The sequence below is a fragment of the Sabethes cyaneus genome, chromosome 2, assembly GCF_943734655.1.
Source record: "Sabethes cyaneus chromosome 2, idSabCyanKW18_F2, whole genome shotgun sequence".
NCBI lineage: Eukaryota > Metazoa > Arthropoda > Insecta > Diptera > Culicidae > Sabethes > Sabethes cyaneus.
In genome coordinates this window covers 48649076-48782675 of record NC_071354.1, presented here as the reverse complement: position 1 = coordinate 48782675, position 133600 = coordinate 48649076, and the positions used below count along the sequence as shown (strand labels likewise).

The 133600-nt window shown below is 42.5% G+C and overlaps 6 protein-coding genes across 6 annotated transcripts; 2 read left to right on the top strand and 4 right to left on the bottom strand.

The window, feature by feature from the left end:
* The first annotated feature begins 11665 nt into the window (after positions 1-11665).
* Positions 11666-17804, top strand: LOC128735376 (uncharacterized). Its single transcript, XM_053829863.1, has 3 exons — positions 11666-12042; positions 12104-13419; positions 14323-17804. The coding sequence occupies exons 1-3, from the start codon at positions 11666-11668 to the stop codon at positions 17802-17804; spliced, it is 5175 nt and encodes a 1724-aa protein (XP_053685838.1).
* Positions 17805-20586: 2782 nt separating this feature from the next.
* LOC128733716 (endoribonuclease Dcr-1-like) lies at positions 20587-43662 on the bottom strand. The gene is made up of 8 exons (XM_053827483.1): positions 43450-43662; positions 35199-35376; positions 31116-31773; positions 30742-31055; positions 30418-30672; positions 30227-30356; positions 29492-30161; positions 20587-22766 (listed from the first exon to the last, which is right to left on the bottom strand). The coding sequence occupies exons 1-8, from the start codon at positions 43617-43619 to the stop codon at positions 20600-20602; spliced, it is 4542 nt and encodes a 1513-aa protein (XP_053683458.1). The 5' UTR covers positions 43620-43662; the 3' UTR covers positions 20587-20599.
* A 5745-nt stretch (positions 43663-49407) lies between these two features.
* LOC128735375 (uncharacterized) lies at positions 49408-57937 on the bottom strand. Its single transcript, XM_053829862.1, has 3 exons — positions 54132-57937; positions 50451-50757; positions 49408-49902 (listed from the first exon to the last, which is right to left on the bottom strand). Exons 1-3 carry the CDS (start codon positions 57935-57937, stop codon positions 49408-49410), a joined length of 4608 nt encoding a protein of 1535 aa, XP_053685837.1.
* A 3238-nt stretch (positions 57938-61175) lies between these two features.
* Positions 61176-94373, bottom strand: LOC128733715 (endoribonuclease Dicer-like). Its single transcript, XM_053827482.1, has 9 exons — positions 94092-94373; positions 85857-86034; positions 85139-85790; positions 84752-85074; positions 84440-84694; positions 83932-84379; positions 83193-83862; positions 62100-64399; positions 61176-61745 (listed from the first exon to the last, which is right to left on the bottom strand). The coding sequence occupies exons 1-8, from the start codon at positions 94265-94267 to the stop codon at positions 62137-62139; spliced, it is 4965 nt and encodes a 1654-aa protein (XP_053683457.1). The 5' UTR covers positions 94268-94373; the 3' UTR covers positions 61176-61745; positions 62100-62136.
* A 12261-nt stretch (positions 94374-106634) lies between these two features.
* On the bottom strand, positions 106635-107499 carry LOC128735374 (uncharacterized). Its single transcript, XM_053829861.1, has 3 exons — positions 107479-107499; positions 107257-107411; positions 106635-106920 (listed from the first exon to the last, which is right to left on the bottom strand). The coding sequence occupies exons 1-3, from the start codon at positions 107497-107499 to the stop codon at positions 106635-106637; spliced, it is 462 nt and encodes a 153-aa protein (XP_053685836.1).
* Positions 107500-109121: 1622 nt separating this feature from the next.
* Positions 109122-112621, top strand: LOC128733718 (vang-like protein 1). The gene has a single exon (XM_053827486.1). The coding sequence runs from the start codon at positions 109856-109858 to the stop codon at positions 111542-111544; it is 1689 nt and encodes a 562-aa protein (XP_053683461.1). The 5' UTR covers positions 109122-109855; the 3' UTR covers positions 111545-112621.
* The last annotated feature ends 20979 nt before the right edge of the window (positions 112622-133600 follow it).

The following is a 133600-nucleotide window of genomic DNA, read 5'->3' as shown; positions in this document are numbered from 1 at the left end:
TGAAACCTAAACGTTCCAAGCATATGCCATCCTCGAGTGCACGAAGAATTTTTCCTAGTTCTTCATCTTTACGCGTTTCTTGTGCGACTCTTTGAGCATTAATCGGCAGCTGTTCGATTTGACGTAACATGAAGCAATCAAATTCATCTAATTGCTCATCCCAAGCAATCGCATGATTTTCTCGCAATAGATTTACCGGACACGCTGAAACAACACGGGAACAATAATCTGCATTTGCATTTTCTTTTGTTGTTTTGAACACTACTTCGAAATCAAAATTACCTAGAAAATCAGCGTAGTTGGCCATGCGACTGATACAAAGCGTTGGAAGCGATTTTTCAGGATGTAGTATTTGTGAGAGCGGTTTATGATCGGTTATCAAAGTCCAATGACGAGCATACAGGTACATGAAGAATTTCTGCACAGCCCAGATTATAGCCAAGGCCTCCTTATCGATCTGAGGGTAACGTTGCTCCGTCGCGCTCAACGTTCGGCTCGCGTAGGCAATCGGTCTTTCTGCTCCATCGCTCAGACGATGAGATAAAACCGCACCAAGTCCCGTGCTACTGGCGTCCGTAGCTAACAACAATGGAAGATCTGGATCGTACTGCATCAGTACCTGTGGTGAAATCAACGCATTTTTAATTTCTTCATACGCTGCATCGGCACTTGTTGTCCATTTGAAATTATCCTGGAGCAGCATATCTCGCAGGGGCCTATCTCGTGACGATAGGTTAGGGATAAAAGCACTGTAATAAGTTGCCTTTCCTAGAAATAGCTGGAGCTCTTCTGCATTCGCCGGTTTCTTAACATCACGTATTGTTTCTACATGCCTGTCGGACTTGTGTACCCCTGCTGCATCAATTTTATGCCCCAGAAATTCCACAGCGGGAGCTCCAAAAACGCACTTTGACCGATTTAAGCAAAGTCCGTTTATTTTCAACCTATTCAGTGTTTTTTCTAACACCTTCAACATTTCCTCGAAATTTGCCGCATGAATCAAAATATCATCATAAAAATTCACAACATTCGGAAGCCCTTGTAACACTGTTTCCATGCGACGCTGCCAAATTGCGGGAATGTTAGCTGCACCGTATACAGCACGAGTGGGTCGAATCAACCCGTGTGTGGGTGTGTTCAATGTAAGAGCATGACTAAAATCGTCGTCGACTGTCAAGTGGGAGTACGCGTCAGTTATATCTAGATGACAGAAGATAGTCGCGCCCTTCATCTTATGAAAGAGATAATCTGCACGAGGAATTGGGTGCTCATGAATTATCATTCTGGCATTTAGGGTCGGCTTATAGTTACCTGTGATTCGTATCTTTCCATTCTTCTTAGCAACAACATGAGTAGTAGATGCCCATTCAGATGACTCCACCCGCTGGTAAAGTCCGGAAAGAATTTTCTTGTCGATTTCCTTGGCATATAAATCTCGAAGTGCGAAAGGAATTTCTCGTGCCTTTGCGAAGACTGGCGTTGCTCCTGGTTTCAGATGTAACGTAGCCGGAGGTCCCGCAAGTTTCCCCGCAGATTCTCCAAATACATCGTCGAAACGTGAAATGAGGTGAGATAGTCGTAGCTGCTGTACCTTTGTGATCTCCGGTTCCGCTATAGTAAGTGTGTTGACTTGCTCATCGCCCTTAAACAATCGTACAAAGTCAATATCGAGTGCAAACTGCGCAATCCATTCTCTGCCGAAAAGTGAATCGAAATCACCATCAACGATATACAAGTTTAGACGCCGAGAAGTCTTGCCTAGTGTAACGTTAACTGGCAAGCGGCCTATGCAGTGGATTCTATGACGAGTGTAACTTGCGAACTGCCTTTCTGATTTTTGCTGGCGAAAACTTTTTTTAATCTGTTGAAGTGTGCGCAGACTTATGATGGCACACGGTGCTCCTGTGTCGAGCTCCATTTTCACAACTTTGCCGTCGATCAGGACATCCAGCATCTTCCTGTCTAGCGACGCAACTGGCGAAACAATATTCACTTTTTGAAAAGTGTCCGTGGAATCCGAACCTTCATCCGACAAAGGGAGCACTTCTTCTTGGATCTGGGCCGTTTTCGATTTACATACTTTCGACAGATGCCCCTTTCTTTTGCAAGCAAAGCATACTGCATTACGAAACTTACAGTATTTTCGTTCGTGACGGCCTCCGCAGCCGTGGCATGTTGAAGTACGATCGGGTTTATTCGAATTCAAGCGAAAGCTTTCTTTTTTTTTATGCCTGTTGACACATAACCTAACTTGTTCGATGCTTCTGTTATACCGGCTGGGCTGGCTGTCACCTCCACTGATGTTTTGTGGGTTGCTTCCATCGTGTGTGCAATTTCGTATGCTGCGTCGAATGTTTCCGGCTGTTTCCGAATAATTTCGTCACACATACCGCGCGATTCCAGACCAAAAAGAAACTGCTCGATTAACATACGATCCAAAAATTCACCGTACTCACAATGAACAGCTGCCCGCCGTAACCTTAATGCAAAACTTGCAACATTCTCTTCTGGCTCCTGACGTACTTGCCGAAATTTAATGCTCTCTGCATACTTATTTTTTGCCCGGTCAAAGTGTTTTACCAATATTCTTTTCATTTCGGCGTATGTCAAATCTTCCGGCTGTCTTGGGCTCACTAGGAATTTGAGCGCATTATTCAATTAACTGCCGATATGAACGCGAGCATACGCCGCATAATCCACTTCCCGGATTCTACTGAGATTGAGAGCCCAGTCAAATCGTTTAAAATAGTCTTCCACCGATGAACAGTCCGCTGTCCTGTATTCGCCAATTGTGAACGCTGCTGCTTTTGGGGCTCCTTCCGGTGCTGCATTGGCACCACCTTGAACTTCTTGAACTGCTGTTTTTAGCGCATTGGCGAAAACAGCCGTGAGGTTTTGTAAAACATCCTCCGGAATCGACATTTTGACTCACTTCTGACACCACTTTTACGTATTTATTTTAAGATTATGCATTCTTTTGGGATTAATATAAATCGCGAAGTAATTCGTTTAACCACGTTTTTATTAATGATAATGTAAACATTGAGAATGTCAAAAAACAGGTAGTGTTGCCAGGAATCGGGAAACCAGTGCGCGCAGATATATTAAATTGCGCAGCAAAACATAACAGTTATTATAAACTTAGTCTAGTTTACTGCATGGCTGAGTTCGTACTTGCGCGAAAGCTTGATAAATGCTGTTCTACTGAGCTTACTAATAATTCTGGTGTCCCACACGGGGCCTCTGTTATTCGCACTATTTTTCAACGATGTTACATTACTGTTGGGTGTTGGCGTACAACTTGTTTACGTCGATGATATGAAGCTTTACATGCCGGTACGATCCATCGAAGACTGTCGCCGATTACAAGAGCTCCTGGAGGTATTCGTAAGCTGGTGCCATAGCCATAGTAACTGGTTACTTATTAGTCATGTCATGTTATTACCTTTCACCGCACTGTGAATCCAATAGTGTTCCAGTATCAGATCGACAATCAGGAATTAGCAAGAGTAGATCACGTTAGCGATCTAGTTGTTTTGTTAGATGTGAAGCTCTCTTTCAATTCACACCGCACAAACGTCACCGCTAAGGCAACACGTCAGCTTGTCTTCATCTCGAAAATTGCTCGTGATTTCAACGATCCTCATTGCTTAAAGGCCCTATATTGCTCACTGGTGCGACCGCTACTTGAATATGCTAGTTTAGTATGGTGTGTGGTGTCCTCAACAACTTGGTTGGAACTTGCGAATAGAACGTGTACAAAAACGGTTCATCCGATTCGCACTACGGGATCTACCTTGGCGTGATCCGGCGAACTTGCCCCCGTATCCCGACCGTTGCCGCCTTCTTGGCATTGACACTCTTGAACGCCGCCGAAAGATTGAGCAAGCAATGTTTGTAGCAAAAGTGATAAATTGTGAAATCGATAGCCCGAGAATCCTATCGCAGCTCAACTTTCGTGCCGCTCAACGTACCCTCCGTTCCAGTGGTTTACTTCAGCTTCGCTTTCACCGCACGACGTTTGGTTTCAATGAACCGTTAACCTCCTGCATGCGTACCTTTCGTACAGTAGAAGACCTGTTTGACTTTGGTGTGCCGTCTAACAAACTTGTACAAAAGCTATTATTGTGTAGACTATAGTAATTTTGTAAGGTGACATGCGAAATTTTGAATTTTATATTAATTAATAAACAAATAATTGATTAAGTGTAGATGCGTAGGCATTGCGAGGTATGCATGACTAGTATACTAAATGATATGTTTAATTGGATGGGGTCAGTGTTTTTATAATTCTCTTATACGTTTTCTTTTTTCCTGGTTCTTTTTATTTATTTCCGCTCGTCTTTTACTCCTTGCTGAGTTTTACATGTCAAATACCGTCTGTTCCTACAAATGTATCTTCATCGTCGCTGAAGCCCAGGCACACTGAGGGGGTTAATGAACTATCGTCGCTGTCCCAGTCAGAAGCATCATCGTCTTCATATTCCGACTCGATCATTTCGGTATACAATCGTTTTGTGCGGTCTTTCATTTTCTGATTGCTGCTTCTCCATTGCGATCTCTTGCCAATACTGTAAGGGTTCACCCGTCCTATCTACGTCCTGCCGGATACACGTCCTCCACGTATACGCTGGTCTTCCCTTCTTCTTCGGTTTATCAATTTTGAACTCTAAAGCCGTTTTTAAATTCCCCATGTGCTCGCTTCTGATTATGTGGCCATAGAAGTTGAGCCTAGCTATACGGATTTTATTGTTGATTGTGTGGCCCCCGAGTAGCATCGGTGCTAATGATGAATTATCATCGTTTTCTGCCTTGGGCAGCCTTGTTTCACCCCTTTCGTTTTTTTTTTTGATTACTGGAGTTCTTTGTCCGAACCGCTGAACAGAGTTTTCTTCGTGGAGACACGCTGCAATGATCCGGTTTACTAGTGCTTTGGAAGCCCCCGTTTCTAGCAATATCATTCCAGCTTTTGAAATGTCCAGCTTATCGAACGCTTGTTTCAGGTTCAGTGCAACAAGTATTGTTTTGCAGCCTTTTCTCCACCTTTCATCCAATATTCGTCGCAGAATAAATATCTGATCCGGGGCACTGCGTTTGTGCTGAAACACCATTTGGTAAGCTGGAATGGTATCAATTTGTTCCCTAAGGCGATTTAGCAAAATTTTTGAGTAGATCTTATAGAGGCTCGGGCATAGAGTGATGCATCTATCGTCAGTCGTCAATATTCTGTGCGTTGGGAATTTTCGGAATTGGTATTTGGACTGTCTCCGTCCACTTTTTTTGGTACGGTATTTGATCTGAACACTTCTTTTACTAATTTCGTAGTTCTGTTTAGCAATTCTTCCGTACCGTATTTCAGAAATTCGTTATGAAGATTGTCCAGCCCTGGTGCGCAATTATTTCTCGATTCCCAGATAATAGTATTGATCTCGGGGCTCTGGTCCTGCATCTCGACCATCGTCTTTCGGGAACATGTTGATTTGGAAATTTGAGTGGTTGTCAGACGACTCTTTTATTTTTTGGCCTCACTTTTGTATTTGAATGTAACGCCTCTTGTTGTTGCTCTTTCGCTGGAGAATACTTAATATTCGACTGTACTGATTCGTTGCTTATATAAAATAGATTTTATTTCCGCTGCATAATACAATGAATAATGAATTTGTACAAAGACACGAATTAGATACGAAGTTTTACATGAAATTAGGATAGTCATATTTCGCCTTACTCTCTCATGCAGTTTACTTTTTTTCTTTACTTTTATCTTTTCCAGTTTAGCTTTTCCACTCGTTCCGTTCTTTTTTACTTTCTGTACCGTTTTCTTAGCTCTCATTTTTCTTCTCTTCTTTTCCGTTTTGCCTCTTTTCTCTCATTTTCCTTCTTTTCTATCCCGTATTTGCTGTTTCATTGTTTCGTTTTTCTTTGTTTCCTGTCATATTTTTTCTTATTTTCAGTCCTGCTTTTCCTTTTGTTTTTAGCTCAGTGTTTCTTAATTTTCTTTCGCGTTTTCCGTCTTTTTTCTCCCCTTTATTCGTTTCCAGTTTCCGTCTTTTTCTAGATCCACTTCTCTTTGTTCGTCTTCGTCTGTTTCACTTTTCCTCTTTAGATGTTCCCGTTTTTCTTCTTTTCTGTCACATTTTTACTGTTTTTGGCTTCCTTTTATCCTCCAGTTTTCTTTCTTTATTTCCCGTTTTTTGTCTTTGGGTATGAGATGGGGAAGCCAACTAGCAAAAAAGTGCCCTACATAGCTCTAGCCATCCAAAGCGAAAGCCCTTATCTAACGCTTCCACATAGCCATACATGAATACTTCAATTTGTATAACTGAGTAGTCAAGCTAGGAGGTGCGGGGTCGTGTGGATTTCAGTTCCTAATCTTGCAACTTTGATAGTTGGTGTTTCTAATCTATTTTCAGAGAGCGAAATAAGGCGTTATATCCTTGACCAATCAAAGCCTGGCTCCTGGTGCAAATACCATTAGTTCATCCCCGAGAATCCGGAGTATCACTTAACCTTTATTAGCAAAGATACCTCCAATGACTGTAAATAAATCATTATCATTACGGGAAGCGTGTTTGGTACGGAGAGTCAACGCTTTCTTCCTTCCTCTTGATTTCCCTTGATGATGATGTGTGTGTGTGTCTTTTTTTTCACGTGAGGAAACGCTCAATGCCAGGCACACTAATGGTGTATTGCTACATCACGTGGCACATTGTGGGTCTCTAACCCACTAAAAATCTCACGGGCGTTTGATCTTAACCCCCCCGGAACTACCGTTAAGTATTACTTCGGGGGGAGGCTGTGTCTGTACACCCCGATCCGAAGATGACGTCATAACGTCCACTCCTTCACATTCACCCTCGCAGGGTTCTGCCATTCTTGTTGCTACTACATGCTCCTTCACCGTCCACTTTCCTTGCACCTGTCGAGACGTATACCGATCCAGAGAGCGGGAGCGACCGTCATGACTTCCATCTTCTCACGGCCACCCTCATAGGGTTTCTTGTTGGGCTGAGCACTGCTCCGTCGAGTTCGCCACTGCACTTCCACTGCACCTGTCGAGACGCGAACCGATCCAGGGATTGCGACCAACATAACATCCATCCTCTCACGGCCGCCCTCGTAGTGTTTCTGTCCAAGCTTGGTTTGCTCCGTCACTGGCACTCCAGACTGGTGTCGCAGCGTGCCCGAACCGGTGCAGGTATTGCCTGAAGCAACCGTGACCCGAGAGAAACTGCGTCAAATGGCACCCGACCTCTCCATGTTTCCTGTTCAACGAGGTTGACAGAACCGATATGAGTCGGTGCGTCCATCTAACAAACTCGGCCTTATCCCACTCTTGCTGTCATTTGCTCAGCGACTCTTCTCTCGCCAGCTTCCGGGCTCCTCTGGTGTTTCTACGTCCGTAGCAGTCGTTATATTTCACGAGCATGATGCTGATGGGGATCATTCCAGCGATAACACATACTGCCTCCGACGATATTGTTCTATATGCACTGGCAACTCTTACAGCCATGAGTCGGAAGGTACTATTTAGCTTCACGCGATTCCGCTTCGATCGTAGTGCTGCGATCCAGGCTGGACCTCCATACCGCAGTATCGATGATGGCACACTAGCCAGCAGTCTCCGCTTGCCCGTAACAATTCGGCATGATTCTGGTTATCGCATTGACGCCTTCTCGCAAGCGTAGTCGACGTGGCAGTTGAAGTTTAACCGGTCGTCTATCATTACTCCCAGATGTTTGACCGCGCGCGTTGAAGTAATAATGTGCTCTCCGACGGTGATGACTGCCTGTTGTACGGCTTTGCAGTTGCTAACCAGCAGAACCTCCGTTTTATAGTGGGCGATTTGTAGCTTTGCACAATGCATCCTAATCGCCTCTGCCATCAGCATTTCCACCTCCTCCAGTGACTCGCCTGTTACCGATAGCACGATGTCATCGGCAAAACCGACGATCACCGCGCCTCTGGGCAGCTTCAGAGACAGTATGCGGTACACCGTTGTACATCCCGTTCCAGAGCGTTGGGCCAAGGATGGAGCCCTGTGGGACTCCAGACGTAATGTTCATCGTCTTGCGCCCCTCGGCGGTCTCGTAAACAAGCGTCCGATTCCTGAAGTAACTCCTCAGTATTCTGCATAGATATCCCGGGACATGTATTCTATGCAGCGACTCGGCAATGGCCTCCCAACTTCTCGGCTCGCTCGATCACTATCCGAATTGCATCCACCGTAGACTTCCCTTTCCGGAACCCAAACTGCACGTTTGACAGACCGTGTTCACCTTCTGTATATCTCGTAAGCCTAGTCAGGATTATCCTCTCCAGGAGTTTTCCGCATGTATCCAGTAGACATATCGGCCTGTATGACGTTGGATCCCCCGCAGGATTCCTGGCTTCGGTAACAGCACTAGCTTCTGGATCTTCCATCGGTCCGGTAAGCTACCATCTTCTAAGCATTTCTGCAGTACGGTCCTGAACAAATCCGGGAACACTTGTATTGCTGCCTTAAGAGACACGTTAGGAATCCCATCAGGACCAGGGGCCTGCTTCGTTTTTAGCTGTCCTGCCACTGCCACTATTTCATCGATGGAGACTTGCAGACCGTCAGCGCTTGGCGCCTGCTTCTCGGCACAGCTTCTTGAAGCAGTTGCGTTTACTTTGTTTTATCTCCCGTTTCAATGCAGCCATGGCCACTTTAAACGCCACGCTACGTTCTTCCCGATCTGCTTCAGTTCTGGCTCTTTGGACGCGTCTTCTGGCTCTGAGACAACTAGCACGATGGTTGCTAATTAATGCATTCCACCAATAAGCCGGTCTCGGTTCCTGTTTTCTGAGCATGGTAGCATCACAGCATCAGCATTCCGCTCGTAGATTCTGGCTGTCTGTCTTATCGCCGGATTTCGCAGACCTTCGCAGACCCTCCAAGTTATGTTCGGCATCATCAGGGATGAAATGCCAAAAGTGACATCAATGATGGATTCGCGACCGTCTTTACGAAAGGTGCTAACGGTACCTTCGTTGAACAGTGCAATTTCCACCTTAGCCAGGGCTTCTAACAGACTGGCGTTGGTGCATCTGCTCCCCCACTCCACAGCCCAAGCGTTAAAGTCTCCCGCAACGATGATCGGCCTTCGCCCGATGAGTTTTTCGGTCAGTGCGTCCAGCATCTGATGGAACTACCCACCTTGGGGGTGCGTAACAGCTGCATACGTAAATCCCGCTGATTTTGAACTGGGAACGGGGATCCCGTTGAAACCTTCGTACGAGCTGGAAACCACCTCCTCAATGAGGAACTTGCCCATTACGTGTATTGCAGTCATTGCTGCTTTATTAGCTGCCCAGTTACCGTTACCGGGAGGAATTCGGTACGGCTCTGCAATTATCGCGACGTCGCACATCGACTCCGTTGTCGACTCCCACAACAGTCGTTGTGCTATGTCGCAATGATTGAGAATAATCTGGGTCACCTCCATCACTGCTGACCCGCCTTCGCCTTTTTATGCGCTGGTCATTGGAAGCCTCCCGTCGTGTGGTCATTTCTCTCTGAATTTTTACAGAGCATGCACCTCGGTGGCTCTGCGCAGTCGCTTGCAAAATAGCCATTCTCGTCGTATTTCCGACACGATCTGGATCTATCCAGACCTTCACAGTTACACGCCTGATGGCCGAAGCCCCAGCACCTGAAATAACGTTTCATTTCCTTGCTCACACGAGGGATGGCTTTGAGAACACACACTGACCACCCAACTATAATTTTACCCTTCATCAGTAGCTTGGGCGCTGCTACCGCTGAGAAACGAATCGTCGGCGTCTGCGTTCCGCCATATGCCTTCCTGAGTCAGATTACCATCGGTACGTCGCCCGATTCACACTGTACCTTCAACGCATTCCTTAACTCCTGTTCTGTCGTGATCTCGTCTAGGTCCTCCTCTTCGTTCTTAGCTTTCTTTGCTCCTCTTCCTCACCAGGCGTTTCCCTCGTCCTTTTGTCCGTGCGAGAATTCACTACTGGTGGTCTTTTCGGCGTCTCTGATGCTTCAGCGGTTCTCTTCGTGGCTTGGCTAAGTGCGTTTTCAGCAGCCAAAGCTCTAACCTCGAGTTTAATATTCTCGCACTCAACTGTAGTCATAGCAGATTTAATGCTCGCCACCAACTGCTTGATCTGCGTGTGGACGTTAGGCCTCTCCTTAACGAACTCGTAGAGCTCATCGATTTTCGCTCTGATCTCCATCATTCCGTCTCGAGGGGCGAAACCTCCAGACTTTGGCGTGAGCATCTGAATCAGCGTCATGTGCCCTGCTTTCTGGTCTGCTGGAGGCACATTACTGCTTCTACTCGTCAGTATATCTTTGTTCGACACTTCTCGCAAACACGTTCGTCTCCTCCTGTGGCGTACAGCCGTTGCTGTTTTTGTTGTGTGTGTGTGTGTGTGTGTGTGTGTGTGTGTGTGTGTGTGTGTGTGTGTGTGTGTGTGTGTGTGTGTGTGTGTGTGTGTGTGTGTGTGTGTGTGTGTGTGTGTGTGTGTGTGTGTGTGTGTGTGTGTGTGTGTGTGTGTGTGTGTGTGTGTGTGTGTGTGTGTGTGTGTGTGTGTGTGTGTGTGTGTGTGTGTGTGTGTGTGTGTGTGTGTGTGTGTGTGTGTGTGTGTGTGTGTGTGTGTGTGTGTGTGTGTGTGTGTGTGTGTGTGTGTGTGTGTGTGTGTGTGTGTGTGTGTGTGTGTGTGTGTGTGTGTGTGTGTGTGTGTGTGTGTGTGTGTGTGTATGTGTGTATTAAACATTAATATTTCATCTTACAACTTTACTTTTACCAGACTTACTCAAACCAATAACAAATTACTTGTACTTACCTAGCAATTTCATGAAAAAGTGCTCCAATTTTGTTCCAGCCTTGCGCCACCAGATGGATTGTATCGGGGGTATCTTCCATTTACAGACACGCGTTTTCCTCTTTTGCCGTCTCGTCTCAATTTTCCTGTTTTTCTCTCAAACTTCGTTTTTTCTCTTTTGTTTTTCCGTTTTTTTGTTCACTCTCCTCTTTTTTGCCTAGTTTTCCCGTTTTTCTCTCATTCGTTTTCTTCTTTTCTACTTTTTTTCTCATTTTCCGACTCGTTTTTCACGAACGAATTGCCTTGTTACGGTAGGCGTTACGACCAATACGCTAGCGTCGTATGTTACCGAAGGGCACGCTGGTAAAATGAGAACTGGGACCGGGATCAGCACACAGTCATAATTACAAGATCATTTGCATTCAGTCCGTTAATAGATTGTCATCTCTGGATAAGTGCTAATTAATTTTCTTATAATTTCAACATTAAAATAGAGTAACGAATTTCGTGAGTAGCTTAGGGTATTTTGTATCTATTATTACTTATTTTGTTATTCGGACCAGGTTCCAACATTAATACGCGGCTGCACGGAGTAGGCAGACCTAGCAAGTGAGGTTAGGAGCACCGTAGGGCAAATAAAGTCACTAAAATTGTAAGCCCTTTTTGATAACACGTGTTCCGCATTAAAACTAAAAGATATAAATTTACAGCTTTAAAGCTCGTTATGGAATAAACCATTTAGCTGACAGAACGGTGACTTTTCCTATTTGCCGGTGGCAACATTCTTTAAAGAATTTTATCCGGACTTGCTAAACGCTGTAGGAGACGGTGACAGGCAAACCGATCTGCGATGGCTACAAACACGGACGAAGTTGATCAAACCCAGTACAATTGTGCAGGATGCACGGCTGCGGATCATGAGGAGGATATGGTAGCTTGCGATAGATGTAATCGTTGGTACCATTACTCATGTGCAAAGGTTGATGCAACAATCAAGCACCGTAAGTGGCAATGCAAGGAATGTGTGTTGTCGACTACTATTAGCGAGGTCATATCGGTGTCGGGAAAATCTGGTAATAGCTCTCGATCTGCGCGGGTTCAGCTACAGTTGCTGCATATTGAAGAGGAAAAAAAGGTACAAGAAGAACTATTGGCGGAGAAACAAGAACGCGAACGCGTTCGTCAGCAAAACGCTTTGCAAGAGCAGGAAAAGCTACTGATGGAAAAGCAAGAGCACGAACGTCTTCGTCAAGAACAGGAACGTATTCGTATCGAACAAGCATTTAAGCAAAAAGGAGAAGCTGCTAACCGAGAAGCTGGAACAGGAACGTATTCTGCAGGAGACGGCCTTGAAGGAAAAAAATGAGCTTCGAAAAAAGTACTTGAACGAAAAATATGCTGCACTCATCAAAGCCGCAGCAGAAGAAAATGGAAGTGAATGTCGTTTTAGCCAAATCAGCGGTTCGAGTAAAGTGAGACTCTGGATAGACACTCATAGGAAGCAGTTGGCTGGGGCCAAATTCGACGCCGAACCAGTTCCAGTGACCTATCCAATCCCCTCCAATGGTAACGAACAGAAGGGTGCAAATGAAGGGAAACAATTACAGCATGCTGACGCGCTGACGCAGAGTAAACCTTCGGCAGAGGAAATTCCGAAGTATACTGGGACGATAAAGAAGGTACCAATTCCACCAGCAAAGGTCACGTCAACGCCGGTTATTAAGAAAGCGATAGAACCAGCAGCAAGATCAGTGCAAGTGCATCGGTCAGATGCACCGCAAGTAGTGTTACGCTCAAATGTTGAACCAGAACAAATCCAACAGCAAAAATATCAAACAGAAAATCTAAATCGCGAAAGTGTAGCACCGCACCCTAGGCCAGTCGATAGACCATTTGTACCACATCATACAATTAATCAATCTGATTCCAACGTACAGTTTCAACAACAATTAGCTGCCAGGCAGGTGGTCCCTAAGGAGTTGCCGGTGTTCACGGGAAATCCAGAAGAATGGCCATTGTTTGTGAGCAGCTACCGAAACTCGACAAGCATGTGCGGTTATACTAATGCGGAAAATTTAATGAGACTGCAAAGGTGTCTGAAAGGTGCAGCCATGGAAGCAGTACGGAGCAATTTATTATTGCCATCTTCCGTTCCTCAGGTGATGGACACATTAGAAACATTGTTCGGGGGTCCTGAACGACTGGTCCAGTCATTACTCAACAAAGTTCGAAAGGCACCACCACCGAAGTCTGATAAACTGGAGACTCTTATTAATTTCGGCTTAGTGGTTCAGAATCTCGTCGGGCATTTGAGAGCGGCTAATCAACAAGCACATCTAACTAATCCAACGTTATTACACGAGCTAGTGGAAAAGTTACCAGCAAACATTCGTCTGGAATGGGCAATGTTCAAGAGGCGCCAAACTATAGTCGATCTTGGTACTTTCTGCGAGTACATGACGTCGCTTATATCAGCAGCTTGTGAGGTCACTACGTTCTGTCCAGATCCCTCCAGACCGGGTCGAAATGATAAATCAATTCCTCGGGAGAAAGTGTTCATGAATACTCACTCGCAGTACGACGCAAGTAAGAAGGTTGATACTGGTAAGCGAACAAAAAATCAAGAAAAACCATGTTTTGTGTGTCAGAGTACTAGCCACAGGGTTAGAGATTGTACTAGGTTTAAGTCTCAATCATTAGCAGATCGTTGGAAAGTAGTAGAAGCGAATCAAATGTGTAGTAGGTGCTTGGTTACCCACGGCAGATGGCCGTGCAAGTCTGCACGACTGTGTGAAGTGAACGGTTGTAGACAGAATCATAATCCACTTTTGCATCCAGGCCGACCTAGAGTAGGTGAGAGAGTAGTCACAAATTATAATTTTCCTTCAGTCGTTTCTGTACACCAGCAAATACAAAGTAATACACTTTTCCGTATTGTGCCGATAATGTTGTATGGGAAGACGGGTCAGACAAAAACGTTTGCGTTCCTTGATGAGGGTTCATCGATCACTCTTATGGACAAGAATCTTGCAGATCAGCTAGGGGCAGAAGGGAAAGTCCAACCTCTGTGCCTGACGTGGACAGCAAATGTTACTCGCCAGGAAACCGATTCACGTAGAGTTAACCTGAAGGTGTCGGGACTTGGAAGCACAAAGGTCTTTCCACTGAATAACGTTCGAACCGTGGGAAGTTTAAATTTGCCAGTGCAAACAATGTGTTACGACGATCTCTCTATGAGATTCCCTCATTTACAGGGACTACCAGTTAGAAGTTATCAAGACGCAGTACCTCAGTTACTAATTGGCTTGGACAATCTAAAATTAGCGATACCGCTCAAAAGGCGCGAGGGACGATTTAATGAGCCTATGGCAGCAAAAACTAGGCTTGGCTGGACGGTGTTTGGTAATATGAACGAGTCAGCAGATACTACTACTTCACCTTCGTTTCATATATGTGCGTGTAACGAAGGACTTCGTCTTCACGACTTGGTGAAAACTTTTTTTGCAGTCGATAATTTGGGAATTTCGGCTGCACCGATGCCAGAAAGTGAGGAAGTGAAACGCGCAAAGGATATTCTTCGAAACACAACAGTGCGACTGGACGATGGTCGATTCGAAACTGGCCTGCTCTGGAGGACAGATAAAGTAGAATTCCCGAGCAGTTATTTTATGGCAGAGCGGAGATTAAGATGTTTAGAACGCCGTTTGGATTGCCAACCGGAATTACGCGCTAAAGTGGAGAAACTTATAGACGAGTTCCAGATCAAAGGATACGCCCACAAAGCAACCCCTTGTGAAATAGAAGAGGCTGATCCAAAGCGAACGTGGTTTTTACCGATCGGCATCGTTATCAATCCTCGTAAGCCCGATAAAGTGCGGATAATCTGGGATGCAGCAGCGGAAGTAAATGGAATCTCCTTCAACTCTATGCTGCTGAAGGGCCCGGATCTTCTGACAGCTATAAATGCCGTTCTATGTCGCTTCCGACAGCGCCGTGTGGCCGTCGCCGGAGATATTAGGGAAATGTTTATGCAGCTCAGCATGCGTCGGGATGACCGTTTCGCTCAGATGTTTCTCTTTCGTAAGGATAGGTCTATGCCTCCAGAGGTCTACATCATGGACGTGGCGATTTTCGGTTCCACTTGTTCACCATGCGCCGCACAGTATGTGAAAAATAAAAATGCAGAAGAATGGAGTAAGCAGTTTCCCGACGCAGCAGTAGCTATCGTCGAAAATCACTACGTGGACGATTATCTGGATAGTCGTGATACGGAGGAAGAAATAATCCGGTTAGCCACCGAGGTGAAAACCGTGCACGCTAAAGCAAAGTTCGAAATTCGAAACTGGATGTCGAATTCCAAGGAAGTGCTTAAAAGGATTGGAGCAGAAAGTTTGGAATCGCAGAAAGATTTATCGGTGGACAAACAAAACAAAACAGAGCGTGTCTTAGGTATGACGTGGAGACCCGACGAGGACATATTCATGTTTTCATTCGTGTTACCGGCTGAACTACAGCGTTTATTGTTGGGAGAAGCTCCACCCACGAAGAGGACCATACTGCGCCTGGTCATGTCCCTATTTGATCCACTCGGTCTGATTTCCCATCTGTTAATACACGGTAAAATCATAATCCAAGAACTCTGGCGATCTGGTGCGGATTGGGATGACGAGGTACCAGAAACCATCCTGAAACTCTGGGAAAAATGGATTGACAAGCTACAGCATTTAAATGAACTTCGAATCCCTCGCTGTTATTTTCCTGGATATGACCCAGCCAGCTACAAGTCATTGGAAATACATGTATTTGTCGATGCTAGTTTGGCTGCGTTTGCGTGTGCCGGATATTTTCGAATAGTGGATCGTGGTCAAGTCCGCTGTATTCTGGTGGCTTCAAAGGCTAAGGTTGCTCCTGTGAAACCATTATCAGTACCCCGTCTTGAACTTCGAGCCGCAGTAATGGGAGTACGCTTACTAAAGTCCATTGAAGAAAATCATACGCTTCGTGCAACTCGTCGATTCATATGGAGCGATTCCAGTACCGTTCTGTCATGGATTCGCTCGGATACTAGGAAATATCGTCAGTATGTTGCTGTTAGAGTTGGAGAAATATTAGAAGAAACCAGCGTAGGAGAATGGAAATTTGTTCCAGGAAAACAGAATGTAGCAGATGAAGCCACAAAATGGAATAAAGGCCCAGAGTTAAAGTCGACTTCTCAATGGTTCGGGGCACCAACATTTCTCTACCAATCGGAGGAGTTCTGGCCCACGGAAGAGTCGCAAGATCCTATCGAGATTGCAGAAGAACTTCGACCAGTTCACGTTCATCGGGAAGTAATACGGTCAGGGACAATTGATTGTACCAGATTTTCCAAGTGGGAGCGACTGTTGCGTTCAGTGGCCTACGTGTATCATTTTATCGATATGTGTAGAAGGGATAGGAATAACCAAGCATTTCCTGACAAAGCCTTGTTGGTGAGCGAAGATTTTGAACGTGCGGAGCGAATGCTTTGGCGAGATGCTCAAGCTGAGGAATACGCGGATGAAATTGTTGTACTGGAGAAGCTGCAGCATGCAACCGATTGCACTGTAATTAAATTGGACCCGAACAGTCCCTTAAGAAAGCTTTCACCCTTTTTGGACAATAATAAAATTGTTCGAATGGCAGGAAGAATTGAAAATTCACCGTACGCGACGTATGATGCGAAATATCCGATCATTCTTCCAAAGAATCACACCATTACGAAGTTGATCATCGACTGGAATCATCGGAAGTATGGCCATCAAAACTCAGAAACAGTTGTGAATGAAATGCGGCAAAAATTTCACATTTCTGGACTTCGCTTAGCGGTTAAGAACGTCGTGAAACAATGCAAATGGTGTGCAATACAAAAGGCTAAGCCACTAGTACCACGAATGGCAGCTCTCCCTGAGGAACGTGTAACTCCAAATGTGCGACCGTTTACCCACGTTGGGATTGACTACTTTGGTCCATTTATGATTAAAATAGGCCGTAAGCAGATCAAACGTTGGGTGGCATTGTTTACGTGCCTAACGATCAGAGCAATACATCTAGAGGCTGTAAGTTCTATGACAACGGAATCCTGCAAGCTGGCCATAAGAAGATTTGTCACACGACGAGGTGCGCCTCTACAGATCTTCACGGATAACGGGACCAACTTTGTAGGTGCTAGTCGAGAGCTTGCAGATCAGATCAGAGGGATTAATAATGGGCTCGCGACAACTTTTACAAATGCCGATACGCAGTGGAAATTTATTCCACCAGCCTCTCCGCACATGGGCGGAGCGTGGGAGAGAATGGTGAGATCTGTTAAGTCAGCAATGAGATCATTAAATCAGTCGCGAACGCCTTCTGAAGAAGTTTTCCAGACAATTCTTTGTGAAGCTGAGTCGATGGTGAATTCGCGACCGTTGACATATATGCCATTGGAACCGCCGCAGTATGAAGCTCTTACGCCTAATCATTTTATTCTACTCAGTTCTAGCGGAGTGAAACAACCTGAACAGCCACCAACAGTAATGCAAGATAGTCTACGAAATGGATGGAAGCAGTGCCAATACATGTTAGACCGGCTTTGGGTAAGGTGGGTGCGTGAATATTTGCCGACAATAACGCGTAGAACAAAATGGTTCGCTGAGGTGCGATCGGTGCAAGAAGGTGATGTTGTATTGATACTGGACGAAGGAGTACGAAACCGATGGATGCGAGGAAAAATACAGAAGGTGATACCTGGAAAGGATGGGCGCATCAGGCAAGCAGAGGTTAAAACTGCTCTAGGAGTTATGCGCAGGCCGGTAGCTAAGATAGCGGTTCTAGACGTTGCTGATACTGGTAAAGCTGCGAACCCGGAGCAGCTTTACGGGCCCGGGAATGTTACGGCAGGCGTTACGACCAATACGCTAGCGTCGTATGTTACCGAAGGGCACGCTGGTAAAATGAGAACTGGGACCGGGATCAGCACACAGTCATAATTACAAGATCATTTGCATTCAGTCCGTTAATAGATTGTCATCTCTGGATAAGTGCTAATTAATTTTCTTATAATTTCAACATTAAAATAGAGTAACGAATTTCGTGAGTAGCTTAGGGTATTTTGTATCTATTATTACTTATTTTGTTATTCGGACCAGGTTCCAACATTAATACGCGGCTGCACGGAGTAGGCAGACCTAGCAAGTGAGGTTAGGAGCACCGTAGGACAAATAAAGTCACTAAAATTGTAAGCCCTTTTTGATAACACGTGTTCCGCATTAAAACTAAAAGATATAAATTTACAGCTTTAAAGCTCGTTATGGAATAAACCATTTAGCTGACAGAACGGTGACTTTTCCTATTTGCCGGTGGCAACAGCCTTTTTTTGCCAGTTTTTCTTTTTTTTTCTTTCTTGCGTTTTTCCTCGTTTGCCATAGAGATGGTCGGGTATGAAAATTTGAATACCCGAACCCGACCCGTACCCGATTAGGAAAAAAAATAAAAACCCGTGCCCGACCCGAACCCGCAAGTTTATTTTTTTTGATACCCGAACCCGACCGCAACCCGTCGGGCACGGGTACGGGTCCGGATACCCGACAATCTTTAGTGTTAAACGAGGTCAATAGACCCGACCCGACCCGTACCCGGTTTCAAAACCAAACCCGTACCCGACCCGAACCCGCAAAATATTTTTTTTCAATACCCGAACCCGACCCGTACCCGGCGGGTACGGGTACGGGTGCGGGTTTCGGGTAAATTTTCCGCTACCCGACCATCTCTAGTTTGCCATACCGCTTCTCCAGTTTTTGTCACGCTTTTTACCGTACGCTTTAACGTTTATTCTTTCCAGTTGCCTGCCAGTTGGTCTACCTGAAGTATGCTTCTTTTTCATGTACCATTGGTACCGAGTACCATTTGTTTGCGTGAGTTGCAGAACCCTCTGACACTTAAACCAGAGGATCCAGAGGGTTGCGTCGTTGGATCTAGAAGAATATCCGAATAGCTTTGTGCATCCTCTTTGGGAGAATCCAAAATCGAACAAGACGCAGAGGGGTCTCCGTCAAGCGATCTACTGTCGAAATTGAAGTGCTCCTCTAACTCCATGCAGCCCTGCTCCATAGGACCTTCCTCTCTAGAAGTTCTTTCAATACCATCTTCGATGTCTGCCTCTGTTTTTGATAGTGCGATAGGACGATGTTGATAGTGTGAGTCATGTACCCGAGAATTTCGCGTTTCACATCCATGCCACGTTGCAACAGCATATTTTGCAAAGATAACCTTTTTGTGACATCATTTATGACATGTTTTATATTATATTTTTTGTATTCTCTTGTGAATTTTGAGGCGATGTTTCTCGACCCGTTGGATACGGCTGTCGTACTCAGCACTTCACGCGCTTTTCACGAGTGCTCTTCAACTACTCACTAAATGTTCTACCGTAGCTTCTTCCAATGTCCCTAATTCAAATAATGTGTGGAAGAACCGTCTGCGGATATTGCACGAACGTAATCCAGGTCGACGTTTGTACTGTTCCAAATCATTTATTTTGGCCAAAGTATTGTTTGAAGGGCCGGTTGAGTTGCATGCTGGCTTAGTAGAACCTTCCCGAAATCCATTAGTTCTTTAAAAACCTACAATATTTCGATTATGTTATGCATTCCAGTTATTTTTCAGATAACGTATAATGCATAAAAATCAATAGAAAATAAATGTTGACGTGGGATTATACTTATTTAACATCAAAACGTTTGCATCAATATTGAATAAAACAATTATTAGGTTTCGGAGGACACAGGACATTCGAAGGCAGTAACACGCAAATTATGATTATAAAGAAAATTTAAAATATGCATATATTATATTTGTTTGTTAACAAAAACATTGAATGAACTAACTGTTGGTTGAAGAGCAGAATATAAAATAGCTAGGTATTGCGCGATTATAAGCAACGAAAATTCGAATTCATTTTTGTCACACATTGGGGGTATTGTGGAATAAGCCTATAAGTTAGTATATCGTTATTCAGACTTGGCTCTTAGTACGTACGGCAAATTTAAACCATTTAATTACCTAACTAAAAGTCTGATTCTCAGAGCAATATTCAGGCGTGGGTCTCTCCGAAATTGATCCCTTCTTTATGGACAAATGCATTTTAACGCAACGACCGACGTCGCACATCGAACTCAACCGACAGCTAAAGAATACCTAATCTTATAATCAAGGTCATTCATAACTACTGTTGTTCGTTTAAAAGAGCTTACGCTAATCCTAGCGGAAGAGTTAACCTCCATTGAAGGCACACATACACAAATGCTAGCACGTACCGTACGAAGAATGTAACAATTTGAACTGTACAGTAGTATAGTAACTTACCTACTTACTTTTATACGATTTTGATTTTTTGTAATCTGGAAATGCTGAACAGTCAAACAATAAAACAGTGCTGAACAATAAAATCTGTCGAAATAAGAAATCAATTACTTATGAAATCCAAAACACTTGCATTGTCACATTTTTATTGGATTAGTAATGAAATAAGAAAATGGAAGCCGCTTCCATGGCCTACTGATGCACATTTTCGCTTTCATTTTTCTAAATATATTTTCGTTAAACTTTTGACAATTTGACATAAAAGCAAAATACCTATTAATTTCGGTCCGCGAATAATACGAATATTCATATCGCATGTTTAAAAAAGATGTGTAAAACAAGGGAAATAATCCATTTTAATAAAACATTGCCATGAGGTAACTTACCTTAACTTACCTGGCACAGCCTAGAACGAACAATCTCATCACTGCCGTTTCAATTCGTTGAGAGCTACCATGGCGGCCGCTCGTTTAGCATTGTCCTTGTTGTGGCCAACGCCGTAGACCTCCCGAGTTTCATTTCGTATGCAATACTGCAATTTTACCTTCACCGTGTCACCCTCAATTATGGGCGGGCCGAACTCGGGTAAACAAGGCGGCTTGAGCTCATATAACTGGCGCACGATTTGGATGGGTATGTCCTTCGTGAAGCTCAAGATTTCATTGTGCATCATGCCGTACAGCACCTTCCACGTTACTTCCAGATCATTGCCCGAGTCCAAGAAAATTGCTCCCACCAAACTTTCAAAAACATCTCCCAAAGCTTTCGGGACATCGACAAATTTACCTATCCTTTCACTGGTTTCCTCCGCCAGCAAATTGACCTCACCGGTAATCCTGTGCTGTTGCAGTTCTTGGAAGGCAACAAATTTGTTGACGGTTTCGGTAAACCATGCTGACTCGGATAATATGTACAGGTGAAGTCCATTACGCACCAAGAGACAGGCCAGTGTCTCGTTGTTTACAAGCGCGGACCGAAGATCGGTCAGTTGCCCAGGGCTCATTGTTGGATTCTGTTCATAAATATAAGCCGAAATTAAAAAATCCAACACCGCATCTCCCAGGAATTCGAGCTGTTGGTATGATCCGGTAATTCGATTTGATACGACTGAAGCATGCGTAAGAGCCTGGAGAAGGTATGTGCGATCCTTGAATTTGTAGTTAAGTATTTCCTCAATCCGCGTGTGGTTTACTAGGAAAGCATCTACTTCGCTCGGCGAAATGTCGGTTTTCAATCGCTGATTTTGAATTTTACCATCCAACATTGTCATCAAATCTTGCGTTTTCGGAAGAATACCCAAATACGACAACATTTTGAATGATCTTTTAACGCCAACCGAACTCACGCAAACACCGAGAAGCGCTTCCATTGCATCGGCCGCAACCTTATCATTCATCATCTGCTGGGACAAATAATTTTGCATTGGTGACGGTTCTACGTTTGTATTGTCCGCATTCAGCAAAGTCATGAAAGCCCTCAACTTCTCCGAATTTACTGTACCTGATTTCACTTCCGCTTCGGAAAGTTGTAATTTACACAAAATTTTTGCCGATTGGTTGCCTTTGCTAGCCATTGCTAGCTTAATTTTCTGCGGTACAGTCGCCAGAGGAGGCTGCCAGTCGTTCTTCGGATCGAAAATATGAATTTTCATCATCCCAGGCGTCCCAATTCGCAAAGCACAATAGACCAAATTTCGGTTGCTAATAAGTTTTGCTTTCACTGCGGTCAGATAACCTTCATTCCAATCTTTATGATTTTTGAACAGATATACCGACGTCGCGAATTTTAAAAAGGCATCGCCTAGCAATTCGTTCCTCTCCAGGTCGTATACGTCACCCGCCGACTTGGTGGTTATGGCTTTGATAATATCTTTCTGTTGAATGCTTACTCGGGCGGTGCTTTGAGGCGTTAAGGTTAGTAGCTTGATCGCAAATTTTACATCCAGCGGAACAGCACCGATTGCTGCGACGCGTCTTGGATTACCATAGGTCATATAGCTACTATTCAATCTAAAATTGGAGTATTTTCTAACGAATGCGTCGTGGTAATCAATATCCATTTGCGTTATCTCGTCCCATTTGCTGTCGATGTCTTCTGGTTCCTCTTTTTCTGCCCAGGGCAGATTCCAACCGCCGGAAAAATTATTCAGTTGCTCACACCTCAGCTGCGATACAGCCTGCGGTTTGGTCAGTACGTTTTTGTCGTCCTCGTCATTATTGCTTTCCAATCGTTCCTTGTAAACAATATCTAAACCATCAATGCTACGATTCTCCAGACACCCGACACCGGCAACCGTCGCCAGTTTTACGCGCAAATTTTCGGCATGTAGCAAATACTGAATACGATGCAAAACGCTCGGCAGCATTGTGGCTTTAAGCCAATAGTCAGCCGGAAATTCAAAGTTGTAGCACAATTCTGGTATTAGTATTTCATTGAACTTGGAATGTTTCGAACGCGCGGATCTGCCTGCTTCCTCGGAACCCGGACAGAGCAGATTAAACGATGTGGTAACGGCTTTAACTTCAATTAGGAACTGTTGTTTGTTCACAACGTGCTGCTGATATTGGTTACAGAAGTAGTGCTCGTACGACCTGTTGTATAGGAAAACAGAATTACATTAATAGGAATACCTACAGATAATTAATTTATGATCAAAAATCATTGTCTATACCTTTCGGGTACAGTAGGGTTAGTTTAAGGTTCCCTAAACTGAGAAGCAGGCATTCAAAGACAATTGCATCATCCGATGAAAGCAGCCCCCCTTCCCTGTCTACGTACGACAACCAAGGTTGCGTAGCCCAGCCATCAATACATGGAGGTAGGGATAGAAGTTAGTGGATTGCTGGTACAGCATTGGTCTGCTAATCCCAGTCGGTTTCGAGACACGACTCTGGTCTAACAAGCCAGTCAGCGTATGGTCGAATCTCGGTCAGGAGAGTCCAGTCCTATACCCAGTCCAGTCTGTCGAACAAAAAAAGTAGAAACAGTAGTTTGACACATAACTGCTTTTTAGTTGTACTTTTATGCAACTAGTGAACGGTCCAACTTATAGTTACTATATATATAGTTCGGCGGATAGAAAACCAGGCGAATTGGCATCCCTGATTTATGAAATTAAATTTGAAATTATGGTGAAATGTGCAGGTTTTTACGAAAAATAATCACTGGCGGGTGTTGAAAATGACTAGTTCTATGAAAATAAAGTGTGTTTTTTTAACATTACTCCTGCATTTTGGATTTTGAAAAGCTTTTGGCTCCGCTTTTGACGTTTATTTGGCTCCCGATTTTCTATCCGCCGAACTATATATATAGTAACTATAGTCCAACTGAAAGATAGAACATAACAGGAGGCGCATTTATAAATAGCGGAAACAACAGGGTTCCAAGATTGCTTCTCTGGGGGACGTCGAAAATGTCCGTACGCTTCAGAACAAGATGGTCCAATCTTAAGCGCAAAGCGATCGTTTTGTCAGAAAGGACCTGAACCAAAGTGCAGAGACAGACTAGCCCTAGTTTCTCTAGCATGATTAGCAGTATTCCGTGCTCCACCGGTCGGAGTAGATAGCCATTATACGAACGCAGAGCAACACAAATTCGATCACATCGGACGCAACAGGTCACTTGAGATAGAGTTCATGCTGAACAGTTGAGAAATAATTTTTCCAGGAGCTGAAAAGTGTCTCACGAATGATGGTCACTTCCGGACACAACTATCAAACAGACGCTGGAATGTCATCTGGATCAACTGTATATAAAAGCTGTATGATTTGGAGAGAGAGCAGCTTAAAGATGTGAAATGAGCGGAGCTCACTTCAGAGTTAACAACTTGCTCACTAACATGAACTAACGAAAGGCGATCAGCAGTTCAAGAATGGTTCGAGTTTTTGCGTACGGAATATATATCGTTGGTATGGAAAACTGAACCAACGGCTGAACGGTTGTTTTGTAAAATGTAAACGATTGTGACCCAAACGTCGACTCAGACCATTATCTCGAAGTGAGCAAGATCCGCACCCGGTTGTCCAATGTATTCAAATCGAAACCAACGAGGAAGATACGATTGAACATTCGGCGGTTATCAGCGGAAGGTGTTGCTGCAGAGTACTCTCGAAAGACTGATGAGCGGATCAGTGAACAGTTTGGAGAGAACCTGAACGAACAGTGGAGGTACATCCGCGACGCGATCAGTACTACAGCACGAGAAATATTGGGTATTCCTACTGCAGCCACTTTCAGTGAGTGGTTTGTCGCAAAGTGCAAACGAGTAACTCGTGAAAAGAATCGAACCAGAAAACACATATTAGCTGCAACGGTGACACGCCAGAGCGACTGAGGTGCGAAAAGAGACTTCACCGTCATAAGATATGCCAGCACTGTACTGGAATCACGTTCAGGGTTCACATTCGCGGAGGTGGAGAATTGCTTCTAGAGGCACGATACGAAAAACTTCTTTAATACGATCAACGGGATCAGGAACCGGACCATGCCAACTCCTGTTATGAGCAACGACAAAGAGGGGAACCTGATTACCGAAAGATCGAAGGTGGCTAGGCATTGGAAACAACATTTCGATGCATTGTTGAATGGTAAACAAGATGGAGCTGTCAACAGAAACAGGATAACAATTGAGGATGGAGGATGTGGATCCACCAACTTTGGACGAGGTTAGGAAAGCAGCGAGAGAGCTGAAAAGGCCGGCATCCCCGCCGAACTTTTGAAAGTCGGGAGCAATCCATCAGATTATACCATGCGGTATCGAATTCCGTACAGCTTCGAAATCCGTACACCTAATAGAATTTGCTTGATTATATGTATTAAAACAGTCTAAATGCTAAATATTGATAACAGGTCCAGACCCATTTTTTTATTAGCATTATATCGATGTCTAAATTTGGGCAGTAGGCTATGAAATACAATTAATATAAATCAAACTGCAAATGTCTGTCGGATTTCCTTGTCCATTTGCAGTGTCGTTAGCAATTTGCTAAGAAAATCACTTTCAATAAAATCAAGTGAAAAGCGTACTTGAAGTGATTTTCCTGTTTCAAATCCCGAAACTAGTTCCCCAATGCAGTATCCTTAGTTATCCAAACTTATTTCATGTTTTGAAAAGAAAATAGAAAGGACTAAAGCTAAACACATGTCGATATACTGGAATATGGCATTTCTGATGATAAATAGTGGAAAATCGTTTAGTAAAGCATCGAGATAGTTTGCAGTTGGAGAAATTTAGAAACATTGGAGAAATTTAGAAAGAAAACTCGGAAATTATTTAACCGGGCAAAAAGAACACAACAGTGGGAGGAGTATAAACAAACTCTCACTGCCTATAATAGGGAAATACGAAGATCAAAAGAGGATTCACTGGAGGCACACATGTGAAAACATTGAAAATACTCCAGCAACTGCTAGATTGCAGAAAATCCTCGCTAAAGTACATTCTAATGGGTTAGGTACTTTGAAAAAAGAGAATGGCTATTTTTACTAAATCAACTAAGGAAACATTAGAATTAATGATGAGAACACATTTTCCCTGTTCAATCATTAATACATGCGGAGACCAAAGTGCACTGACATTGAGAACTGTAAATTTTGAAACCAGGACAGACATTCACGAAATAGCGAGTGAAATGGCTGGGTTAGATAGAAACAGGAATGATGCTTGTACTTTGGCCAAAAAATTTTTTACAAGAAGCAAGGTTGAATGGGCGATTGACACTTTTGAACCCTTCAAATCACCGGGTAGGGATGGAATTTTTCCTGTACTACTATAGAAGGGCAAGGCGTTTTTAACACCTATTCTAACAAACCTTTTTCAATCAAGCCTGATACTAGGTCATATACCAGCAGTATGGCGACAAGTACGGGTCACGTTCATTCCGAAGGCTAATAAAAAGGATAAGGCTTCACCAAAATCCTTCAGGCCGATAAGCTTATCGTCCGTTGTGTTAAAAACAATGGAAAAAATAATTGATGAGCATATAAAGTCATCATATTTAGCCAAAGATCCTTTGAGCGAATATCAATTCGCATATCAAGAAGGCAAATCTTCAATAACAGCAGTACAAACTGTTGTAAAAAAACTAGAAAAGTCTTTTGAAGCGAAAGAAATTTCACTAGGTGCCTTCCTTGACATAGAAGGCGCATTTGATAATTCATCTCATAATTCAATGATTACGGCTATGACGAAACGTGGTTTCGATATATCCATTATCGACTGGACTAGCGAAATGTTATGTTATTAAGAAGGGAGATATCAGCAAGCCTTGGAAGCTCATCTATAAATCTATTGAAAGGAACACTTTTAAAACTTTCAGACATTGTCAAATATCTTGGAGTATTTCTTGACAGAAAACTCAATTGGAACACACATCTAGAGCAAGCAGTAAACAAAGCAACAAAAGCTCTATGGATATGTAAAAGAACGTTTGGTAAGCAATGGGGACTGAAACCAAAGATGATCCATTGGATCTATTCGGCCATTGTCAGAGCCAGGATTACCTATGCTTCGTTGGTCTGGTGGCCAAAAACGAAAGAGAAAACTACCCAATTAAAGCTGGAAAAACTTCAAAGGCTAGCCACTCTCTCAATAACAGGTGCAATGAGAAGTACACCTTCGAAGGCATTGGATGCTTTACTCTATATATTTCCATTGCATCAGTTTATACAATTAGAAGCTGAAAAAAGTGCTCTGAGGATCAAAAGATCACTGGACTGGTCATCTCAGTATTCTAAAAACTATTAGTATTAATCCTCTTGTAACAAGTAATGAAGATTGGATGGAGAAAAAATACAACTTCAACCGAATATTTCGTGTATTTGAGCCTATACGTGATTCCTGGGAAGATGGTGGTGCCGATATTCGTGCAGGCTCGACAGTTTTCTATACAGATGGTTCAAAAATGGACAATCAAGTGGGAGCAGGAGTAACTGGCCCAGGAATAGACATGTCAATTTCTATGGCCAACTGTATTCCAAGCTGAAATACAAGCAATTCTAGAATGTACCACTGTGTGCTTGCGCAGGAACTATCGACATTCAAATATATGCATCATGTCCGACAGCCAAGCAGCTCTAAACGCTCTAAAGTCGGCGACATGCACATCAAAACTTGTCTGGGAATGTATTCAATCACTCCAAAAATTGTCTTGTCGTAACCAAGTCAACTTGTACTGGGTCCCAGGTCACTGTGGAATTGATGGATATGAAAGAGCTGATGCACTAGCAAGACTCGGATCATCTCATCAATTTGTAGGACCTGAGCCCTTCTGTTGCTTATCTGCTTCTGCTTTAAAAATGGAGCTAAAAGCATGGGAATGTACGAAAGTGGAATCAAATTGGAATAACACTTTCAATGCTAGGCAGTCGAAACGTTTCATCTCTCCAAACGTTTCAATTACTCGCAAAATACTGGAGCTTTCGAAGAAAGATCTAAGCATTTATACTGGTCTTATAACAGGACATTGTCCGAGCCGCTATCATCTGAAGCTAATGGGAAAACTTTATGATGATATATGTCGCTTCTGTGGCATAGAAAAAGAAGACTCGGAACACCTGTTATGCCGATGTCCGGCAATTCTCAATAAAAGATTAAGGTTCTTAGAAAGAGGGCTGTTAGAACCCTCTTAGATATTTGGAGAACAATTCATCCGAAGTGCATCACCGGGCTGGACAAATGCTGTTAGTCAAACAATGACAAACACTTCTGATAGTGGTGCGTCATCTTGACAACATAGCTATAATAAAACGGGGAATATATCACAATAGATCAAACAAATGGTCGCAGTGATAAAAATACTCAACATGGAAAAAAATGTCTCCATTTACAATCACTCATGAAGAAAGAATAGAGTCAGTACAAAACCCGTTTTTATTATATGGACTGCGCAGGATAGGTTGGACTCAATTCCCGTTACCATCTTAAACAATATTCAAACATTAAAGGAACGGTGAGAGTTTACAATGGCATCTTTTATAAACAATTTCATTTCGCATCAAATCGGTTCAACGGAAATCTTATCAGAATTCAACTTTTATGTACCTGAGGCATTTAAGACACCGACAAATATTTGCGATTAATAATTATAGGACGAACTACGTAAAATTTGGACCTATTAATCAAATGATGATCAATCAATCAAATGATCAATCAATAAACATTGCAACAATATTGACTTCACAATGTCTAAGATAAAACTTAAGCAATACTTTTGTAATTTACTGCACAGCAATAACTCCTAATATTTTTAACGATTAATTTAATAAGCTAAAAATAAGATAAAAAAGAAATGTAAATCAAAATGGCCTACAAAGTTGATTGGCGAAAAGAAATAAATAAAAAGGGCGACAGACTCAAAGGCAGCAACTATCGTGGCATTATTCCCTTCAATTAAGCATACAAAAATCTCTCTCGCATTCTGTTTCATAGACTAAGGCCGTTGCAGGAAACCTTTGTTGGCGCTTTTCTAGACGGTCGCTCAACGACGGCCCAAACATTCACCTTGCGACAGATCCTTGACAAATTCCGGAAATTTAACTTGCAGGCTCACCATTTGTTTATGAACATCAATGCGGCGAACGATTCTGTTAAACGAAATGAGCTGTGGCAGATCATGGTTGAACATGGTTTTCCAACAAAATTGACTAGACCGATACATGCTACCCTTGCTGGTTCAAAATCAAGCGTCAGAATAGCATTGGACAAAACATTGGAGTCGTCTGTGACGTTAGATGGTTTGAAGCATAAGGTGACGGGCTATCGAATTTGGAATATTTTCGTTGAATCTTGGCTCTGTTTCGGTTTGCTCAAGTGACTATTGGACCAAGTAGGGTTTGACTCAAGGTTGATGGACGTTAGACAGAAATTCATTAATGACGTTCAATCAAAACCGTTTGTTAAAAGAACATGTTGGTATCGTAAATACATTTAGCACAACCAATTGTCCACCAGTGAACGCCGGAGATAGTGGAATCGATCCAGTTTAGAGAATCGACACTGGGAAATGACCACGTCCGCCGCCGGTCCAGCAGAACAAAGGGATGAAATCAGAGATCTCCACTGCCGACGGTTACCGCCATGTCTTGGCTTCACTGTGAAGTTGTAAGTTGTATTGTCATTGTTCACTACCGTAGATTTAGTCTTTGCTAAATTGACTATGAGACCTGCTGCCCGGGAACTTGTCCTGTAAGAGTTAGGACAACTTTTGTCCACCCTACCGGCTTGTTTAACAGCCCTTTCCAGTTCGTTGACGGGCAGATGTCTTAGTCATAAGGCAGTCAATAGTTTGCACAAATGAAATAACTCCGTAGAACTCACCTGTACTGCGGAATGGGGAAAGGACTCTCCGGAGTCAGATGCGCATGTACCATCGTTACCACGTAAAATTGTTCCACGTTATTTTTATACCACGGGAGAATCACACTATGATGATACCGGTCTTGTTTAAAAGTCATTTTCTCGCGTGCTTTCGGTGTAAGATCAGTGGGTTTTTTAAGGCAAGGAAACTTCCTCACGATGGACCAATCGATCTCCTGTGAGCGTTTCAACGGTACGATAAGAAAACTGTTGGCATCGTTCGAATGGTCTTCAACCAAAAACTGCTTCCACAACTTAAGCATATCACGGAAAATCATAACGTGGAAGTTTTTCAGCTCTTCTAATTCCGACCTATTACCAGCGTTCGAGAGTATGATCGGTTGAAGCATTAGCTGAACGTCTATCAAACCAAGGGTGACGAATAGTTTTATTCCTGCCAACATCGGTAAAGCTTTGGTAGTCATGATGCCAAAATTGTTCTCGGTGCTATATAACTGATGGAAAATCTGTATGTTCTTGTTGGTTGGATCTTGCTCAAATCTAGCCTTTATGCGAATAATGTATACGTAACAAGGCTTGCCTGGTTGTGGGAAACAATTGGTTGTCTGGGAGGGATTTTTGACGGTGTGACTGCGTACCCGTTTTTGCGTTCCAGTCAGTTCGGGGCAATCTAAAAGTAAAAAAAAAATTCTTTACTTCAATAAAAGCTATGTGACAAAATTTTTGAGCCCTTACCATCCGCAAAATCATTCCAGTGTTTAAAATACTTATTACTTTCTGATTGACGTATTATTTCATCATTCGTTTTATCACAACGACTTTCAGGCACCATTTCCGGACGATTGATTGTTTTTCCAATTAGACACTGAAGCGGAAACAAAAAATAATAATTCAAAAGAAAGGAAGTGTGAGGTTGCAAAACTAACCCTTTGCAATTCGTCTTCGAAGCTTCTATATAATGCAATTTGTTTACAGAGTTTATCTTTTTCTGCATCATTCACGAAGATAACGTACTGGCTGTCCTTCATCCTTGCTCGCCCTTTGGATTGCTCGTAAGATGCGAACGTATGTGGACGATCATACTTCACAACCGTATTGCACACCTGTAAATCTATTCCTTGGTGCAGCACGCTAGTGGCAACTATAACGTTTATTTGATTCTTTTTGAATCGATCCAGCACCTTCAATAGAAATCAATAATCGTAAGTAACTAATTAACTATCATCGACCAAGCAGGTAGCATGCATCACCTTGCTGTTCTTTCTGGCCCGCAAAATTTGTTCAATGGATTCTGGCATAAAACCATTGTTGCCGACCATAAAATCCGGCACGATTTTCTCCGTTTGAGAAAAGTATATTTTAAGTAAATGGTATAGCACCTTAGCGGATAAACGGCGCTCCACAAAAATTAAAACCTTTGCTGTTCTATCGTGAATTGAACGATAGTTTTCCTCCAAATAGTTGATAAGCTGCCAACCTTTATTGGACAAAAATTTTCTGACTTTTTCTTGAATGGACAGCCCTTCCATTGATCTTTCTATTTCGTGGCGCAGCTCCTCGCAGTCTAGAAAATAAAAGTATCAATCAACAAGTCGCGTAGATTTCTATGATATGTACAACATACAAGTTATGCAAGTTTGGTACACCAATCTTAGATCGCAATTGTCGGATTGGCGTTTATCTAACTCAAATTGCACTTTTATCCCTAGTAAGGCGATAGAACCCCCAAAAAGTCCTAGATCCTGAAACTGATAGATTACTGCCTTGAAATGCTGTACAATTCGCTTTTTCGGCTCGGGCATGTCACGTCGTGACGCAAGTGATTTATTTGGACTCAAAGCTTTGGGCCAATGGGAGTTTTCCACTGCAGCTACAAATTCGCTGATCCCCTTGATTATCATTTCTGTGATAGGCGTTGGAACGGGATCGGAATAATGGATCAGGTGTTCCACCGGATTAGTGGAAAATTTGCATACTTCAGTATACGCATCATAACTGCCCACAGTGGCAATGGTGGATAAAAACGTAGTTTCTAGCTTCTCCAATACTGACGCTATTTGGTCCTTCGATTTCAGTGGCCTATACAACAGCATTCCAGAAAGACCGATAACGCGAGGCTGATCAACTTTGGGCGTTTTCAAAAATTGCTTCATGATGCCCTGCATTGGATGATCTCCAACCCCATGCTGGCATTCGTCGAAAATAAGCAAATTGATGTGTCTGATCGACAGATAGCCATGTTTTAATACATATAGCAAAATTTGGTATGTGCAAACTACCACCTATAAGGAGCAATAAAACAATAATTAAATAACCAAAGAGAAAAAAAACTGTAAATGTATCATAGTAGTGTATTGACATTTGAAGAGGTTTGATCGTATGCATTGACGTTTACTAACATCAATAAAATAGTTACGAAAAATGTGTATTGACGTGCCCAGGCGGGGGCATGCTGGAGCAGGAGTCCTACCTTCTCTATTAAATTTAGCATAAAACTAAATGATTCCTCATGGTGTGACCGGGAACCCATTTTCAAGTCCCTTTTCATGTCCATCTTCATTTTCTTTTTTTTTTTTTCTATTTAAAATCTCGTTATTCAACTTCAGATCGTAACCCAATTTTAAGCCTTATTTGTTATTTCACCTTCAAAGTTTGGTTTACTTTTTTTATTGTTATTATTGTATCTTAGTTCGTAAGTGTTCATGTAGACCATGTGTCTGATGTATGTAAACAATATTACCAATAACAGAGGTGGGCACCGCTAATCAGCTAACCGCTAACATTTTAGCTAGCAAGCAGCACGTTCGCTAAGTTTTAAATGTGCTAGCGCTTCTATTAGCATTCGATAAATATAAGTACTACCAACTAAACTACCAGCCACTAATTTTTGAAAACAATTTTTGGAAACAGTACAACTAGCCATGAATGCACTATATTTGCAATTTTATCAATTTGCAAGAAATCGCACACTTATTTTTGTTATTATTTTCAAAAATTAGCTTTTAAAACCCAGCGAACGCAATACTCGCTGGCTAAAAGGATAGCGGTTAGCTGATTAGCGGTGCCCACCTCTGACCAATAATAACAATAGTTCAATTCAGAGTCTAGCATAACCCCAAACTCACGTACTACGTTTATTCGATCTACGTGTTCGTTTCCTATCATGTACATCCATTGAATCGGGTGCTTTTTCTTGTAAAAGTGACTACTGAGCATTTCGCTACGCCTAATTACCAAGAAGTTGCGTTTGTACCAGTCGTGAAATTTGTCGATGACTCCTTGTAACAAGTGACAGTCAGTGGAAGTTTTGATTATCCAGAAAATTTTAAGGTTGTCGGCATGGGCATACAGTAGTTTGCAACCTTCCGGTAAGCATTGGCATTCGTCGTTGAAAAATATGATAAACAGTAATGGCCCTAAATTACCGCCTCGTGGGATCCCTGAACGATTGCGGAATTCTTCTGATTCTATTGAGCTCAGTTATACACACTGTCAACGATCAGTCAGGTACGACTTGAACCAGTTGATAAGGTTTGTTGATACCCCTAAACGGTCAAGTTTGGCTAACAAGATATGGTGATTAACGTTATCGAATATGGATGGGAAAACTATCATTAACTACTGATAGTTTCGCTTTTATTGATGTTTACTGATACAGTTACGTTGTCCCGTTAGAAAAACAAGTTAGATTAAACTTATTGATTGGTAGTTGCGTTGCGTACGATGATGATACAATTCGTCGTCGTTGTCGTCAGCAGCCTAGGGATGACTCGTATTGTTTCAAGCAGTCGTCCCCATTCAACTCGATCTTGGGTCACTCGCCGCTAACTTCCCAGTCGTGTCAGACGACGAAAATCACTTAACTATCTTGCTTGTTGAGTCCCCTGTTCCAGGTGCCGGTGGGGTTGTTAAAGAGAACTGTTTTTGTCGCGCTGTCGTATCCTTACGACGTGCCCGGCCCAGCGTAACCTACCGACTTTTTCTCCAGATGTACGATAGGAATCTCTCCAAGCAGTGCATGTAACTCATGATTCACACGGCTCCGCCACTCTCCACTTTCAGTTTGTACTCCATCAAATATCGTCCGCAGTACTTGCTGCTCAAACACGGCTCCATGTGCATAAAAAACTACTGGTCAAATAAGGCTTTTGTGCATTGTCTGCTTCGTACGGAAGCATAAGCTTCTTGATCGTAGTGTTTAGTGCTACGGGCAAAGTAGGCCCGATTTCCCGCGTGAATGCGCCGCAGGATCTCCTTACACGAACTCATCTACCACTTCCAGTTAATCGCCGTCAACCGTTACCGTCTGTAGAAGGCCCACATTTATTTTCTTTTTTCCTTTCATATATTTTGTCATCGATGCATTTATTTTTAACCCAATCCTTCTCGACTCCGCTTTCTTAGCTTAGGAGTTGGCTACCCTTGATGAAAATCATGCCTCTCGTTTCGATGCCCGCTCTTCGGATCGCCGCTTCAAAAGCGATGTTGAATAGCCTGCAGGATAAGCCGTCACCGTGTCTCAAACCTCGCCGCATCTCGAAGAGACTTGAGTGTGTCCCCGAAACGCGCGAAGCACATCACTCTTTCCAATGTAGCTCTGATTAGTCGCGTCGGTTTACCTGGAAAACCGGTCTCGTGCATTATATGCGATAGCTTGTCTCGATCGACTGTATCGTATGCTGCTTTGAAATCAACAAACATGTGATGCGTAGGCACGTTGTTCTTTCGACATTTCTGCAAAATCTGTCGGATGGTAACAATCTAGTCTGTAGTTCCACGAAACCCGCCTGGTAAATTACAATGTAAACTTACAATGACCAACGCAGCTATAATATAACAATTTCCTATTTGAGTCAGTTTAACATACCAGTTTCATATTTAATTTATATAATAATAGTTTATGTGATTTGGAATTTGAAAGCCTTAATATATTAATTTGCATATATAACATGCATATATAACAATAACCTACTTAGATCTACCGATTGCACAAACAATACAATTATCTGTTGTCATCGAAGCTTACTATATTGCACTAAAATGTGAATATCAACCTAAATTTGTAATTATATTTACAAACATAACGAACTTTACAAACTATATTTATAAACTTAAACAAAATTACAGCTTTGAAGCTGTAACAGCTATCGGAATTTTGGTTACCGCACCAAGTTGATTCAAATGGAACCCACAATGATCAATTGCAAGGCACGCAGCCAATTCTTGAATTCAATTTCAAGTAATATTGTAAGTCCAACTTCATGGCTCATTTCCTAAGTCAAAATTGTATTTCAACTTAAATTTTAAATCCATTGTCAAGTCCTCTTTCAAATTCAATTTGAAGTAAAATTTCTAATTTAATTACGTAGAAGTAAAGCAAGACCAAATAAGTCCTAATTCAGATCTAGTCACAGTTCGTATTCAGTTTCATTTCAAGTTCAATTTCAAATAAAATTTCATGTTTTATTTTAAGTCGGATTTTAATTCCAATTTAAAGTTCAAATGTAAATATTGGTTTTTACCTAAAACTTTTAATTTCAAGTCCAAATTCGATGGTAGGTGCCCCACCTTCTGTTTATGTCTGGGCACGCCAGTGAAAATGTATACACATTTGGTTACCATTTCGATGCAATACATAAATATTTGACCTATTGCTATTATCATACACCTACTCTCATTAATACACTTCGGTAAAAGTAGCGCTTACCTGATATTTTGCAAATTCTTCCAACCACCTGTCCTGCTTCCACGTGTCAACGTTTCGACCGTTTGTATAAACTGTCATCTCATACGGTAGGTTTCGCGATAGAAACTCCGCCTGTTGCTTTGCCAATGCCACCGTATTAACAACGAAGAAGGTTCGCTTTCCGCCTTGTGACAGAGGCCTGCAAAATTTTACAATACCGTTACATTTACCGTTAAATATTTTCCAGCCAATCAGTTTTATAAGCAGCATCCAGAGTTACTGCGCTCAGTTACGCTCACTTATGCTCATTGGTAGAGATGATCAGGCATGAAACCTTGAATTTTTTTTTTTTTTTTTTTTTTTGTATGCCAGAAGGGCATTGGGTTAAAAGGCCACTGCGACAGTCTTAATGATCGTCTTTTGTGGCAGGCCCCGATTGCTGTACACAGTTTACGGATCGCTCATACCCATTGATGGAGTTGAGCGGAATAGTTGTAATCCTGTGCCCCAATTCGGTACTACATGGTTTATAAAGCCAATGACCGTTTTGGGATTTAGGCTCCATACCTGATATGGAGTAAGAAGGAAACTTCCTAAGAAGTTGTGCCTTGATAATGCAAGAGCTCCGCAATAGCAGAGCAGATGCGCTGAACTTTCAGGTTCAGAGTTACAAAAGCGGCAGGTGTCAGATGATACCTTGCCGATATTCTTTAAATGATAAAGAGCGGGGCTGTGTCCTGTTAGGAGTCCCGTGATCGTGCGTAGTTCACTACGAGTTAAATGGAGTAGTTTTTTAGCTACTGCAGGGTTTGGGTAGATAAACTGTTTAGCTTGTCTACAACCCTGTGTTTGATTCCAACGGGATGCTATTTCTAGCTTTTCCCATGTCATCAGTTCGCCTTTCACGGCGGATGTGGAGGTGCCCAGAAACGGTTCAGGACCAATAAATTGCTGAGCTGATCCTTGTCTTGCTAGGTTGTCAGCAAATTCATTGCCCTCGATTCCGCAGTGACCGGGCACCCAAAGTAATAGAACTTTGTTTTGGCGGGAGAGTTCCCTCAATGCTGCGCTGCACTCCCAAACTAATTTGGACACGCATTTGGCGGACTTGAGAGCCAGTAGTGCTGCTTGGCTGTCCGTGAAGATACCGATTTTCGCATGCCTGTACTTTCGTTTCAGGCATATTGTCGCACAGAAGTATATGGCATATACTTCTGCTTGAAAAACGGTGAGCCACTTTCCTAATGAGATAGTTTCCCTGATGCCGGGTCCGTAGACTCCGGAGCCTGTGCAGGCCCCCATTTTTGAACCATCTGTAAAAAAACAGATAGTTCCAGATGGAAGATCTGGCCCTCCATTATTCCACATTGAGCGATCTGTTTCAATCACCTCATATGGAACGTCCATATTGGGCCTGGCTTCCATGCAGTCAGAGACTGAAGTTACTAAGGGTGTCAGATTGAATTCCCGAAGTATGCGAAGATGACCGATTTGGTCACCTTCGAGTATGGTTTTACTCCTTTGCAACCGTAGTGCGCCGAGCTCTGCTTCCTTCTTCACATGAAGATGCAAAGGCAGTAAGCATAGCATTGCCTCCATGGCTGCAGTAGGTGTTGTACGCATGGCACTGGTAACTGTAAGACAGGCCAGGCGCTGAACTTTGTTTAGTTTGGCTTGGGCTGTCACCTCATTCACCTTTGGCCACCATACGACTGCAGCATAGGTTATCCTAGGCCGTGCAATAGTAGTATATGACCAGAAGGCTAGTTGAGGTTTCAATCCCCAGGTTTTGCCAAACAGTGACCTGCATGCCCAGATAGCCGAAGTTGCTTTCTTAACAGCATAATCTAGGTGGGCAGCCCAGTTCAGTTTTTTATCGAGAATTATTCCGAGGTGTTTGACTTCATTACTGAAGCCCAGTCTGACACCATTCAGTATAGGCGGAGTAATGGTATGTTTCCTTCGCCTAGTGAATGGTATAACGACTGTTTTGGTGGGATTTACATTAAGTCCCTCTTGTGAGCACCATAACATGCTGGTGTTTAGAGCTCCTTGCAAGCGACTTGACAGTACTGCGTCAAACTTTCCTCTGACGATAAGTACAACGTCGTCGGCGTAAGCAATGGTCTCATAACCAAGCTGTGACAGCTTGTGAAGGAGTGCGTCGGCCACCAGTGACCAGAGCAGGGGGGAGAGAACTCCTCCCTGTGGACATCCTTTGATCACCGAAATCGTGACCGACGTATCTCCCAATGATGCTGTAATTTGTCTGCTCGAGAGCATTGCTTGAATCCAGCTCATTGTAGTGTGGTCGATTCTCTTTTGACAGAGAGCCGTATTAATTGACGCAAAGGACGTGTTATCGAAAGCGCCTTCAATATCAAGAAAAGCACAAAGTGCCGTCTCTTGATATTTGAGCGATTTCTCAATTAACGTCACTAAGCAGTGCAGTGCGGTTTCCGTAGATTTACCGTGTTGGTATGCATGTTGATTTACATGTAACGGAGAGTTTTTTAAAAACTCATTGCGGATATAGTTATCCGTGATTTTCTCCATCAGCTTAAGAAGCGTTGAAGTCAGACTTATCGGTCTGAAAGCCTTAGGCATGGTTTTGTCTTTTTTGCCAGCCTTAGGTATGAACACAACCCTTACTTTCCGCCAATTCTCTGGGATATACCCCAAAGTGAAACTGGCTCGAAAGAGGTTGATGAGCTCGGACATTATAACACCGTCCGTTTTTTGTAAGAAAATGGGTTGAATACCATCCGGACCTGGAGATTTCATTGGTTCAAAAGAGCTGAGTGCCCAATTGATCGAGGCCTCCGTAAACAATCGGCGTGCAAGTAGAACCGAATCATTTGGCACATTGTGTAATGACCCATTCCACTGTTGCCCGCCTATGTTTTGCCCAGTGGTCACTGTCGAACCAGGGAAGTGCGTGTTCATCAGAACTTCCAGAGTTTCCCTGGTGGTAACAGTGAGACTCCCATCCTCTTTTTTCAATTGCCCTAGACCATTGCAATGGTCCTTGGACATCGCTTTCTGCAGACGCGTAGCCTCTGGCAGAGTTTGAATGCTTTCGCAAAATTTAACTCGAGATTTCCTTTTGGCTTTGCGTAGCTCAGCCTTGTATTTGGTGAGGGAAGCTCTGTAGTCTTCCCAGTTAGACGTGATTTTGGCCCTGTTGAACAGACGCCTTGCCTTCCGACGGAGATTGCTAAGCGTCTCATTCCACCAGGGCACATCACGGCAAACTGTTCGCGTGTTTACGGGACAGTTTGTGTTATACGCGTCTGTGATCCTACATTGCAGGTCACTAGCGGCGATATCCAGCTCAATTGGAGTTCGTATATTATTGTGACAGGAATTACGTGAGGCAATCAGATGATCCCTAAAGGAACTCCAATTGGTTTTCCTCGGATTCCTGAATTGTTCTCTCTTTAGAGGATTAGCCTCGATGTCGAAAATGATATGTCTGTGGTCTGATAAACTTGGTTCATCAGAGACATGCCAATTTTTGACTTTCTCAGCTATAGAGGCGCTACATAGAGTAAGGTCTAGGACCTCTTGTCTGATAGCGTGAAACCTTGAATACCCAATCCCGACCCGTACCGGATTAAGAGAAAAAAAGTAAAAAGTCGTACCCGACCCGAGCCCACAAATTAATTTTTATGAGGCCCGAAACCGGTCCGAAACCATCGGATAGTGTAGCTGTAGCTTTCGCCTGGTGAGAAGGTGCAGAATCTCGTTGGAACCGATGGGAAGCAAATGGTTCTTCAAAACATCGATAAGGCGCTATAACCTTGGTCTATTGCAATACGAGTTAAAGAAACCGAATTCCGTTTTATTATGCTTAGTAGTTTTAACCTCACAGTATTCGCGGATGTTAAGTGAAAAGTGATCCGTCCCATGTTGTGCTAGGTTTGGAATAAGCTTGAAGAGCCATGAAAAATTGTTTTCTGCATTATTGTTAAGGAGCGACGATTGGTGTTTATAAATTTCGAGACTTCCAGCAACATCCAACTTCCACGGTGCATTAATTGGGCGGAGAAGATGGATGCTTCCAGGAGTTAATGGATTGATATTCTAGAATATATGTGCCGCAACTTTAGGCTTAAAATGAAACGGTATCCATTTTCCTGCGTCTTTGTTTACCTTGGTAAAGTCAGACGTGCGTTCCCTAAAACGAATACATTTAAGAACGGGAGTCTGCCGACGTGTTCGACTTCGAATGTGAATTTGATGTCCTAGTGAATATTATAGGCGAATAAACGCAAAACTAATGAAGTTCATGCGACTCCTACATTTGGCTGTCCGAACTAGGAAAATGATGATCAGTTATAATTTTTCGCTGGACGGATATACAAATCAAAACATTTTTTATTTAAATCTCAGTAAAATGAATATTGCGAACTTTAAATTTTCTGCAGCGAGTTAGAAAACGTATTTACTAGCTAGCGCACTGGTGATTATAAATGAAATGTGTACTTAGGACAAGTAAATTGAGATCCGGATTTAGTTTAGGTGTGTATGGTTATGTTTATCCAGCTTTTTACGAGCCATAATGTCGGACGTGTTCGTAATATTTGAACAGCATTTTTGACATTTCCCTAATACATCGCACGGTTTCTTTCCGCGTGTTCACGGTAAAACTAAAGGAATGTACAGAAAGAAAACGTGCGATGTATTAGGAAAATGTCAAAAATGCTGTTCAAATATTACGAACACGTCCGACATTATGGCTCATAAAAAGCTGGATAAACATAACCATACACACCCAAACTAAATCCGGATCTCAATTTACTTGTCCTAAGTACACATTTCATAAAATTGCTGTTCAAATATTACGATGCAAATAAGTTATTGACACCCTGCGGTAAGACGTAGTCCTACGGCAATAAAAATATTATTGTTCGAAACCACATAACTTTTTTTCATGATCATACTCAGGGCATCATTTTTTCGTCGTTTAAAGCATGTATGCGGAAACTGATGGATATTTAAGCATATTTTTGGAAGAGAAATATCTTGTGTTGCCAAAAACGGATACTTTTGTTGCCAAAATCGAGGCATGCCAAAATCGAACCATGCCAAAATCGAGCCATGCCAAATTCGAAATCCAACTGTATTTCATCCAAGGCATGCTGAATCAATGTCCTTATTGTTTAGTATTTATTATGTAATAAAATTTTAACAGTTTTAAATAAAATGCAGGCAAATAAAAATTATAGTACAGTCACCCCAGTATTACGGGCCACCCAGTATTATGGGCCAGTCTATACTTTACGTTAGTTGTATACATAGAAAACTAATATTTAACCATCGAGTATGAGTTTAATAGACAGAAGCCATATTCCGCTGCATGCTTGACAGCAATACACTTAGTTCCAATGCGCTAATTTTCCTAGTTTTCCGATAATTGTCAGTAGGCACCAATCGACCGTCGATTTGTTGTTATTTTTGCGGTTGTTATAAAAAGTCGGTAGTGAATTGTAAACTGAATAGCGGCGTAAATTTTTATGTCTGGGCGCAAAATGGATGGGAATCGAGGGAATAGGTATGTATTCATTGAATTACGGTGAAACCACCTAGAAAAATTTATTTTCCGCTTTAATATACGAAGTTAAACAATGGCCCATAATACTGGGAGCAAAATTAACTTTTCCCAGTATTATGGGTTAAGCATATAGATCAACAGTACTCGCTGTTTTTGACTAAAATCGTAATTTTTTTTCAGTAAAACGAAAAAACGTGTAAGGAAAATCAATATACAGAAATCGAAGCACTATGATCCTGATATATTGCAACACGCTCTTGATCTAGTAAGACAAACCGAAAACGTTCAGGAAGTTGCAAGGGATCACAATCTACCGTACAGTACAGTTTCGCGTTAATTTTGGAAACCATCCAAAACTAATACGCTAGGACCAAATACTTTTCCTCTTCCTGAACTTACTTACTTTACTTAGTTGGCTAGCCGTCCTAAGACAAAGCCTGATGAACAAAGTTTCTCCAATGCATTCGGTTGCGGGCCAACACTCTCCAATTTCTCAGACTCGCTCCACCTAGTTTAACCATCTTGCTCACTGCACCCCTGGTCGTCTTATTCCTACCGGATGTGAGGCAAATACTTTGCAGGGTAGTTGTTCGGCATTCTTGCAATTTGTCCTGCCTATCGTATCCAGATAGCATTAGCTGCCTTTTGAATACTTGTTTTGTCATGCCATGGAGATCATCACCTTGATAAAGCCCTCTGCGTGATTCGAATGAACTTGACAATCTACTCGAAGTCCGAACACAGCACTGAGTACCATCCAGCATAGATTGAATCAGTTTGATGAGCTTCCTGAAGAAGAAGAAGCTAAAATTGATTCTAATCTCAACTCACTCAGACAGTTGCTGAGTACAGTACAAGAAACAATAAGATCACTAAATCGCGAGAACTACAACATCCCCCCCCCCTCCAACCCCCCTTGCACACACCCGCGCACGCCTTTCTCTAAATAAAACCAATTTTGTTTTACTGACCCATAATACTGGGAGCATTGACCCATAATTCTGACCAGGTTTTAAAGTGGCCCATAATACTGGGAATGGAACTTGCTTACATTTTGTTGTTCTGCAATAAAGTGTGTGATTTTGGAATAAGTTTGCCTACAGAACATCAAATTTTGATATATTTATAACCAATTAAGTTATAAATAAACTGTAAATTATTTAAATCTGTGTTTCTACCATTAATTTTGTAGCATCATCATGCTTAACTGGCCCATAATACTGGGATGACTGTAAGTATATATGTTATTTTCTAACCCAACCACAACATTTGATTGATTCTAAAGCGCGTATTTTTAAAAAAATTCAAATTCGCTTCTGATGACTTTAGTTTTGTATGTGTTTTGACAACTTGAAAAAAAATATCATTTTTACCGCGGCGTCAACTTGTCGAATAAAGCTTTTGTTCACCTATCTAAAAAATATCTAAAACATTCTCAAATTCTTCTTGTTTGAAGATACAAAAATATCGTCAACATATCGCCACCAATCAAGGTTTGGAAGAGGACTATTTTTATTTAATTTATTCTCTAAGTTTGCCACGAAAAGCTCACCTAGAAAAGGTGTGTATTCAAAACCATCAAAAAATGCACACTTTCATTCAAAATTTTGCTTCGTTTTTTTCTCTCTCTCCCGCTTACGAAAATTTCGGATGCCTGGCAGAAATCGAACAGAACTAGTCTTCATTTTTCGCCCGATTCTCTTTATGTCAAATGTGACACTTTAAGCGGTTCATCAGTTTTGCAGTTTCGGGCAAAAGGTAAGAGAATAATATGGAACATGATAAAGCAGGTATAATTTAATTGTTAACCTGTTTATTGCACGCTTCGTGCTGCTACATTCCGCTGCGGCCACCCTCCAAAATAGGAGGGAAAGCTGAATTGGTACAAGACCGGGTTTTATTCGAAACCTCTGGCAGAAATCGAACAGAAATCCGGCAGAAAAACCGAGGCGAAATTTCTGCCCGAATCGGATGTGTCATTTCTGCTAGTTTTCACGGGTGACTGCGGCCAGAAATCCGGCAGAATGTCTGGCAGAAAAAGTTTTTCGCTGCCAGATTTTTGTTCGATTTCTGCCGGACGCGCCTAAGCGGGCTAGTGCGTTGCCTAGTCCCTAATCTTTGTTTCGCTTTCCGAGAACAATCTGATGAATGCTCTCCTACGCGACAAAGCGAAAGCATGATTGCATGCTGCGGTGCGTTTGATTTCTGAATAACCAAACTGGCTGTGGCAGTCTGGCATCACTATCACTTGATTCCATTCCATTTTCAGTTATTCCCATGCCGAATTGTCAAAACTTGCGTAAAAGCAAAAGCAAATATTCGACCTTTCTCATTTTTCCTGGCACAACCGGCACAACGTCGACTCTACCTCGCAGAGAGAGAGCAGACAAAGCCGCTTAAGCATGTTCGGGTTTTCAATTTCATGTTTTTTATCATTCCATTATTATTGTCGCATACGCGGATCGAAAGGCAAAATAAATTGATAGTTTTAAGCAGCCTTTAATCTCCATTGTTTTATTTCCCACAATTTTCACATAGTTTTTAACAGAACTAAACATATCTGGCTTTAGCTTTCAAAAGGTCGCATAATGCATGTAAAAGGGTTGATGTCGGTAGAATTTTGATTTTATAGTGGGATTAAAGCATACTGAGCCAGCAAACCCTTCTGCCGTTTTGCTTTTTTTTTTTTTCAAATATGTTAAGCCGCGTACTTACTTGGTCAGCTCACCGGCCATCGCCTTGATGACCATTAATGCGATGTGTGTTTTGCCGGCTCCGGGTGGCAGATATATTAAGGTATTTTTCTGCAGGCAGATTTTTTTCATTTCCCGTTGATAGTCTCGTGGTTCGAAATCATCGAGATCAAATCCTCGGGGAGTATTCATTATAGCGGAATAATTTCTCGTTCTGGTTCGTTACACTGCTAATAAGTATTACTGAAAACGACAAGACTATCATCTATTTTGATATCACAACCGAAGTGTAAATAATATACTTGACAGAGCAGAGATGCCAGATTTTTATTTATAAAAAAGTCTACAAATCCGGCTGTTTGAAATCCGAACTGTCAGTGCGAAGCGAACCGGGTAAGCTAGGCTAGCTTGATTGAATAAAACAGGGGAAGTATTTATTTGCGATAAAATTTTAAACTTCTCACAGACGATGAATCATCAAATCGCCAGTCTCTGAAGATCGTTCACTGCTCATTCTGGAATCCCACAAGGCAGCCATCGGTCCTTTAATATCCCTTATCGATGGCTGTCGCGCTCTGCTCGGGGATTCGTGTGGCAGTAGTTGGTAGAAGACCTAAGTTCGAAAATGAGTTAATTCGATTCAGGGTCATTATATTGCCGCAGGTGTGACTATCAGCTACTTGACTTTTACTTTAATCAGCTCCAGGCCGTGGTTTCCTCTGCTGTACGAAGAAGTCGTCTCCATTCCACTCGGTCCATGACCGCAATTCGCCAGCCACGTAGTCTGCGTAGGGTCCGCAGGTCGCCTTCCACTTAATCGATCCATCTTGCTCGCTGCACTCAAAATATTCTGCACATAACTAATAGTAAATTTCCATATGAAATCCCATATGATTATCATGAGCCGCATATAAACACAATCCTCCCAGAAATACTCATAAAAATTATACGCGTATGAATAGTATGTGCAATTATACACATAAAAATTATACGCATATGAATAGTATGTGTTGATTTTTCACTTGCACATAAATGATAACTGTTTGGCACATAAAGATCATTTACTGGGCACATTGCAAAAATATATATGTGGGACACATAGAAATTATACGAAAAGTTTTCTCAGTGTGCGCGCCCCGCCGTCTCGTATCAGTCGAATCGTTATTGAGTACTTTTTTAACCAGGCTGTCGTCCAACATCCTCACGACATGCCCAGCCCATCGCAGGCGACCGATTTTTGCGGTGTGAGCGATGGGTGGTTCCCTAAGCAACTGATGCAATTCATGGTTCGTTCGCCTCCTCCACGTTCCGTCTTCCATCTGCACTCCGCCGTAGATGGTGTGCAACGCCTTCCGTTCGAAAACACTAAGGGCGCGTTGGTCCTCCACGAGCATAGTTCATGTCTCATGGCCGTAAAGGACTACCGGCCTAATCAGCGTCTTGTAGATTAACTTCGTGCGGTGGCGAACTTAGTTCGATCGCAGCGTCCTACGGAGTCCAAAGTAGGTACGATTTCCTACCATTATGCGCCTTTGTATTTCTCTGCTGGTGTCGTTGTCTGCGGTAACCAGTGAGCCCAGATATCTGATCCGTGGTGTCACGGGCATCCATGAATCCCACTTGATATTGCCCCACGAACTCCTTTGTAAATGGTGATAATCGACGACATAAAAGTTGGGAGAGTACCTTGTAGGCGGCGTTCAACAGTGTGATTGCGCGGTAATTACAACAATCCAACCCTTCGCCCTTTTTGTAGATCGGACACACGATGCCTTCCGTCCACTCCTCCGGTAGTAGCTCCTCCTCCCAAATCTTGACAATGACCCAGTGCAGCGCTCTAGCCAGTGCGTCACCACCGTATTTCAGCAGCTCGCCGGGTAGCTGATCTACCCCAGCCGCTTTATTGTTCTTCAGCCGACCGATCTCTTCTGCTACCTCCTGGAGGTCTATCAGCTACATTTATGTTATAGTCGCCAACGAGATAGATTCTGTCGAAATCAAATTCATGCAGGTCTACCAAAAGCTTTTCGTAACGTAACGTGACGTGATTGATGGAATAGCCGTATAGAGACTAAGCCGTTGCGTACAAATACCGACTGTACCGCGTTTTTGTGCTTCAACCTCAATGCCAGATTTCGAATCCGAAAGAGAGACGGGAAACATTTCATTGATGGTAAAACGGTAATTAAACGGGAGATCCGTGAGAATCCGACATATTTTGACATTGTTATATAGTTCGAAATATCAGCGGACTACAGCATCACGAGCTCCTCGATCGTCGAAAATTGCGATGTTGGTCGGAATAATGGAACCATTTAGATGGTGTTACGGGTAGACGAAAACAATTCACGATATGCGAAATCAGGTCGGAAATATCGAAGAGATCGAATATTTTTCCAACAATGGCTATGACTCTTTCACCGGGTTGCATTGGAACTTTGTTTATTGCAATTCTATCATTATTGACGCTTTGTGAGCAGGTACTTGCAAGTTTCGCACCAGATTCAATCATTTCTAATTTTCGTTTCATTTCATCTAACGCTTTCTGTTGTTCAGTATACCTTTATTCTGAAAGTATTGCATTCTTGTATACGGCTCTGGAGACGGTCAAATAACTTTTTATTCGTCGAACGAAGGCACTCGAGTACTGACCGTAAGCGTTAGGTTGTTAGGTTTTAGAGGTTAGGTCTTTGATGTGGTTGGTGATTTATTTCAACTCACGTGCCGAATCGACGGACTAACTGGTACTGGCGCCCACTAAAACACAGGCAGAGCCTTAAGCATAGTCGGCTCACCTATGCCAGGAGACAGCGGTGATCCGACCCTGCGCGGACCCTTCGAGCTGATTCTGAGATCCGTCTGCCAAAGGCCAGCGTTTTACAATTTACGGCGTTAAATTTATGCATCTATGGGATGACTATGAAAGCACATGATTATAAGATGATATGAAAAATGCAGGGTCTTTCAGTGTGAGCAGCATTTCATTCTCCATTCTTCTTAAGGAATCCCGATTTCTCTTGAGAATAGTCAAAACCTCTAGACCATACGTCGCCCCAGGTGTGACGAGGTAATGATACAATCGCTTTACTGTATCCCACTCTAGCGTATGCTTTTTCAGGAAACTGCATAGGCGCTAGAAAGCCTTTATGCTTTCCTCACTCTCTCTGAGGTGGTTGCCTGCCTTGCTAAACTACTTGTGATGAGCAATCCGAAGTACTTCAGCGTTGTAACCACTGACAGCACGTAATTGCCTTAATTGCCACGTAACTTCCTTGATGTATCTGGCGCTGTGTTTGCGGTGTAGTAGGGGTCCCTGAAAAGCACTAGTTTTTTTCTCGTTTATTTCCAGACCTACTGATGCTAGCAAGGGGATCAGGAGGTCCAGCAGCTTTCTCACATCGTCCTCTTTGTTGGATAAGAATAAGATGTCATCCGCATATTCCAGGAGACACGGGAGGCGGATGTGCGTTCCCTGTTCCAAACGAAGCTCTTGGATAGATCTCAGCACGTGGTGCAGAATTACAATAAACAACTCTGGGCTTAGAGGACAGCCTTGTTTTATTCCTCTAGCTTTGTTCATGACTATCGTGCGCTACCCGAACCATTGGATTGAAGTTCTATCAAACAAGCAGGCCTTTGTTATTCGATTAATTAGTGCATTTGAAACTCCCATATCTTGCATCAAGATGGTTGCCGCTTTTGAGGTATTTATTCTGTCAAAAGCTTGTTTGACGTCCACTGAGACTAGAACTGTGTAATATCGTTTCCACCAGCGTTCATCCAATATCCGCCTCAGTACAAATATCTGATCAGTGGCACTTCTTTTTGCCTGGAAGGCCATCTGATAGCTTGGGATCGGGTTCATTTGGTTCCTTAATCTGCTTAGCAGAATTTGTAGCTATTTTGTAGACCGTCGGGCATAGGGTTATGCATCTGTACTCGTCGACGTTTTTCGCTGTGGCTATTTTTGGGATAGGAACCTGCATGGGGAAGTGGGGTATTAAAACCTTGCAACCCCCTACGGAGGTTTCCTCGGTACATGATCCCCACGGTAATAAAGCTGGATGAAGATCTCTCCCTCACCCAGCATATACCTGTACCGTTGTTGTCCATTTCTCAGGGATCTCGTTGCTTCTGAATGCCTGCTTTATTATATCGGTTAGTTCCCGCTGCATGTTTTCTGAGCCGTACTTCAGCAGTTCATTATTTATGTTGTCTGTTCCAGGCGCGCTAGTATTGCGTATTTTCCACATGGTTGCGCATATTTCTTCCCAAGTTGGTTCTGGTCCTGCCTCTCTGTCATCGTCTTTCGGGAGAAGCGTTACCTGAGAGCTAACGCTGGGGCACGAATCTTGCAGCTTTTTTGCCACTGCTGTACACTTATAAATCTTCTCTTTCCCGTTTCTCTTTTCCGCTTATGAGTTTTGATAAACCTGAATATTTTTGCCATTCGTGCTAGATCGTTCTCGTTTTCTACGTTCTCTAGGAATTTTTGGACCTTTTCTGCAAAGTGCTCTTCATAAGCCTTACGCTTGTTGATTCGCGTCATTTTGGCTATTCCTTTCAGCTCTATGTTGTGCTTATTCGCCCCGAGTTTTTGATTTGCTAAAAAAGCCGCTTTACATGCAGTTGTTCTGCGGGGGGTCGGTGGAGAGTTGTGCTTTTGCAATATTATTGTGGCTGCTCCTGAAATGGCTGTCTGTAAGCGGTCCCAGCTTTGCTCAATTGTTCCTTGCTCTACCTCGCTTCTTTCAAGGAGTTGGTTTAGTTTTTTTCTGGTATTTGTCCCTTGCCTCATCGTCTTTCAGCTTTTCCAGGTCTAATTTCATTCTCTTTGTGCCGCATTGGCTCTTGTTCTGTTTATGGGCATTTGGAAGGAGAGGTTGGGTTATGGTTTCTGTGTTTTGCTTCTGTTTAAAAACACATTCTACCATCTTGTGATCGTTGATCGGTGCCGGCTTGAAGTATGCTCTAATACGCGGCAGTTTTAGAAAGCTCATTTTTGTCATAAGTATGTGGTCTAGCTACGATGTACTTTTCCCGTTTGACCAGGTGGTTTTAACCGACGGAGAGACGCTGAAAGTGAGGTAATCCTTCATGTTGTGACTGGCCGTGAAATTCTTTAGTTCTATCCGCTGTAGAATGCTCCTTCAGCATTCGAATCGAGTTTACTATTCCGTTAACAACCCCTTACTGACCATGATCTCCCGGCAAGTCCGATCGAGACGACGATTTCAGAGATAGTGGAATGTGGGGCAAGTTGGCCACCTTAAGCGGTAGGGTGTGTGGGACAACCAAATTCATCAGAATATCGTTAATTTATCCGTAAGTTTATTATATCAAGTCTTTTCTATGAAGTTATAACGAAAAACCCTTGAGAATTGAACATTAAATAGCAAAAAAGAGTATTTTAAAAATGATAGTTATGTTGGGTAGTGCATTCATATGTGGGGCAAGATGGACACCCCTTCGGGGCAAGATGGCCCTGGGTAAACATAATAGAAATTAATGTTTAATGTTTTAATTGCATTAAAACAATTCATTTTTTCTAGAAATTTTTTATGTTTTTATTTAACTTAAACAATATTAATGCTATAACAAAACAAAAACCCATTCTTTGGATTCAAATTTTTAGTTACGAAATGTTAAAACAGAATCAGTTATTGCATGATGGACATTGTTTCCCGGAGCACTGATGAAACCAAGAATTGCACCGGAGGCATTTCGACCAGCCTTCCCCACGTTCAGAGGAACTGAAGCGGAGACCACATACATCGCATAGTAAATCTTCTATATTTTCTTTATCTTGTCGCTTCGAGTATTTCGTTTTGGGAAGCTTGGAAGGCATTTTATGAGCTCGTTTAAGACCTCGGTTTACCCGCAAGATGACCTTGCTTGCTTCTGCCGATTTCAGTGCCCGGCGATATGTTTCACCAGTCAACTCCGTAGCCTTTTCCCTCCGACGTGTTGCGCCATGAGTCTACCTTTTATCTTCGGTAGAGGAAACACAAACTGTCTCCATCTTCGAAACATCTGACCCAGCGCCTTGAAAGTGGGTTTTTGCAATCGAGGTCATGTCTTGCACAATTTCTTCTCCGATATCGTTGAAGCCAAAACAAGGAGGTTCAAGTTCAAGGTCGTCATCTAGCATAGTGCCGCCAAGGAGAGAAGTCTGAATATCACAATTATTCATGAACGGGTTGCTACCGTACACATCGGTCACATCTGATGGAGTAAATTCATCTTCCTTAAAAATGAATCTGTTGAAAGGATAGATACCTGTTTTTAGAAACCCGTTAATGGCATTGGACGGTGTGGCACTGGCAGTTTTAATGAATGCCTCTCCCAGAAGGCTGCTAATGTCATTGAGGGTTACAACTTTCCCAGGGGTTTTCTTGAGAAACCTTTCGGTCGCTTGGAAGAGGTTGGTTTTAGTGGCCCCATGAAGGAAACATCCAACGGCTGTAGCTTGTGACTGCAGTGCGGTGGGAGACTCACAACTGTAACACTACTCTGTTTAGCTTTTCCTAAAAACGCTAAGTTTTTAGTATGTGATGCATGTCCATCTAGGATGATCAATGCTGGGTGTTCTGGAGACGGCCGAACATGCTTCAGAAAATGATCGAACCACAAGTTAAATGAATCAACTGTCATCCATCCAGATGAGTTCAGCAAAACAGAGTATCTGGCGGAGCACCAACCTTCAACTTATCCGTGAGTCTTTCACGAGGAAATATCAACATCGGCGGCAAAAATTGTCCTGATGCAGACACACAAATACATGCCGTAGAAGAGTACCTCGCTCGGCGAACGTTATGCATCCAACTTGTCGCCTTCCTTTTAGAGCCAATACTTTTGATCGTTTTGTTTGAACCTATAAGGAAAGACAAATTAATAATACCCAATCCTACCTTGAAGCTTTTATACCGTCATAACGCAAGTCTCATTGACGTTGTAAATTTAGGTCGGCAGGAATTTGGTACCCTCCAGCACATGCTGCATTGTATCATTAAAATTACGTACATTTACTCGATTAAAACCTTGGGCCCGCGCTGCTGATGTGGCTTCTGGAGATCGCAAGGAAAGCTCTGGATGGCGTTTCCTGAAACCATAGAGCCAGTCCTGTCCAGCTAGCTCGGATTTTTTGTCGAATGGATGCTTTATTCCATTAGCTGTAGCCAGTTGGAATGCCATACTTCGAATCTCTTTCGGTGTAACTCCGTAGAACAGTTTTTCCATTTCGAGAATGTAATTTACCAGTTCACGCTCTTGCTGCTGCGAAAAAATGTTTCTGTAACGGCCCAAACTGTGCTCCTGCTGCTCCGTTTGCCTTTTGTGTTAATTGAAATGCCGCTTCAAAGTGTTTCGAGGTATTCCGTGCTCAATAGCGGCTCGTTTTACAGATGTTCCAGTGTTAACTGCTTCGATAGCTGCGACCAAGCTAGTTTTTGTCCAACTTTCCGGCCAGAAACTCGTTTATAACTGCGAACCATCTCCGAAAGAACTAGACACACACTTTGTTTACAATCGAAGTAAACCGCGGCCGTGTATGAACGCGAAAAATTTCGCGTCCGAATTTATCTTCTAATTTTCATTTGTACTCATTGAAAAAAATAAAATTAAAGCTTTGAAAGCTGTTAGCAATAAATATTTATACTAGTGAAATATGAATTTTGATAGTGATACGTGAAAACTGATTAAGTGGTGAGAATGGCGATGGTGATTTGGTTCGTGAAAACTGTGGATTGTGGTTGGTAACTATTGCAGCCTGGGAAACGGAAGGTGTATGAAAATTGAAGGAGTTACTGGTTATCACATTATTGTATATGAATTGGCTTTTGTATCGGTATTATATAAGTGGGTGGAATCTAGTGTCTTCTGGTATGTATGAAATAATTTGTAATGAGGAGCAGTGTGTAAAAAATCGCGAGTGGGTGCGCTTTTCATCAAAAGTGAAATGTTTTCAACGGAAAGTAAAAGTGAATTCAGTATGATCTTAGTTTTCAGATATGTTATTTATTATTTCGCTAAGTGTGACCCTTAGCAACGGTTGTGATGGTATCAATTGACGTGGTTGTACCAACCACATGGCATAGGTTGTTATACATAATTATCGAAACTGAATTACTGAATACAGTTTACCAAACCTTAGCTATGTTTATTTACGAATCATTGATGGAATACGCTTATATCAAGCAGTACTTCCAACATATCGTCCAGTGTCTTGAAAGTTATTTTCATTCATGCTGAAAAATGGGTTTGATTATTATTAAGAAAATATATTCTTTAATAGTGGTGCATAATATTGCTTGTAGATTAACTTATGTGAAAACCATTAGGTCGCTTAACCATTGTTGGTCCTGGTCCTGACCAACACGCAGTGAGACCGAAAGATGGAAAGTGGACTGTATCGTTAGCTCGGCGGTTCCTGCCAATGGATGGTTGACGCCACGACCGACGGTAGTGTCTGATCCAATTCTGTTCGGATCGATGGCCGCTGTGCCGCGGTGAATAATAATTTTACGCCACTTGTAACTAATAACACTATTAACGTAAAAACGCCGTTTATTTAAGTTATTGACTTGATCTAGTAATGTATTTAATTATTAAGGAATTTTAACTATTATTTATTAACTTAGGTATTTTAATTAGCTTGTAGGATTTTAATTAGCTTTAGGTATAAATTAGCTTGTAAGTATAAATTTTCTTGCGGACTCCTGGCGACCGCTTTGATCGGTGATCGAAATGAAACTGCCAGTGGTACTGATCCCAATGTAGGTCACTGGCGGGTAAATGAAGAATGCGATGATTTTTTATCCTGAGAGGATCTCCACGGCTCTCTTGGCTGCTATCAGTAGTTATCGATTGATCGATACGCCACCGATAGACCTGCGCTGATAACGGCTCACCACCACTTATCCACAGTGGCTTCGGTCGATGCCAATACGATGATGACGATGATATTAATCGGATATGTTTATCTGCTGCAGCTGCCGGAACCGTGTACTGCTTGCTTTCGGATAGTAGAAATTTAGTGGACTGCTTGCTTTCGGATAGTAGCCAGGGATGAAGCGTGGGGTGGGTTCTGTTGATATCCAACATCCTCACCCACCCAGAAATAACTGGATTTCTGAAAATAAATAAGAAAAGCTCCTCCTCGACTGGGATGGGATGGATGGTTAAGAGACTCGGTTCGCTCGATCAGTCCCTTCATCGTTTTCGGCGAACTCTGCTGTTGGCAAGATGCATATTTTTTCCACAGGCCGTGTTAGAGTGCCTGCTGCGGTTCTCAACGTAACTACGCGTACAGTCCCATCTTGTCCTGGATGAACCTCTTGAATCCTGCCCATCTTCCAACGTAGAGGGGGTGAATTGTCGTCCTTGACGACTACTAGTCTACCAACTTCAACAGTAACGGGTGGACGCCAACGTTTAACTCTCGCCTGCAGTTGGGATAAATATTCCGTTCTCCATCTTGTCCAAAGGCATTGGAGATTTTTCTGTACTAGTTGCCACTGTTTCAGACGGTTTGTCGGGATATCCTGGTAATTGTAATCCGGAAGTGCTCGAAGTGAGGAGCCAACCAGAAAGTGTCCTGGTGTTAGCGGCTGTAAATCACCTGGATCTTCAGAGATAGACGTGATTGGTCGGGAGTTTAGACATCCCTCAACTTGAACGAGCAACGTGCTCATATCCTCCAGTGTGGCTGGATTCTCAGCAAGGACTCTCAGGATGTGATGCTTGGCTGAACGAACCGCAGCCTCCCATAGCCCACCGAAGTGCGGCCCACTTGGGGGGCTGAAATGCCATTGAATTCCCTCTCCCGCACAGTAGTGTGATACCTTCTCGTGATGATCTCTGCTCCTCAACAGCTGCATCAGCTCTTGGAGTTTATTTTTCGCCCCGACAAAATTTGTGCCATTATCGGAATACAAATCCGAGCATAATCCCCTTCGTGATACAAACCGGCGTAGGGCTTGCAAAAACCTTTCCGTCGATAAATCCGACACCAGCTCCATGTGAACTGCTTTCGTGCAGAAGCACACAAAAATAGAAACGTAAGCCTTCACTGCTGGGCGTCTCGGGATTAAACGTAAGTACACTGGGCCAAAATAATCTACACCAGTTTGTGAAAACGGGCGGGCCACATTTACTCGTGCTGCTGGAAGATCGCCCATTAATTGTTGAACTGTGGTTGGCCTTGCTCGAAAACACCGCTGGCACTTATGAACAGTTCGCCTAGCTGCATCCCTGCCTCGTAATGGCCAAAAGCGTAGTCTCACTACACTCAGAAGCAATTGGGGTCCTGCGTGCAGCATTCGTTCATGGTAGTGCAGAAAAATTAATTTCGTTAGATGATGGCGTGCTGGTAACACCATAGGATGTTTTCTATCCAAAGATTCCTGAGCATTCTGTAGTCGGCCACCAACTCTCATGAGATCGTCTTGAGAAATTTTGGGATTAAACCAACGCAGTGGAGACTGCCTTGAGACTGTTTCGTTTTTCGAAAGCGCGTCCCATTCCTTAGGAAAAGATTCCCTTTGAACTCGCCTAATAAGTAATTGCTCTGACTCCTGCAGCTCTTTTGTAGTAAGAAAATCAGATAATCGTTTTTCCCCATTTTTGCGAAGCAATTTTATAACTCGCAGTAAGATTGCCGTAGATCTTATTAGTTTTGGAAATGAAGAAAATTTGCCAAGATACCAATTAGTAAATTCTGCCGCGTGAGAAGATGTAGCGGCAGCTGTTCTGTGTCGTCTTTCCTCCTCCCCTTCGCAACCAACTCCATTGGTTGCGGTTTTTGGCCAACGATCACGGGTTTCAGTTAGCCATGATGGTCCATGCCACCAAAAATCATTATGAATAAAGTCCTGTGGGTTTACACCTCTCGAGATCAAATCTGCTGGATTTTGAGATCCGGGAACGTGCCTCCATGTGTTGACCGTCGTAAGTGTTTGAATTTTAGCCACCCTGTTTGCAATAAACGTACTCCATGTTGAGGGAATTGCTTGGATCCAGCGCAGCACACATGTCGAATCGGTCCAAAAGAATGTTGGTACCTCCATTTTCACTGACTGCTTAACTTTAGTGTACAGCTTAGCGACCAGCTCTGCCCCACAGAGCTCTAACCTCGGTATTGTTTGACATTTTAACGGTGCAACCTTAGACCTTGATGTTAGTAATTGAACAGACACGTTGCCATTAAAGTCCAGACTCCGAATATATACAAGGCCCCCATATGCCTTCTCCGAGGCATCGCAGAAGCAGTGAATTTCCACCGTCACAGCTTCCGGAAGAATAATGCAACGTTTGATGCGAATCCCATTCAGCAAAGGTAATTGAGAGTAAAAGTTCCGCCAATTCTCACCCACCGTTTGAGGTAATGGTTTGTCCCAGTCTAATCTGCTTCCATCCTCGGATTGCAGTGTCCACAGTAGTTGCATAAAAATTTTAGCCGTCGTAATAACAGCTCCGATGAGGCCCAATGGATCAAAGAGCGTAGCTATGATAGAAAGTATGCGACGTTTACTAAGCGTTTCGTACGTTTCCAGTGGTGGAATGTTGAACTGAAACTTAAAAACGTCTGTGTTTGGCATCCAGGTTAATCCCAGCGTTTTTATGGCTGGATCTGGATCTAAATTAATTCCACCGACATCAATCGCCAGATTCTCGCTCGGAATACCTCGTAACACCTCTGCGCAGTTCGATGCCCACTTGCGCAATCGAAATCCACCACTATTCATAATTTCATCCAGTTGCAATCTCAGCTGTAGAGCTTCTGCACTGTCGTTAGATCCTGTGATGACATCATCCATATATGTGTCTTCGGTGATGGCCCTTGCTGCCAAAGCAAAATGTTCCCCTTCATCTAATGCCAGCTGCTGCAAGACGCGTGTCGCAAGAAACGGAGCGGGTTTAGTACCGTACGTCACTGTATTTAGTTCGTAGGTCGCCACCTCCTCAGTAGGCGACGAACGCCAAAGAATACACTGTAGCGGCCTATCGTTTGAGTCGATCACAATCTGCCGAAACATTTTTTCAACGTCGGCTACCAGCATAATTTGCTTGGTCCTACAGCGTAATATAATTGACCGTAACTCCTCCTGGATCACCGGTCCCGTCAACAACACGTCGTTCAGCGAAATTCCCGTTGATGTCTTACAAGACGCGTCGAAGACAACGCGCACCTTTGTGGTCGTACTGGCCTCCTTAACAACCGGATGATGCGGTAAGTAGCATCGGCCTACTACTGCTCGTTGGTCTTCCTCAACCAAGCGCATATGCCCCAAATCTAGATATTCGCTCATGAACGCCTTATACTGGTCAAGCAAGCCTGAGTTCCTTGCCAACCTCCGTTCCGTTGCGTGGAGACGTCGTAGTGCAATGTTTTTCGACTCGCCCAACCGCGATATGGCCCCCTTGGCCATAGGTAATGCAACAGTGTATCGTCCATCAGGTCCCCGTTGTACGGTTTGCGTAAACAGTTTCTCACACCGTTCTTCCTCCGGTGAATAAGATTTTTTGATATCGACCTCTTCGCATGCCCAAAATCTAGCAACCAATTCATCCAACCTGTCCTCGGTCATATGACAGCTGATATGAGGTGATTGCTTATGAGATGATAATCCGCCGCAGACCACCCATCCGAATACCGACTCGTTAAGCGATGGCATCTGCTCTCCCAAAATGAGCTTCCGACCAGACACGAAGAAATCAAAAAATGCTTCGATACCAAGTACTATGTCTACTCCCATAGACACCGAGAAAGAAGGGTCAGCCAACTGGATGTCGTTTGGTATGGTCCATCCTTTCGTATTAATTGAAGTTGTCGGTAAATGAACTGTCACCTTGGGTAAAACCAGAAAGTTCAATTCCCGTGAAAACCTTGATACTCTAGAGCGTATTGTAGCTTGAACCCGTTGTTTAACCTTTGCAGATGCCTGTCCTATACCAAGGACTGAAATATGTACCTTTTGCCGATCCACCTTTAATCGTTGACTTAAATGCTCCGAAATGAAATTGCTTTCAGAGCCCGAGTCGAGAAGCGCGCGAGCTGGTATTTGATTTCCCTCATCATCCTCGACGAGAACCACAGCAGTGGCCAATAAGACTTGCGATGTGAGCTGCATAGCGGAATTCGAGACCGATATGTTGGTAGCCGCCAGGTTGTCAACCTGTGATGAATTTGATGACGTCGGTAGATGATAAGTTGAGGTCGCACCGGAGTTTTCACCGCTAGCAGGTGGCGGCCTAGGTCTACTATCCCTTTCCTGCTTAAAGCATACCATCGTGTGGTGACGTGCCTTGCATATTCGACAAGAATATTTAGCCTGGCAATCCTTTGCCTGGTGACCCAGTCTAAAGCAATTACGACAGAGAGTGTGAGTACGAACGAAAGCATCACGCTCCGTTAAGGACATCCGTTGGAATTTTCCGCATTGAAATAGAAAATGATTTGCCGAACACGCCATGCAGCGTCCCCCAGACGATTGCACCGTGTTATAGCTAGTTTTTACCGCCGAAACTTTCTGCTTTTGCGGTAGTGGTTGGTATTGCACCCTTGCTTCCATCGCCCTTGATGGTAAGCATTCCAGAACTTGGATCCGTCGATGGAGAAATTCCAATAACTCCTTAACCGTATCAGTTTCTTGTGTAGACGAAAACTCTTCCCAACTTCTGCGAGTTGACGGATCCAATCGCATTGTGAGGAAATTCGTAAGAAGAAGATCCTTATAATCACCCGGCTGCACTATCTGATCCAGAGTCTGCACGACTCTCTCGAAGCTCTCCAGTAGAGAATGAAGTTCATTGGCGGATTCCTTTAAAACGGTTGGCAACTGGAACAACGACTGAACCTGTCGCTTTTTCAATTGCTTGCTGTTGTCATACCTTTTGAGCAACGTATTCCATGCGATTGTGTAGTTTGCTCGCGTTATTTGCAGCGGGTCGATTAAACTCTTTGGCTCACCCTGAAGGCAGCCCTTGAGGTAGTGAAACTTTTCGACATCCGGGAGTTCTGCCTTGAAATGGATGAGAGATGTGAAAAGATCACGAAAACTTAGCCACTCATCGATGTTCCCGTCAAACGACTGCAGCTTTATTTGCGGAAGGCGAACATGATCGAGCGAACCTTGCATCGAAATATCACCCCCGCGGATGGATTGTTCCAACGTCGGAGAGGGTTGTTGTTGCTTTACCCATTCCAGAAGAAACGCCTTGGCACGATAGTAGGAATTACTAAACTCTCGTCTCTCCTTATCATAGGCAGCCTCGCTATCGGCTGGTAAATCATCGTGTGCCTTGACGTCGACGAGGGTTTCTCCGAACCTTTCCCACAGTTCGTCGAGTTTTTGTAGACGTATTTCAACCTCCGACGTTGTACTTCGCTCTGGGAAATGGTCTACAAATTCCACTATATCACCAAAGGATGTTTGAATGCCCTTCAAGCGTGTTGTCAACACCTTCAGTGACGGTGTCTTCTTAGTAGATGATGCGGCAGCAGGCGCCATGGTAAACGTTTATTATAGACGAAGAGAGTAATTTGTGTAGTATTCCGCGGACCAATCCTAGCTTCGCCAGGCATATACTAATGTGTATTTTACCTGACAGAAAAATTAGCTGCACTCCAAACAATAGAAAAATTGGCCGGGTTGTTCGCAGTCCACAGCATATAATAATGCTGACACGAAGTATTCTCAGTATTTGAATGAAAACGGGAAATCGAGGTACGGGAGCAAGACTGTAGTATCACTTGTAATCCGGGCCACTTCTGGCCGTTTACTGTTGAATCTCACCTTGAGAAACAACCAGATGCACCAATGCCACAAAATTGTTCGAAAATCAGCGAAAATATCGCTCGTAGAAATTTGTACCCCACTAGTAGTCTCAGTGGGTGATTAACGTTGATGATGAAATACAGGTGCACGTTCGAGGAGGATAATTTATTAAAATAGTGAAGAATCTGAGCCTAGCTTCGGCTAACATATACCAGTCACTGGTCACTAACCTGGAAAACCTTTAACGGCGCTTCCTCCTCTCGTAACGTGATCTGAGATAGTAGTTCCTGATTAGGAACGGATCGAAGAAATATGTTCACAGTAGTAAACGGCAATCCTTAATTGGTAATCCTGAGTTTCGTTCCGATCAACGGCAAGGGTCCCTTTAGCATTCACCGATGTCCTAGGTGTTTGGTTCCAATAGTGTCGCTCGATGTCACACGATGTCGATGCAATGATGTTCGAAAAGGCGTGTCAGTATTGCATAAATTGCCCGCTTCGGCTGGACATATAGTAGTGGATCAACTCACCTGAGAAAAATCCCTCGGCGCCAATGTCCAGCTCGATTGCGATGGTGGATGGTAAGCGTGGATAACTTTAGTGATGGCGGAACAACCTTTGTTCCCCAATAGAACAATTAGTCCACAGAATGGCGTCCCGTAAATGATGCGTCTATAGAATTGCACCCCGTGCAATGGCGGTTGGTGGCGTCACCTTTGATGGGCCGGATCAATCCTTTTGATCCGGTTCGAAGGACCACTATGTTGGTCCTGGTCCTGACCAACACGCAGTGAGACCGAAAGATGGAAAGTGGACTGTATCGTTAGCTCGGCGGTTCCTGCCAATGGATGGTTGACGCCACGACCGACGGTAGTGTCTGATCCAATTCTGTTCGGATCGATGGCCGCTGTGCCGCGGTGAATAATAATTTTACGCCACTTGTAACTAATAACACTATTAACGTAAAAACGCCGTTTATTTAAGTTATTGACTTGATCTAGTAATGTATTTAATTATTAAGGAATTTTAACTATTATTTATTAACTTAGGTATTTTAATTAGCTTGTAGGATTTTAATTAGCTTTAGGTATAAATTAGCTTGTAAGTATAAATTTTCTTGCGGACTCCTGGCGACCGCTTTGATCGGTGATCGAAATGAAACTGTGGTACTGATCCCAATGTAGGTCACTGGCGGGTAAATGAAGAATGCGATGATTTTTTATCCTGAGAGGATCTCCACGGCTCTCTTGGCTGCTATCAGTAGTTATCGATTGATCGATACGCCACCGATAGACCTGCGCTGATAACGGCTCACCACCACTTATCCACAGTGGCTTCGGTCGATGCCAATACGATGATGACGATGATATTAATCGGATATGTTTATCTGCTGCAGCTGCCGGAACCGTGTACTGCTTGCTTTCGGATAGTAGAAATTTAGTGGACTGCTTGCTTTCGGATAGTAGCCAGGGATGAAGCGTGGGGTGGGTTCTGTTGATATCCAACAACCATTTTATCTAATTTCAGATGATAGCATATTTATAAGAGCGAATAAAGGCGCTATAACCTAGGTATTTACCAGGGCAAGTAAGTAAATGTACATGTCCCATCCCCGAGGGTCTGGAGTATTACTTAACCTTTATTAGCCCAATACTCCCAACGAAAATACACTTATCAATAATCAGAAGTGGTTGGTACGAGACGTCCCCGTTTCTTCTTCCCCTGTTGATTTAGAAAAGCATCTTCGTATGAATAAATTTATTCAAACAAGATTCATATCATAAAATCGTCTTTGCGGCAATACTTCACAGTTGGCCTGGCCGATTTAATATTTGTGAAATATTGTCGATGTGTTGCAAATACTAATACAGACAAGAAAATGATTACAAATATTTCTAATATTAGAAATATTGAAAATTATTTCCAGGAATCCTTTATTGTGGCTGTGATGGTATTAATAAGAATAAGAATAAGAATTTTCATATTTTTCCGAGATGTATTTTTTGTCGCTTAGCTTCATGCATTATTGTTATTCATTCCCTGTAACTAAAATGTGATTATGACCCAAATAGACGCCCAAAAACTGAGGTGGCCATCTTGCCCCATATGACCATCTTGCCCCACATTCCCCTATATGTGGTAGCGATGATGGATAGGAAAGAACCCGAGAAACATTTATCTATTAATTGTCAGAGATCCCCTTGCTTGCCTTATTCTCAAACGGAATAAAATCACTTTCTGAGCAGCGCAACAATCACATTTGGTAAATTTTTTCCTCAATTCCCACTTGAAATCACAAAAGTATTATGACATATATTCACATTCAGCCGTTTCCCATAATTATTAAACATCCTCTTGTCCGTCGTAAGTTGTTTGTTTGTTTATTAGAGACACTTTACACCTTTCGGACTTACAGTCTGGTTGAAGAGCGCTGTTCTGCGACGTTTTCTCGGCCGATCCAGCAACTGGTATCGGCCTTGATTTCACGTAGTTTCACATCACCAGTTGCAAACCACTGCTTTTCCCCAGTGTTGTGGAATATCTTGTTTTGCAGTTCGCATCAGTGCATCGGTTGCTGGAATCGCCATCCTGACTCCAAAGCCGAGCGGTAGCTGGCAGAGTCTGTCACGGTTACCATGTTTATTCATGTTAGGGATGCTCGCTGCCATTAACACCGACATGGGCTTTAATTAAGTATTTCATAAACATGAAATATACATGTTTCTGAAAAAAAAAATTACCTCTTCTCTTCGCCACAGTTTTAGTTTCAGCTCTTTTTAAGTAATTTTGTCTTTTTGCCATTTTTGTGTTATTTTTATTTCACAACAATCCCTAGATTGGCGTCTTGTCCACTCAAGGTACGCATACCCTAATCATTAGCGGAGGATATGGGACTTTCGGAGCTAATAACACGCAAATTATGTTTAGAAAAGGATCTTAAAATATACATACCTATATATTAAATCCTAGCACATCAAATATCACGTGGCTAGGCCGAAGTCTTATTTCCGATTTCCAATAGCTATTGCGTACTTGCTAAAATTCGAAATCATTTTTGGCATTCTTTGAATATAGTGCAATAAGCATTGAAGCAAGTATTTGATTGTAACGATATGGGTTTTAGTACGTACGGACAACTTAAATTACATAACTAAAAGTCTGTTTTACAGAGTAATATTCGGGTTTGGGTCATTTCCGACAAATGCACATCGAACTTAACCGACAGGCTAGAGAGTAATCTTATACCTAACTATTGTTGTTCGTTTAAAAATGCTTACACTAGTGGAAGAGCTAACCTCTTTTGAAGGCACACACACATACACAAATGCTTGCACGTACCGTACGGAGAATGTAACAATTTGAACTCTATAATGCAAATTACTAACTATAGTTAAACTTACTTACTTTTAAACAATTTTGATTTTCTTTTCTATAATCTGGAAATGTTGAGCAGTCAACGGATGAACCAGTCTTCTCGTTCTCGTGCACAAAGATATACGAATAAAACCAACATGAATCGGCAAATAAAAAGCAAAAAAATCTGTTGAAATAAGAAATTAATTACTTATGAAATCTAGAGCACTCGCACGGGCACACTTTTATTAGTTTGAATGAAATGAAAAAAATGAAAGCCATATCCATGGCCTACTAAAATGTAGATTATCAATTTCGTTTTTTTATATATTTTTTTCAACTTTTGACTAGCTCATACCTCATAGCTTTTTTGGAAATAAACAAAATAGACAAAACAAGGAGAAATAAATTTTTAATTTGATTACAGCACGTTACCCAAAAATTAATTTTAAGTAAAGTGGACTGTGAATTAAGAAATTGAAAAAAAATTTAAAGAGCACACGATTTACATGGAATGATGAACCAATCTCTCGCTACTCACCTTTCCAGGAGCAGCGCCTTGCATACACACAGTTGCATCACTGCTGTCTCAATTCCTTGAGAGCTACCTTGGCGGCCGCTCGTTTAGCATCGTCCTTGTTCTGGCCAAAGCCGTACGCCACCTTGGCTTGATTTCGTATGCGGTACTGCAATTTTACCATTACAGTGTCGTCGTCGATCACGGCTTGGCAGAATTTCGGTAGACAATTCGGCTTAAACTCGTACAACTGGCGCACAATTTGGATGGGTGTGTCTTTCGTAAAGTTCAAAATTTCATTATGCATCAGGCCGTAAATCACCTTCCACGTTATTTCCAGATCATTGCCCGAGTCCAAGAAAATTGCTCCCACCAAACTTTCAAATACGTCTCCCAAAGCTTTCGGGACATCGACAAACTCACCAATCTTGTCACTGGTTTCCTCCACCAGCAAACTGACCTGATCGGTAATCTCGTGCTTTTGCAATTCTTGGAAGGCAACAAATTTGTTGACAGTATCGCTAAATGATGCCGATTCCGATAATATGTACAGATGAAGTCCATTTCGGACCAAGAGACAGGCTAAGGTGACATTGTTTACAAGCGCGGACCGAAGATCGGTCAGTTGCCCGGGGCTCATTGTTGGATTATGTTCATAAATATAAGCCGAAATCAAAATATCCAGCACCGCATCCCCGAGGAATTCGAGCTGTTGATACGATCCGGTCAGTCGATTTGTTGGGAATGAAGCATGCGTAAGAGCCTGGAGAAGGTACGCGCGATCCTGGAATCTGTAGTTCAGTATACCTTCTATGCGCGATGGGTTAACTAGGAAAGCATCTAATTCGCTCTGCGAGATGTCGGTTTTCAATCGTTGATTTTGAATTTTATCGTCCAACAATGAAATCAAATTCTGCGCTTTCGGAAGAATTCCCAAATACGACAACATTTTGAATGATCTTTTAACGCCAACCGAACTCACGCAAACACCGAGCAATGCTTCCATTGCATCGGCAGCAACCTTATCATTCATCACCTGCTGGGACAAATAATTTTGCATTGGAGATGGATCCACGTTTTTATTGTCCGCATCCAGCAAAGTCATGAAGTCTTCCAACTTGTCCGAATCGACCGAACCTGATTTCACTTCCTCTTCGGAGAGTTGTAATTTATACAAAATTCTTGCCGATTGGTTGCCTTCGACCATTGCTAGCTTAATTTTTTGCGGTACAGTCGCCAGAGGAGGCTGCCAGTCATTCTTCGGATCGAATTTATGGATTTTCATCATCCCAGGCGTACCAAGCTGCATAGCACAATAGACCAAATTTCGGTTACTGACCAGTTTTCCTTTAACTGCGGTCAGATAACCTTCATGCCAATCTTTATGATGTTTGACCAGATATACCGAGATTGCGAATTTTAAAAAGGCATCGCCTAGCAATTCATTTCTTTCCAGGTCATATACGTCGGCCGATGGTTTGGTGGTTATGGCTTTGATTATATCTTTCTGCTGAACGGTTACCTGGGCGGTGTTTTGAGGCGTTAAGCTTAACATTTTAATTTTAAATTTTTCATCTAGCGGAACATCACCGATCGCTGGGAGGTGGCTCGGGCTACCGCTGGTAGTCCGTCTGTGAATAGCAGTGGTATAGCTGCTACTCATGTTCTTCGCTACATTCTCTCGCAAATTCAAATCCGAGAATTTTCTAACGAATGTGTCGTAGTAATCTATGTCAATTTTCGTAATTTCATCCCACTTCCTATCGATGTCTTCCGGTTCATCTTTTTCTGCCCAAGGCAGAACCAAGTCATCGGTAAAATTATTCAACTGCTCCCGTAACACTTGCGATAGATCTTGTGGCTTGCTCAGTTCCTTTTTCGCCTCTTCATAATCGAATTCGTCGTCCTCGTCATCGTCGCTTTCGAAAATTAATTCGTCGAGCTCCATGGCCTCTGCGGGCCGCTCCTTGTAAATAACATCTAGACTATCGACGATGCGATTCTCCAGACATCCGATACCAACTGCTGTCGCTAGATCTACGCGCAGATTTTCGGCATGTAGCAAATAGTGAATACGATGCAAAACGCTCGGTAGCATTGTAGCTTTAAGCCAATAGTCAGCCGGGAACTCAAAATTGTAGCACAATTCCGGTATTAAAATTTCGTTGAAAGTCCAATGCTTCGAACGTGTGCTTCTGCCTTCTTGCTCAGAACCCGGACTGAGTCGGTTCAAGTATGTGGTAATTCCTTTCACCTCAATTAGGAACTGTTGTTTGTTCACAACGTGCTGATGATATACGGTAGAAAAGTATTCCTCGTACGACCTGTCGAATAAGAAAACAGAGTTTCAGTAATCCAAATTGAATAACTTTTAAATATCGTTGACCAAAAGTGGTCGCTTAATAGCGTATAAAACTCTGTGCCGGGTCCTTTTGTGTGGCCGTCATTAGAGTATCAGGGCAACCTCAAACGCCAGTTCTTCCTGACAAGACGGGCAATGTCGTCCATTAAAACACAGGACCCCACGAACTGACTCAGATATCTCTGCCAATGGCCAATATGTCGTATTTTAACCACAATGATGATAATGACCGATGATGATGGTGATGATGAGAGGAAAAATGCAGGTATAAATGTGCTTTGCCCTGAACTTTTTGTATTGCTTGAGTTGTGAAATGTAGTATAGTGAAGAACTGGAGATTTCGTCAGTCCCGCCTAAAACCGGTTGTTCTCAACCGCGCACCCACCATCAATTTTCCAACACAAACACCCACAATGAATAGGAAGACAAATTTCGAACCATCAGTAGTTATCTTTCACACAGTAGTTATCTTTCAAGTAAATTGAGCGCAGCACGATCTGGGCGTTCGCGGTAGTCGACAGAAGCTTTAAACCATAGAGTCGTCCCCGCATCCCAATCCTCGAGACCATAGAGCTAGTGCACAGTATTTATAAAGGGAACCCGTCACCTAACCCCTAAAACCCACCGCTAGAAATAGTAGTATTGTGAATTAAATGTAATATACTATAAGAGTTGACTTAATTTTCGCTTCTGCTACCGTAGCACCTCTATTATTGCCCGTAATGATTGTAGAATGCTTGTTTGGCATCGAAACCGGGTCTGATTACATTTCTTAACTAACCCTAAGCCTCCGGCAGACCAAATTAATCCGACATTATCCGAAGACATGGGCGTAGTGACGGGGGGGGGGATGGGGGCTTGGGGGTTCAAACCCCCCAGAAGAAGAAATTTCTGCTACCAACGGCTTAGAGCACAGGAAAATTTACGGGATTAGTTGTACGATTCTCGTAGTCGTCGTCAGTAGCATAGACCTCAGGTGGCTCGTACTATTTCAACTAGTCGGGTGCATTCAACTCAATCTTGGGTTACTCGTCGCCTATTTCGCAGGATCTCAGAACGCAAGTCGCAAGACCAAGTTGAGCCATCTCGCACGTTGGCCCCCTCTGTTTAGGGAGCCCGTTGAGTTGTTAAATAAAACCATTTTTTGATTATGACTGTCTGGTCCACCGTAGTTTACCGACTTTCACAAGATGTTCGATCTCCCCAAGTAGTGTAGTAGTGATTCATATACAGTCAAGTCTCGTTTTACGTCCACTATTGGAAGACGGTAAAAAATCGGTCGTAAAAAAGAGGACGTTAATTTTAGACGTAAAACGAGACGACAATAATTCAAATTTCGCACGTAAAAATGTTGACGCAAAAGAAAATCACGATGGACGTAAAAGAAAATTCTAGTGCACCTCCGCCGCTCTTCGCTTCCAACTTTTGCTCCGTCAAATATTGTCATTTACGGTTTTCCGAGTGATTTCTATACCTTTATACTATATATTTATACTAGCTGGCCCGACAAACTTCGTATTGCCACAAATTAACCTGTGTTGTACATAAATCATGAATCTCGGATGATCTTTGTCACTATCTCGAGTTTTGCAAGCCCCACAGTGGGCGGCGCTTCCGACGGCGGGTCACCGGCAACACTCGCGACCGGCTCGTCCTGAATGATCTAGTGTTACTATAGATAGTTTTTGTGGTCTTGTTATTGATTAATGTTTTATGGAAGAGTCTCGAATTTCTCGAGTTGGATTAGTTTTTGAGTTTCGCAAAAATTTCTGTTTTATTTGTATGAGAGTCCATATCCCCCTACCACAGGGGTGAGAGGTTTCTAACTATCATAAAATAAATTCAAGACTCAAAAATCTCCTACATGCTAAATTTGGTTCCATTTGCTTGATTAGTACTCAAATTATAAGGAAATTTGTATTTCATTTGTATGGGAGCCCACCCTCTTAAAAGGGAAAGGGGTCGTAATACACCACAGAAAAAAAATTCTGCCATCTAAAACTCTCACATGCCAAATTTGGTTCCATTTGCTTGATTAGTTCTAATGTTATGAGCAAATTTGTATTTCGTTTGAATGGGAGCCCCCCCCCCTCCTAAATAGGTAAGAAGTCCTAATTCATAATGGGAAAAATGGTTGCCTCCAAAAACACCCACATGCCAAATATGCTTCCATTTGCTTGATTAGTTTTCGAATTATGAGGAAATTTGTATTTCATTTGTGTAGAAGCCCCCCCTCTTGAAGTGTGGAAGGATCCTAATTCACCGTAGAAAATATTTTTGCCTCCAAAAACCTCCACATGCCGAATTTGGTTCTATTTGCTTGATTAGTTCTCGAGTTATGGGGAAATTTGTATTTCATTTGTATTGGAGCCCCCCCTCCTAATGTGGGAAGAGGTCCTAATTCATCACAGAAAAAATTTTTGCCTCCAAAAACACCTACACGCCAAATTTGGTTCCATTTGCTGGATTAGTTCTCGAGTTATGAGGAAATTTGTATTTCGTTTGTATAGGACCCCCCCTCCTAAAGTGGAGAGGGGTCCCAATTCATCATTGAAAAAAAAATGGCTCCAAAAACACACATGCCAAATTTGGTTCAATTCGCTTGATTAGTTCTCGAGTTATGAGGAAATTTGTATTTCATTTGTACAGGAGCCCCCCCTCTTAGAGTGGGGAGGGGTCCTAATTCACCGTAGAAAATTCTCCTGCCCTCGAAAACCTTCACATGCCAAATTTGGTTCCATTTGCTTGATTAGTTCTCGAGTTATGAGGAAATTTGTATGGAAGCCCCCCCTCTTAAAGGGGAGAGGAGTTACAATTCCCCTTATAAAGAGGGAGGGGTCTCAATTTACCATAGAATAAATTCTTGTCACCGAAAACACCCACATGCCAAATTTGGTTCCATTTGCTGGATTAGCTCTCGAGTTATAAGGAAATTTGTATTTCGTTTGTATAGGAGCCCCCCCCCCCCACTTAAAGTGGGGAGGGGTCCCAATTCATCATAGAAAAAAATTTTGTCTCCAAAAACACACATGCCAAATTTGGTTCCATTTGCTTGATTAGTTCTCGAGTTATGAGGAAATTGGTATTTCATTTGTACAGGAGCCCCCCCCATTTAAAGTGAGGAGGGGTCCTAATTCAACATAGAAAATTTTCTTGCCCTCGAAAACTTTCACATGCCAAATTTGGTTCCATTTGCTTGATTAGTTCTCGAGTTATGAAGAAATTTGTATGGAAACCCCCCCTCTTAAAGGGGAGAGGAGTTATAATTCCCCTTATAAAGAGGGGAGGGGTCTCAAATTACCCTAGAATAAATTCTTGTCACCGAAAACACCCACATGCCAAATTTGGTTCTATTTGCTTGATTAGTTCTCGAGTTATGCAGAAATTTGTGTTTCATTTGTATGGGAGCCCCCCCCTCTTAGTGGGGGGAGGGGTCTCTAACCATCACTAAAACCTTTCCTGGCCCCAAAAACCTCTACATGCAAATTTTCACGCCGATTGGTTCAGTAGTTTTTGATTCTATAAGGAACACAGGACAGACAGACAGACAGAAATCCTTCTTTATAGGTATAGATAGTAGAAAGGCAAAACTACCGGTCTAATAAGGGCTATGTACTTAGTCAGCGCGACGGTGAGCCATTCCACTGAACTGTCTGATTGAGCCAGGAAGTCGGCTGTGGTGAGAGTTTAACCGAAAAGCTGATCCCGAGCTGGCGAACCGAGACATCGAAGCGAACGCACCTTTTTCGCTTGGGCGAGACGTTATTAGGTGAGTGGCTTGGCCACGTTAAAACGAGTTCGGGTTCTTCAAGTTTCTTCGACGAGCCGGAACGTCATCACAGAACCTCCGGGACGGGACTATTTCCCCTGGAGGGCCCAATCAGCACAGCGGACAACCAGTCCATTAAAACGGGATCGCGGTAGACGTCACCAAAGCCGCTAATCTCATCCTCGTCACGCATGCACCAGCGACTCGGGGTTGACCAGCGTCAGGGACTATCCGGTACATAACGATAGCAGTTTGGGGACTCCTGGGGCGCAGGTACTCCCATTATTCAACACCATACACACCGATCTCGTGGAAACGGGACCACGGTGGGCGTTATCCAGTCAGCAGCTTTAAACATAACCTCACCGAACCTCAGCGAAGCGTCGAGTGACCCGCTTTGCGGCACACTAGACGTGACCAGACCACCGTAAAATCTGGCCACGCCAAATACGACCAATCAACCACCCCCTCCGTTTACGTCGAATAAACTAACCAGAAAAGGTACGTTTTGTGATAGGTCAGTCCACACATCCGCAATCTCCTCCGTAACCACAACGCCCTGGGACTCGGAAGCAAAAGAGGCCTTCCGTGCCCACTCCACGACTCCCAGACCAGGAGTCGGAGCTTTGGCGGCTTCCCCTTCTGGGTGACTGCGCCTTTCCGAGGCAAGAGCCTCGGATGAAACAAAACACAAACGTTTGGAAAAGTTTCGATCTTACGGATGCTGCAATACACCAGCGCAAAATAGGAAAGGTGCAAATTGAGAATAATCCTTACCGAAACATAACGCAGATTGAAGATAATATGGTTTTGTTAGCTACTGTTGTGCTAATTTCATGGATTCGAGCTTCGCACTTTAGCCCCGCGGTATTCGAACTTTTGCTCCGCTAGTGGAGTAAAAGTGCGTGTTGGATAGTGATGTCACACCCTCGTATGATCGCTACCAACCAAATACACCCTGCGCGCCGCAATAGCTATATTCACCACTTTTGATTGATTAGGCAGAAAGAGAAGGAGTTATCAAATGATCGGGTAGATCATCCACTCGATAAACGATCGTCAGTCGTCTTCAATTACACCCCGAGAACACACGGTAACGAATCAATTATACCGTTATACTTTGGCGCGGAAATTAATAGAATTCAATTTATCTTAAGTTAAATACACATAGTTTATAAATTATTAATAAAGTGTCATTAACTCGCTAAATAAAGCTTACAATAATTAACTCGGTCGAGTCGCGTGTGCTAAATTTGATTCCTTTCATTTACCTATCCGTGGCCATACGGATAAATCCGGATAAAGGAAATCCGGATAACCCATCGATAACGCCAGCCGGATCAACCCCAGGAAACCGGGTGATCTTCAACCGTTCCTCAACCCAACAGCTGGTCCTTCGAACCGGATCGGTTGAAGACCACCAGTAAAAGGACGGATTTTGGTAAATTCCGCACTGACGCCATCCACCATTGTTAAGGCCACACAATTGGTTACCGCCGCCATTGGAAAATGTGGCGCTAAAAGGACCGCCATTGCAAACGACCGCCATCGTATCTTCGCGCGTTTTTCGACGCTCAGCTTGGGTTGATTGGAGAGCAACATTCCTGGAAGGAGACGACGTTTGGTTCCGGCTTAAATAATTTATTTCAAGGCATATTATTTTCGAAAATCACGTGAGTAGCATTCCAAGCTGCTTACGTAATCCGCTGGTGTTTCTCTTTGGTTTTCTTCGGTTTTGGTTCCAGCAAAGATCACTATTGCGTCACGGTTTACTCTCATCCCACCTACTGCACGGAAGTAGGATTTCGGCGGCTCACAATCAACGTTTGTGATAAATAAATACAAGGCATACTATAATTGGTAGCAGGTTAGTACCTCTCCAACGCGATAAAGGCGTTTTAGTTGGTGTTACCCTTGGCGTTTTTGCTTTTCGCGAGTTGGTTCGCGGGTTTTCAGTTGGCGTCACTCTACATAGACGGCCATTTTGGAAAAAGGGCCATCATTGGCATATCATCCGACAACTTCTAGCACTGTACAGGAGCCAGCGAGGAAGCCTGGCGATCGTTCAGCACATTTGGAAACAATTATTCATTGGCATCTTTATTTCGTCTCATTTGGTTGGACATTACATTTATTCAGCGCGTAGGATCGCGCGCTGTGGCAGATTCCCAATTAATTCAAGGCACGAATTTTTTGGGAGAAGGTTAGTACCTCTCCAACACTACACACGTCCCCCACGGGTACTTTTTTGGATTTTTGTTTATTTTCTCGGTCACTGTCATCTGTTGCTGCAATATGTCGAAGCTGCGGGCCAAGCAGACACGGCTGCGAAATTTGATGACATCGTTCAACGTGATCTACACCTTCATGGAAAAATATGAGGCTACAAGTCACTCCAGTGAGCTGGCTTCGCGATTGGAGAAATTGGAGCCTCTGTGGGAGAAGATAAACGAAGCTATTACGGAGGTAGAGTTGGTCGACAATGAGGAAGGGGCGGTAGGCGAGAGGTATGTTAAGGAACTGGTAGAGTTCCAAAATAAATTCTACATTGTGAAAGGTTTCTTAGTGTCTAAACTTCGGGACAATCCCGAGCAAAATGGAGCCTTGCATACGTCTCAGGTGTTGGAGTCCACTATTATACCCCCGCATCATCATGTTAAGCTACCATTGATTAGTCTACCGAAGTTTTCTGGAAAGGTTGAAGAGTGGTTGGCTTTTCGTGACTTGTTCTTATCTCTAATACATTTGTCGACGGAGTTACCAGATATCGAAAAATTCCACTATCTACGGGGTCAGTTGGAAGGTGAGGCATTAGCGGTGATTTCGTCGTTGGCATTAACTCAGGCTAATTATAACATAGCTTGGGAGTTGTTGGTGAAACGGTATTCAAACAGCAAGTGTCTAAAAAGGAAACAAGTGCAGACCCTTTTCGAACTTCCAGCTTTAAAAGGGGAGTCGGTTGCGGAATTACACAAATTAGTGGAAGGCTTCGAAAGGGCGACCAAGGTACTAGACCAAGTAGTACCCCCGGAAGATTACAAGGATTTGTTGTTGATTCATCTTTTAGCCTCGCGATTGGATGATAAAACCCGTCGTAGCTGGGAAGAACACTCGTCGACATTGAAGGAGGAAGGTTTCAAGGATATGATCGAGTTTTTGCTTCGCCACATACAAGTTTTAGAGTCTTTACCAAGCAAACCGGCAACAGAAAATCAACTGCCAACCATCAGGAGGTTTAATCCACCCAGGGTTTCTAGCAACGGATTGACTGATTCGAATGAATATAAGTGTATTTCCTGTTCTGGTTCCCATCCGCTCCACACTTGCCCTATCTTCGAACGGTTATCCATCCGTGATCGGGAAGGCATATTGCGTCAACATTCAGTTTGTAGGAATTGCTTTAGGAAAGGGCACATGGCAAAGGACTGCACTTCCAAATTCTCGTGCAGGCGATGCAAGGAACGTCATCACACATTAGTTTGCTACAAACAGGAAAGGCGACAGGACAAGCAAGACGGTAATTCCAATAATAAACCCACGAATACCGTCCATTCCAACGCGGTTGAAAGGGCGGCCACAGCGTCGATAACGGATGCTGCAACCGTAAATAGTAACGTTGGCAGGTCAGGCACTCGAATTCTTTTAGCTACTGCGGTGATTCGAATCATAGATGATTATGGTAACGAAGTGCTAGCAAGAGCGCTCCTAGATTCTGGTTCGGAGTGCAATATTATATCTACTAAGATTTCGCAAAGGTTACACGTGAAGACACATAAAACCAATATCCAAATATCTGGTGTTGGACAAAGTCCCACAAACACACAGCTAAAACTTAAGGCAACAATCAAATCCAGGCTAAGTGATTATTCCCAAGATATGGAGTTTTATGTTTTGTCAAAGATAACAGAAGATCTTCCAACTTCAGTTATAAGACGAGGAGAATGGAACTTGCCAGCTGGAATACAGTTAGCGGATCCGGAGTTTTTCAAAACTAATGCTATCGATGTGTTACTAGGTGGAGAGTTTTTCTTCGACTTTTTCCCAATGAAGCAACGAGTACCACTAGGAAAGGAAATGCCTATGCTCGTTGTATCCGTGTTTGGTTGGTTGGTTACAGGACGTTGCGGTTTGGGCCAAGGTGCGGCATTAACCGTTTGTCAACATTCGGTTATTTCGGAGTCCATGGAGCAGCTGATGAGCAAGTTCTGGGAATGTGAGGAAGGGCATTCAGCCTCGAGTTATTCGGTAGAGGAAACCATGTGCGAGCAGCAATTTGTGGAGACAGTTAAGCGAGGAAACGATGGGCGTTACACGGTTGGATTACCAAAATCTCAAAATTACCTGGCTCGACTTGGCGAGTCCAAATCAATCGCTTTTAGGCGTCTGTTGCTGCTTGAAAGAAGGCTATCCCGAGATGAGGCATTAAAAGACGAGTACCATACTTTTATGAAGGAGTACGTGGATCGTGGCCACATGAGAAAAATTTCCGTGAACCCAACTGAGGCTGTTGGGAGTTATTATCTTCCTCATCATCCTGTTGTTAAGGAGACAAGCACTACAACCCGCGTCAGAGTGGTGTTTGACGCATCTAGCAAAACATCTACTGGAACGGCTTTAAATGATATTTTGTTGAACGGACCCGTCATACAGGATGATCTACGCTCTATTATTTTACGAAGTCGAATTTATCCCATTATCCTGGTGGCGGACATCGAAAAAATGTTTCGTCAGATCAGGATGGATACCAAGGATCTGCCCTTGCAAAGGATCCTTTGGCGGTTTTCCCCAGAACAGCCCGTGGACACATACGAGCTCCTCACCGTTACTTACGGTACGAAACCAGCACCGTTTTTGGCCACCCGGACCTTGAAGCAGTTGTCGTCAGACGAGGCCGCTAATTTTCCAATAGCGTCTGATCGGATGGTTAAAGACGTTTACAAGGATGACGTGATTACCGGAGCAAGAACCGTCAAGGAGGCGAGAATTATCCGGTCCGAGTTGGATGAAATGCTACAGAAGGGAGGGTTCCGGTTACGTAAGTGGGTGTCGAATAATGACGAGGCACTTAATGGCATCGCCGAGGACAATCTGGCACTTCCTCGAGGAACAGGTATCGACTTCGATCGTGAACGTACCGTTAAAACTCTCGGTCTGGTATGGGAACCAGAATCGGATACATTCAGATTCAAAATCAATTTCGTATTGTTACCGGATGCAGAACTCACCAAACGAAAGGTTCTGTCATGCATTGCGAAGGTGTTTGATCCTTTAGGGTTGATTGGTCCGGTCGTGACAAAGGCAAAAATGTTTATGCAGCAAATTTGGCAGTTTAAGGATAAGGAAAACAAGCCGTTAGGTTGGGACGACTTGTTACCACCAACATTTGTAATGATTTGGAAGGAGTTTTACCATCAATTGCCAAAACTAGATGAAATCCGTATACCTCGATACGTATCTTGTCCTGATGCAACATCATTCCAGTTGCATACATTTTGCGATGCCTCGGAAAAGGCTTATGGGGCTAGCATATACTTACGGTCTCAACAAGGTGACGATAAGGTCACAGTCGTTCTGCTTTCCTCTAGGTCCCGAGTCGCGCCACTAAAGCGGCAAACGATTCCCCGCTTGGAATTATGCGGAGCACGGTTGGCAACAGAATTGCATCAAAAGGTCACCATTTCATTGGCAATTAAATGTGAATCATTTTTTTGGACGGATTCTAAAACGGTGCTGCAATGGCTTGCGCAGCCACCGAACACTTGGTCAACATTTGTTGCGCATAGGGTTTCGTTTATCCAGCATAATACTCAAAATTGCCATTGGAATCATGTACCCGGAATACTAAATCCATCCGATCAATTATCCAGAGGCCTGGATCCAGAACAAATAGCAACCGAATCTAGCTGGTGGAATGGGCCAGCGTGGTTAATGAAAAAACAAAGTGACTGGCCGAAACTGCCAGATACCACACTTCATGTAGAAGACGCAGAAGACGAACGTAGGAGGACACTTGTTACCGTGGCAACTCCGATAGAACCGTTCAACGACTGGATTTTTTCCTTATTTTCAAGTTATTCCAAACTAATACGGGTTACAGCATATTGCAGGAGGTATCTGCATAATTTACAAGCAGCGAATTCGACTAGACTCAAATCAGTTCCACTAACAACTTTAGAACTACGTAATGCTGAAATCAGTCTTGTTCGATTAGTACAGCAAGAGGTTTTCCCCAAGGAAATGAAACTTCTTTCTAATAATGAGTCGGTTCATCGTGGCTCTCGACTTCGTTGGTTCAACCCTATCTTAACATCGGAAGGCATTATTCGCATCGGGGGGCGATTAGGTAAATCGGACCTACCAGACGATGCAAAACATCCAATGGTCATTGATGGTAGTCATCAGTTTTCCAAGCTGCTAGCAGAATACTACCACAAGAAATTGTTACACGCTGCTCCTCAGCTTCTTTTGAGCTCTATACGACTTCGATTCTGGCTATTAGGAGGGCGAAGATTGTGTAGACTAACCACCCAACGCTGTCTTACTTGCTACCGAATGAAACCCACACTTCAGCAGCAGTTTATGGCTCAACTGCCCGCTCCGAGAATTAAGGCAGCTCGTCCGTTTTCAACAACTGGTGTGGACTATTTTGGTCCAGTGTACATACGCCAGGGATACCGAAAGGGAACTGCTAAGGCCTATGTAGCAGTGTTCATCTGTTTTTGTACCAAGGCGATACACCTAGAGTTGGTGTCCGACCTGTCGACAGCTAAATTTATACAAGCTCTTCGTCGCTTCATCGCCCGCAGAGGACCTTGTCACGATATTTACTCCGACAACGGGACTAATTTTGTCGGAGCCAGGAACACATTAGCTGAACTTCTACGATCCCTAAAAACCCATGCTCGCAACGAAGAAATTCAGAAGGTGTGCAGTGACGAAGGTATAAATTGGCACTTTAACCCCCCTGCCGCCCCCACTTTGGTGGATTGTGGGAGGCCGCAGTTCGATCCACTAAGAAACATTTACTTCGAGTCTTAGGCAACTCCCCCGTCTCATACGAAGATTTTACCACTCTCCTCGTACAAATAGAAGGTTGCCTCAATTCTAGGCCCCTCACACAGCTTTCGGACGACCCCACAGTCCTCCAACCGCTCACGCCAGCTCACTTCCTCGTTAATTCATCGCTCCAAGCACTTCCCGACAAGAACTATAGTGGGATCCCAACCAATCGGCTTTTACACTGGCAGCGTATCCAGCAGCAACTACAGCATTTCTGGCGACGTTGGCACACCGAGTACCTGTCACAACTTCAGGCACGAGTAAAAAACTGGCAACCATCTATCAAAATCGAACCAGGTCGACTTGTCATCATCGTAGACGAAAATCAACCATCCATGAAATGGAAATTGGCCCGGATTGATCAAGTACATCCATCGAGCGACGGTGTAGTACGCGTAGTGACTCTACGCACAGCAACAGGTTACCTGAAACGATCAGTAACCAAAATCTGTATGCTTCCTCTACCAGCTGAAGACCCACAAAGAATTAGTGATCTTCAGAAGCATTCGACTGAAATTAAGTAATTTCAGGGTGGGTCGGGATGTTGGATAGTGATGTCACACCCTCGTATGATCGCTACCAACCAAATACACCCTGCGCGCCGCAATAGCTATATTCACCACTTTTGATTGATTAGGCAGAAAGAGAAGGAGTTATCAAATGATCGGGTAGATCATCCACTCGATAAACGATCGTCAGTCGTCTCCAATTACACCCCGAGAACACACGGTAACGAATCAATTATACCGTTATACTTTGGCGCGGAAATTAATAGAATTCAATTTATCTTAAGTTAAATACACGTAGTTTATAAATTATTAATAAAGTGTCATTAACTCGCTAAATAAAGCTTACAATAATTAACTCGGTCGAATCGCGTGTGCTAAATTTGATTCCTTTCATTTACCTATCCGTGGCCATACGGATAAATCCGGATAAAGGAAATCCGGATAACCCATCGATAACGCCAGCCGGATCAACCCCAGGAAACCGGGTGATCTTCAACCGTTCCTCAACCCAACAGTGCGAATCGGCACTTGATCAGAAGAAAGAAGAGTTTATTTTGCAAAACACTCTTACCGCAGATGATTTATAGTTGAATTGAGTTACTGCATCACTATAAAATATATTATGTTGCTGTCTTTCTTTATATCTCACGAAAATTGATGACAACTTCAAACATCGCACTTATGCCCCACCCTACTCTATATGTAAACAGTGTTTAATGTTGAAGTAAGATTCGAGGCGCTATTAACATATATTTAAAAACAATCGAATTTTCTCAACCTGTACCTGTACTCAACCCCTCTGATTTTTTGTGAAATGAAGAAACCAAAATAGCTTTCGAATAAAAATAATTCTGCATTTTCTGAACAAACTTCTCAAGGTTAGGCTATGTCAGATTTTTTATTTTGTGAAACCCGTCCTAAAAAATTTCTGGCTACGCCCCTGTTCGGAGATATTAGTGATATTTCCGGTTTCAGTCTTGTAGATTTTCTTCAGGTTCCGCTTGACGATGGCACAATACTTCTCGGTTTGGCGGAGCTCTGTGGCATGTTGGAAGGCTTCTTCTCCTTGGGCATTACCTGCAAGTTGTTGGTGGCATACCATACTATTGAACAATCGCGCCACTGCAGGAAATGCATCAAACGTCTTTACAGGCACTCGTCTACGTAGACATCTTGGTTGATGATTTCGGTTACAGATAGTCTATCAAACCAGACATCTCTTAGCTAACTTCGAATTTCATATGCTTGAAAGTGTCTGCCAGTTTTCCCCTTCCCGTTGCCGATTGTGTGGGTATAAGCCTCCTGATGAGCCAGCAGTCTGGCGTAGCGCCTCCATCGCCGCTCCATCGTTTTCCATCGCCGCTCGTATTGTGAAGGAGGAGACCTCCATGGACGGCATACTATCAGGAGATGACTCGGTGGAAGATGCTATCGTGGCTAAACAGCAACGAAGTGAACGAAACCGCAAAGGTGTTAGGGCTGCATTGGGACCCGTACGCCGATACACTGAAGATCGCCCATCATCCGAATCCAGCTGTGAAACAATCACCAACGAAACGTACGTTGTACTCCGAGATCGTCGGATTCAGCGACCCCCTATGGACTGGTTGCGCCAATTACCGTCTTGGTGAAACTCCTCCCCTAATGCGTCTCCGTGACATCAAGATCCCTCGGTGTGTGATTTTGGACAATGCAGTCGCCTACGAGCTCCATGGTTTTTCGGATGCTTCCACAGCGGCTTCGTCTTCTTACCAGTAAATCCAAATTGGCCCCTTTAAGCAAGCTCATTATCCCACGGATATAATTGCGCGCTTGTTGACCCGTTTACTTACGAAGATACATTCGTAAGTCATCCAGTCATGTGTTACCGGTAAGTTTTGGTGGGAACATGTCCGATCCCATCAGAATCCAGCCGTTGTCATCTCTCGCGGACAGCTACCCGAAGATTTCATAATCAACATCCCCTGGTACAGTGGTCCGAGTTACCTTGAAGTGGTGTGCTACGAAGTTCCAGAAGAGATACAAGTCGAAGCTCTTCCGGAAAGCTACCATCGCCATCTCTGATGTAAGAACAGATACGTATCCATTCTTCTCCAATTATAACAATTTTCGCAAGTTAAAACGAATTGTTGGCTACATTTTTCGGTTTGCTGTCAATTTCCGTAAGCAGAATCCATCGAGAACTGAGACGTTCATGACCATCGCCGTGCAACAGAAACCATCATCCACGTCGTACAGCATGCACACTTCGTAGACTCGTAATCATACGAGTCCTCGACAATGAACCATGCAAGAAGCTAGGAAATCTTCGTCCTATCTACACCAACGGTATGCTCCGTGTTGGTGGCCGACTTGACCGATCGCTATTACCTTTTGAAAATCGCCATTTATCTTACCCGATAAGGATCCGGTAATTCTGATTTCAATTCAATTCATTTATTGTCCGATAGCGTAAGGCAAGCCTTTTTTAATCTGCTATCTCCGATCTTACTATGTCAGTATTGTACAGTTTTCTATTATTATATCTAATACTAATAAACTAATTTGAATTTGTATGTAATAAACTAATGTCGGTTCCAATAATCTAGAGAGCCCCTCTAAAAAAATGCTTCTGACGGTATTTGCTTTACTGATCTAGGAAGAACATTCCAATTAACCACACCAAATACAAATAGCGAGTTAGAGTAACCAGAGGTAGTGTGCGCAGGAACTACTAAATTTTGATGCCGTTGTCCTCGAAGAAAATTTAACCTCTGGTAAAGCGGTGCAGGATACTGCGAGATTTTTTTTAATACCCTCCTCTGACCCCCACACCAGATGATGAGCTTGTGTAAAAACAGACACGAACGATGAATGAAGAGCCGATCCAAAAGACATCCGAAGAGGTTTCGCTGTAGATGGGTGACGGAAGACTAGCGATTCATGCCGTATACATAGCGAACACAACTGTTCAATGCCACGTGCAGTTTATTCATGGCAGCGGCGCTTGGTTTTACATGCACTACATCACCGAAAATGATGCGGCAAGATTAGCGCCTTGAATAATTTCATCTTGGTAGCAGTCGGTGCTCCAGCAGTGGTGCAACGCAATGTTCGCAGAGCAGCATATATCCTACCACATTGCTGATTAATCATGCTATCCCACAAAAGATCTTCACGAAAGAGATACCCTAAGTTCATCACACTAGCAGCAAATTGGATCGGCTGGCCATCTATGATTACCGGAGGTATTTCCGATGAATTCAAACGATTATTTCTACGATATCTCATCCACAGCGCGCTACTCTTGGAGTTATTTATATGCAAGTCGTTTTTTTCTAGACCACGCAGATATACGGCACAAATCATCGTTAACAATACTAACAATTTCTGCTGCAGGAACACCATTTCGGAGAACGTACAGCTGAACGTCATCGGCATACATTTGGATGGAGCAGTACTTGAGTACATTAGGAACGTCGTTGATATAACAGCAGGACAGCATAGGGCCAAGCACAGATCCTTGTGGAATTCCGGAACAAACTTCAGCACATCGTGAGAATCGACCCGCACATGATACAGTTTGCATACGTTTCGAAAGATATGATGCAATAAGGCTTACAGCCTCGGCAGAAAATGCGAACTGGGTAATTAACTTCTTACACAGTGTAAAATGGGAAACCGTGTCAAATGCTTTTGAGAAGTCCAGCTTCCAGACATCGGGGTAGATTGCAGTTTCAATAACTCTGTTAAACAGGAAACAGATCTGCTCGACGACCAGCGGAAGAAGAATCTTGATGAATTTTATTGGAATACCATCAGACTCAACAGCATTTGACGTACCCCAGACAGCATTAATTACTTCCCATGTTTCAATATGTTTGAATCGAAATACTTCCGCCGGGGATGCTCCAACTGCTGCTTGCTGGTACAGGTGCTGTACAGGTGAACAGTTAGACAGAAAAGTATTATTCACTTCGTCAGGATCAAAATTGCAGTCGACTGACGACACTTTGCGACAAACACCTAGGCTTTTCAAAAATCGCTCAAAGTAAACTTCTTTTGCTCGCCGGAATAATAAACTGGAACGATTTCTCAGTGGTTTGAAATGCTGGTGTTTTGTATGTTTCAAGTATGAAGGAGATTGTTGCCATTCTTTATATGCTAGCTCCCGTTCCAAGATAGAACGTCGAACATCAGCATTGAACCAAGAATTAGATCTTTTGTTAGCCTTTGCTTCTCGAAGCGGTATATACTCGTTGTGAATCGTTTTCATCTGGTGAGTGAAAAAACTTGCTAGCTGGTTAACTTCTGTCGAAACGTAAAATTCATTCCATGGAACCGACAGAACGGCATTGGACACGGCTTGCGCGTCAAAGTCTCTGAAAGTGATTTTCTGCTCTTCTCTGGTAACCGCGAAGTCCAAGGAAGCAAATATCAAATCGTGCTGTGAAAGCCCGGAGAAGCCAACCTGGCTGAAACGAAGAGTGACAAGCAAGTCCAACTGCGAGCAGCCAGAGTCGTGGAAAAAAGTAGGTTCTTCGCCTGTACTTGTCATAGAAAATGATTGAAATACCGATGTTAGATTTTCCTGCCTTCTGCTCGACCGCAACAGATCAGTATTAAGATCACCAATTAAAACAACATTCTTGCAAGAGTCTGAAAACATACACATCTTATCAGCGATGAATCGAGAGCAATCATTCTCAGGCGGGTTGTAGATCACTAACAGTAATATCTTTCCGTTGTTCACTTTAACATCAAGGGCCAAACATTCCGTTTTATCTTCCGCATCACATGTGAGTTCAGTAGAAAACAATTTGGTGCACTGTAAATAGAAGCGAAAGTACACGATAATACCCCCTCCACGTCTGTAACTGCGATCGTTGCGAATCATAGAATATCCCGGAACAGATATACAGTTTTCACTTTTCCTCTCAGTCAGCCAAGTTTCCGTGAAGCAGGCAATCCCAATTTTGGAACTTTGCAGTGCAAGCTTAACTTCCTCAAACTTATTGAATCTGCGTGCACAAAGACTCTGAGCATTACCGTGAACAATATTCAATGATCCAGAAAGCAGAACGGCATTCATTACCGCTCCTGGAATATTCGCTGTTGTAGTGAAGTGATTACTAACTCTAGGTTGGGCCATTGAGAGACAAGAAGCATTTTTTAGAGGGCTGCGATGCGACAAATAATGAACAATCTTCAAAAACAGAGTAAAACAATTTTAAAGAATTTGTTTACGAGTAAACGTGCAGTTGTTCTTCGGAGTGTACGGCTACATTTGGACCGTCCGCTGTTGTTTTGATGTACACAATCCCGAGTCTACTGAACACCGAAGAAACCTTGCCAGCCTTTTTCAAGCGCAACGCAGTAGTCTTCACCACGAGCAGCCACTGTGTTTTCGAGCTCTACAGGCAGTGCATACTAAGCTCGTTGCTCACACACACCGTAATTTGAATTCCGTAATTCATCGGTTCATCCAGCATGTGCACGTCGAGCTTCTCCACCTCGGGCAAACAGGTCTGCTGAATGCTGTTCGTCAAAGGTACCGGACAACGCCACCAACTTCCGAGGTGCAAATCATGAATCGAACAGCCTATACCAGCAGTTCCAGAATCAGTCAGCTTTGTCCCAGTCCCAGCGGCCATGAAATCCCGTAAAACACATCTGAAGCGTGTCGTCGGCAACGTGAAGTTAACATATGAAGAGCTTTCGACCGTCGTGGCTCAAATCAAGGCCGTCTTGAATTCCCGCCCTTTATTCGCCGTCTCGAATGACCCGGTTGAATGACGTTAGCCCGGACTCTGCGTTAGTCGTTTGCATGGTTCCAGAAAAACTTCGGATGATGCTTCAATCTTCGTTGAATACCGCGAAAAGCACTGGCGGTTGACTCGCCTTTACAAATTGTTCACCCTCCGGTAGTGGAGTTTTAGTGAAAGCGTCCGAAACGTCGTGAATCGGCTTATCATTGATGCTTTGTTGGTCAGCTTTACGGAATTTATCTGAGATTGCCGCTAGACATTTATCGAAATACCGCAAGAGATAATCATCAATGCAGACGATCAGAAGAGGACGGTGCGGAACTCCGTTGATTAACGAGCATGGAGCCGCTGAGATCAATGGGGCCTTGTCCTTGCTCTCGTTGACGATATGATCGGCTTGATGAAGCATTGCAGCACTACAGTTGTCCATGGACCGTAGAATTTTCAGCATCAGAATCGCTATGGGCGGGTTTCCACGACTATCTCATCAAGCGGCGAAACGTCTCTCATAGCTGAGAAAACTACCTGGCATTGAGCGTCAATTATATCGTTGGGACGAATGCGATCAGGTGGGATGTATAAGGCACATAGAAAAAGTATGCAATCACTCAGCTTGATGGCCGTCCAAACCTGCTCTACAGCTACACAGTTCCATGAGCCATTCTCGAGGGCTTTCGCTTCCAATCCACGACGGATCCAAAACTTGACTGGAAATCGTCTGAGGGTTGAGCCAGTTGAGGTAGGTAGGTAGGAATTCATTCCGCCGACGTTATGATAGAAGACTACGACATCTTACTTGCGACTTAGGGTCGGTAGAAGGCCTGGCCGAGACGGAGCAATCTTCGCTGAGATCAACGTTGTCCTCAGTGCTGTGAATTGGATCGACATCAGGCAGTGAATGAACTAATTCTTGAGCATACTTGCCTGAGGAGGGAATTTGGAAGACTCCTGATTCACATCTAACCACAGTTCCGCGGTCATTTATCCGAATACTGGTGGGAAACAACAGGACTGGACTAGCAGAACCAGAAGCTTCAGATAGCCCAACGTTTTGTAGGGAAATATCAAGCGGGCTTCATGGGTGCTCGCGCCGCTGCGGACCAAATTTTTACTATCCGACATATCTTGAGGGAATGTCGGGGCTAAGAGGTGCCCTCACATCACATCTTTATTGATTTCGAAGCATCATACGGTACAGTCGTTCGAGACCAGCTGGGGCAGATAATGCACGAACAACACGGTTTTCCGAATAAACATTAGATCGAGTGTCGTGTTTCGTGCGCATCTCGAGGACGCTCTTAAGTTCCTTTAAGACGAAACGAGGGTTAAGACAAGATGATGGCTTATCCTGATGCTTTCATCAAGGATAATCGCCGCCGTACGAAGCTGACAATGTACAAAACCCTTATCAGACTGGTAGTTCTTTATGGACTATAAGCTGTGACGCTATAACGCTGTTCGAGTAGAAGATGCAGCGGACGGTGCAAGATGGCTCGACCAAGTCGAGACTGATTTGCGACTTGTGAGACGACTGGGAAATAGGCGATGAGTGGCGAATTAGTAGAACGGAAACGACTGCTTGGCACAGTACGAGCCACTTCGTCTCTCGTAAATAAACAGTTAAAATGCTGTAAAAACTAGACACAGATATAACCACTCTCTAACACTCACCTGTACTGCGGATTGGGGAACGGACTCTCCGGAGTCAGATGTTCATGCACCATCGTTACCACGTAAAATTGTTCCATGTTATTTTTATACCACGGCAGAATGACACGATGATGATACCGGTCTGGATCGAATCTCATTCTCTCGCGAGCTCTCGGTGCTAGTTCGGTTGGCTCTTCAAGGTATGGAAATTGTTTCACGATCGGCCAGTCGATCTCCTGCGAATGCTTCAACGGTACGATGAGAAAACTGTTGGCGTCGTTCGAATTGTCTACAACCAAAAACTGTTTCCACAATTTAAGCATGTCACGGAAAACCATAACGTGGAATTTTTTCAGCTCTTCTAATTCCGCTACACTGCCAGCGTTCGGTAGTACGATCGGTTCCGGGACTATCTGAACGTCGATCAATCCAAGAGTGACGAATAGTTTTATTCCTGCCAACATCGGTAGAGCTTTGGTAGTCATGATACCGAAATTGTTCTCGCTGCTGTACAGCTGATGGAAAATCTTAATATTTTCGTTTGAAGGATCTTGCTCAAACCCAGCTTTTATGCGAATGATGTATAGGAAGCAGGGCTTGCCTGGTTGCGGGCAACAATTGGTTGTTTGAGGCGGATTTTTGATGCTATGACTGCGTAAGCATTTTGCCGTTCCAGCCACTTTAGCGCGATCTAAAAAGTCAAAAAAGGTATGTTCCTGTCACCAAAAACTATGTTACAACCACTTAGCGTGGCACTTACCATCCGCAAACTTGTTCCAGTGTTCAAAATAAACATTACTTAAGCTTTCCAATTGCCGCTTACTATCGATCGGAATTAAGTAATCGCTCAGCTCACCCTGTTCGTATAACTTCTTACAGGCATTGAATGCTGCAGAACGTTTTGCTAATTTGACGTTAGTCATGGGAGCACTTGCTATTTTTTCCCGAACCGTTGATTGCAGCGGAAGCAGAACGCTCACAACAATTTTACCATTCGGGAGATCGGTCCGTTCCCAAGACACGTTGGTATTCGTGAAGGCATCCCGTGGCATACCCATGCAATATCGATTCAGCAACTGAATCGACGATAAGGCGTCCAATTTTGCTCCTTTGGGCGTGAAAAAAGGCGGTATAATTTCATTCATCAATTCTTTGCGAACATCTTCATCCAGTGGATCCGGGCGATTAATCGTTTTTCCAATAAGACACTGGAGCGAAAACGAAACGTATAATTAAACTGAAAGGAAGCGTCAGCTTGCAAAACTAACCTTTCTCAATTCCTCTTCGAAGCTTTTATACAATACATAATTTTTAAGGAACTTATCTCGGTCAGCATCATTCACGAAGACAACGTACTGGCTGTCCTCCATCCTTGCTCGTCCTTTGGATTGCTCATAAGACGCGAACGTTTGCGGATGGTCGTATTTAACAACCATATTGCACATTTGCAAATCAATGCCTTCCTCTAGCACGTTCGTAGCCACTATAACATTGATTTCATTTTTTTTAAACCGATCCAGCACCTTCAATAGAAATCAATAATCTTAAGTAACTGTTACCGAGCAAGCAACATGCATCACCTTGCGGTCCTTTTTCGCCCTCAAAATTTGCTCGATGGATTCTGGCATATTCCCATTGTTGCCGACCATAAAATCCGGCACGATGAAGTCTGCATCCTCCGTTTCAGAAAAGTATATCTTAAGCAAATGGTACAAAACCTTAGCGGAAAAACGGCGTTGCACAAAAATTAAAGCCTTAGCTGTTTTATCGTAGCTCGTATGATAGCTTTCCTCCAGATAGTTGATAAGCTGACGAGCTTTAATGGATGAAAATCTCGTTAATTTTTGTTTCATTGGCATCCCTTCCATTAACCTTTCCATTCTGTGCCGCAGAGTCTCGCAGTCTAGGAAAAAACAAAAGTATCAACCGGCAGATCAAGCAAAATAAATTTCTAGGTAGGTACATACAGGTTATGCAAGCTCGGCACAGTAATCTTAGCATAGAGCTATCAGACTGGCGTTTGTCCAGTTCGAATTGTACTATTAGCCCCAGTACGGCAATGGAACCCCCAAAAAGTCCTAGATCCTGAATCTGATAGATTACTTCCTTGAAATACTTCACAATCTGCTTTTTCGGCTTGGGCATGTCACGTTGAAGCGATTTGTTTTGATTCAAAAATTTGGGCAAATGGAAGTTTTCCACTGTAACTATAAAATCGTTGATTCCTTTGATAAGCTCCGCAATGACAGGCGTTGAAACGGAATCGGAATAACGTATCAGGCGCTCCGTCGGATTAGTGGAAAATTTGCATACCTCAGTGTACGCATCATAACTGCCCACAGTAGCGATTGTGGATAAAAATGTATTCTCTAGCTTCTCCAGTTCTGGAGATACCTGTTCCACCAACTTCAGTTGCCTATACAGAAGCATCCCTGAAAGACCGATAACGCGGGGGTGATCAACTTTAGGCGTTCTTAGAAACTGCTCCATTATGCCGTGCATTGGATGATCCCCAACTCCATGGTGGCACTCATCGAAAATAAGCAGATTGATGTGTCTAACAGACAAATAGCCATGTTTCAAAACGTCTAGCAAAATTTGGCAGGTGCAAACCACCACCTATAATGAGAAATGAAACGATAATTAAATGATTGAAAAATAAAAATCACTAAACGGTGCACTTACCTGATATTTGGCGAACTCTTCCAGCCACAAATCCGCCTTCCACGTGTCGACATTCCGATCGCTTGTGTAAATTGTCGTTTCATACGGCACATTTCGGGATAAAAACTGCGCCTGTTGCTTTGCCAAGGCTACCGTATTGACAACGAAGAAGGTTCGCTTTCCGCCCTGTGACAGAGGCCTGAAATGTATGAAGGAAGAACAAATGCCTTTACTATCATGTTTGTTACCTAATAACAATGAAGTACTCTTCTTTTTTATTTACTCGTATAATATGACTATACGCGGTCCTGATGTGAATTATTTTGCAGTTCGAGTCGCTAAAGATCAAAAATATATCGGGTTGTCCAATACCAGGTGGAGTTCACTCCCACGCTCTTTCGGTTGGTACCAGAATGTTTTGCTAACTAAACTACTGCCGCCCCGTTATATTAGGTAGTCCGTTAGGCGGTGGTTTTAATCGACTTGCCGTGCGACCGTCGGCAACGTACCGCTTTGCTCCTATCGCACTGACAGAGTAGATAGCACATGCATAAATAATTTGTTTATCTATACCTATAAAAATGGACTTCTGTCTGTCTGTCTGTCTGTCCCTATGTTCCTTATAGAATCGAAAACTACTGAACCGATCCGAGTGAAAATTTGCAAGTAGGGGTTTTCGGTTCCAGGGAAGGTTCTTATGATGGTTAGAGATCCCTCCCCCCACTAAGAGGGGGGCTCCTATACAAATCTATACCTATGAAAATGAATTTCTGTCTGTCTGCCCGAATGTTCCTTATAGAATCGAAAACTACTGAACCGATCGGCGTGAAAATTTGCATATAAGGGTTTATGGGGTATGGGGTTTATGGTTACAGATCCCTCCCCCCACTAAGAGGGAGGCTCCCATATTAATAAAACACAAATTTCTGCATAACTCGAGAACTAATCAAGCAAATGGAAAAAATGTTACTTGTGGGTGTTTTGAGAGACAAGAATTTTTTCTATGGTGAATTGAGACCCCTCCCCACTTTAGGAGGGGGGGGGGGCTCCTGTACAAATTAAATATAAATTTCCTCATAACTCGAAAACTAATTAATCAAATGGAACCATATTTGGCATGTGGGCCTTTTTGGAGGCATGAATTTTTTCTATGATGAATTAGAACCCCTCTCCTTTTTTAGGAGGGGGGTCTACCATACAAATGAAATACAAATTTCCTCATAACTCGAGAAGTAATCAAGCAAATGGAACCAAATTTGGCATGTTGGGGGTTTTGGAAGCGGGATTTTTTTTAATGATAGTTTGAGACCCCTCACCCCTGTGGTAAGGGGATAAGGACTCTCATAAAAATAAAGTAGAAATTGTTGCGTAAATCAAAAACTAATCGAACTCGAGAAATTTTAGACTTATAAAACACTAGCTGACCCGACAAACTTCGTATTGCCACAAATTAACCTGTGTTGTACATAAATCATGAATCTCGGATGATCTTTGTCACAATCTCGAGTTTTGCAAGCCCCCCAGTGGGCGGCGCTTCCGACGGCGGGTCACCGGCAACACTCGCGACCGTCTCGTCCTGAATGATCTAGTGTTACTATAGATAGTTTTTGTGGTCTTGTATTGATTAATGTTTTATGGAAGAGTCTCGAATTTCTCGAGTTCGATTAGTTTTTGAGTTTCGCAAAAATTTCTGTTTTATTTGTATGAGAGTCCATATCCCCCTACCACAGGGGTGAGAGGTCTCTAACTATCGTAAAATAAATTCAAGACTCCAACATCTCCCACATGCCAAATTTGGTTCCATTTGATTGATTAGTTCTCGAGATAAGAGGAAATTTGCGTTTCATTTGTATGGAAGCCCATCCTCTTAAAGGGGAGACGGGCCATAACTCGCTTTCTAAAGAAGAGAGGGGTCTTAATTCACCATAGAAAAAATGGTTGCCTCCAAAAACACCCACATGCCAAATATGGTTCCATTTGCTTGATTAGTTCTCGAATTATGAGGAAATTTGTATTTCATTTGTGTAGAAGCACCCCCTCTTAAAGTTGGGAGGGGTCCTAATTCACCATAGAAAATATTTTTGCCTCCAGAAACCTCCACATGCCAAATTTGGTTCTATTTGCTTGATTAGTTCTCGAGTTATGAGAAAATTTGAGTTTCATTTGTATAGGAGCCCCCTCCTAAAGTAGGTAGGGGTACCAATTCATCATAGAAAAAATTTTTGTCTCCAAAAACACCCACGTGCCAAATTTGGTTCCATTTGCTTGATTAGTTCTCGAGTTATGAGGGAAATTTGTATTTCGTTTGTATAGGAGCCCCCCCTCTTAAAGTTGGGAGGGGTCCTAATTCACCATAGAAAATATTCATGCCATAGAAAACTTTCACATGCCAAATTTGGTTCCATTTGCTTGATTAATTCTAGAGTTATGAGGAAATTTGCATTTCATTTGTATAGGAGCCCCCCTTCCTAAAGTGGGGAGGGGTCCCAATTCATCATAGAAAAAAATTTTGTCTCCAAAAACACCCGTGTCAAATTTGGTTCCATTTACTTGATTAGTTCTCGAATTATGAGGGAAATTGTGTTTCTTTGGTACAGGAGCCCCCCCTCATAAAGTGGGGAGGGGTCCTAATTTACTATAGAAAATATTCTTGCCCTCGAAAACCTTCACATGCCAAATTTGGTTCTATTTGCTTGATTAGTTCTCGAGTTATGAGGAAATTTGTATGGAAGCCCCCCCTTTTAAAGAGGAGAGGAGTTATAATTACCCTTATAAAGAGGGGAGGGGTCTCAATTTACCATAGAATAAATTCTTGTCACCGGAAACACCCACATGCCAAATTTTGTTGTATTTGCTTGATTAGTTGTCGAGTTATGCAGAAATTTGTGTTTCATTTGTATGGGAGCCCCCCCTCTTAGTGGGGGGAGGGGTTTCTAACCATCACTAAAACCTTTCCTGGCCCCAAAAAACCTCTACATGCATATTTTCATCCCGATTGGTTCAGTAGTTTTCGATTCTATAAGGAACATACAGACAGACAGACAGACAGAAATCCTTCTTTATAGGTATAGATTCATAATACGATCGAACGCTACTTTGAGATCAGGATAGATTATGTCAATTTTTGATGTTCCTTTTTGTTTCATGTGGGAAATACAGGTAGACATAAAATCCATGAGGTTCGTGCTTACGGATCGACCAGGCGTAAACGATCAAAATACTCACTATTTCGAAAAATTTCGATGCAGCAGAAAGATTCGTAACGCCCCGATAATTGCGAACATTTCGGCGGTCGTCACTTTTAAAAACAGGAAACATGAGTGACTGCTTCCAGATCGTCGAGACTTTTCCATCCTCGAACGATTTGTTGGATTTGAGACACAAACGCTCCACTAAAGGCCATAGCAGAACGGGCGAAGACTACTGCTGGGATACCGTCCGGTCCAGGTAAACACGAACGCTTCTATTTTTTTTTGCAGCTGACAGTATCATATCGGGAGTTATTTCAAACGTACTTAAATTATCACAACGCGCACGGGTTGCCTAAATGAATATTGATTCTTTCTTTCTGACCGTATCTGAGACTACGAAACTTGCCGACACGTGACTTGATGAACGTATTTTATCCTCATGTTCTAGAACTGCTTGGAAATCAATATACTGTGTTCCTGAACAACCGCTCTAACCTAAGACCGAGACCGTTAGCGGAGTCTTTCGTCGGCGAGTACCAAGCTAGTTTTCATGAGTTTGCGGAAGTACAACTTGCAGGCTCATAATCTGTTAGTCGATTTTGAGGCGGTGTACGATTCAGTCAAACGAAGTGAGCTGTAGCAGATAATGCTAGGACATGGTTTTTCGACGAAACCAGTTACGCTGATTATGCGACGCTGGATAGAGAATCCAGAAGCATGGGGACATGCTGCTACATGGCTGCTGGCAGGGAATGTGGAAGCCCAAATGATGTTGGTGTCGAGGTGGAGCTAAATGGGGAACTGAAACCCCGTAGTTTGCAAAATTGCACAAAACTGGTACTCTACAGAATGTTAATCCTCCCCGGTGGCTCTTGAAGGACATGAATCATGGACGCTAAGGGAAGCTGATCGACGAGTCCTTGGTATTATTGAGCGTAAAATTCTGCAATTTATACCTCGAGAAATTTCTGTAATTCATACTAAAATGAAAAATGGTGTGTGGCGCAGACGCATGAACCACGAGCTGTATTAAGTATACAAATATACTGATATAGTGAAGGTAGGACAATGCGGCATACTGTGGTGAGCTGGACACGTGGTCTGAATGTACGACGAAAAAGTAGCTAAAACTATTTTGAGCAAAAAACCAGGAATAGGCCGTCGACTTCGGGGTAGACCCCACATACGGCAGATGCGCGCTGTCGAGCATTCAGCTGGAGTTCGTGGGCCGAGGGGATTAAAACTGCAATATCTCCTCGTGCCGCTTCTGGCAATCAGGTCAATCTGAAGGGTGTCCCACATCAAATTGCACCACGGAAGAAACGCTGTAAAAAAATACCCTTTGGGTATTTTCTCTTGAAAATTTTAGTAGAAGTAGTTTAGAGTGTATTGTTTACACACTATTTTTATCATGGTCAGTTTTTCGAAAATTGGAGAAAATGGCGTCACCCGAATAGCAACGTCGCGAATTTATTTTGCGCAAGCACCTGGAAAATCCTCAACTCTCTCATCATGAATGATGAGACTTACGTCAAGGCGGACTTCCGGCCAGGGATGCCACATATAATTCTGTTTTTTGTTGGAAAAATCTTACAATCTGTACGGCGAGCAAAAATATCTGTGCAAAAATCTGTCCAATGGAAAACAATGCGAGTAAAAGAGATAGAGAGTCGTTTTGCTATTTCCGTCTCTTTCACTCTTATGTAAAAGCTCAAAAATCTGTGTAATCTGTGTAATTTGGCGAAAATCTGTATTCTATGCATACAGATTCTGTACAGGCGATTTCTTTCAAATATCTGTTAAACACAGAATAATCTGTGCATGTGGCAACCCTGACTACAGGACCTTAATTCATTTGCCACAGCATCAGAGCTGCCACAAATACAGATATTTGTGCATGCATAAATTGGGGACCCATCAATTATTTCAGTTGCTGTGATTTCTGGCTCTACTAATGTTCCTGAATTTTAAAGTACTCCATAAACTATTTATGGTATTTAAAAGATTAGATCGAGAAAATAAAATACTCCGGATAAAACGGCAGGGTCCCAAATTTATGCATGCACAAATATCTGTATTTATGGCAGCTCTGCACAGCATCGATAACCAGGGATACCAGACTTGCAGATTTGTCTGCAAATTGCAGATTTTTGGAACGGTCTTGCAGATCATTATAAATTTGCAGATATTTGCAGTTTTTCTGACTTTTATTGTTTTGGTGCAGATTTTTGTTCGAAGCTCTTTAAACTTTCACAGACTTCCTAAAAAAGTGTGCAGATTTTCGCAGATTATTTTTAAACCAGAAAATTCGAGTAGCCGGAAAACTGCTCGATTTTTTCGGTTTTCGAGCAGTTGCACATTTTTTTTAGAAAATATGGCATCTCTGTCGATAACGGATCGTCGTCTGGAACTACAGTATCGCCTCGTGCCGCTTCTGTGTAGTCAGGTTAATGGTTAATCAATAAAAATGAATTTCTGTCTGTCTTTTTGTATGTTTCTTATAGACTCGAAAACTACTGAACCACACGGCGCAAAAATTTGGGGGGTTTAGGAGCTGGGAAGGTTCTTAAGATGGTTTGAGGCTTCTCCCATCGCTGAAACGAGGGCTCCCATACAAATAAAACACCAATTTCTACATAACTCGAAAACTAATCAAGCTAGTGGAACCAAATTTGAGATGTGAGGGGTTTTAGACATAAATTAATTCTATTGCGGACTGAGGCCCCTCCAACCTCCAAGAGGGGGGGGGGGGGTTCCCATCCATACAAATGAAACACAAATTCCCTCAAAACTCAAGAACTAATCAAGCAAACGGAGCAAAAAATGGCATGTGAGGGTTTTTGGAGGCAGAATTTTTGACGTAGTACTACGTCTTTGTTCACTATATTGGGACTGGGTAGCACTTTGTGAAAACGAAAATAGAAGTGTAACGTTTGATGAAAGATTTCAAATGCTAATAACTACTAAACTACTAAACGAAACTGAACAATCTATATGTCGTTGGATAGATAAAATGACCAACAATTTCATGGGGTGGGGGAGGGTTTGGAGAGCAATTTTAAGGAGCGCATAAGAGGGGGATGGGGCTCCTGTAGAAATAAAACACAAATGTCCTCAATATTCGAGAAATAATCAAGCAAATGGAAACAAATTTGGCATGTGGGGGTTTCAGAAGGCAGGATTTTTTTCTACGGTATACTGAGACCTCTTCCCCTTCTAAGAAGGGGGCTCCCATACAAATGAAATACAAATTTCCTCATAACTCTAGAACTAAACAAGCAAATGGATCCATATTTGGAATGTAGGGCTTTCAGAAGGCAAGAATTTTTTCTATGGTAAATTGAGACCCCTTCCCTCTTTTGGAGGGGGGGCTCCCATACAAATAATATACAAATTTCATCATAACTCGAGTACAAATCAAGGAAATGGAACCGTATTTGACAGGTGGGGTTTTTTGGAGGCATGAATTTATTTTGAATTTATTTATGATGCTTTGAGACCCCTCACCGCTGTGGTAGGAGGATAAGGACTTTCAAACAAATAAAACAGAAATTGGTCATTCATTACCATTTCAACCTTTATGATGAACACAAGTGATTTTTAAAAGAAATCTCTGTCTCAAAGGTTACAGGCTTTGTACTTATGAACCCTCGTCCACGTATTTTCAAAACCACCATTGCATTAAATGAAGAATTGAATCTGAATATTTCGCTCTTCTCTTTTAAACATTCACTTAAACAATGCCACTCACAGATTCTTGTAAACATACATATGCCAGAAATACGTTAGTCTTTGCTCTGATGATCTGATATGGTCCTATGTCACCCTTTCGTACAACCCTTAGGGCTGTATAGCTTCTAGTTTTTTATAGTGGTTTGAGATTTCCCTCCCCTCTAGAATGAAGGGCTCTCACACAAATACAACGTAATTTTTTGTATAACTCGAAAACTATTCGAGCTTGAGAAATTTTACTCTACCATAAACTACTGTTCAATAACAATAACACCAAAAACTACCTATAGTAACACTAGATGACTCAGGGCAAGACTACCGCAGGCCGCGAGGATTACCGGCGACCCACCATCGGAAGCGACTACTGATTTAGCCAAGTTTTGTAGCTAGTAGGTATATGCGACGTTCACATATCTGACTATTTGAGCGAGAATTATCGGATTATCAGTGATATTACTTGTCCAGAAAAAATGTGATTGCAAAAATTAAAGATCAAAAATCGCAATCGATGGACATAGTAATTTAAAAAATTCTCGGATCACGCTTGGATCGAACGAGTGGCAAACCATGTAAAAACAAGTTTTCCAAAATTAAATTTAAAAAGCTATGGTTGTTTGTGGTTCGTATATAAACGGCATGATGAAATTATTGCATGAGGTATGCATAAAAACATTTCTGCAATATAAAAAAAGATTTTTATCACAGCTAATAATTTATTAAATTGTTAAAATTCAAATTCAAGGCAGCACTCAAAAGAAATAGACTTCATTTTCAAAGAGAATTGAAAAACTTCAATTTCATCACGTTCATTCAAGATGTAACAATCAGTAGAAAATGCTAAGCCTAACAGAATTTAGTCCAGCCTCTTTTCCCATTCGCTTCTCCCATCCTTATCCACGATTTTCCTTCCAGAACAGTATCGAACGTGCTATCGAAACATAAACACAATCGTTTCGTTCCTATGGGTCCGTTATCGTATGAATCATCATCTTTGTTTGCACTTGAGCTGCACTTTCTGGTCACAGCAATTCTATGGTTGCATGTTGCATCCAATAAACGTAGCAACCAAAGACAATGATGCAATATCGTTGCATTTCTTGTAAATACAGAAGAACGCAAAAATCTTTTTGTGGATAAAAATTTGGGTACAAACTCCGGTACTTAAATATTATTATGCAATTGGTTCCGCAATTGGGTTTATTAAGGTGAAAAATACATCACAACCAGTAAAAAACTATCAGATTCGACCGCTAACGGGATTGAACTCTATACTAATCCAGCCGATATTTTTGCCGGCAAGTTTTCAACCAAACAGAACAGGCCACGTACTTACTTGGTCAAATCACCGGCCATCGCTTTGATGACCATCAATGCGATGTGTGTTTTGCCGGCTCCGGTTGGCAAATATATCAACGTATTCTTCTGCATGCAAACTTTTTTCATTTCCCGTTGATAATCTCGAGGTTCGAAATCCTCGCCAAGAGTATCGGGTTTAGCAGATTGATCCATTTTTCTGCTTCAAGTATTACTCGAAACAACAGCTATTTTGATCACACAATAAACAACGAATAATTATTTCTTCAGCACGACACGGCACGACTGCACTCTGTAACATCGAAAATTCCAATGCACACTTGGTTTTGATTTTTGATTGCAAGCAGACAAGCATATAAGCAGAATTCGGCAATCTTAAATCGATTCTCGATTCTGAATCGATTTCCATGTCAACCTTAAGCCAACGTATATCGACAGCTGCTGCAGGTACGCTACTCGCATTTACGGAATAAGGTTTTGCAAGGTGACGTCACGAATGAACCGGAATGAACGAAATTCACCTATTTGACATCCACTCGTGGTTTGTTTACTATTTGTTAGGTAAACACGATATGCATAAATTGAAGTTAAACGTTTTAAAAGTGAATTGTGCAGCAGTGTCGCCCTCGAAACTACTCGGAATGGCAGTTTTTGTGCTTTTTTGGCTTGCCGTTAAGGCCGTTAAGGTTCACTTTCAACATGTTAACCCACTTTCTAAGTCCATGTAAACAAACCACTGAGAGACGTCAAAGAAGTGAGGTTATGCTCGCCCGTGCAAAACCTTATTGCACTTTGCACTGTTAAATGAGTTTAGCCGTAAATTGGTTGGATTTAGCTAAAACTTGGTTAAAACTACTCAAAATGCTCTTAAAGTGTACAAACTCAGATTTTGAGCAGTTTTTCAACAAAATTGGTAGTAGGAAGTGCGTTATTTGTTAAATAGAATATTTCGATTATCGGTATAGCAAGTAGGCAAAATTGGCTGAATTTTTTACCCAAAATTTGAGTTTGTACCAAGGGGTCGGCCACTCGGCACAATTATATGTTACTAGCTGACCCGACAAACTTCGTATTGCCACAAATTAACCTGTGTTGTACATAATCATGAATCTCGGATGATCTTTGTCACAATCTCGAGTTTTGCAAGCCCCCCAGTAGACGGCGCTTCCGACGGCGGGTCACCGGCAACACTCGCGACCGTCTCGTCCTGAATGATCTAGTGCAGCGGTTCCCAAAAGGGGGTTCGCGAACCCCCAGGGGTTCGCCAAAAGTTTTAGGGGGTTCGCGAAAAATTTGGCAGTAATGGCGGACGATTCGATTGGATGTGTGAGATGAGTGATGCCAAACCAGTGCAAGTTAGATACCAATCAGTTTGGAGTCATTGTTGAATTCACCAGCAGAATTTCAGATAAAACATTGGGGATAATCGATTAGCGGAGATATGCGAAAGTCAGCATTGAGAGTGGCTAAAATAACAGCCCGTCAACAATTTGGAACTGGAGAAAAATTCGCGTAAACTCTGAGGCGTCATCGTTAGTTAAAATTGAAGCAGCAATAATAAGTATGAAGTCCAGCAAAGCATGATGGTATTATCGGAACAAATGTGTACCAGCTGCTCAGAGTGTAAGCAGGACATTTTAGCAGTATGTTACTTTGTACCACTTTCAAAATAATGTGCAAGGTCTTAATTGGACTCAGAAGAAAATTTACGCTACTCTCTGGTGGCAGCTAGTTAGATTCCGTGCTGACCGATCATGGGTGAATCATATCACGACGCTCCGTATTATGTTGGAGAAAATCCAAGGATTCCAGGATTTCCATGGCCTATTTATTGATATCAAAATGTAAATCTTGAAAGCACCTGGGGCACATTTTTAGTTGTAACCATTAATAGTATGTCGAATTGTAGATTACCCAGAAACCCTTTGACAATGCAACAATGACGACGACGACATACTGTTCCAACTGCGATCTGATATAAAGAACCAGCTTGACTGCTCCGATAGCTCCAAGGCAGCATGTCAACGTTGCTAAACCGACACTAATAATCCCTCCAATTTCGCAGTAGCTGAACAACCAGTTGAGGGAGGGAAGTTTACCAAGACTATACACACATGGACCAGTGGTGCCTTTGTAAGTCTTCGAAATGTTTGGCGCTCAAATCAAAGCCTCCATCACTGATGTCACTAGCGCCAAATACAAACAGGAATGCGGGAGCATAGATTAAAGTAGATCGGGCATACCTTGAAAAGACAAGTGAACGAAATTGATTGAGTTCTCTTGTGACAGCTCACTCGATGAAGAATTTGTACGAGATGTAAGAGTTGTATCAAATGTAAGCAGTTGTTTACATTTTGAGTAAATGTGTTTCATGCACATCTCGGGGGCACTCTCGAGTCCCTGTGACGGCCTATCCTGTGTGCTTTTCAACATCACTCTTGATAGTCCGAAGAGCGGGCATCGAAACGAGAGGCACGATTTTTAGCAAAGGTAGTCCACTCCTAGACTTCGCAGATGACTTTGTTGTTATAGCCAGGAATGAAAAAAGTTCTCTTTAACAACCCCACCGGCACCAGCAACAGAGGGACCCAACGTGCAAGATGGCTTGACCAAATCGAAAGCAACTTGCGACGGCGAGACTAGGCGACCTCTGGATGGTCACCAGAACCAGAGTGAGACTCATATGAAATTGGTAACCCAGAATCGAGTCGAATGAAGACGATTGTTTCAAATATCACGAGCCACCTCGGCTCTACCCGGACAATGACGATGACATTTGTTTATGGTTTACAAAGAAGGGATTTCTCATTTCTGATGACCTATTTTGGTCAATGTTCTTCAATAAAATGTTACACATAGTCATATGAATTGATTTTTTTGCAGGGGTTCATTTTTTTTGTGAAATATCGTCAGGGGGTTCGCGGACAAAAAAAGGTTGGGAACCGCTGATCTAGTGTTACTATAGATAGTTTTTGTGGTCTTGTATTGACTAATGTTTTATGGAAGAGTCTCGAATTTCTCGAGTTCGATTAGTTCTTGAGTTTCGCAAAAATTTCTGTTTTATTTGTATGAGAGTCCATCCCCCTACCACAGGGGTGAGAGGTCTCTAACTATCGTAAAATAAATTCAAGACTCCAAAATCTCCCACATGCCAAATTTGGTTCCATTTGCTTGATTAGTTCTCAAGTTATAAGGAAATTTGAATTTCATTTGTATGGGAGCTCCCCTCTTAAAAGGGGAAGGGGTAGTAATTCACCATAGAAAAAATTTCTGCCATCTAAAACTCCCACATGCCAAATTTGGTTCCATTTGATTGATTAGTTCTCGAGATAAGAGGAAATTTGCATTTCATTTGTATAGGAGCCCCCCCCCCTCTTAAATTGGGGAAATCCATAGAAAATATACCATAGAAAATATTCTTGCCTACAAAAACACCCAAATTATAAATTTGGTTCCATTTGCTTGATTAGTTCTAGAGTTATGAGGAAATTTGTATTTCGTTTGTATGAGAGCCCCCCCTCTTAAAAAGGTAATGGGTCCTAATTCATCATAGAAAAAATGGTTGCCTCCAAAAACACCCACATGCCAAATATGGTTCCATTTGCTTGATTAGTTCTCGAATTATGAGGAAATTTGTATTTCATTTGTGTAGACGCACCCCCTCTTAAAGTTGGGAGGGGTCCTAATTCACCATAGAAAATATTTTTGCCTCCAGAAACCTCCACATGCCAAATTTGGTTCTATTTGCTTGATTAGTTCTCGAGTTATGAGGAAATTTGAGTTTCATTTGTATAGGAGCCCCCCCTCCTAAACTGAGTAGGGGTCCCAATTCATCATAGAAAAAAATTTTGTCTCCAAAAACACCCACGTGCCAAATTTGGTTCCATTTGCTTGATTAGTTCTCGAGTTATGAGGAAATTAGTATTTCGTTTGTATAGGAGCCCCCCCTCTTAAGGTTGGGAGGGGTCCTAATTCACCATAGAAAATATTCTTGCCCTCGAAAACTTTCACATGCCAAATTTGGTTTCATTTGCTTGATTAGCTCTCGAGTTATCGAGCTCCCATACAAATGAAATATAAGTATCCTCATAACTCGAGAACTTATCAAGCAAATGGAAACAAATTTGGCTTGTGGGTGTTTTTGGAGACATGAATTTATTTTACGATGCTTTGAGACCCCTTACCCCTGTGGTACGAGGATAAGGACTCTCATACAAATAAAACAGAAATTTTTCCGAAACTTCCTGAAGACCGTAACTTTCTAGATAGCCAGCAGAGCAAGGTATAGCTTGTATAAGAATGCTACATATACGCTAGCGCTACGTAGTAAGTCAATTCTGCGCTATTTTCCATACCATATTGAAGGCGGCAGTCATTCGAGAAACCTTCCCGAAGACCGTAACTTTCTAAATAATCAGCAACGCCAGATAGAGCTTGTATAAGAATGTTACATATACGCTAGCGCCACGTAGTGAGTCAATTCTGCGATATTTTCCATACCATTTTGAAGGCGGCAGTCATTTGAGTAACCTTCCCGAAGACCGCAAGATTCTAGATAGTCAGCAGCGCCAGATAGAGCTTGTATAAGAATGCTACATATACGCTAGCGCTACGTAGTAAGTCAATTCTGCGCTATTTTCCATACCAACTTGAAGGCGGCAGTCATTTGAGTAACGTTCCCGGAGACCGCAACTTTCTAGATAGTCAGCAGCGCCAGATAGAGCTTGTATAAAAATGCTACATATACGCTAGCGCCACGTAGTGAGTCAATTCTGCGCTATTTTCCATACTATCTTGAAGGTGGCAGTCATTTGAGTAACCTTCCCGAAGACCGCAACTTTCTAAACAGTCAGCAGCGCAAGATACAGCTTGTATAAGAATGCTACATATACGCTAGCGCCACGTAATGAGCGAATTCTGCATTATTTTCCATACCATCTTGAAGGTGTCAGTCATTTGAGTAAACTTCCCGAAGACCGCAACATTCTAGATAGTCAGCAGCGCAAGATATGGCCTGCATAAGAGTACTACATATACACTAGCGCCATGTAGTGAGACAATTCTATAATCCATACAATCCGACGAAAAGCCCTTGATCTGCTAAACAACTTTGTCGAAGACACCAACGTGCTATACGGTCAGGATCACGAGTTATTCCATGTTGGAACCAATTATGTCAATTCGTCCACTTTTTTTACGTCCAAAACTTGAATTAACGTCCTCTCGTTTAACGTCCAAAATTTCAATTAACGTCCTCTCGTTTTACGTCCGAAATTTGAATTAACGTCCACTTTTTTTACGACCGATTTGATTTACGTCCCCCCAATAGTGGACGTAAAACGAGATTTGAGTGTATTTCATTTGTATAGGAGCCCCCCCTCCTAAAGTGAGGAGGGGTCCCAGTTCATCATAGAAAAAATTGTTGTCTCCAAAATCACCCACGTGCCAAATTTTGTTCCATTTGCTTGATTAGTTCTCGAGTTATGAGGAAATTTGTATTTCGTTTGTATAGGAGCCCCCCTCTTAAAGTGGGGAGAGGTCCTTATTTGCCATAGAAAATATTCTTGCCCTCGAAAACTTTCACATGCCAAATTTTGTTCCATTTGCTTGATTAGTTCTTCAGTTATGAGGAAATTTGTATTTCATGTGTATAGGATCCCCCCCTCCTAAAACGGGGAGGGGTCCCAATTCATCATAGAAAAAATTTTTGTCTCCAAAAACACCCACATGCCAAATTTGGTTCCATTTGCTTGATTAGTTCTCGAGTTATGAGGAAATTTGTATGGAAGCCCCCTCCCCCCTTTTTAAAGAGGAGAGGAGTTATAATTCCCCATATAAAGAGGGGAGGGGTCTTAATTTACCATAGAATAAATTCTTGTCACCGAAAACACCCACATGCCAAATTTTGTTCTATTTGCTTGATTAGTTGTCGAGTTATGCAGAAATTTGTGTTTCATTTGTATGGGAGCCCCCCCTCTTAGTGGGGGGAGGGGTTTCTAACCATCACTAAAACCTTTTCTGGCCCCAAAAAACCTCTACATGCATATTTTCATGCCGATTGGTTCAGTAGTTTTCGATTGTATAAGGAACATACGGACAGACAGACAGACAGAAATCCTTCTTTATAGGTATAGATATTCAAGGTTATATTAATCGTTTTATATCAATCGACTTGAAAGCAACTGAACTGTACCAACAGCGTGCCGAACTATGCCGGCGCTGTACCGAATTACATTATTTGGTAAATTAATTTTCATCTGGTTGATCTGACAACAATGCAAGATGTTTACATCGATCGTTGCACATTCGTTGGGCGTTCTATAGGAACCGTGGTCAGCGGACAATTTTTAGATTTTCCTGGCAAAAAGGTAAAGAATTTGATGATTTTTTACGCAAGACTACGAAGTTTGTCTACGTCTACCGGTCTTATATTGAAAGTTAGTAACATGGCAGATTACATCGCCATACACCGCTATCCAGTCTCCAATTGCTTTCTTCTCCTTTTTGCAGTTACTGACCGATTCTGTTTGGGTAACCTTAGCCGGTCATTAGATCTCCTAAATCGACCCGATGTCAGCATCCAGAGCATAGTTGATTTTTTTTATGTTGATATGCTTTTCATTTATACTCTCTAGGTACATAAAAAACGTTCCAATGTTGATTACCAGAGGCACATTGGCGTAGAACGATTTCTCCCCCACCTTTATTAAAAATCTCAGCATCTTCAATAATTCGTTCCTCCGGTACATTTTCGATCGACGAGCGCGTCTCATCTTCAGGATTATTGTTTGTAGTAGCGACTTTATTGATCTCGTAATTATCAAGATTGCTGTCTAAATTTTAGAATTGGGAATATTGAAATTAGATTTATGAGATATGTAGCAGTATTTAGATTTACCTTTGCAATCCGAACAATTTAGACCTTTACTATACGAGACGAATTCAAATTCAGACTCTGTTTTAGAGTTGACAACTATGCTTTCCCCGAAATCGAACTCATTTTCAGCTTTTTCAATCGCTTGGCGGATCTGAGTATCACTAGGTAGGTCATGTGACGGCATATTTTGTGCTTTTAGCTATTGTTTCTGCGGGCACGGGAAAATCAGTTCTGTTTTTCTACGATGGATGATTAGTAATTTCATTTGGAGATTTTGTAATAGTTGTCATGTAACGAAGTTCACGAAAGGCTGTTTCACAAGGCTGACTCGACAAACGAGTTGTAATAAACTGGCCCACTGTTTTCCGCTTACCGGCAACTGACAACGAATTTTATCAAGCCATGCGCGTTCAGGGACACGTTAGATGTAGGGCACTGTTTTAATGTTTTCTGATTCTTTAAACAAATTTGTCGCCATGCACGGACAAATAACAAAGCAGTCCTGTAGGAAGAAATTAGCAGGCGACATGTGTGGATCATTAAATGCTGAATAGGTCTTACGCATTATTAGTAAATATATATATATCAAAGAAAGGAATATCATCTTCGATTTGAAAACTGGATACAACTCAGTTCCTTTTTGACTGCCATCTAGTGGTAACAGGAACGCTTTTTACACGGAAAAAATTATACCACTTTCAATAGACCTGTCAAATATTCTGGTATAAATTAACGATGTGCGAGATAACAGGTTCACCCTTGTAAAGCGGCTTGTGTTTTGTGTGAAATTTTTTTTGCAGATGTTTATAAATTTTTTTCACACAACTACTTCAATCCTACCAGAAGCATAATGAATATACCTTGTATTCGCACTTAAAATCGATCCGATACAAATCGTTATGAGCGACGGTCCCTCGCATAATTTTAAACTGTGAAAATAACGTACATAAATGTTACATTTAAAGCGACAGTAGTACGCAATGATTTGTTAATGAGTCAAAGTATCAAATTGCGGTGAGCAAAGTTACCATAAGCATGAAAATATTTTCAAACACACATATTTCTACATGTTGGAACCAATTAAGTCAGTCCGGTATCACCAATACACTCTCACATATGATTTGACAATAGCCCCATACTGATGGGCCCATCGATGCTGGCCCCGAAACAATGGCAGCTCCATAGAATTTCTATGAAATGATTTCCCGCCCAGTGCTTTTGACGTCTAGATTTCAACCACAGAAAAATGGCTATGTACCGGGGGTCAAATTATGTCCATTTAATAGGCTAAGGCGAACCAGCCGCGGAGCGTTACAGCCGTTAAAGCGGTCCGTCTTAGCGTTCTTATCAGAGAATTGTACTTCGAACAAAGAGGCTCTATCCAGCTTTTTACGAGCCATAATGACGGACATGTTCGTAATATTTAAACAGCATTTTTGACATTTCCCTAATACATCGTAGGTTTTCTTTCCGTACATTCCTTTAGTTTTACCGTGAATGCGCGGAAAGAAAACGTGCGATGTATTAGGGAAATGTCACAAATGTTGGTCAAATATTACGAACACGTCCGCCATTATGACTCGTAAAAAGCTGGATTTGTGTCAAATTTCATACACGTGTGCGTTAATATAGATGCTGATTGATCTAGATCAGTGATGGCCAAACTGCGGCCCGCGGGCCGCATGTGGCCCTTCAAAATGATCTATGCGGCCCGCGAACTGATCTGAAAGATGGTGAACTTATGAGAAATTTTTTTGATGGCATAGGAGTCCCTGAGTTTAGTCGTAATGCCTCGTGCGTGTTATGAATCTGAATGCTTTCCGGTTTAAATCTTGTGGCGATTCCTACAAAATGTTTTTTGCTGTCGCATATTTTACATTTTGTTATGCACAAGAATGGTCAGAGATTATTGCGGCCCGCGGCATTCATGGGCGATCTGATTTGGCCCGCACCGTGCCTATGCCTGGGCACCACATGAAGTGATAAACCAAAAACGATCGGTGCCAAAAATGAAACGAACTGATCTATTGAACTTAGAGAAAAAACAAGCAGGTTCCATTTTGCTAAACGTCTAAGTTGTGCAATTTTGACAGGTAGCAGGTAGAGGAACAACCTGTATTCGAAAGTCCTTCCACTAAAATCATTTTATCTATTAACGGCTTCCAAGTTCCAAATCAGCTTCGTTCTAAAGAACTGAAATCTTAATTTCAGTTTCAATTACTGATATGTGCCAAGCCGATATTTTATTTTAGATTTCAAAACAGTAAAATCTTTATTATACTGCATCACTTTTCTACTCCGATTATAACTTTTCAATAATATCTTCTTTAAGTTGTCATTAACAACAATCCTTATTAACCAGGTAGAACTGTAGAGCTAACGGTCAATTCAAAGCATAGAAAAATATTATACCACTTTGTACCACAGTCAAAGTGGCATAAATGTGCACGGTCTGAGAAACTTACTCGAAGTAAGAAAAAATCGTTGCTGATTTTTGCATTCCTTTTGTGGTCAGTTTTTGAATTCGCTTTTACTTGAAGTTGATCTTCCGTTCTGTGACAACGCTTTTGAAGCTGAAATCGTCGCTGCTGAAGAAAAAACATATAGTCCACAAGGTAAATAATATCCAATGGCAAGAAAACAATGCGGCATAATAAATATTTTGTAGTGCTTTCTAATGAAATAGGGAAGCGTATATATTTTGGTCAGAGCGTTAGCGGTATATATTAGCCCGTATGAAAAAAAAAACAGTGCTTTGCTTTCCCCGGGTAAATCTTATGGAGGAAGCTAAGTTAACTGTTTTATTCATACAGCCCATTTTTAGCCACTTATGGCAAAATCAAAAGGAAGTTGTCAATAATATATACCGGAAATGCTCTGGTCAAAACATAAACGTTACTCTATATATTTATTTTACAGAATCTGTAAATATTGCGGAAACCTAAGTTGTAGGGACCAGCCGGTCGAACGTCTCAACATACTAAATAAAGTGGCCGACAACAGAAATTCTAGTTCTCTTCTAAATCTTCACGTTACACTCAATGCAAGATCACAATTATGTAAGCCAAATGGAATGCGGTATACAGGGTCCGAATTTGATGTGGCTGTATATGAATTGATGACTGCTGGAAACAGCAATTCTCAATTCAGAAGAGCAAACATGGTACTTCCCAGTTCAAAGACTTTAAAACGGCATGTTGCAAAGCATACCACAGACACCCGAGAAGGATATATACACAGAACGGAAGATCAACTTCAAGTAAAAGCGAATTCAAAAACTGACCACAAAAGGAATGCAAAAATCAGCAACGATTTTTTCTTACTTCGAGTAAGTTTCTCAGACCGTGCACATTTATGCCACTTTGACTGTGGTACAAAGTGGTATAATATTTTTCTATGCTTTGAATTGACCGTTAGCTCTACAGTTCTACCTGGTTAATAAGGATTGTTGTTAATGACAACTTAAAGAAGATATTATTGAAAAGTTATAATCGGAGTAGAAAAGTGATGCAGTATAATAAAGATTTTACTGTTTTGAAATCTAAAATAAAATATCGGCTTGGCACATATCAGTAATTGAAACTGAAATTAAGATTTCAGTTCTTTAGAACGAAGCTGATTTGGAACTTGGAAGCCGTTAATAGATAAAATGATTTTAGTGGAAGGACTTTCGAATACAGGTTGTTCCTCTACCTGCTACCTGTCAAAATTGCACAACTTAGACGTTTAGCAAAATGGAACCTGCTTGTTTTTTCTCTAAGTTCAATAGATCAGTTCGTTTCATTTTTGGCACCGATCGTTTTTGGTTTATCACTTCATGTGGTGCCCAGGCATAGGCACGGTGCGGGCCAAATCAGATCGCCCATGAATGCCGCGGGCCGCAATAATCTCTGACCATTCTTGTGCATAACAAAATGTAAAATATGCGACAGCAAAAAACATTTTGTAGGAATCGCCACAAGATTTAAACCGGAAAGCATTCAGATTCATAACACGCACGAGGCATTACGACTAAACTCAGGGACTCCTATGCCATCAAAAAAATTTCTCATAAGTTCACCATCTTTCAGATCAGTTCGCGGGCCGCATAGATCATTTTGAAGGGCCACATGCGGCCCGCGGGCCGCAGTTTGGCCATCACTGATCTAGATCAATCAGCATCTATATTAACGCACACGTGTATGAAATTTGACACAAATCCAGCTTTTTACGAGTCATAATGGCGGACGTGTTCGTAATATTTGACCAACATTTGTGACATTTCCCTAATACATCGCACGTTTTCTTTCCGCGCATTCACGGTAAAACTAAAGGAATGTACGGAAAGAAAACCTACGATGTATTAGGGAAATGTCAAAAATGCTGTTTAAATATTACGAACATGTCCGTCATTATGGCTCGTAAAAAGCTGGATAGAGCCTCTTTGTTCGAAGTACAATTCTCTGATAAGAACGCTAAGACGGACCGCTTTAACGGCTGTAACGCTCCGCGGCTGGTTCGCCTTAGCCTATTAAATGGACATAATTTGACCCCCGGTACATAGCCATTTTTCTGTGGTTGAAATCTAGACGTCAAAAGCACTGGGCGGGAAATCATTTCATAGAAATTCTATGGAGCTGCCATTGTTTCGGGGCCAGCATCGATGGGCCCATCAGTATGGGGCTATTGTCAAATCATATGTGAGAGTGTATTGGTGATACCGGACTGACTTAATTGGTTCCAACATGTAGAAATATGTGTGTTTGAAAATATTTTCATGCTTATGGTAACTTTGCTCACCGCAATTTGATACTTTGACTCATTAACAAATCATTGCGTACTACTGTCGCTTTAAATGTAACATTTATGTACGTTATTTTCACAGTTTAAAATTATGCGAGGGACCGTCGCTCATAACGATTTGTATCGGATCGATTTTAAGTGCGAATACAAGGTATATTCATTATGCTTCTGGTAGGATTGAAGTAGTTGTGTGAAAAAAATTTATAAACATCTGCAAAAAAAATTTCACACAAAACACAAGCCGCTTTACAAGGGTGAACCTGTTATCTCGCACATCGTTAATTTATACCAGAATATTTGACAGGTCTATTGAAAGTGGTATAATTTTTTCCGTGTAAAAAGCGTTCCTGTTACCACTAGATGGCAGTCAAAAAGGAACTGAGTTGTATCCAGTTTTCAAATCGAAGATGATATTCCTTTCTTTGGCGTTGTACTCGTGGTCTTGTTCTGTTTGTGATACACCTAAAACATTGAAAAAATATGTGGGTTAATCAAGTGTAATTAGAAATGATCAGCTTTTAAAAATGTATAAGGTAATGAATTACGAAAGACAGAACATTGTCTTCATTTCACGTAATATGAATAAAGAACCACTCCCTGTAATTCGACTTGGCAATTTAAACGTACCTCGTGATTTATACATAGTTCCATCGAATGATTCATCCAAATATTCGATTATGTCACCGTCGGTCTCCTCTTGTCCAACTGGCTGTGGACCTGCTTCTGTATCGGGCAACGTATATCTGAGCGTTTCGCTATTCCATCTTTGCGGTTCCATCGGTAACAAAAGGCTGCAGATCTTGTTCAAAACCAGGCTGCGGATCTGATTCTGTATCAGACAACGTGTGCTAAGTGCTTCACTCAACGTCTTTCTCGATGTTAACAAAATACAACGGATCTAGTTCAACATCTGGCAGCATCTAATATAGCAGTTGTGGCACTAGCCGATGATTCCGGGACAAATCGTTTCACTGGACTGTCTTTATCAGTAACATTAGCTGTTGTTGCATGACGTTTCCCTTTCGATGCACGCGGCAGATGGATGTGAAATGTTTCACAGTGTCGCTTGAATGCAAATATATGCCAGCTTCCTGTTGCATCCATGCTAAGTGATATTTTTGATTGCCTACTCTTGCTCTCATCACAAAGAGAACACGTTACATAAGCCTGGATTTTGTCGCCTGAATGTCTAACAGTTGATTCAAAAAATTTTCAAAACAGTTGTCCTAATATTTTCTATAAATAAAGTTAATTAAGCAGGTATTAGCTTTAAAACAGTAAACTAAATAGAACTGAATACTCACAGCGAGGAAAAATACATGTGTATTTTAGTTTGCAATCTCCGAGCTTGGAGATCCGTATCTCTAGCATTCGTTGATATTTTTTCGTTCTTTTCAAAAAATGGTTGATTCCAAGACGGTAAATGCCTTCTAGGAATTTAAAACTTTCAGGATGCTTTGCAAATTTTTTTCTATATATATCTTGAAGTGGTGTTCCGCCCGCTGCTGCTTCTTCTCTAAGGAACTCGGCCATACCGCGCATATCCTCCTCGATGATCCAAATATTTTCTCTGGTCAGTCTTCCAAGCGACTGACTGCATAGATTTTGGATGCGCAGGATATTCTTATTATGGCTATTAATGGCCCCATACGCCTCCTCTAAGGTGATCCAAAAAAAGTTCTAGAAGATACGCAGACGCAGCAACGTGTTATTATTAAGAAGAAATTATTTTATATCACTCACTTACCAAATCTATGTTGCAATCCATTTTTTCGAAAATCTCAGGTTTGTTTTTGTATGGACGTATGCCAAAATGTGCCGCGGCATAATGTGCTGAGTGGCCAACCGCTCTAGGCTTCTACTTACTCCTAACTTTTGTAAATTCGTTTCATGCGATTAAAATAGACTACATAAAGAAACTCTTAAACTATTACATACTGCTGCTGGGTTTGAACCCGAGCGTTCCGCGTTGCAACTCAACAAAGATTTTCGTTGAATAACAGCTTATCAAGCGGTTGTTACCTGGTAACTGGCTATACAATGGTTTAATGAGGTACTATTCAAAAAACTGTTTGTCGGGAAGCCTATATATCCTAATACATTGCGCCATCTCGGACGCCACAAGTGACCAGAATTTTGCCAGTCAGTTGTTCATGAGTGTAAGTTCGTTTCGAGGCTGTTGTAAATGGGAAATTAACACATCGAGTAAAATCGATGCAGATCGCATATTTCAGCAATGGAACAGTGGTATGCATCTAGGTTGCCGAAAGGAGTACTCGAGTTCAAATCTCCGAGGGTGATGCGTGTTGCCGGAGCGGTCGCCTCACGCAACACTTCAACGTTGGAGGGACCAGCTATTTCATGCGATGCACCATCCAACGATGTATTGCCCAATTCAGAATACATTAAATCACTACGATTTCCTTTTCTTCTCAAATGGAAGAATTTACAGTGCTCTGCCACCGTCAACGCTGGCCTCTTGCTGATCCAGTTTATGCCTGCTCACGAACTCGCTTGTGGTATTTACGCATATATTTTTCTTGAAGCAATTGAGACATTGTAGAATCAGATGCACAAAATCGCTCACTTCTCACTTAAATTGTTTGTATGTTATTAATAACAATTTCGTATGGTAACTATGGCGACGATTGAACGAATACTGTAGGGAATTTGGAAAAATTGTTCAACTTTACGTGAAAATTCCAGAAGTTACATACAAAATACAATCTTCTAATGAAAACTATACAAAAGGCTGATATTTTGTGATTCGAATGGTATGCAAACCATAAAAATATATTCAGAATTGGCTGAGCTATAAGCGTTCAAAATTTATCACTTTGTCGTGTCGCGGTCATTTTTGCTTCTCCAACGTGCCACCCTATTAAAGTAAGACGTAGTCCTACGTCAAAATTAGAAAAATATAGAAATCAAAGGCGTAGTCCTACGTCAAAAGTAAACTGAATAGAATTCTATTCATGATCATATAAAAATGCTAGCTGGGAGGTTTCCCCTATATCGCCCCAATCGAACGGCTCAGAACATCAATCAATCAAAACGATCAAAACTTCACGATGATTCGCCAAGTGATTCGCGAATGAAGAAATGAGCCTTTTGTTCACCTCACCTTGCCTTTATTGCCATTGGTATACTTACCTTGCTACTTACCTTACCAACCGTATCACGCACACATTGTTAATATTATTTGTATTTCCCTATGTATTCTCTTATTTCGTTCGCATGTTTGTCCATTCGTTTCATTCCTTCTTTGCTTGCATTGTACGCCATTCAATGAATACGAATACGTCAACTTCATTTTCATTCGCGTTCTTCCTTCGGTCATCGTAGCACGTATGCGGGAACGGGTGTGCTGCCGCTGCCGCGTTTGCGTTCATTCACCGTTCGTTTTGAACCGAAAGTATAAAACAAAGATGGTGGAAATAGTTTTCGTTCGTAATAAGGGACAGACTTTTGTCAATATTTTAGCGTTAACGTAAATCTGAAACGTGAAATAATCGACATTTGCTTCGAGAAGTGTGTTGTGTAAAACCGTCGATATTTGCGGCCACCTAATCTGTGCACCGTTGTTGCGTATTCAGCTCAAAGTTGAACAATCGAAGAAAAAGCAATGCGGAAAATTTTCACCATGCAATTATCGGTAGATAATTTTCCAGTGAGCATTGCATAAGTGACGAAATTTGGCACAGCCAATCACATGTGATTAAAATATGTTTCTGGTTTCTGATAAAACAACGATCGATGATGAGTACATCTGCTCCTGGACGGGAAAGCGCACTTGCCAATCGTAGGTAGGAATGGCGAAAAGAGCAAGTGAAAAAAAGTGGTCTCATAAGAAGTAACTGTAAGGGCAGGTTTGGCTCGCTCGCTTGTTTTCACCTATGGCGGTGACTCGAAAGGCACAGCAACAGTGGCAGTGGAATGAATCAATTTGTTCGGGATTGTCCGTGAGAATTTCCGCTTCTGACGCCAATGTTGTACGGCACCACGTTTGACACCGATTTCGTAATTGGCCATTAGAAAAGTGCTTCTTGTAAGACTTGCTGAATTAGCTAGGTTTCCATATTCAAATGACTGCGTTTACCGGCACGGTTAAACGGATTTAAACAATGGAAACCGAATCGATCAAGTCGGAACCGAGCAGCAAAACTACGAGGCGTTCAAGAGGACATAACGGTGGCAATAATAGTAGCACACTGGGATCACATAGAGACCGCACAAGGCATTCGCATAGGAATAATCATTTAAGGAACAAACGACCAGATATGGCACCGTTTCAAACTAGTGTTAACATCGGCGACGACAGTCGCGACGGTCAGGAGGTAATAGAAGTTCAAATTCTGCCGCAAGATGAAACGTGGGGCGAAAACACCACGGCTATCACCGGTAACACATCGGAGCAGAGCATTTCCATGGAGGATGTGAGTTATTGGCAAATGTCCGATGATACGGGCATTGGATTCGCCTGTCAGCGGTACCTGGAAAGGATATTGTCCGTACTGTTGTGTACAGTAGCATTTCTAAGTCCACTAGTTATGGCAATTTTACCAAAGTTGGGATTTTTTCCATCCGCTTTTGACAATCTGGAATTAACGCAAAACGATCGTCTACAGCTGCTGGCATGCAACGCGGAGTGTAAAGGTTTGATGGTATCGCTGGCCGCTAGGATGTTGTTGCTCTCGATCGGGCTGTGGGCTGTTTTCGTTAGAAAACCAGTCGCCATTATGCCTAGAATATTTTTCTTTCGAGCAACGGTGTTGCTGCTGGTGTTAATATCGACATTCGCCTATTGGCTGTTCTACATTGTTCAAGTGACTGAAGGCACCAAAGCCATTGTCTCAGGATCGACCGCTGTGGACTACAAGACTTTGGTTTCATATGCTACGAACTTCACCGATACGCTTTTGTTTATCCATTACGTGGCAGTTATTCTGCTAGAAATACGACACCTGCAACCAATTTATCATATCAAGGTGATACGAAGTCCTGACGGAGAGTCTCACAACTATAGCATAGGTCAGCTCAGTATCCAACGAACAGCGGTGTGGGTCCTTCAGCGCTATTACACGGAATTTACCATCTACAATCCGTACTTGGAACGATTACCGGTATCAAAATCGCAGCGAAAAGCTTTATCTTCGTTCAAATATTATGAAGTTGACGGCGCCACACCGGCTCAGCAGCAGAGCCAATCAAGAGCGGTTCTGGCAGCTCATGCCCGGCGGCGTGATTCCTCCCACAACGAGCGTTTCTACGAAGAGCACGAGTATGACCGCCGTGTTAAAAAGCGGAGGGCTCGTCTGGTGACGGCCGCCGAAGAGGCTTTCACACATATCAAGCGCCTTCAAACCGATCAACCACAACCTCAGGCTCCGGTCATTCCGCTGGATCCACAAGAAGCAGCACAGGCAATCTTCCCGTCGATGGCCCGTGCCTTGCAGAAATATCTCCGTATCACACGTCAACAGCCTCGACACACCATAGAATCTATACTGAAACATCTGGCCCACTGCCTGAAAAACGACATGTCTCCGAGAGCGTTCCTAGAACCTTACCTCGTAGAGGCACCCGTACTGCAGAACGACAAAGAGCGACGAACGAATCACAACTGGGCCCTGATATGCGACGAGCTTCTGTCGCGCCCCATTTCCGACGGAACCACGTTCCAGCTGATCCAGAACGATGTGTCGCTGACGATTTCGATCAACAAAGTTCCACATTTCACAATCAGCGAAGAGGTAGTCGATCCAAAGTCCAACAAATTCATCCTAAAGCTAAACTCGGAAACCAGTGTGTGACCTCCTCGTCAAAGGTTTCGAACAGAGCAACTGCCGCCGCCGCAGGGTTACGGACCGGAACTACCTGGCGGCGACCGCAGTGAGATTTTAATGCAGCTTAATCTGCTGTTGGCCGGTAGAAAACGAAATCGAAAGATTCAGGATCGGTTAGTTTAAATGTAGAAAATGAGAAGAAGACAAAACAGAAATGAGCAATTAGGGTTTAGTGCCTCCAAAGGTGGGATTTTTTGTCAAGTTTTTTTTCCATTTCCGCGTGTGCTTGTGTGAAGAATGTGATACAGTAAATGTAGCTTAATATCGTTGACTTCGGGTGCAACGTGCAGCGATGGAAATTTGTGAACATATCGGAAGTCTATAATCATAAGGCAGTGTCTAGCATCATTCGGCTGAGTGTGCAATTAACCCAAAAAGCGGATTTGGTGAAGCACAGAGAAACAAAAAACGTCTGACGCCTGCGAAGCGCGTTCCATGGCATCAGGGTTTTGTATCTAAGTTTGAGACAAATCGCTTCATTAGCATGCTTAGCAGAGCACAACACAGCGAATGGGCAACGTGCGCAGCTGATTTTTTGATTAAATCATAATAGCTATCTCAACATGCGCACACCGTTGAAGAATTTAACCGGACATTGGACAAACTACATAAGTATTTCAAACATCGCCGAACCAGAACGATGGTAACTTTTACTAACCGACGTATTCCTCTACACTACTAGCATCGACCTTACTTTGACCGAGAGACTGGAAATTCCTTCTTGATACAAACAAATTGAAGCAAATTAATAATATAAATTTTTTTTAATGTTGGACTTAATTTCCAAACCTTTTATGCGTTCTCCGTTTTTCTGTTTTCTACCATCTTTCCTGCCTGGCTGGCTTGTGTGGTATCAACCTGCGCGTCCCGTTTAATTTTATTGACGAATTGAATAATCTAATCCGTGTTTCTGGCAATAATCAGCATGAAAACCTATTAAGCCGAAGCATATCGAAAAGCACGAAATTAAATTCTCCGAGCGATTAAAAGTCGCCTCCGAGACACAGAAATGCAGAGTGTGTTTTTTCACCTGAGGATCCAGTAAGGGACGTTCACATATCAGAATGAAATTTTTTGAAAAAAAAAACGTTTGCCATTGCGAGGAGAGGAGCATGTTTCGAATGTAATGCTGCCATTCCCAGCGGACCTCTGCTGGACGAGCGCGCGTATTCGACCGTGTAGGATGCGTCGAACCGAATCGAAACGTGAACGCAAATGTGCTCGAGATATGGGGGAGAGGGCAATAATCAATTTAGCTGTGGTGCTGTTCTTAAGATCAAACCACTTCGGTTTGATTTGGTAAAATGCATTTAGAGTTGGTGTCCTTCCCTTTGACGGATAAGTATGGATTACTGCCTGCCGTTCGTTGGTTGCTGTTGGTGGGATTTTTTCAATTCCATTTTCAAACCGCAACCCCGTTGCATTGTATGTAATTTAATCTTCATTTCCGTGTGGTTCGGCTACACATCGTTTAGAGATGAAGATTATTTTTACCTCGAGCATAAGCTGGTCATTCGGCATTAAAGTCAGAATTTGCAATAATCGGAAGTAAGCAATCAATATGACTTTGAGTTTTCATATTAACTGTTAATGATTCTACATTGCATACAATTAAAAAAATCAGAGGGGTTGTGTACAAGATATAGGTAACGCAGGACTACGTAAGTCTCTTTGTAGTGATAGTAGCATGTATTCATGCTTGTAATCATTCGATTCTTCATGTATACTGCAACATATATACATGCTACATGCGTTGTATGTAACATTTATCAGAGTAGTAACATTGCATACGTTCAATTCTCAAAAGATTGTGCATTTGAAAACAATTTAACAAAATCAAGAACACAAACTATTACTTTCCTTTTTTTCCTTTTTTTCGGGTTATCCAAAAGCCAAAGCCTGGGTGCTAATTCCGTTATCGAAATTTGACCTTCTGTTTTTTATACAACAGACTTCGCAACCAGCTGTTAGAATACAGGACAGTGCAGGGTCAGTGCTACGATCCTATTGACTCTAACAGCCTCTCCCAGCCAAGATTCGAACATACGACGACTGGCTTATTAGACCAGCGTCTTACCTCGAGGCCAACTGGGAGATGGTATTCGGGTTATCCAACTGGTCGCTTAATAGCGTATAAAACTCTGCGCTGGGCCCTTTTGTGATGTCAACAAAGTGTCAGGGAGACCTCAAACATCAGTTCTACCTGACGAGACAGGCACTGTCGCCCACTAAAACACAGGTTGAGCCCCAAGCATAGCCGTCACGCCTATACCCGCAGGCGGAGGCGTTTCGGCTCTGCGCGGACTCCACGAACTGACTCTAAGATCTCTCTGCCAAAGGCCGGAATGTCATATTTTAAATATAATGATGATGATGATAATGATGATGATGACGATGATGATGATAATGATGATGATGAGAAGAAAAATAATAGATCGAATTTGTAAATGTGCTTTGGACTTTTTGTACCACTCGAGTTGCAATATGTGGTATAGTGAAGAAGTGGAGGATTCGTCAGCCCCGCCTGACACCGGTCTTCAACCGCGCGCCCGCTTTCAGTTTTCCAACACAAACAACCACAAATGAACCAATAGGTAAGACAAATTTCGGAGCATTAGTGGTTATCAACTTATCAGGGCAAATTTAATCTTTCATCCCCTTAGCATTCACAGTGCATTCCCACGATACAAAGTAAATTGAGCGCAGCACAAGCTGGACGTTCGCGGTAGTCGACAGAAGCTTCAAAATATAGAGACTCGCCCGCCTTCCAATCCTCGAGACCAAAGTGCTGTAAAGCTCTGGGCTTAAACGTCTCTTTAAGACTCGATCCCTTCCCATCGACAGAGCCCGCGGGCGGCCATCAGAGCTCAGGACAGCCAGCTTGAAATCACAAAAGTATTTTGATATATACCCACATTCAGAAGTAAATGTGACCGCTGTTCATTTACTGATTAGTTAAAAAGCCCTACGCCACGACAAGGTTCAGTTTTATCGTAGGGAAGAACACAAACTATTACTTTCCTGCTACCTTATTGAAATTAAAGATTGTTTTTATTATCCATCGTTTCCCACGCTGAAAGGATTTTACCAATTCAATCCTATTTTATCTACAGCACTTATTTTCACTGCACTTCTAATGAAACGGCAAGCATGCGTATTCATACAGAGCCATATAACCGAACACAGTAGCTGTAGCACATTTTTCCAACACAGATATCAAATTCGCCGAGGTTTAATCGTCACGCAGTAAAGAATTTGCGATCTGTTGGGACAACGAACTAGTGTCATTTTTTCTGGCACACTTCCCTAACACAGACATCAGATTGGACTAGGTTTAATCGCGTTCGTAAGAAATCTGCTGGCACGAGGGAGCTTTGTCACTCTCTCTGGCGTACTTCCCAAGCAAGGACATCAAAATGGTCTAGGTTGAACCGCGGTGTTAAGAAATCTTGTTGAAATGAGGAAACTTTGTCACTTGTTTTGGCTTACTTCTCAAGCACAGATATCAAATTGGTATAGGTTTAGATCATCGTAAAGAATCTTCCAACCAATCACGAAGCGAGAATTCTGGTAAAACATAGGTTCAATATTTTCAATTTTTCAATAGTTCAACATCAAGAATCCATACTTTTCTTCATTCGGGTCAATTCTTAGAAGATTTTCCGATCGATTGGTGTAAGAGTATTGAAAATCGATCGGAAAACCGCTGAGCTATTCGCGCTCAAAACCTTTCATTTTTCGTGACGCTCGCATTTTTTGATTTTTTGGAATGACACCCTATCTCAAAACTTGCCGTAAGACGTAGTCCTACGTCAAAAAGTCTGTTGGTTGAGCGCCTCACCTTGTTTCGAGAAATAGAAGATACGCCCTGGTGCATTTAGAATCAAACCAGATACCGCAGATACTGGTCGAAATATTTGTAAACAAAAATCAGAAGGGTTGTGCACAAGACACGACCGCATAAGTGACGTATGACTACGTAAGTCTCTTTTTAGCGCTTTATCAAAGTAGTAACATTGTATACGTTCAATTCTCAACTGATTTCGGGTTTATTTCCATGAATTGATTGAATCTATTTTATTAAAACGAATCGAAGTCACTCTAAACCAAACAGTAAATAGATTTTCATGATCTGCTTCTGCGTTGAATAGTACTTTTCCTCTGGCAATCGGTAGACGGTACGCGCAAGTTTTCAAAAAGTTGAAAATTTTGCGCAAAACACTGATAATAAAGCTTTTACAAGCTACAGACATTTTGGAAGTGGCAGAAAATGTCACCCGTAACCAGAAAACTTATTCCCGCCATTTATTGGTCGTCCCCAACGGCGAAAAATTCAACTTTTCCCTCGTTGCCTGTGTAATTTTCCTATTACCTGGGCAATAAAATATAATAAACTCTTCAATCGTTGTGTGGCCCTTGAAAGGACCGATCGTTTGATTATAATAACTCCAGCTTGCAATAAACTTGCACGTGCTACGTAGCTAATGAAATTGCATAATTTGAAACCTGAATGTCCGTCCTATTTTTCATGGTCCGTCATTCCATCACCTACGTTGAACAAACTGGAGGGTTTTAATTTCAGTCTGGGCAAAGGAGGCAAAGTTGTCCGTTTCAATTGGTTTGTTCTCAATGAGTCGTTCACATTTTGCTGCCAAGGTGAAATAACGCTACGCATTACTGTAGCTGTACTCATTTATTTAGCATTGGTGATGGATAGATTTGTGTTGCTAAAGAAACCCGAGAGAAAAGCCTAAAGTTCCCTAAGTTTCATCAATCAATTACTGAAAACCGTTCTTTTAAGAATTATTAATTAAATAATTAAAGGAAATTGTGCTATTTCAGATAATTTCACATCTCCATCAGGCCAAATGAGTTGATGAGAAAACTCAATCACATCTTCATTTACATACTTGGCCTTGAAAATGGCCAATTATTGGATAGTTATAGAACGCCTGACCGAACACAGTTACTTAGAGCTGGTATATTTGTTGACTATGCTTTGGTATCCCTCCTGAGACGGCGTGTTTGGCCCACTCACTTGGTAGCGAACAGAAGTTTGAACTTCGCGAGAGGTGATCGGTAAAACTTTGTTATAACGAGCCAACCGCGACATTTCCGCAGCTATACTTTATGCGTCTTCGATTCTTTTCTGTCTTGGTGATATGCTTTACCAAACCTCTGGCGCAAAACGCTTTAGTTGGAAACTGGCTGAGAAAATTCAATTAAATCTTCAATTATTATGTTTCGGTCCTTAAAAGGATCAATTGTTCCAATTATTATCATAACTCCAACTTGCAACATTAACACAACAGTTGCTTGAATGCAATCGCGAGCAAGGCAATCATTGAATGTACTGAAGACATCGGGGAACCAGCAGTCGTCTCCATTCAATTAGATTTCCTGATGCCGGTGAGGTTGTTGAAGAGAACTGTTTTCATTGCACTGTCGTCCGGCATCCCTACGACGTGTCCGGCTCACTGTAACCTACCGACTTTTAGCAGATGTACGATGGGAATCTCCCCAAGCAGTGCCTAAAGCTCATAATTCATACGTTGCCGCCACTCTCCACCTTCAGCTTGTTCCGCAAATATCGTCCGCAATACTTTCCGCTCGAACACGACAAGGGCGCGTATGTCCTCCCGAACAACGTCCCGGCTAAATAACTACTGATCAAATAAGCGGTGTATGCTTCTTGATCGTAGCATTTTGCGAAAGGTAAAGTAAGTCCGGTTTTCCACTTGAATGCGCCTCGTTACTTGTGTTGTCCGTGGTCCCCAGCGATCCCAAATACAAGAAATCTTCTACCACTTCTAGTTTGCCGCCGCCGCCTGTTATCGTCCGTGGGAGATATGCAGTTGCTTCCTTTGAACCTTTCCCTGTCATGTATTTCGTCTTCAGCGCATTTATTTTTAGCCCAATCCTCCTAGACTCCGCTTTCAGTTTGGTTGGCGTACACTCTTAAATGATTTTACCCACAGAGAACAGACACCCAAGCGAAAGGCCCCCACTTGGATAAAACTTATATCGAATTAGTTGGGAAACTATAGTGATGATGCCGCAAGAGGCGCATAAAATTCTACACTAAACTCACAACAGCTAGCTTCTGGTGCTAACATAACACTTATAGTCCATATATACTAGCGCCAGAAGAGCCAAAGGTTGCCAGTATGCAAATCAAAAGAATCATTTATTTGGGAAACTATAGTGGTGGTGACGCAAGCATATTAGATGATTTTAATTTGAAATTTTATCCAAGAATACCCGAAAAATCACAGAGAATAATTCAATTATCGGTAGCAAGTAGCCAAAATTGGTTGATTTTTTACACAAAATTTTAGCTTGTACACTTTAAGGGCATTTTGAGTACTTTCAACCTGGCTTTAGCTAAATCCGACCTATTTACGGGTAGAATCATTTAAGAGTGTAGATTGTCTCCGTCGGCGCCTGGCTATAATATCAGTAATCTCCAAATCCCAGGAGTTGGCTACCCTTAGTAAAAATCGTGCCTCTCGTTTCGATGCCCTCTCATCAGATTATCCCCTCAAGACTGATGTTAAACAGCATGCAGTATAAGCCGTCCTATATATCAACCCTCGCCGCGTCTCGAAGGGACTCGAGAGTTTTCCCGGAATGCGCACGAAACATATCGCTCGATTGTAGCTCTGATTGTAACGGAAATAGTTCGTCAGTCACGTCCGTTTATCCGGAAAACTGTATTCGTGCATTATCTACCATAGCTGGTCTCAATCGACTGTATCGTATGTTGCTTTGAAATCAATTAGCTGAGTGATCATGATTTTCGCGATTTTCTCTCTTCTGATTCTGGAAACTCTACGGTCCATGTCGATGCAATGAATCTTCTCGACCACTATAGTGCTGCAATGCTTTACCAACCATGTCGTCAACGAGAAAAACCATTCCTTAGAGCACTGCTTCGTGAGCTCACATGACAAGGCCCTCTCAGTAGCTCCATGTTCGTTAGTCAAGAGAGTTCCACACCATCCTCTTTTGATCGTATGCATTGAAGACATGGGCGTAGCCAGAAATGTTTCCTGGGGGGGGGGGGTTACAAAAAAAATCTGACATAGCCCAACCGTAAGGAGTCAGGAAATGGGGAATTATTTTCAGTTAATAGCTATTTTGGTTGAAATTGAGTGTTCTTTTGACTAAAAAGATAATATTGAAATAATAGAAACCAAATGTTAAAATTTTGCCTCCCAGCTGGCATTGAGATACGTCGTATGTTCGAATCTCGGCTGGGAGAGGCTGTTAGAGTCCATCGGATCGAGTCTCTTCGAGACGCAGTGAAGGTGCTGCTAATAACTTATCTTGCAAGATTTTAAACTTCGCTCTTGAAGTGATCCGCCGAGCAGATTTCTAAACCGGTGGTTTGATTTTCAGAAAAAAGCAGCAAACTTCTTGGTTACGCAGGTGACTTTGATATTAAAACCAGAAGCTTTGCCACTGCAGAGGCCATTTGCGCAAACTGAAAGCGGTGGCTAGGAGGATTCGGTCTATAATAAACGCGTCGAAGATTAAATACATGAATGACAGAAGCTCAAACGAAACGAACGTGCTTTTTTCGCGGACGGTATTCGTTGACGGCGACGAACCAAAAGATGAGTCAGATGAGTTCGCGTAAGTGGGATGGCTGATAGCCGTGGACAACACAAATAAGAAGATCCAGCGATGTTGCTGCTCAGCAATTACGGACAGCACAAATCCGCAGACGAAAGTACGATACCCACTATCTTTGAACTTATCCTGTGGGCCATAAGACGAATAGTATCAGCTTTCAATGGACAGCGAAACAGGACAAATTTTCGACAGAATAAAACACCGCATGATCGTACTTGACCATCTATATTACGCAACTAAACTGTCTCGGACAACAGTATTCTATTTATACGGACGTTACATTGTTCTAATCTTCTTACATTTAACAAAGCTATTTGTCTCGCAGAGAATCCAGTAATAGATTCCGTCGCACTCAATCTCAGATAAAACAAGCGGCGTGTTCAAACAGAACATCGAAATTGCTTTGCCCTTCGCAAAACGCTACGATCAAAAGGCATAAGCCGCCGTACGAACCCCCTACTAGACCGGTAGTTTTTATAGATTTGACAATACTGATGCATGGCATACGCGCCTTTCCGGACGACATTTGAAGGAGTACAAGCTGAAAGCTAGGAGCAGCGGAGGTGCATGAATCAAGGGTAATAGATACTGCTTTTGGGGGGAACCAACCACTGGTTGAAAGCCTCATTGAAAAAAGTTAATGAATAAATAGAGACTGCTTGGGGAGACGTGCATTTGGCGAAAATCGGTAAACCACGGTGTACCGGACAGGTCGTAAGGAAAACAGTTTTTCACAGCAACCCCACCGGCACCCAGAACAGAGGGACTGAACGTGCGAGATGGCTCGTTCAGTTCTAAAGTGACATTTTTTATTTTTTAAATAAAATAAACTGCGACTTCAGAGACGCTTGGGAAATGAGCGACAAGGAACCCAAGATCGAGTTGAATAGAGCTTAAAACAGTAAGAACTAACCCGGCTCTAAGCTGCTGCTGACGACGACGAGGATCGTACAACATGGCCCGTAAATATTCCTGTGCTCTAAACAGCTGGCTATGAAATTTCAAGCTAAAAAGTATAGAATAAATTTTCGTCTGGAGGGGAGTCTGAACCCCCAAACAGCCCCCCTCCGTCGCTACGCCCATGTTGAAGATAATCTCCTTCAGGATTTCGTTAGATATCCAGCTAGTATCTCATAAAACTTCCGTAAAGCTGATCAACGATTTGTTGTCCAGTATTCATTGGGCAAACACACGTTGAAGCCTTGCCGCACAGACTTTCACACGTGTCTTGATATATGCTATCGATCGATACGTATATGAATGAGCTACGCAGACTGAAGTCCTGCAAACAAGCAGCATTAGGATGATTAACGAAGCTTCGCACGCTTTCACTAAACAACGTAAACGAAGGCCGTGACCATGTTCAAGTCGTCCTTCAATCCTGGACCCAATGGATTACCTTCCGTTACTCCATTAATTTCGAATGTTAATCTCCAGTCCCCTCGTGTTGAAAAGTTTCGCATATATCCTCTGTACACAAGAAAGTATGGCTGTGGTTGTCATGGAACCTCTGCTTTCTCACTATAAGCAATATCTAAGTGCTGGCCAACGTGGCTTCACTTCCCAGCGCTCTACCACTACTAATCTTGTGTCTTACATCATATATAACGGAAGGCATGGACCAACGAGCTCAAACAGACATTTTAAACACCGACCTGTCGGCAGCCTTTGATAATCACAATTGCAAAACTACATAGACTGGGTGTTAGTAATAACCTTTTGCGCTCATATCTGACCGATCGACAGTTGGTGTTTGCCGTTGGAACTTATCCAGCTTCATCAGATAACCCTCAAGGAAGCCACCTAGGCCCTCTGATTTTTCTGCTTTATTTCAACGACGTTTATTTGGCCAGCAAGGGCCCACAACTTTTGCTTAAAATGTACTTCCGGAACTCCGCTCGTCTAACGACTGTCACTTTCTCCAAAAATCAACTCGAGGCCTTTGCTACTTGGTGCGACGTGAACTGTATGATAGTGAACCCGGAGGAGTGCTCAGAGCAGTCCCATTTTGCCGAATGAAAGATCCGATCCTGTTTCGGTAAGCGAGCTTGAAATCACAGTAATTGAACATGTTTCGCATATCAAAGACTTGAGTGTTATCTTAGATTGGCAGTTAACGTACAAGCATCAGATCTCGTATTTTGTCGCTAAAGCCTCAAGGTCCTTAGGCTTTATCTTTGAGATCGCGAAAAATTTCTCTGACATATACTGCCTTAAAACGCTATACTGTTCGCTGGTGCTGTCAGTTCTGGAATGCTGTTCGTCTGTTTAGAATCCTAACTATAACAACAGCGCAGAAAGAATTGAGTCCGTTCAGCGTCGATTTCTTAGATTCGCTTTGCGAAAGCTGCCATGCAGAAACCTGTCCGTCTGTTCCGTCTTCCCAGCTATAAAATCCGATGTTCGTAGGACTGTTTATTGACTGTCCCGTCCCGTCCCGTAACTGTTAGGACAGATTAACATAAATGTTCAACCACGAGCACTGCAGAACAATGCAACGTTGAGATTGCTACCTCGTCGCACTAATTACAGCATAAACGGCGGTTTGCAGCGGGCCTATAATCAAGTGTCGTCGTTATTCGACTTCCATCTGCCATGACGGATACTACTCGGAAGATTCGCTCGCTTTTTTCGGAAGACGTAGACCTCGAAGAATACATATTTATTTTAAGATCCATTTGGACACGTTTGATAGCATTTTACTCACTTAATTCGACTTCACTATTTATATAATAAACTGACAATCATTGAGGCTATATTGAGCCTGTTGATTAATAAACAATAATCAAAGATGTGGTGCGTAGATACGTTGTATTCCCGACATTTCTGCAAGATCTGTCGGATGCTAAAAACCTGGTCCGTAGTTACTCAAACTCCATGAAACCAGCCTCCTGGTAATTCCCTATGAAACTCTGGGCTATCGTTTATATCCGGTGTAACAGTATCTGGGAGAGCACCTTGTAGGCGGCGTTTGCCAGCGTTATGGCGCGATAGTTGCAGCAATCGAACCGAACACCCTTTTTGTAAATGGCACAAACCAATCCTGCCTCCGATAGCTTCTCCTTCCAAATCTTGGAAATAACCCAGGCTTTATAGAGCCGTTGCCAGTGTTTTTCAGCCATGTTTGTAAAGCTTCCAAGCAGCAATGTAAGTTTTATTGTACTCTTATGGTGGTCTTCAAGACCAATTTTGGTCTTAAATGCCACCATAAGAGCGTAATAAAATCCAAATTGTTTCTTGGGCTCTGGCGGTAAACGGTCCTTACCAGCAACTTTGTTGGATTTCAGCAATCCGATTTCTTGTTTGACTTCTTGGAGATCAGACGTTGGGCCATTAGCATTACTATCGCCCATGGCGACTCGTGTTCATCAAAGAACGTCTTGTATAGCTTGCCTGTCATTAGCTCATTTCAACGCTTTCTAGTCCTCAGGATCGTAGTCAAGTGGTTCCTTGTTCGTCGGTATTTGGCCAAGTTCTCCCTAGTGGCAATGCTTTGATAATTTTTCAAGCATTTTTTCTTTACTGCCTGTTGGTATTCTCCATCAAACGAAAATCGCACTCAAAGTTGAAGAACTGATTTTGGTCGAATTATGTAGTAGTCGAACTATGTAGATCAATTCTGTATACAACTTGAAAACAGTGGCTTCAAAAGCATTTCAATCTGAGCATTATTTTACAACTTTTTTAAACCCTTAATCGGTTCTTTTTAGATAACTAGTTCTGCCAGCCATGTACAACTGACCGGAAGCTCATTTAAAAACACCTAATTCTCATTTATTACAAGACGCACAAATGATGAAGTAGGCAGCACTTCCACATACACCCTTTAAGTATTTTAAAAGACTGAACAATTTCACCGACTGATTAGGAGCTGTAAAATATTTTACTTTTTTCCTCATTTATCACTCCAATTACTAAAATGCTTATTCACCGATGAAATCGTAAAAATGTTACTTTCACGAAGCCATTGGAAATGATCTTGCTGGCTAGTTAATTATAATCCACTAGCAAATGCAATCTAGTATGCTTTTATGCTTTTTTAATCATAAGTGGCTTTAGTGGGAATCATTTGGTCCTAAATGATTATTTCATTAACCATTCAAGGCAGGAAGAAGTGATTATTGACATGTTTTACGATTTGTTACAAGAAAACGCCAATGTCCATCTAAACGCTAATTTTTATTGAAATTTAGAATGCAGGCCCATCGAAAAGGCGAACCACGTACCTTTCCAGGAAGGCAATTAATTACTGTGGTCGATCGGTGTATGATCTTTACCTTCGTGTGGGACCGTTTCGGTAAAAGACTTTATCGCCGGCTGGTAGGTGCTATCGAAAACTATGTTTCAGCAGCAGGTAGACGCTGATTTTACTGCATGCCGCCGTGTGTCGTTAGTGGTGCCGTCCTTTGTTCAGCGGATGTGTAGGCATTTCGGATAAAACCTACCCAAACGGGCTCGGTGGGATCGAATAACACCATACGGTCGGTTGTCATCGATCGATCGTTCCGTCCCTTTGTGCGCTTTAATTCATCTACCTACCTGCAAACGGCGCCGCTAATGTATGTGTTCGGCTTCTGTTGGCCGTGTGTTTATCTCAATGTCTGCATGTGGCATGAAGCTTTACTCAGCATCCGCAGCTCACAGTCAGCTAATCAATTTTAGTGGATTTTTATTGCTCAGGATTTCGTTTTCAGGCAGGTTTATGGACCGGCCTGCCGTTTATCCTCCAGTCTTTTCATGCCTATTCAAAATAACTTTTATTGGCCCTGCAAGCAACATTCAGCTACATACTTATAAATTAAATAAGTACGCAAGGTGTAACATTAATCACACATCAAAGAAAAAAACAAACTTAATTTAATAAATTGCTAAAAACTAACCAGTATGATTAGCAAACAAATGTTACGCATAAAAAATCCCAGCAGGCGTGAATTAAGGAGAACCTAATTCTTCACGTTTCTGTCAAAAATTGTGGACGCCATAACAAACGATAATTGACTCTTGATTTTAGAACCTGGTTTAGGCTTCCCCTCTTGGCTAATCCGTTAAACTCCGTAGGTGCAAAGAAAGAAAGAACAACCGAATGGTTGTATGAATTTTCAACAATTTATCATAAATCAACACAGGAAGCTGAGATTATTCAGCCTTTTGATGTGTTCAAGCAGGATTGAGGTGATCGACCGTAATTTCGTACGGTTGCCATGTTAAGTGGAGATGGCAATTTGGTGATGCTTCAAAATTGGTTTGTCATGTTGATGTTGTTGGTCGGACAGACTTGCTGGGAAACGCTGGCATCATTTCGTAATTATTATATTGTTTCAATTTGTTAAACCAAGTGCAAAGACGTACTCAGACAACACTACAACAACACTTATAGTAAAGACTGATGCAGCCCAATTACGCTTGAGGCAAATTATTAAATAACATTTTAACTAGAAATAACTTGGACTGAATCTAGACACGCGCATCTCTATCTTACTTTGAAATAGCGTATAATAGGTTTTAAAACATACCGCAAATAATACTCAACAAACTCCGTGAGGATACATGGAATACCGCGATGCATTTTATGTTAAAAACTGTATTCACATGCGCGATGTTTGCGCGGATACGCATGTTTACGCGTATGCATTGAGAAAGGCGAACGTAAGATGTTTAATTATGTACAACGCTATCATACGCACCCCGCCAGGCTGAGCTGATCGAGTGCACAATAAACAAACGGTTTTATTTATAAAGCTAAGAAATATCCAGTCAGAACCAAACCGATGTGCACAGCACTGCAAAAGCGAACAAACGAAGCTGTAGGTCTGTCGTCTTGTTTAGAATAATCACACTCACTGTCTGGTCCAGCTTGTTTACATTCTCACAAACAATAGCTAATGGTGTTTTGAGATGAAACCGCAGAAGTTTCCTTCCTCATGAAGGTTCCAATAAATGCAGCGTTAGCTAAAGTCAGCCAACCCGTTAGTAAATTGAAGGTAATTTCACATCATAATGAGTAGCTTGCTGCAGGTCATAAAACATTCGATAGAAATGTCTCATATTTGGTCAATTTTCGTACATTATTTCGAGATCTGCTTAATTGATAATGTAAATAGCCAAGCATTTTAGTAGCTAAAGTAAACAATTCTACAACGATTGATGCGGCTGAATAGTACCATCGTCATTTTAACTTGTATGAATACTCAATACCTTTATCATATATACACAAAAAAAAGATCAAGCCTTTTCTAAAGGAGAGCGTGTTTTGCAGTTTTAATAATAGCGAATAAGTTTACCATTTGCGGATTTTACACGTCGTAGGTTAAGAGACATACATACAGTAGCTGTAGGTTGTATACATTATTATATTTATGTTATATTTTACGCGGACAACTTTGACTTAGCCGAACGCCGAACTGAGGGTAACCGATTCGTACTACAATATTGTAAATGATCAAATAATAAAGCTTTTAAGGATAAAAAAGACTGTACAGAAGCTGTTTCATTTGCAACGGCATGAAAAGAATGATATCACAAATCTATGATTCCTAATCTAGACAATACCGTCTTTCGCATAGTAAAGACTATGTCCACGTCAAAGTCTAAGATCATAATTAAATACAAGTTCAAATAGAATTAGGATTTCAAGCCCAAGTTCAAGTATTGTCGGCAGGACCTCTTTAACGTCATGACAGTGATGCGGTATTGTCTAGAGCACAACCATTCCGCCTTTTTAACAGGATGAGGTGAGAATTTCATATGCCGAACACATATCAGGTAAAGTATATTATTCAATTCAAACCGACCAGATCGCAAGATCGTATCAAGAATTCCTCTTCATTGTACTCGGTCCTGGGCTACGTCACTTTGTTACGCGTCTCGACACACGCAAGTCGACTTCAACGTGGTCGAGCTATCTAGCACGTTGGGACTACCCTCTATTCCTGATGCCGGTGGAATTCTTGAAGAGAATGGATGCCACTGCACAGTCGTCCGGCATCCTTGCGACGTGGCCGGCCCAACTTTCGCCAGGTGTACGATAGGAATCTTTCCAAGCAGTGCCTGTAGCTCGTGATTCAAAAAGTGAGGCTCGATTTTCAGTTTGAATGCGTCGTGGGATCTCCTTACTCGTATTATTGTCGGCGGTGACCAGAGATCCCAAATATACGAACTCATCAACCATTCAATATTCACTGTCCGTGGAAGGCAAACGTTGCTTTCTCTGCAGCCTTTCCCTACAATATATTTGGTTTTCAACGCATTGATTTGTATTGTAACGCTATCCTCCTAGCCTCCGTTTTTAGACTGGCGTAGATTGCCTCCACCGTCCCAAGATTTCTAATAATGTTGGCGAGGTCGTCCGCGAAGGCTAGGAGTTTCTTGCTCTTGCTGAAGATCGTTCCTCTCGTTTCGATGCCCGCTCGCCCGATCACACCTTCAATATCGATATTGAATAACATACAGGACAATCCATCCCCTTGCCGCAACCCTCTGTGCGATTCGAATGGACTCGAGAGTGTCTCCGAAACCTCGAGGGTAGCTTTAATCAGCCGCGTAAGTTTGTGCGGAAAACCATAATCGTGCATTATCTGCCATAGCTGTTCGCGTTCAACTGTATTGTATGCTGCTCTGAAATCCACGAAAATATGATGCGTGGGCGCGTTGTACTCTCGACATTTCTGGAGGATTTGTCGGAGAGTAAAAATTTTACCCGTAGTAGCACGGGCCCTTATAAAGCCCACCTGATACTGCCCTACGAATTCTCTTGGGAGAGCACCTTGTCGGCGGTGTTGACCAACGTTGCGCCGCGGTAATTAGAGCAATCTAGCCGGTCTCCCTTTTTGTAGATGGGACAGACTACACCTTCCATCCACTCCTCCGGTATTTTCTCCTCCACCTTACTTACTTACTTATGTGTCCATGTCCGCCGGTCCGGCGGAACAAAGAGATGAAATTGCAGATCTCCACTGCTGACGGTTACCCGCCATGGCTATTACCTGTCGCCAGGACATGTTCTCGTCTACAGCTCGGATGTCGTTGGCTAAGCTGCGTCGCCATGAGCCTCTGGGTCTGCCTCTTCTACGCTGTTCTTGTGGATTCCAGACGAGTTCTTCTCTGCAGACCTCGTTCGCTCCTTTCCTCAAGGTGTGTCCGATCCACTTCCACCTACGTTCACGAATTTCTGTGGCTATCGGCCGTTGATGAAACCGACGATGGGGTTCCTCATTGGATATCCAGTTATCAGGCCACCAGGCACGAATGATGTATCGCATTCACCTGCATTCATACCTGCAGTTTTTGCGTTGTCTCCGCTGAGACGCACCACGTTTCGCAGGCATACAGCAGTACGGATTTAACGTTTGAATTAAAGATTCAGGTTTCCGTACGTAGAGTGATCTAGTTTGAGTGCCAAATGTTTCGCAGACCTGCAAAGGCACCCCTGGCCTTCCTGATCCGTGTGGTTATATCAGTCTTGGTACCACCATCGGGGGTTGTCTGGTTACCAAGTTATTGAAAGGCGCCTACCTGCTCAACTTGTTATCCCGCTACTGTGAAGTTGGTGGAATTGTCAGTGTTCACTACATAGACTATCACTCTATCACCTTTAGCGGCGGTATTTTCTCCTTCTTCGGCTGGGGTGTTTGTCCAGACTCTTTTCTGTTGCCAGCAAGATTGTTTGACGGGCCTTTTTTTCTTTTCTATGTACCTTAGATGGCCAGCTGTCTTCGTTCTCTTCCGCGATCGGTCCATGCCGGCTTTCGCCTCTCTCCGCTCGTCGATCATCCATGCAGCTGATTGTAGAAACTCTGTTTCCAAGGGTGGACACACCGGAAGTAACCACGCTAGAGTCGAACAAGACGCCGTTGTGCAACAGCTTGCACGAGAACGCCTCGTACTGAGCCTCGATGAGATGGAGCTTATCTGTAACTTGTCTACACCTGAGTGCGTCTCAGATATTTTCGTGGTTGAGTCGGTCAAACACTTTTACAAAATCAACGAACAACAGCAGAAGGGAGCCCTGGAATTCGTTGATCGGCTCCAATGTAATGCGTTGTGTCAACACGGAATCTAGCTTGTTGCTGCCGTAGAGTAGTGTCGATCTTCTACAGGATCCGGTTGAGGGTTACCTTACAGAGTACTTTGAGAGACGTATTTACCTTTAACCCAATCTTTTCTGCTTCGCGCTTTAGTCTGGTGTACTGTTCAGCCACCGCCACAGATGTTCTGCCGATAATATCCATGTCATCGGCAAAGCAGACGAATTGACTAGATTTGTTGAATATCGTACCCCGTGTGTTGATATTCGCTCGGTTCATAACACCTTGTAGCGTTATGTTGAACAGCAGGCATCAAAGACCATCACCTTGACGAAGCCCTCTGTGTGATTCGAATGAACTTGACAATCCACCCGAAATCCGAACACAGCACTGTGTACCATCCATCGTAGATTTAATCAGTTTGATGAGCTTCCTGGGGAAGCTGTTCTCGTACATGATTTTCGATAGCTCTTTCCGGTCGATGGTATCATATGCGGCTTTGAAGTCAACGAATAAATGATGCATGGGAACTCTGTATTCACGGCCTTTTTGGAGGATTTGCCGCAGTGTAAATATTGTGGGCTTGGCGGAATAGATTCGAAGTGGATTATCGTCCGGCGGAAGGATAAACACGGAGTTATTACGGATTATATCGGAACGATAAATAAACACAGCCATGCGGTGAGATTACGAAACATGTATTCAAAAAAGGATGATGCAATCTCATGTAATTAGTTAATAGACACTGTAGCTTTAATAGACCGGCAAGCAGGGAAGTGCTGCCAGTATTAAGGGGCTAACCGTTGTTCTCCTAACACTCCCCCTCAACGGGTGACCCTCCGGAATCCATAACTCCAATCAGCTGTGCAAAGCGATTATGTTTCACAGCTCCAAGCGGTTTGGTCAATAGATCGGCCTTCATCTCATCAGTGCTGCAATACTGAAGCTTAATAGTGCCCCGTTTACAATGATCCAGTACAAAGCCCCTTCTTGTTTCGATATGTTTAGACCTTTTGCTCGATTTTTCGGATTGCGCACACGTGAGACACCCTTGGTTGTCACCGTAAACTAGTGTGCCCGAAGTCTGCTTGATGCCTAAGTCTTCAAGCAAGCACCTCATCCACACTACTTCGTGACACGTTTCTCCCAGTGCTACGAATTCAGCTTCCATGGAAGAAAGGCTAACGCAATCTTGGCGTCTGCTGGCCCACGACACGACTCCTCCTGCAAAGAACACTACAAAACCAGTCATCGATTTTCGCGTCTGTGGATCACCGGCCCAATCGGCATCCGAGTACGCTAGCAGCTCTTCGTTCATTATACCGCCCAGCTTCAACTCCCAATCGAGTGTGCCTTTTAAGTATCTCACTACTCGTTTTGCCGCAGTCCAGTCGATTTCGGTAGGGGCAGAGAATCTCCTTCCCAAGATCGATGCACTCGCAGCAATGTCAGGACGAGCGCATACAGCAATGTACATCAATACTCCAACGATGCTACGATATTTTGTGCCATCTTTCATCACTTCACTTTTAGTGCAGTCCTTGAGAAAACCTTGATCCATCGGTGTTTTAGCAATTTTAGCATTTTCCAATCCAAGTTTAGCAATCAATTTCTTGATGTAACTTTTAACTCTCAAACTATATACTCCATCTGAATCTCGATGCAACTCCAAGCCTAAGAAAAACTTCGCTTCGCCAAGCCAGCTGACATCAAAATGTTTTCCCAAATTTTTATACACTTGTGAAATTTCCAACTCGTTTACACAAGCCACAATCAAATCTTCAACATAAACAATTAGATAGATCTTAAAACCATTACTTTCCATTGTAAACAAGCACGGGTCAGCAGTACTTGCTTTAAAACCAATGCTCTTCAGTGTGTTAAACAATTTCTCATCCCAACACCTGGCGGACTGCTTCAGGCCATAAATACTTCGACGACAAACGACAAACTTTCTTCTCCTGACCGCGAACCACGTAACCAGGTGGCTGACGCATATAAATTTCCTGATCGATTTCACCATTCAAATACGCCGTTTTCACATCCAGGTGCCTTAACAAAAGTTTATCTTTTCCAGCTAAAGCTAGCAACGTTCGCAACGTAGCATATCTTGTAACGGGTGAGAAAACTTCTTCGTAGTCTATGCCAAATCTTTGCGAATAACCTTGTGCAACTATTCGTGCCTTGAATCGTGTAACTTCACCAGCTTCGTTTTGCTTTATCTTGTAGACCCACCGACATCCGACTATTTTCTTATCACGCGGCAAATCGACGAGCTCCCAAGTATCGTTCTTCAAGTGCGAATCAATTTCGTCGTCCATTGCACTTTTCCAGAATTCAGATTCAGTAGACTTAACAGCTTCGTTGTACGTTGATGGTTCTTTCACCATGAGAGTAGCAGAACCCACAACGGAGTCCGAGAAACGCTTTGGCATCTTGCCACGATTGACTCGTGTCGACGGTCCATCGTCAGGATCGGATCTTGAATAGCCCCCTAAAAACGGCAAATCTTCAGTCGGCTCCTGCTTGATTGTCAACGGATCATCTAAACCCTCGAAGTCATTCGACGCATTCATATCGAAAAACTATTCACATTCACTTTGGTTATCGACATCGTCACCTTCACTTTCATCGAAGTCATCGGCAAACTCGGGATCTTTCTGGTTACTCGTTTGGTCTACATTACTCATAGGCAGCAACAGATTATCACTACTCGAACAATCAGGTATTCTACTCTTCCGGTACACATCCTCCTCAAGCTCTAAAAACTTGGCATCGCGACTAATAGTCACCTCCTCTGTTTCAAGATTAACAAAACGGTACGCTTTGTGTTGATCTGAGTACCCGATAAACGTCAACTTACAAGCTTTGCTGTCAAATTTTCCTCGTTTGGTATCCGGAACATCGTTAATTGCATTCTGATACCTTTTCTTAAAAAGAAACTTTTCAACTTATCGTTGCAATATTCACCGCCACCGTCAGATCTAACTATATTTGGTTTTCTACCGAAGAGTTTCTACGTACCTTACATACTCCATCAGTCGATCTGCAGCATCAGATTTCTTCGCAAGTAAGTATACAACAGTATACCGACTGTAATCATCGATGACAGTCATTAGAAAACGGTTGCCACTAGGTGTCGCTGTATGCATGGGACCGCAGAGATCCGTATGTACCAGCTCCAAAACTTTCGTTGTTTTCCTTTCAGATTGCTTCGGGATAGGCGTTCTTGACAATTTTCCTTCCAGGCATGGTTCACACGTCAAGCGAATTCCGCAACCCTTCAAGACCATTCCTTTGCCAAGGTTTTCTTTGTACACCTTTTCAACGGCTACTGGCTCTCTATGACCAAATCTTCTGTGCCACTTGTCGTGTCCGTCGGTTATTTTCAACCGAGTCCTCCGAAACACGGAACAACGTCCGTCAAAGTCTACGTTTGTCCAAAAACTGCTCTTGTTCAGAGCATGCTATATCATGCTACAGTATGCGTAAGTCTCATATTGAACGATTCATTTCTCTCCTTGTCTCTTATCGTTCGTATGACGATATTCTTCCTATGCAAGGGGTTTCAGTTACACTCAAGTAAATAATTCAGTTTCATTAGATTTATTTTACGCTGATTCATCTAACTCGGCTCGTTCCCTACATTCACCCCCTCCTCTACTCTTCTGATTATTTAACCAAAAAATCTCATGACCATCATTTTTGGCATCAGTATCGTTTTCATCATTACCACTATCAATTTCGTCATTACCATCATAATTACCATTATCATCATCATAATTAAAATCGTTAACATAATTAAAATCATCAAAACGTTCAAAATCATCATCATTTACGCCATCGAAATAATTAATATCAACATCGTCATCAAATAGTCATCATTATCTAAATCGTCAACATTATCCACGATATCAAAATCATCAGCATCATCCAAATGATCATCATCCATGTCAACAAAACTAACATCATTAAAATAACCAAATCGTCAATATCGTATGCATATTTTTGACATTACCATCATCACTTACGTCATTATCACTATCATTTTTATCATTATCGTCATCATTTTCTATCATCAATACTATCATTGTCATCATTACCATTATCATTTTCGTTATTATACCCTCATCAAAGTCATTACCATTACTATTGTGGCATTACCATCGCCATTTTCGTTATTAGCATCATCGCTTTCATCATCACCTCAATTAGTTTCGTCTTTACAATCATCACTTTCATCAGATTCGTCATTTGCCATCATCATTTACTTCATTTTTACCTTTATATTCGTCATTACAGCCATCACATACGTCAGATTCGTCATTACCATAATCATTTTCCTCATTTTCATCATCACTTTCGTCATTACTATAATTATTTTCCTCGTTGCAATCCTTAATATCACCAGAATCAGTTTCGTCATTACCATCATTATTTCCATCATTATAATCATCATTTTCATCATCACCTCTCAGGGGAACCTTCGCACACAAGCGATTTTCTGCAGGTCAGATCAAACTACGCATATTAGCGTGTTTCAGTAAACTATTCTACCTTCCCAGAGGCACGCGAATCACACACGAAGCATATGTACAAAGTAGCCCTCACAGAGGCAGCTAAAAGATATCAGGATCAGATTCGTGTTTTTTGACCAATTTCTAAGCCTTTGTTATACAAAAAAAAGGTAAAAACTATCCGCAAGATGGATGTTCCAACTGCTCACAGTTAACCAGGAACGAAATGCGCAAAAGTATCTTTTCGACTTTCTCAAATGGACGTTTGCCTGACGCCAGTAATACGCGCATACCAGCGTATTGCAATAAAGTCAGACGCGCTCAAGCGAGTTGCTAAAAGTCCCTCTCAGGGGAGCTATCGCATTCAAACGAATTTTCACTGCGTTCCCAGAGGCGATCAAACAACGCATACCAGCGTGTTTCAGCACGCGAATACACACAAAGCATGTGCAAAAAGTAGCCCTCACAGAGGCAGCTAAAAATAACCAGATGCGCACAAGCATCTTTTCAACTTTCTCAAATGGACGTTTGCCAGACGCCAGTAATACGCGCACACCAGCGTATTGCAATAAAGTCAGACGCACACAAGCGAGTTGCTAAAAGTCCCTCTCAGCAGGGATGCCACATATAATTCTGTGTTTTTTGTTGAAAAAATCTGACAATCTGTACGGCGAGGAAAAATATCTGTGCAAAAATCTGTCCAATGCAAAACAATGAGAGTGAAAGAGATAGAGAGTCATTTTGCTGACTATTTCCGTCTCTTTCACTCTCATGTAAAAGCTCAAAAATCTGTTTAATCTGCGTAATTTGGCGAAAATCTGTATTCTGTGCATACAGATTCTGTA

What these genes read in the sequence shown, in the direction of transcription:
- LOC128735376 (XM_053829863.1), top strand. Translation starts at nt 11,666, where the DNA reads ATGGCTACAAACACGGACGAAGTTGATCAAACCCAGTACAATTGTGCA. An exon ending in GAAAAGCTACTGATGGAAAA is followed by an intron (nt 12,043 to 12,103) that starts GCAAGAGCACGA and finishes CAAGCATTTAAG; the next exon opens with CAAAAAGGAGAAGCTGCTAA. An exon ending in AAGTAAGAAGGTTGATACTG is followed by an intron (nt 13,420 to 14,322) that starts GTAAGCGAACAA and finishes CTTTTTTTGCAG; the next exon opens with TCGATAATTTGGGAATTTCG.
- LOC128733716 (XM_053827483.1), bottom strand. Translation starts at nt 43,619, where the DNA reads ATGAATACTCCCCGAGGATTTGATCTCGATGATTTCGAACCACGAGAC. An exon ending in GTACCAAACTTGCATAACTT is followed by an intron (nt 31,056 to 31,115) that starts GTATGTTGTACA and finishes TTTATTTTCTAG; the next exon opens with ACTGCGAGGAGCTGCGCCAC. An exon ending in TCGAAGACGAATTGCAAAGG is followed by an intron (nt 30,357 to 30,417) that starts GTTAGTTTTGCA and finishes TTTCCGCTTCAG; the next exon opens with TGTCTAATTGGAAAAACAAT.
- LOC128735375 (XM_053829862.1), bottom strand. Translation starts at nt 57,937, where the DNA reads ATGGCGCCTGCTGCCGCATCATCTACTAAGAAGACACCGTCACTGAAG. An exon ending in GCGGCAGAATTTACTAATTG is followed by an intron (nt 50,758 to 54,131) that starts GTATCTTGGCAA and finishes TTAACACAAAAG; the next exon opens with GCAAACGGAGCAGCAGGAGC. An exon ending in AAGGTTTTAATCGAGTAAAT is followed by an intron (nt 49,903 to 50,450) that starts GTACGTAATTTT and finishes ACCGCACTGCAG; the next exon opens with TCACAAGCTACAGCCGTTGG.
- LOC128733715 (XM_053827482.1), bottom strand. Translation starts at nt 94,267, where the DNA reads ATGGATCAATCTGCTAAACCCGATACTCTTGGCGAGGATTTCGAACCT. An exon ending in TCGAAGAGGAATTGAGAAAG is followed by an intron (nt 84,380 to 84,439) that starts GTTAGTTTTGCA and finishes TTTTCGCTCCAG; the next exon opens with TGTCTTATTGGAAAAACGAT. An exon ending in TTCCCCAATCCGCAGTACAG is followed by an intron (nt 64,400 to 83,192) that starts GTGAGTGTTAGA and finishes CTTATTCGACAG; the next exon opens with GTCGTACGAGGAATACTTTT.
- LOC128735374 (XM_053829861.1), bottom strand. Translation starts at nt 107,499, where the DNA reads ATGGATTGCAACATAGATTTG. An exon ending in TGGATTGCAACATAGATTTG is followed by an intron (nt 107,412 to 107,478) that starts GTAAGTGAGTGA and finishes CGTATCTTCTAG; the next exon opens with AACTTTTTTTGGATCACCTT. An exon ending in GATATGCGCGGTATGGCCGA is followed by an intron (nt 106,921 to 107,256) that starts GTTCCTTAGAGA and finishes ATCAACTGTTAG; the next exon opens with ACATTCAGGCGACAAAATCC.
- LOC128733718 (XM_053827486.1), top strand. Translation starts at nt 109,856, where the DNA reads ATGGAAACCGAATCGATCAAGTCGGAACCGAGCAGCAAAACTACGAGG.